We start from the raw sequence: 144,179 nt of genomic DNA, 5'->3' as shown, positions 1-144,179 counted from the left end.
AGGTCCGACCATTTGAAGTCTCACCGATTGACAGAATGGAACGTCATTGCTCATGCTCGACTACCACTCCATTCATTCCCATGGGGCTACTGAGTGTTGCACCTGACTTTTTCTGGCAGCCCCATAAAGAATGGAACGAAGCAGCGGTCGGGCATCTAACCTGCCACACCATTATGTAACATGGATACAAATTTCCTGATCTATGATGCGGATCCCAGCAGTCAGAACATATGGATCAGGAAGCCATCGTATGCGTATTACCATAGAAGTGAGCGCAGAGAAGCACACATACTTGGCCTCTTCTGTCTACCTTGTCACCCTGGTTAGACACTTCTTCTCAATATAGGTGCAGGTCCTAAAAGAAGGGACATCGCCTATCAGACATTTACGGTGTATCCTGTGGCCATGCCATAAATGTCCGGGCTGGGAATACTCCTTGAACGCCATGTCTATGCCATGTCTATGCAGGGGTTTGATATTCTATATCAGAAGGACACTGATGTCGAAAATCTATAAGAATGAAATTAATCAGGACCCACTTGTGTTGGAACGTGAATGTTGGCTGAGTATAGAACCTGTCGGAAACTTTTTATATTTGGGTTTTTGTAGGTTGTCCTCATTGAGCTAAATGAGTTACATCCCAACCCTGATCTTTTTGTCTCGTGTATGTAATGGACCCTTTATATTTTTACTCTCTCAATATTTGGTAATTCTGCCATGTGAAGTCTTTTTGACTTTCTCCAGTCCGATCTTTGTCAGTTTCAATATTATACCGCCCTTTGCACACAACCAGCTGTTATCGAAGGTATCGGGCGGCGGTCTAATGTGGCACCGACCAACTCATGGCCAGAGAAGATGTTGATCCCGCTTGTCTGATTTTGGACTGTCGGTCGCATTGTTGTCCCTTAGATAAACCGATGCCCGATAGTCAGCCGATGGCTTTCTCGCAGAGAACACAGGAACGCTCGGCCGAGTGAGCACTAATGTGTATGGGACTTTTGGCTAAGATGGACGCCAGCCAACGCTCATCTTTTGTCTGACAGCCATCTAATGTGTTTGGCCGGCTTTATTACTCACACAACCTATCAGAGGGGCTACAAGACCTGCAAATCTATAGAAAACACCCTCCATGCTTATAGTTATAGCTCAACTATTCATGTGCATCCACGGTCCAATGCTTTGATGCTACCAATCTTGACCCAAAACTGAATTTTCAGCCTATATTGGTATTGTAAGGCAAAGGTTCCACACATAAGGAACCGGTGTGATCACATAGCAGTGCAGCCTTTCTTCACAGTCCATCACTGAAGAATCACATTCAACGCCTTTCCAATGGTACCTTGGTGATGGTTGTCCCGTGGCTAATGATCATCTCATACTTTATTAATTAAAGTGATCACCAACACAATCTTTTGTGGGATCAGGAAATACTTATGAAAAAGATCATTAAAAAGAATTATATATATTTTATCATACTGTATATATTCTATATAATGGCTTTCCTTTGTCATGTGATGTCATATTGCCGATGTCTTGTGGCTTTCAATTCTTCTTGTGGCAATGTTTAAAAATGAGAGTGATTTCATTCATTCCACAATAAAACATCACTATTTTTTTAAATATCTATTATGGTGTCAGTCCTGAATTTTTATTTTACAAAATTTATGTAGATGTTCTCATAAATCCACAGCCGTCTATCTGAGTATACAAGTAGAAGTGTTCCCAGGACTGTTTTATAATATTCAGAAGGATGGGCGCGAGGACCCTCACAAATCCCAAGGTGGAGTAACAAGGTTATTCTATTTCCCCGCTCCTGCTACATCTGCAATTGTAGGATACCTTTTTAAGATCCATGTTAGATACCCAATGATTACCGCTACATTATAAAAATAGTCTCATTGTGAATGGTCAAAACACATCCCTTAAACTCTAAAGCGTGCACAATTGACATTCATATAAGTCATTCTTCAGGAAACTCTTTGAAATAAGATATGTCAGAATGGGAATCTTCCAGGGGACGTCTTCTGAAACCTTGGTTCATTGATGCCTAAGGTTCAGCTTCTTCACAGAATGGCATAGCATTTAATTCTACGATTTTCTTTTACTTGCTTAAATCCATCTTGCCCTTCACACACTGCAGGTTTCCAGTGCCAAAGGAAGCAAAGCAGCCCTCGAATATCAGTAAGCCACCGCCATGCTTCACTATAGGCATCACCTAGCCTCCACCATGCTTCAATGTAGGCATAACCGAGCCACTGTCATTTTTCACTAAAGGTATCACAAAGTCCCCGCCATGCCTCACTCTAGGTATCTCAAATAGACCACTATGCTTCACTGTGATCATCACCGATCCATCACCATTCTTCTCTGTAGGCATCACCGAACCACCGTAATGCTTCAGTGTAGGCATCACTGATCCAGTGCCATGCTTCACTGTAGGCATCACTGATCCACCATCATGCTTCATTGTAGCCATTACTGAGCCACCTCAATGCTTCACTACAGGCATAACAAATCCACCTACATGCTTCACTGTAGGCATCACTGATCTACCACCATGCTTCACTGTAGGCATCACCAACCAACTGCCATGCTTCACTGTAGGCATCATTGATCAGCTCTTCTCAGCTGATTTATGATCACAGATCATAACAAAGTTGAATGTGCAGCAAAACTGTCTGCAAACTAAACGGTACAAAATTCTAATGAAAGCCAATTGCTAATTTTTTTTTAACTTCTTGTAAAAAAAAAGGCTTCAAAAGTGGGAAACCCCTTAAAGGATCACAATCCTATCAGGAATTCCATTCAGGTGCCCATTGGACCCTCTGTGATGTGATTGTAATACATCGATGGGTTGCCATGATAGCGGGAGGTCTGTTAAAGGTACCTTCCTGTCACGCAATGTGTAGAAAAGGCTAAGTGCAGCGTGAAGGGTTAAGGGAAAGGAGATCAAACACATGGGAAGGGGGGAGTGGAGACCCCTTGAACGATCTAACATCACCCTGTCTGCCCTATCATCCTTATATAGGTTCCGCTCCTATCGCCAAGCAGGATACCTAATTTCTTCCTTGCCCTGGCGATAAGCCCTGCATCAGGGAGGACAGAATGAGTGCTAGTCAATCCCCACTACCACTAATGACAGAGGGGATACATAAAAAAGGGGGAACACTTAGCTTGAGTGGACTCAGAGAAACACAGACTTCCTCCAAACACCAGAGAGGAAGATGGCCGACTTCTATAGCTCCAAGCCTCAACAGGGAAATGGAAATGCGCAATTGCCAGCAGCAAGCAGGAAGAAAATCAACACTCAGGTCCAGGTGTGGCCATTAGCCAGGGGAGGTGGCCCCTGGGTCCTAGCGTCAGAAGGACCAGGCAGAAGTCTGCAAAGCAAACTGCTGAGACCTTCTGCAGCCAGATGCAGTGCAATGGTCTACAGCCTCCGACACATCCGTGACACTGCTGCCATGTTGCAAAACAGAAGCCGTGGAGACACCATCATATGTTTCTCAACGCAAGCAATGACTAGCCAGGTCTTTCCCTGGGAAGGAACAACCACGGGAAAGGCAGTCTCCAATGACGGAAACCACCTATGCCAAAACATGGTATCCATCCACAGACAGCTGTTTCGGGGTATTGGCCCTCATCAGTGTGGAGTAGGAAACTGGCTAGTAGGAGCAATGCCTAGTAAAAGACTGTGAGAAATGAGGATGATTGACCTCATGGAGATCAACATCCAACACTGCGGAGACACCATCACGTGTTTCCTGATGGTGTCATTAGTGGCAAAGACTGAAAAAGTGACATGTTACTAAAGGGGTTGTCCGCTACTGGGATAGATCCTATCCCCCAGTAAAATACACTGTGTTCCAAATTATTATGCAAATGATATTTTTCTCTGATTTTCCTAAATAGTCTGTACAAATGACAGTCAGTCTAATAAAAGTCATCACCGGTTTGAGTATACATCAAATTTTATTGAAGAAACCTCCCAATGATAACAGTATAATCTCCAAAATGAATAAAAACTCAAATTGCACTGTTCCAAATTATTAGGCACAGTAGAATTTCTAAACATTTGACATGTTTTAAAGAACTGAAAATGCTCATTTGTGGAATTTGCAGCATTAGGAGGTCACATTCACTGAACAAAAAGGATATTTTGGAGTTAAATAGCTTAACAGGCCAAGTTACATGTTAACAAAGGAACCCTTCTGTGACATCACCTTCACAATTCTTGCATCCATTGAACTTGGAAGTTTTTGGAGAGTTTCTGCTTGTATTTCTTTGCATGATGTCAGAATAGCCTCCCAGAGCTGCTGTTTTGATGTGAACTGCCTCCCACCCTCATAGATCTTTTGCTTGATGATACTCCAAAGATTCTCTATAGGGTTGAGGTCAGGGGAAGATGGGGGCCACGCCATGAGTTTATCTCCTTTTATGCCCATAGCAGTCAATGACTCAGAGGTATTCTTTGCAGCATGAGATGGTGCACTGTCATGCATGAAGATGATTTTGCTCCTGAAGGCATGTTTCTGCTTTTTATACCATGGAAGACAGCTGTCAGTCAGAAACTCGATATACTTTGCAGAGGTCATTTTCACACCTTCAGGAACCTTAAAGGGCCCTACCAGCTGTTTCCCCATGATTCCGGCCCAAAACATGACTCCTCTACCTCCTTGCTGACGTCGCAGCCTTGTTGGGACATAGTGGCCATCCACCAACCATCCACTACTCCATCCATCTGGACCATCCAGGGTTGCTCGACACTCATCAGTAAACAAGACTGTTTAAAAATTAGTCTTCATGTATGTCTGGGCCCACTGCAACCATTTCTGCTTGTGAACACTGTTTAGGGGTGACCGAATAGTAGATTTATGCACCACAGCAAGCCTTTGAAGGATCCTACACCTTGAGGTTCGAGGGACTCCAGAGGCACCAGCAGCTTTATATATCTGTTTGCTGGTTTGTAATGGCTTTTTAGCAGCCACTCTCTTAATCCAATGAACTTGCCTGGCAGAAACCTTCATCATTCTGCCTTTATCAGCACAAACATGTCTGTGCTCAGAATCAACCACAAATTTCTTAACAGTACAATGATCACGTTTAAATTTTTGGGAAATATCTAATGTTTTCATCTCTTGACCAAGGCATTGCACTATTTGATGCTTTTCAGCAGCAGAGAGATCCTTTTTATTTCCTAAATTCTTAAGTAGTTTTCCATTAATTGAGCTCACCTGGTAAACTAATTATCACAGGCATTTGAGATTGATTTCAGTGATCCAAAGAGCCCTGATACACAATACCATCTATGAGTTTATTTGAAAAACAAAAAATAACATCTTTATGACACTTAAATCCAATTTGCATAATAATTTGGAACACAGTGTAATACTCCTCCAGATGTCTGATTCGTCTGAAGGAGAGTGAAGCCGGTACTGATCAGCAGGGATCGCATGACATGAGGCTACTTTCAGACTTGCGTTATGAGGCGCAGCATAGAAAGAAAAGAGCCAGCTCACCGACTTCCAAATGGAGCACGGAACACCATCCTGGTATGGCTTGTTCAATGAAGAAAGAAGAAAAAAGATCCAGGTCCTTGCGAAGATAAAAATTCCAATTTTTATTCCAAAATGGATATAAAAACAATTAGCTGACATACCATGATCACGATCAGATTAAAAAGGAAACAAGCACCAATCACTTGTGTCCGATACAAATCACGTGACCGAAAGGTCCTATTCAAGTGTTACAATTTATATACAACGAAAAATACATATAATATACATTTTTCTTCAGAAGAATATATAAAAAATCATTAACAAGAAAACACTCATATATAAAAAACACTGATAATATACAAATGCTCTGATTATTTAGTAGTGGAACATGATGTCATTCTTTTTGTTCAATCCGTCCGGAAATCTGCTTCCCATATTAAAAATCCAGAATGCTTCACGACTCGTGAATCACGAGTGAGTGATGTCCTCCTAATATCGCCTTCATTTTTTCTATACCTGTTACCTGAAAAGAAGCAATAGTACGTGAATGGAAATGAAAAAAATGCCTGGCAGCGGAGGAAACATTGCGGACCCCATCTGTCACATTAATCACATCATATAAATGTTCCGCTATCCGCGTCTTCAATTTCCTAGATGTGCACCCCAAATAAGATTTTTTGCACAAAATGCAATCAATCTAATACACAACATAAATCGAATTACAATTAATTAAAATCATTTATTTTGAAAAAAAGTGGTATTGTCATGATTGCCAAAATTCTTTGTTTTCACCATATGCTTACAGTGAGTCCCTCCACATTTGTAATGACCTTTACTACTTAACTGTCACTGTTTTTTCTTGATGAAAATCAACTGGGAGATAAAATATTGCCTAAAGTGGGGGCTCTTCTTGCTACCACATTGCATCCCTGTTCTAAAACCATTGCTAGAATGGGATCCTCATATAATAATGGTATAAATTCATTAAATTGAGAACTATACTGAAAACATACTAAAGGATTACTGGACATAATAGATTTTTTCTTGTTATTACACATCGATTCCGAGCTGTCACCTGACACCAGATCCAGGGCTCTATTCAGCATCCAATTGGGATAATTTCTATTTTTCAATTTATTACAAGATTTTTTTAATTCATAATTCAAATTGCCATTATTATTACAATTCCTTTTTATTCTTGTAAGCTCACCAACAGGAATAGATTTCACCGTGTGCCTAGGGTGACCACTACTAGCATGCAGGATGGTATTCCCTGCCATCGGTTTGGAGTTTGTGCATGTGGAAATAAGTTGACCCGGAATGCCCTGCAAAAGTAAATCCAAAGAAGAAATTTCATGTCTGTCACAAGCATATGTGAATTTTAAATGATAATCATTTCTGTTAATATAATCCACATAGTCCGGTATGGCAGATACATCTCCCCTCCAAATTAACATTATGAGGCGCAGCGCAGGGCCGCCGCTAAGCTCCGCCCCCGGCCGCACCTCCTCCGGTCAGCTCCTCCTATGGGCACATGACGCTGCATGCAACTGGCGCACCCTATATTAGTAACACAATTATGCTCATACCTGCTAGAAGTGAAGTTATTCAAAACATCAAAATTAATGGGTAACTCCCCATAAACATGGAAGCCTTCATAGAATATCGGAGTCAAACAACCCAACAAAAACTACTTTTCAAAGTCACATCAGTAAAAAATTCATTTTTATTACACATTTCTTACAAAAAATATATATAAATTAAACAAAATGAGTCAATATCAAGGTGGAGACATATTAGAGAGACAAATCAGGTACAAGGTAGAAACACCAATCAATATTAAACCCCTAACAGAAGGGGAGGAGATTGTCACACCCTAATAAGGACACAGGAGAGGGTGAAATTGGAGTAGATTTTTATATAAACATTTATGTATAGCACACCTTCACTTGTCTGGGAACAACCCATGCCATGGTCACTAATAAATTCAAAAGTGAGGGCAAAATCATAGCCCAGAGTTGTTCACTCACACAGGAAGGTGAAAAAAAGTAATAATCTTATACCTATGCTCCCATTATGACCAACCACTCACATGCTATCCATAGTCAGGGAACCGCTAAAGTGCTATTGATAGTGCAATAATGTACATCACCTTACCCATATAGGGTCCTGAGGAGTCTCTCTACTGCCCGACGCGTTTCGCCCTGCTGGGCTTCCTCGGGGGGCTGTGTGGATGCATTATTGAACCACCTGTATGCTTTTATAGGGGAGTAGAGAAATTGCAAATGGCGCGCGCCATCTTTGAAAAGCCGCGCATGCGCAGAAGCTCTCCTGAGTCCCGTCACGTCACTACCGGTCTTCCCGGAAGCCGGCGTGCGTCATCGCAGTGGCTGTTGCCATGACTGCGTGTACACACAACGGGACCGTATGGAAGACCGCAGTGGCGCGACAGGACACTCATGCGCATGCGTGGGACACCAAACCGGACTCCTCTGTACATTAATAAAACAGATATGAAAATCAATTAACCATTCGAAAAAGTTTCTCAAACCACATAATATACCAATGTAAATATGGGGAGCCACAATGTTGGATGCATTCCAGCATAAATGATTCATAACTATCTATTTTAACGCATAATGGAAAATATTATATTCACAGTTATTATTAATCATCCGTTTAAAATACAATAAAGTAGATATGCCAAAAAGACAATTAATCACAAAGCTCTCTTTAATATAACATAGATAATTATTGCAATAAGGATCAGTTAGCTCCAGAGTTATGCGCACGTCCTCCATCAATTTCTTGCAACTCTTCACTCCCCGATGTAAATAATCGTAAAGCAATATTAAAGCATGTAGAAGGATAGAGACCTCGTAAAAAAACAAATAAGACAAAAATATTAAAATATAAACATACAAAAAAATATACAGGTAAAATATTTAAAAACGAGAAAAAAAGGATCATTTAGAGGAATGGCGTAAATGACAGCTGCTCATTAAGCCCTGCTGGGAACATTGTACCTAGGGTCACAATCCACCGGCACTCAAGCTGTGCCAATGCCTTTTTGTAGTCGCCCCCTCTGGCTCCACAATGAATGCGGTCTATGCCGCGAACCGAGAAGCCAGTCGGGTTTGAATTATGGCACAGCCTGAAGTGCCTAGGGATTGTTTTTAAACTAGAAACGTCTTGTATTTCCTTTGCCGCCACTATGTCCCTCACATGTTCGCGTGTGCGAACACGGAGTTCGCGAGATGTTAAGCCCACATAGATTAGCTTACACGGGCATAGTGCATAATACACCACATATCTTGTACTGCACGATATATATGATAAGATTTGATATTCGTTTAAACCATCTGCTGAGGCAAATGCAGTTGCTCGGCAAATGTTTGCACAGGCTCGACATGAGCCACAAGGGAAACAACCCCATTTTTTCTTTGGTTGCTGTGACCCAAACAGGCCCCATGAGGGGGCTGCGACATAGTGACTTCGTACCAACAGGTCTTTAAGGTTTTTACCCCTTCTAGCTGTCATTAGTGGATTAGATGGTAGAACCTTATTCAAGCACGGATCGGTCTGGAGTACAGACCAGTGCCTCTGCAAAATCTGGCGCATATTATCCCACTGGTTATTAAAAGTGGAAATATATCTTAGGACAAAGTCCTTTTTACCATATATATTAGTACGGCCAGACCCCACAAGCAATTGGTCGCGGGGCGTGGCCCGAGCTCGACGGTAGCCTTTTTTAATACACCGATTACTATATCCACGCTCGCTGAATCTGGAGCTCAGGTCAATTGCCTGGTCCCTGAAAGCCCCATCGGTAGAACATACCCTTTTCATTCTTAAAAATTACCCAATGGGCACTGCTTGAATGGTGGATGATGTATGGGCAGATGTAGCGTGTAATAATGAATTGACCGATGTCTCCTTACGGAAGACATCGGTCTGTATTCTGCCCTCATCATCCACCATTATTTTAATGTCCAAAAAATCTATTACTTTAGGGTTGATCTTATATGTTAATTTAATATTTAAATTGTTTTTATTCAGTTCACCGATGAAGTTCAAGAAACCAGACTCACTCCCTTGCCAAATAATAAAAACGTCATCAATAAATCGAAACCAGCACTGCGCATGGGCCGCGGCCTGCACCCCGCCCCCAAAAATACCCCTTTCCCAGTGACCCAAGAAGAGGTTGGCATAGGACGGGGCACAAGCCGCGCCCATCGCAGTGCCACGCTGCTGCAAAAAAAACGGTCTTTGAAAATAAAAAAGTTGTGAGTCAAAATAAATTCAAGGAGCTCCAGAATCAGCGAGCATAATGTGGATTCATAATTACTTGTACTCAGAAAAAAACTGGTTGCCTCCAGACCGTCTACATGCATGATGCTCGTGTAGAGCGATTCCACATCCACTGTCGCTAAGTGCATATCAGGTTCAAGTGACAAACCGTCAATCTTCCTCAGGACGTCCGTAGTGTCCCTGACATAGGAGGGCAGTGTTTCCACCAACGGTTGAAGATAGTAATCAATAAACTTACATACAGTGTCACACAGCCCTCCAATGCCAGAGACAATCGGACGCCCCGGGGGGGGGTAGTTGGATTTTTGTGCACTTTCGGCAACAAGTAGAATGTTGGAATTATCGGGTTTTCCACCATAAGTCCCTCACAAATTTTTCTAGGAATAATACCCTGTGTAACTGCCTCATCCAGAATCTGGAACAATTGTACAGAGAATTTTTGAATCGGATTTTCAGGAAGTTGAATATATGCCTCCTTGTCCCTCAACTGACGGAATGCCTCCCTCTCATACATAGTGGAAACTGAAAGGAAAAGAGCGCAATAGGGTCTTATCCGAGAAAATAAAGATGTAAAACAATTAATTATACTCACCCTATGCAGGAGAGTAATAGGCATAAAGGAACAGGGTCAGCTTGCTGCACATCCAAATGACCACGCCGTGGCCATAAAATCTTCAGATTCACAAGTAGAAGTTTTTATGGATTAAGCTTGCGCTGCCAGACCATCACTCCTCACAAGTTGTGTGCTTAATACATTTATTACCCAACGCGTTTCAAAGTTAAAAACCTCTTCCTCAGGGGATGACATGTACAGACAGGTAAAGACATCGCCGGTTTTATACATACACAGTTCAAAAATTGGCGCCAAGAATCACATGTTGGGAGGGGGATAAAAGTCAGAGGTCATCAGTATCAAAAAGTGTTAAAAACTTGATACATCCAACAAAATTAATTCATTTGGTATATTTCCAGGTAATTGAATGAAAGGAAAAAAAAGAAAAAAGAAAAAAGAAAATGAAAGAAAAAAATAAGAAAAAAAGAACGCAAAAAGAACCTGAAGGAACGGAGTCAAAAAGGAGCAATAGCCAGTGTATAGTCCACCACTCTAAATGAACAGATGAAATGTCACCGAGAAAAAGGGAAAGAAAAAGAAGAAAAAATAAATGAACGTCTTTGTGTGGAAATATATGATATTTATAGAAATGAAAATAAAAATAAATATAATTGATAAACTTTAAAAAACTTTATTGTGTGTAATAAAAATGTAGAAAAATATATGAATAAAAAATATATATGAATAAAAATGTATATGAATAAAAAACGCATCTGATCAGATTAAAAACGCTATGAGAAATGGAACACTATATAAAAAATGGGAAGTTGGTAAAAACAAGAATAAAAAGGTGTAATGATCACGTGTGACTGGACACAGCGCCTCCAGCAGGGCGAATTTATGACACACGTGATCCTGGATACAGCGCCTCCAGCAGGGCGAATTTAAACAATAATGGGACGTGCAGCCGGATATACCGCCTCCAGCTGGCGAATTTAAGAAATACACGTAAAACTGGATACCCCGCCTCCAGCTGGCGAATTTAAATAATAAGGGTAAACACAGGGAACAATTACAGTGGTGGGCCCTGCGATAGGGAATGGGGGACGTGGAGACCTCCTAAGCTCCCCTGAGCCAGTGTCCCTGCACTCCTCACATTCCCTATACAGGCTCCTCGCCTGTCGCCGCACGCGTGCCTTAATACCCTAGCAAGCCCTAAACCTAAACCCTAACTAGGGAATAGGTCGGTGCGGAGACTAATCCCACCACTGCACTAGAACACACATAAGGAAAGTCACAAACAGGGGAAAAAGAAAACTTAGCTCTCTCTGTGCTAAAGCTCCAGCACAGAGTCCAGCGACCGACTGCAGCCTTCCTCCTGATTAGCTGCCAAGAACTCCCTTCTGTGACTCCTTCCACACCAGGACTCAGATTGAGCTTAGCACTCTCTTCAGCTCCTTCCACCACCAAGGTTGGTTGCAAATGAACAACTATCACCAACAGTGATTGAAAACCCCTGGCTGTCCTTTATAGAGCCTAACACCTGTCATGTAATTAACGTGCACATTAACCTAAAACTAAAGCTAAGGTGCGATACCACTCACCACCACCGGGGACAGTCAAGACACCCTGAACCTGACAAAGTAAAAAAAGTTCACTTTGTCAATTTAATACCGCCAGATCCAACACTGGATCATGACAAAAGGTTTGTAAAAACAAAAAATGTATGCATGTCAAATCCACTTAAAAAGTATATCTGGTAACGGATTATAGAGAAAAGGAGGGGGCGCTGGAAAAAGGATGTTTCCATGAACAGTCCCGCGGTCAGTGGCACGCAGAAGAAGGAGCCGATTCCAAGAAAGAAGTATACCCAGAGCACCAAAAGGAGAAGGATCGCGTCCAGAGGGGGGAAGGAGAAGAGAATGGAGAGCGGAGAAAGTCCCACACATTGAAAGCGTGAAACAAAAAACCTGAGCATGGAGAGACTAATAAAATAATACGCAATAGTTTTTAAGCAGGAAAAATGTATATGACAAGACCTAAAATAGTTATAGACACATAGCAAGTGCAGAGAACGGTAACCGGAATTGAACATAAAGTCGCAATCATAAAAATATATTGCAGATAAGAAATAAATGAGAATCAACTTTGTTAGACCGAATATCAGCCTAAAATAATTATTCAAACCAGGAGAAGAGGTATTAATTTATCTTTACAAAAAAACTTCAGTGATTTCGTTAAGACCATTAGGTCTTAAGGTATTCAGCCTATAAATCCAGAAAACTTCCTTTCTATTAAGTGACCCCATTCTGTCAGCAATATTATTCGGAATGTGTTCAATGGGACTGATTTTCAGACCATTTGGATTTTTATTATGTTCAACTGTACAATGTCTAGAAAGACCATTTTTAATCTGATCAGATGCGTTTTTTATTCATATACATTTTTATTCATATATATTTTTTATTCATATATTTTTCTACATTTTTATTACACACAATAAAGTTTTTTAAAGTTTATCAATTATATTTATTTTTATTTTCATTTCTATAAATATCATATATTTCCACACAAAGACGTTCATTTATTTTTTCTTCTTTTTCTTTCCCTTTTTCTCGGTGACATTTCATCTGTTCATTTAGAGTGGTGGACTATACACTGGCTATTGCTCCTTTTTGACTCCGTTCCTTCAGGTTCTTTTTGCGTTCTTTTTTTCTTATTTTTTTCTTTCATTTTCTTTTTTCTTTTTTTTCCTTTCATTCAATTACCTGGAAATATACCAAATGAATTAATTTTGTTGGATGTATCAAGTTTTTAACACTTTTTGATACTGATGACCTCTGACTTTTATCCCCCTCCCAACATGTGATTCTTGGCGCCAATTTTTGAACTGTGTATGTATAAAACCGGCGATGTCTTTACCTGTCTGTACATGTCATCCCCTGAGGAAGAGGTTTCTAACTTCGAAACGCGTTGGGTAATAAATGTATTAAGCACACAACTTGTGAGGAGTGATGGTCTGGCAGCGCACGCTTAATCCATAAAAAATTCTACTTGTGAATCCCTCTCATACATAGTAGATGGCCAAAGTACCACATTTCCCCCCTTATGTATAGGTGTGCTATACATAAATGTTTATATAAAAATCTACTCCCATTTCACCCTCTCCTGTGTCCTTATTAGGCAATCTCCTCCCCTTCTGTTAGGGGTTTAATATTGATTGGTGTTTCTACCTTGTACCTGATTTGTCTCTCTAATATGTCTCCACCTTGATATTGACTCATTTTGTTTAATTTATATATATTTTTTGTAAGAAATGTGTAATAAAAATGAATTTTTTACTGATGTGACTTTGAAAAGAAGTTTTTGTTGGGTTGTTTGACTCCGATATTCTATGAAGGCTTCCATGGCGCACCCTATATTTAGCGTTGGGTGCGCAGGCGGTGCGCTGGTCTGCTTTTGCTAAAAATGTTCTTTTTAGCTTGTTTCTAGTTTTATTTTTTGCATCATTTTCTGCACAAAACAAAAAGCTATGTGCACACGCTGTGGATTCACCCACGGATTTGTATCTGCGGATCCGCAGGTAAAATGGCCTTCGGTTTTACCTGCGGATTGCCCTGCGATTTGCCACCTGGACAGTGGAATAGATGGCAAACCGCAGCAGAATCCACAGAACTGACATGTCAATTCTTTCTGCGGATTCAAAACCGCAGCTTTTCCACAGTTGAAAATCCGCAGCGTGTGCACAGCAGAATATAAATCCCATAGACTTACATGGTACTGTACACTGTCTGCAGAACTGCTGCGGATCCACAGAGGCCAAAACCGCAGCAAAAACCGCAGCGTGTGCACATTGCCAAACATTGCAAAGAGACGCGCCCTAAAAGAAGTGGGAAAAAAATAATGCTACATCTGATCAGGCTTTATTTACCGCCTACAACAGTCGCCAAACACTGTATGATTATGTCAATGATAGCAGCTGTAAAATATCAGTATTTCTATAATAAAAAATATACAGAGTCTAGTCCAGCTAGCAGAGGCTCTGGTTAGAGTGTGACTGAGCTATTCTGGATTCCTTGGCTCACACAGCTGTCTCTCTTGTCAAATGTATAGGTCAAAATAGTCAAAGCTGTCAAAATGTGACTATTTAGAGATAATGAATGGTTCTAAAGATCTCAGACTTTAGGCTTAAATATCTCAGACTAAGGTAATGCATAAATAACTGTATACATATTGTTAAAATAACTACGGTTCACTTAATATGGAAGAACTTCTGAACATAGTGGCAAGCCACCATATGTGTTTGTAGTTTATAGGTCAGAATAGTATATAAAGCCGGTCTAACTCTTGTTCAGGAGATCTCATATCCCTTGAGACTCTCGAACACCCGGACAGCTGCTCAAGACTATATGTAAGAACAATGCTCGTTTTCTCTTCAAATAATTATTGCATGTCATGAACTTACTTTTCTTCATTTTTGTAATCACTTTTTGAATGAACAATTAAAAACAAGATTTATTTTATCCTCAACATTGCTTTTACTTTTTGATTCTCAACCGTGCAAGAAGATATATATATATATATTTTTCTACATTTTGGCGAGCCTGAGCCAGCCTGATCTTTTGTGCTGATTTTGGTTGGCATTCCTTCCTCGATTGTACAAGGGGGGAGCACGAACTCTGCTAAAAAACCACCTGTTGTACAAGCTTCCTCAGGAATTCCACTATTTCACGGCACAAAGATCACACTGAACCTGAAGACGACGGGTGAGGATCGTAAAGAGCTGCATGCGTCTCATCCAGACGGAGATCTGAGGATTGCATAAGGACACAGAGGACCATCCATTGACGGGAAAGACTCTCAATAGGTGAGAAAAAATATAATGGATTTTATACATGATTATGCTAAGAAAAGTAACATAGATTTCAAGTTTGTTCATAATCATACGGATGCCCAATTATGGTCTAGTTTGTATAATCAATGTGAGGCAGAAAATGTTAAAATTGACAAAAGTTTTTTCTCAGTAAGAAAATTACAAAGGAAACTTCAGAATGTTATGCAGCTAGTCCATGTGTATAATAGCTTAGTCTTTGAGAAAACTGAACCTAACACCTATAAAACATGCATTGTCACACAAGACATTAATCACACTGACACACCATGTGATACACAAGAGTCTGACGGGGATTACTTTGATTGTCCAAATTGTTTGATTTTGTCAGAGCATATAGAACAATTGGAAGATCAAATAGATACCAGGACAGAGTTATTGTCTAAATTACGACAAGATATAAAAAGGGTTTCTGTTAACACAAGATCAACAGGTAAACAGGAGGAGAGTGTTGCCTCTTCATTTGTACCAAATATGCAAAATCCAGATGCTTCAGTAGAGGAATTAGAGGCAGTAGAATTACAACGGAAAAAATTACATGACAGAGCAGCACGCATTAATCTGAAAATACACGATCAGCTAATGAAAATTGTAAAAGACATTCCAAATTACAATGATAAGATGGATGCCTTTTATAATGCGGACACTTTTGAATCAAACACAGACAAATACAATCTGAATGATGAGCAAAAGAATAAAATATTCAAAGTTTGGTTACCTTCACATATGGGAAAAAGATTACAGATCACACCCAGATTAAATGATGAGAATGAAATGGCACATAGTACAAAAGAAGACAGACTTAGACAATTAGTATTGTTTACAACTGGAGAAGACATGCCTACAGTTGATATTTTAGGGAGTTTACAAACAAATATTTCTGAAGACCCATTCTCTTTTTTGGTAAAGTTTGAACAGGCCTATAGGATGGTAATGGATCTCAGGCCTCACGAAGAGCCAGCATCCATGATCAAATTTTTTGTAAAGAAGTTCAAGTACTTAGATCCTGCCTCAGTGCAATTGGCTAACACTCAGCCATCATTGCAAGAAGCAACAGTTTTTATTGACAGAATAAGGAGATCCATGAAACAAAATCAGGTCAAGGCTAAAATAGCGGTAGTTCATGAGAAGGAAGACAGTCAACTGAAACCTAGAGCCACAGTAATCTCCAAGAGCAGGGATTACATTGAGCATAGAGGTAAAAATACTACACAAAGGAACAATATCCATTGTTATTTTTGTGGTATACCTGGACACTTGAAGTGGCAGTGCAGGAAATTTTTGAGAGCAGAATCAGAGATGGGTACACAAGGAACAGGTAAGCTTGGAAGGGAAAACGGACTCATGCCAAAATCATACACCACACCTTCCGCACCTGCATTACAATTATCTGCACCTGCTCATACTGCCAACAGACAAACACAGTCACCATATGCACCATTAATCAGACAGATCAGAGAAATGACAGTGAAGGAAACAGAGTCAAGGGATAGAATTCCAAGGTCTTTTAAAAAGGACACTGGTCTTCTCCCATCTCCTTCATCTTTCTGACAATCACAGACTATTCCTGTACCACATCCATTGGAATTTGTGACTCGAGTTACATTGGATGACTGTGGAAGACCATTTATCAAAGTAAGTTTAGCAGGACAGAATGTTGTATTTCTCATTGACACAGGAGCTCAGTTAAGTGTTACAAACCTTGATTTGAAGCTAAACCCAGATTCACCAGTTTGTACAATTGTCGGATTCAGTGGAAAAGGTGGAACTAAAGCAACCTTAGTTCCCAATGTGACTTTGGAAATACCTAGTTCTTTCAAAACAGAAATTGACATCTGGTATTGTCGTGATTCTGAAAATATACTTGGCACAGATTTTATGCAGAAATTCGGATGGGTAGTTGACCTAGGAAATCAAGTGATCTGGAAAGATTCCAATGGTTGTAAACCGGTAGTCATTGATCCTAATGATTATAGCCATGTTGGAAGTATTTGCTTGAATGATGTGGTGTCATCTGACCATTTGTGGCCTGACACTAATGATGACAAGGTATTGACAGAAATTGTACAGCTTTTTCCTTCTCTTTGGGCTCAGTTCAGGAATCAGGTTGGAACAATGAAAGACGTTATCGTGAATGTGGAGGGGCGTGATCCCCCGCCACAGCGTCAGTATAAATTGCCTCCAGAATCAATTGACTCTATGTCAAAGATCATACAGGAATTGTTAGATCAAGGTGTTATCCGAAAGGCTAATTCTGTAAGTAACAATCCTTTGTGGTGTGTTTTGAAATCTGATGGTTCTTATCGAATGATATTGGATTTACGGATGTTCAATAAGCATACACCCAATGTCGCACCAATTGTGGCAGATACTCATGACATGATGGCAAGGTTAAATGCAAAGGCCAAATACTTTTCTGTACTGGACATTAGCAATGGTTTTTTCAGTATACCTCTTGAAAAGAGTTGTCAGTATAAGTTTGCATTTACTTTCTTGGACGAGCAATATCTGTTTTGCAGGTTACCTCAAGGAGCACATTTGTCACCTAGTGTTTTTCATCAGGCATTGGCAAAGGTATTATCCAGATTTTCGAGGCCTGATTGCATTCTGCAATATGTGGATGATATTTTATTGTCTACAGAGGATAAAGAGACACATGTTTCTCTTCTGACAGAATTGTTTGAGTTGCTGCATTATGCAGGGTTGAAATTGAACACCAAAAAGGTCAAATTGATGCAGACTGAGGTCAGATTTTTAGGGGTGCTGTTGAGTCCAGGAAAAAGGCAGCCACTGCAGGAAAGAATTGAGGCAATTGCTTCCCTACCAATTCCGACATCACACAAGGCATTGAGACATTTTTTAGGTCTTATGAATTATTCAAGGGATTTCATTGAGAATTTTGCAGATAAGGCCAGATCTTTATATGATCTTTTGAAAGGTGAAAACAGTGATTACTTTGGTCCTTGGGGTGATGAACAGCAAACCTCATTTGAACAATTGAAAATGAATTTACAAAATGCACCTGCTTTGTCCACAGTAGATCCTTCGGCTCCATTTGCTTTGCAAGTGCATACATCAGGAACATCTGTTTCTGCTGTATTACTGCAATTACAGGGAGAAGAGTGGAGAATTTTGGGCTATTTTTCAAAACTTCTCTCACCTGTTGAAAAAGGTTTTGAGACCTGTGCAAGACACTTGGTAGGTGTGTACTTTGCAGTCAAAGCAACCGAACATATTGTCGGGTTCAACAAAATCATTTTGCAAACTCCTCACTCTACACTAAAACTTCTCTTTGAGAATAATATCCCAGGTGTGTCACATCAGAGATTTGCTCATTGGTTATTGTCATTGTCTCCCAAACAAATTGAGGTAGATTACAAGGCCAAATATGTTCTTCCTCAGCTGATGCAATATGAAGGACAAACTCATGATTGTTTACAGTCTTTTCAGGATCCAAGTCCATCACTTTTCAGACGGAAAGCAGAGGTAACAGACGAACCAATTTTTGTAGATGGTTCCAGATTCTATTCAGATGGGCACTATTATTCAGGATATGCCATTTTTTATCCCAAAAGAGGACAGGTTGTGAAGCACAAATTACCGAGTCATTTTTCAGCTCAAAGAGCAGAGCTAGAAGCAGTAAAAATGGTACTACAGCTGAATGAAGCAGATGATCAGTGTCCCATTACAATCTACAGTGATAGCTCTTATGTTGTAAGATCACTGACAGATTACTTGTCAGTTTGGGAAAAAAGAGGCTATGTAGATTCATCTAATAAGACTCTTGTTCACAGTGACACACTGAAGACAATTTTCAGGATAGCATCAAAAAACCCTAATGGTTTTGCTATTGTCAAGGTTCCGGCCCATAAAAAATCTGATGATGAATTATCTGTTGGAAATGCAACCGCAGATATGCTAGCCAAAGAGGCAGCCCTGACAGGAGAAGAGGTGTTTGAACCTGAACCTCTCGAGGTTTCAGCAGTTCAAAGAACAGACACGCATATCCCTTCTTTTGCGGAAGAACAAGAAAAAGACTCATCTCTTGTTGCTTCCCGGGTTGATCCAAAACCTCCCTTTGTTTGTGAAAACGGGGTTTTGTGTCATGACTTAAACGGGGAGTTGCGTCCTGTTGTCCCAAGACATCTACAGGTTGAGTTCACAAAATACAATCATGAAAGTTTGGGTCATTTGGGCCAACAAAAATTGTTAGGCATTCTCAGAGAGAAATTTTACTGGGAAAAGATGGAAGAGACAGTGCAAAGTGTTGTTCAATCATGTCTCATTTGTGCCCAAATTAATCCAAGACCAAAAGGACAGAAACCGCCACTACTCCGAATCGCACCTGCAGAGGGTCCATGGTCTACGTTACAAATCGACTACATTGGACCGTTACCATCAGGTAAAAATGGTCTCAGGTATGCATTGGTTGTAGTAGATGTTTTTTCTAAGTGGGTTGAAATTTTACCTGTCAGGAAAGATGATGCTTTGTCTACAGCTAGAGCATTAGTTAATCATGTCTTTTGTACTTGGGGGATCCCAAGAATGATCACCTCTGATCGAGGAAGTCACTTTACAGGAAAAATCATGCAAGCCGTTTGTGCTATTCTAGGGGTACGACAACAGTTTCATGTACCCTACCATCCACAGTCTGCTGGTATTGTGGAAAGGATGAATAGAACAATAAAATCCAGAATTGCCAAGATGTTATTGGACAAAGGCAATACTTGGGTTGATGCAGTACCTTTTGTACTGTTGAGTGTAAGAGGAACAACCTCTGCCACAACTCAGTTTACTCCTTTTGAACTGATGACAGGAAGAAAAATGCCATTGATTTTTCCTCATGAACCATTTTTGTCTACACCACAAAAAGATGCTGTTGCAAGGTCCAAATGGTTGCAATTGTTACAGGAAAATTTGAAAACGATTCTTCCACATGCTGCATCAAGAATGCAGAGAATGGAGCCACCATATGTATCCAAATTCAAGAAAGGGGCTCTAGTGATGATTAAAACTTTCAGGAAGAATGGACCTTGGGAAAGTAATTGGGAAGGTCCCTTTGAAATTATCGAAACCATGGGACAAGTGATGATACTTGTGCAACGATCATCTAAGGTGGTTAAAAATACCCGCAGACAACAAAAATTGTGGGTACATGTTGATCAATGCAAACTGTATATTGCAAAATAATGATACTGCATTTCTTTTAGGAAGAAATGGATTCCAATAAGAACTGGAATACGAAACTCCACGTCCTTGATGGAAGGGATTCAACACCAATCCTTCAGGAGAAAAAGAAATTTCCCAGGAAAAGCTACTATCTGATGGGAATCACATTTCTGCTGTTTTGTACTGTTTCAACTGTGATCTACGCTGAAGATATTTCACACCATGGAACAAATACTAGTGAAGTGAAGGAACTTTTCAAAGGAACTTTACATCCAAGGAAACCAAGAGGAACGAATCTACAAAGCTTAATAGATGAGGACATACCGGACGATTCAGTAGATATTACTGGAAACATTTGCATGGGTTTTGGTGCAAAATGCTGTATTGAGCTACACTTTATACATGACACTGACATAATATTACATGCAGCCACAGGACCTAAGACGAAGTTCACACAGTTACAAGGAGATTATACACAATAATAAGACAGGCACATGGGAATGTAGTCCTACAGATGTGTTATTCTGGAATATAGAGATAAGAGGTGAAGAGAGAGCTGTGTGGTCAGGCGACATTACAAATGATATGATCGCAAAAGGGAAAGTTGAAACATCCAAAACAGATGCTTGGTTAAGGACACAACTATTTGGGAAAGTTTTAGATCCTGCATTTCTTTCTATTACAGAAGGAGACGAGGATTGGGTAAAAACATGGAATTTTCAGATAACCAGAGAACCAGTACAAGTACAGGTATCTGTAGTTTTTACAGTTTCAAATACTATAGCTCCAGAAGTAAGGGTTACACCACAAGCAGTATATAGTCAAGAAAATATGTCTCCTTTATTACTAAAATGCAGCACGAGGTTAGAGCTACCTTCAGAATCTTTGTTAATATGGACCAAAGATAAATCATTTTTGGGAAGTTTTTCAAATGGTCCAACAAATGTTATACACAGAGGTCAATCCGGTAACGTGAGATGGTTAAATAAGGATTTTATTTTTTCTGTAGATAATCCATCTCCTAAGGATTCTGGACTTTACCAATGTTGCATTTTAACGAAATATAACTACAAACAATGTAGAGATGTAAAGGTAAATATATGGTCAGCAGTAGATAATGTATGCACACAGACAAGATTTCAACCATCTACTCCTTTTCAGATCAATCAGTTCCAAACTAAACCTCTGTTACGAGATGGAGTGTTTCTGACCATGGTATGGACCTTTAACATGTCTAACTGGAAAATCTCTTCTAGATATCCCCAGTGTCAACCACATCTCACTAACATGGAGATGGGAATAGAACAATGGTTTGGGAAAAGAACTTCAACACAGGTTAGAAGTAAGAGGGGAGTGTTTGAAGGTATTTTGGGGGGATTAGGAACAGTAGGAAGTTTAATTAACACTATGGACATTCATACACTTAAATCAGATCTGGAAAATATTGGGTATATTGGAGGAAAAGGGGTAAAGATTCAGAAAAGTTTGAATCAAGTCCTTGAAAAGATGGTTTTGAACACTGCTACTGTATTGGGATCTTCTGTATCACATCTTCAGGATGCTACTTTAGCTTTAATGGAAAGTGAACAGGAATCTCAAGTGGCCAAAACATGTCTAGAAATTCAGATTGAATATTCCACCAATCTGAAAATGATTGCACAAGCCTTACAAAGTGGAATTACCCCTTTAGGGCTAATAAGAAATTTGCCCATAGAATATAACTTTGCGTTAAACCATACAGATTTGTGGGTAAATAAGTGGTTAGGATGTGAACAGAACATTTGTGTAGGAACATCACTGATTCCAGTGTCAGGAAGAGAAGAAACCCTGGTTCCTATAGGTGTTCTGGGAATTCCTGTCAGTCCTACACAATTGTTATATTATCAATTACAGTACACAGATTTTGCATTTGATGGTACAAACACTGAACAATTAGACATTTCGTCATGCTTAAATTTGTTTCCAAGGTAATGTGTCTACCTGGACAGGATAAAGTCATTTATCATTCATGTTTCCATAATCATACTTCTTGTCATGCCAGAGTTGAGAATGTCCACACGATACATGACTTGGTGACACCAGTAAGCGCTAACAAAACTTGTTTCCAGGTCATGTCAGGAAAAGAAGCAGTTTCTGCATTCTTCTCATCTTGTGTACATGTCGAAAATCTGACAATGGGTTTATATTGTATTGAGGGAAATGTTAAAACTCTCACAAAGAAGGAAGGAAGTATTAATATTACGTCAATAAGCTCAAGACGTCTGAAAATCCTTCCGATCCAGTTCAATTTGTCACAAGTCAATAAATTCCCTTGGGATTTGTGGACAAATGAAATAAAGAAAGACAAGGGTTTATTGAATCTGCTGACAAAACAATTAAAAGAAGCTGAAATTGTATTTAGACATGAACAAGGTAATCTAAATGATATTGAACATGAATGGACGAGTATGTCAGGCTCATCATGGTGGAGAAATTTAGGAAAATCTGTAACTAGTTGGTCACAGTCTTCAGCGAAAATGGCAGCAGGAAATGTATTGTCTAATCCGATCGTTATTTTATTTATCATAGTTTTGCTGTGTATAATATATCAAATAATTATTATGTGTAAAATTAGGAGTATTTATAAGAATATAAAGGTAGAAATGAAAAAGGAAGATGATATTTTAAGAGAGATGTTAAAACGAAAAAAATATAACTCTCTGATCTAATTTTTGTTTTTACAATAGGTTTGAAAATTCAGATGACATTCAGGGCAGATGGTGATACAAGGTTTTCAGAATAAAGAATGAATGTGATACGAATGGTGAGAGAATGAGTTAGGATTGATTATGATATGTCTCAAATCATAATCAGGGGGGACTGTAAAATATCAGTATTTCTATAATAAAAAATATACAGAGTCTAGTCCAGCTAGCAGAGGCTCTGGTTAGAGTGTGACTGAGCTATTCTGGATTCCTTGGCTCACACAGCTGTCTCTCTTGTCAAATGTATAGGTCAAAATAGTCAAAGCTGTCAAAATGTGACTATTTAGAGATAATGAATGGTTCTAAAGATCTCAGACTTTAGGCTTAAATATCTCAGACTAAGGTAATGCATAAATAACTGTATACATATTGTTAAAATAACTACGGTTCACTTAATATGGAAGAACTTCTGAACATAGTGGCAAGCCACCATATGTGGTTATAGTTTATAGGGCAGAATAGTATATAAAGCCGGTCTAACTCTTGTTCAGGAGATCTCATATCCCTTGAGACTCTCGAACACCCGGACAGCTGCTCAAGACTATATGTAAGAACAATGCTCGTTTTCTCTTCAAATAATTACTGCATGTCATGAACTTACTTTTCTTCATTTTTGTAATCACTTTTTGAATGAACAATTAAAAACAAGATTTATTTTATCCTCAACATTGCTTTTACTTTTTGATTCTCAACCGTGCAAGAAGATATATATATATATATTTTTCTACAGCAGCACCCGCAGTTTTGAAGCACCAGTAATAATGAGCATTAATAAGCCTTCACCATGTTCTTGCTATGATTGACAGAGTACTGGTAATGGTTCCCTTATTAGCTGGAGGTTTTTATATGGACAGGCAGTGATTATAAGGGCAGCCTTTCCAGCTGGTCTCCACAAACATGGCCGCTCCTCTGCCTCATCGGTGACGTCTTCACATATTACATATTGGCCTCTAGGGATTGCGCGCTGCCGTTTCTGAACCGGAAGTGACGTTGACGCCCATTGCCGGGGATCCTGGTTGCTTAGAAACGGGAGAACTCGGCATCTTAGTTACGTTGGTGGCAGCCGTGACCCCGCCGGCGGGATGTTTATATACCTGAGTAAGAAGGTGAGGGCGCAGAGACGGGGGGTTTGTGTTTGTTTTGCATTTACTGACTACATGTTATTTTGCTGTGACTTGTAGTTCTACAGCCTCAGGAGAGGACGGTGATATCATTAATCTCTTCCATAAATACATCACTGCTGTATGAGAGCAATATGGCTGCCATTATGCCACCTGATTGTCACCGGGACCCCAGCGGCCTCAATAAAAGGGGGGACATCCCGGTGTCCGTAGAGGCTGGAAAGGGCACAACCTGCGGAGGGGCTTCATGCTTTTATGCTCCCAGCTCATGTCTGCGGGGAATAAGAGCTTGCGACTTGCCGCTCAGCGAGACCGCAGCCCCCAGTGAGACCGCAGCCCCCAGTGAGATCGCAGCCCCCAGTCTCCAGCGAGACCGCAGCGTTCAGCGAGACCGCAGCCCCCAGTGAGATCGCAGCCCCCAGTCTCCAGCGAGACCGCAGCGTTCAGCGACACCACAGCCCCCAGTGAGACCGCAGCCCCCAGTGAGACCGCAGCCCCCAGTGAGACCGCAGCCCCCAGTGAGACCGCAGCCCCCAGTCTCCAGCGAGACCGCAGCGTTCAGCGACACCACAGCCCCCAGTGAGACCGCAGCCCCCAGTGAGACCGCAGCCCCCAGTGAGACCGCAGCCCCCAGTCTCCAGCGAGACCGCAGCGTTCAGCGACACCACAGCCCCCAGTGAGATTGCAGCCCCCAGCGAGACCGCAGCCCCCAGCGAGACAGCAGCGTTCAGCGATACCGCAGCCCCCAGCGATACCGCAGCCCCCAGTGAGACCGCAGCCCCCAGTGAGACCGCAGCCCCCAGTGAGACCGCAGCGTTCAGCGACACCACAGCCCCAAGCGAGAGCGCAGCGTTCAGCGAGACCGCAGCCCCCAGTGAGACCGCAGTGTTTAGGGAGGCCATAGCCCCCAGTGAGAGCGCAGCCCCAGCGAGACCGCAGCCCCCAGTGAGACCGCAGCCCCCCAGTCTCCAGCGAGACTGCAGCGTTCAGCGAGACCCCAGCGAGACCACAGACCCCAGTGAGAGCACAGCCCCAGCGAGACCACAGCCCCCAGTGAGACCGCAGCCCCCCAGTCTCCAGCGAGACGGCAGCGTTCAGTGAGACCGCAGCCCCCAGCGAGACCGCAGCCTCCAGTGAGAGAGCATTTTTTCACAAATTAAAGTGCAGCTCCAGTGGTGCAATAAAAAAGGACACTGGAGAGGCGCTATAAGCTCCGACTGACAACTGCAGCCACACAATTCCCACAGCTCCTATCACTTTGGAGTCATTCTTGGACCAATCAGGATCTTGTCTTTGCACTAACCCAGCGCTCTCTTACTAAGCGGCGGCGAAGCAGTAAAATCCTCCGAGTGGTTACTGTTCGGAGATTGCTTAGTAAAGGATGGGTTAGTGCACAGAGCCGGATCTCTCACTGCAGCAGGGTCCGAGGAGGGTTATGTAATCCCGCTCTGTATGCCAGATCCCACAACCCGAAAATTTGAGCCCAGCTTTCTAGCAAAAGAGGAGTGTTCGGCTGCTTTTGCCGGCAACTTAAATTTAGAAAATTCAAATGTCTGCGGCTGCAGAACCCTTTTATTAAAAAGGACCAATTTGGCCACATCATGCAATAGTGGCTGCGGAGTAACACATTGATTTTTAATTTTTCCTCTCTGTTGAGAAGATATTTGCTTGTAAAGGTTTAGGTTATAATTTAGGTTACGTTCTAGGGTGGGGGGTCATTACCAGAGATTTTTTTACTTTTTTCCTTAAAAGGACATCTCATTTTTCTTTGTAAATAAAATTATTTTTTACATTTACAAAACACTCCAAGATTTTGATATCCACATAACGTAAAAAAAAGACCCATAAATATACACACTTGAAGGGAATCTGTCAGCAGTTTTTTTGCTATTTAATCCGAGAGCATGCATAATATTGGACACAAGAGCCTGATTCCAGGGATGTATCACTTATTAGGCTGTTTGCTGTTGTTTCAATACAATCAGTGTTTTATTAGCAGGAGATTATCACTGCAGGACTAAGTGTCACATGCTACGTAGTCCAGATAATCTGTGTAGCTCTGCCCCAACACTGATGGGACGCTTCCTTCTACACAGGAAGCTGCCAATCGGGGGTGTGGGCTGGGTTATGCACAATTTAGCTCTTAGCTTTGCTACATCTACATTAAAGAAAACAGGTATTCTATGAAAACTGCACCCAGCAGCGCAGCAAGTGACACATCCCTGGAGTCAGGCTTTCTTGCCCTGTTAGGCTGCTCTTGGATTGCATTTCAAAAACCTGCTGACAGATTCCCTTTATTGATTTTGCTGTGAATTTCCTGCAGAAAAAATCCCACCTTATTAGAGCACGCCTTAAAGGGGTTGTCCGGCCTTGGGGTAAGTCTGGTGTTACTCTCTGGGTCTGCAGACTTGTGAGTCCTCGCAGTACGCTCACTGTCAGGATTCTTTGTCGCCGGTGTCCGGAGCCAAAGTGAAGTGTATTGAGCGAGGCCGGGCACGGCTATTCAGAATATGACTTTTGCTTGTGATTTTTGTTTTTTAGATCGCCATTCCTAACAACATCCGGTTAAAATGCATATCATGGAACAAGGACCAGGGATACATCGCCTGTGGTGGGGAATCCGGGCTGCTCAAGGTCCTCAAACTGGAAATGCAAACAGGTGAATGAATGCATTCTGTATGGAAGCTTTGGACGCGTTTCGGTTTGCTTAATCTCATTTCCTAAAAGAACAGATCCATGTCTGTCGGGAATGTGGTTGTTTCTAAGATAAAAAACAAACTAAAAAAGTTTTTTTTTTACCTTTTCCTATTTATCAGACCGTGAAAAATGATCAGCACTCAGAAGGTATCCTAATTTTTTCTTGGACTCATAGACTTGCATTGCTGATTTTGATCTAAAACTTGGATCAATATCAGACACGTCTTCACGATTTATGTGGACCGCAGCGTCTGCACAAAATCACGGCCACGTGAATGGCCCCGTTCACTATTATAGGTACGAGTGGTATGTAAAAAAAGCCTCCTCTGTATCCGGGGCTCAGACTGAGTAGGACCGCCCACTGGACTCCAGGACCCATACTGAGTAGGACCGCCCACTGGACTCCAAGGCCCAGACTGAGTAGGACCGCCCACTAGACTCTAGAGCTCAAACTGAGTAGGACCACCCACTGGACTCCGGGGCCCATACTGAGTAGGACCGCCCACTGGACTCCGAGGCCCAGGCTAAGTAGGACCGCCCACTGGACTCCAAGGCCCAGGCTAAGTAGGACCGCCCACTGGACTCCAAGGCTCAGACTGAGTAGGACCGCCCACTAGACTCCAGGGCTCAGACTGAGTATGACCACCCACTGGACTCCGGGGCCCATACTGAGTAGGACCGCTCACTGGACTCCGGGGCCCAGGCTAAGTAGGACCGCCCACTGGACTCCAAGGCCCAGGCTAAGTAGGACCGCCCACTGGACTCCAAGGCCCAGGCTAAGTAGGACCGCCCACTGGACTCCGGGGCCCAGGCTAAGTAGGACCGCCCACTGGACTCCAAGGCCCAGGCTAAGTAGGACCGCCCACTGGACTCCAAGGCCCAGACTGAGTAGGACCGCCCACTAGACTCCAGGGCTCAGACTGAGTAGGACCACCCACTGGACTCCGGGGCCCATACTGAGTAGGACCGCCCACTGGACTCCGGGGCCCAGGCTAAGTAGGACCGCCCACTGGACTCCAAGGCCCAGGCTAAGTAGGACCGCCCACTGGACTCCGGGGCCCAGGCTAAGTAGGACCGCCCACTGGTCTCCGGGGTTCAGACTGAGTAGGACCGCTCACTGGACTCCAGGACCCATACTGAGTAGAACCACCAACTGGACTCTGGGGCCCATACTGAGTAGGACCGCTCACTGGACTCCGGGGCCCAGGCTAAGTAGGACCGCCCACTGGACTCCAAGGCCCAGGCTAAGTAGGACCGCCCACTGGACTCCGGGGCCCAGGCTAAGTAGGACCGCCCACTGGACTCCAAGGCCCAGGCTAAGTAGGACCGCCCACTGGACTCCAAGGCTCAGACTGAGTAGGACCGCCCACTAGACTCCAGGGCTCAGACTGAGTAGGACCACCCACTGGACTCCGGGGCCCATACTGAGTAGGACCGCCCACTGGACTCCGGGGCCCAGGCTAAGTAGGACCGCCCACTGGACTCCGGGGCCCAGGCTAAGTAGGACCGCCCACTGGACTCCGGGGCCCAGGCTAAGTAGGACCGCCCACTGGACTCCAAGGCCCAGGCTAAGTAGGACCGCCCACTGGACTCCAAGGCCCAGACTGAGTAGGACCGCCCACTAGACTCCAGGGCCCATACTGAGTATGACCACCCACTGGACTCCGGGGCCCATACTGAGTAGGACCGCCCACTGGACTCCGGGGCCCAGGCTAAGTAGGACCGCCCACTGGACTCCAAGGCCCAGGCTAAGTAGGACCGCCCACTGGACTCCGGGGCCCAGGCTAAGTAGGACCGCCCACTGGTCTCCGGGGTTCAGACTGAGTAGGACCGCTCACTGGACTCCAGGACCCATACTGAGTAGAACCACCAACTGGACTCCGGGGCCCAGACTGAGTAGGACCGCCCACTGGACTCCAAGGCCCAGACTGAGTAGGACCGCCCACTGGACTCCAAGGCCCAGGCTAAGTAGGACTGCCCACTGGACTCCGGGGCCCAGGCTAAGTAGGACCGCCCACTGGACTCCGGGGCCCAGACTGAGTAGGACCGCCCACTGGTCTCCGGGGTTCAGACTGAGTAGGACCGCTCACTGGACTCCAGGACCCATACTGAGTAGGACCGCCCACTGGACTCCGGGGCCCAGACTGAGGAGGACCGCCCACTGGACTCCAAGGCCCAGACTGAGTAGGACCCCCCACTAGACTCCAGGGCTCAGACTGAGTAGGACCGCCCACTGGACACCGGGGCCCAGACTGAGTAGGACCGCCCACTGGACACCGGGGCCCAGACTGAGTAGGACCGCCCACTGGACTCCAGGGCCCAGACTGAGTAGGACCGCCCACTGGACTCCAAGATCCAGCCTGAGTAGGATCACATACTGGACTACGGGACCCAGAATGAGTAGTACTGCGCACTGGACTCCGAGAGCTTGACTAAGCAGTCTTTGCATGGCACATATAGTGCTTTTTATATATTGATGAGCAGTGTGCGCAATGGAAACTTCATGTGACAATGTGGCATAGCGTAGGACCAAGAAGAATGGTTCTGTGCTACTGCTGAGCTGTTCTCCTTCATCTTCATTTTAGCGGTAACTTTTGCTCATTTCATTATTATCATTGTCAGTAATTAAAAATAACACGTATACGTAGCTTATGGCTCATGATAGGATTTCTTCAATAATACCCTCCTTATTTATTACTTGATGAACCATTTCTTTTGTGGTTTCCAGTTTTTGTTTATAAAAACAAAATCACAATTATGTCTTTATTTCCCTTTATTATATAATATTGACCCAAACATGTGATTTTTCTTTCCAGACGATGCCAAGCTGAAAGGGCTCGCCGCACCCAGCAACCTCTCCATGAACCAGACCCTGGAGGGACACAGTGGTAAGGGGATACAGATCGGGGGACGGAGCAGCTTTTCGAGTCCTGTACCATTTACTCTTAAAGGGGCGCTCCAGCTTAGAGGGTAATAATCAGGGATATACACTATGGATTGTTTGTGCAGTGACCGCTGCAGGGGATATGTAATAAAAGAAAGACGTCTCCAGTCCGTCAGACGGAAGCCATTCCTATAGAGCAAGTCTTCATTTTGTCTCCTAGAGGAGAATACTGAGTGGCGACCCCCCTATATGTTGTCCATAGGCCATATGGGCAGCGGTGTTGTGTTATTCATGAGACAATCCACCCCTTTAAAGGATCAGAAAAGTTTGCAGCTTATGAAAGTTAATCTAAGAAAAAGCAACACATGTCTGAAGTTTCGTATAGCTGGAAGGATGAAACGTTCGGTCGAAGTGATCATAGTGGCAGATTTTTTTCTAGATGTCCATTAAGAAAACCCGCTACAATATGTGTCTTGTTAACACACGGCAGAGAATGCCTGCAGCAGTAGAGGAGTGGGCTGATTATGTGGGAGGCAGTGACCGGTCCATCCTTAAATACTATAATAAGGGTATATAAGAAGAGAAATGGAAATAACATCAAGTCTCCCTCATCCTGTATTTCTTCTCCAGGATCCGTGCAGGTGGTGACCTGGAATGAACATTTCCAGAAATTGACAACCAGTGACCAGAATGGGCTGATCATCGTCTGGATGCTGTACAAGGGTAACCCCAAAACCTCTCAGTACATTAGTGACTGCGGGGCTGAATATATGCTGTATATGTGATCCTTTAGACTATATTTAGCGTATCCCTGTGCATAAAATAAGTACACCCTATAACTTTAACACCCTGCAAAGCGATAATGCGTTCCCTATGGGGAGGGTGGAGTCAGATGTTGCCAGAATCAAAAGTCTAGGACACAAAATGAAAAACGCCTGATCCTAATCTTTTAGGGGAGAGTCAGGACACATTAGATCACCAACAGAGCCAATCGAAATCATCAGGTCAGCCAACCTATACCTAACGTGTACGGGGGCCGGAGTTACAGAAATGATAAAGGTTTCATTAAAAGGTTAAATTCGAGGCCACCTCACCCCAGTGTTTAGTGCGCTAGGTACTGAGCCTGGTATCCGACTGGAAAGGACATCTGTATGAATATTTTCAGCAGCTGTCTATCACCATTCAGTTCTGGCAATATTACCCACCAAATCTCATTTTTCACCGGATGCTCGGTGCAGTTGTCAGCCGCTTGAACGCTGCTTTTGTAAAGGCAGAGCCCTTTAAGTGTAGCTGTGGTTTCAGGTGAAGGATAAGCTGCCCCCTGCGCTTGTACGTGGGGAATAACACGATAACCATTACACAGCTTGTGTCCTCCTTTTTAGTATAGGAAGCCTCATTGGTTTATCCTTGTGCCTTTCCCTCAAGCTCCTTCTCCCTTCTGTCTCCATAGGCTTTTATAGGCAGCAGGTGTCATGTGACCCCCTCACTGTAGACAGATTTGTAGATGGATTTGAGCAGTTTTGGAGAGTGAATGATCAGTGCAAAAGACAAACATTGACTAAGAGGAGAAAGAGGCCGAATTCTCTAATAAGATAAGTTAGAAAGTTTCTAATATTCACTCAAACTATTGATTTATATAGAAAGTTTAGTTACGACTTAACCATTAACCTATTAAAAACTGACTCATGGATGTACAACTCATAAGGCGTGTGATGGCAATACCCGTGCTAGCCTGGCCTGCTTCCGACTCTTGCAGGAGGGAAACATGGCCGTTTACAGGGCTGAAACCAAAATCAGCCTGGACTGATGCAATCCATGGCTTTGCCTTATGTAGATGTTGCACCTGTCTTTTAGGCTCATGGTACGAAGAGATGATCAACAACAGAAACAAATCGGTTGTCCGCAGCATGAGCTGGAATGCAGATGGTCAGAAGATCTGCATCGTGTATGAGGACGGAGCTGTCATCGTTGGGTCAGTGGACGGTAAGGATATTTTGTCTTCCAGGTGACCCTTTCTGCCCTCTTACCTTACTTTTGGTGGGTGAAACAAAGCTTCACTTTGGATTAAGGAGGTTTTCCCCTAAATACGTCTGTGATCGCCCCTTCATTCTCTTCTATAGGACTGACGGTGATGGTCGTCCTGGTAGTCCCATAGAAGTGAACGGTACTGTGATGAACGCCACTATTCTTCTCTGCACCTGTGCTGCGGGTCTCTCATGCGAGAGAATTGGCTCACACTTTGATCAGAGATTGATCGCAGTGTCATTACCATAATCAATTTAATTCTCTTGGAAGAGAGAATCCTCGCTTGTGTGACCCCGGCCTGAGGCCGATAATGCAATCTGTGCATGACGCGTGATTCCCAGAGGAGACACCATTTGGTTTCTAGATTGTGCAGCTCTTCAGCGTTGCGGTGGGTAGAGTTTGAGATCACCCTAAGTTGACTCGACATGCAGTGAGATATACAAGGATCAGCCATAACATTAAAAGCATCGACGGGTGAAGTAACACTGCTTATGTTAATGCTACCTGTCAAGGGATGGAATATACTAGGAACAAGTGAACAGTTGATATTTTGCATTCAGTAAAAATGGGCAAGGGTACGGAGCTGGGCAACAAGGGCCAAATGGTGATGGCAAAACAACTGGGTGGATCTTGTGGGGTGATCCAGAGCCATAGGCGTCCAAGGCTCATTGATACACTTGGGGTGCAGACTCTAGTCCGGCCGATCCGATCCTACAGAATAGCTACTGTAATATAAAGAGCTGAAAATAGTACGGGTGATAGATTAATGCCCATTGCCAGAAACCCCTACAGCGGGCAAGTGATCATCAGAACTGGACCGTGGAGCAATGGGAGAAAGTGGCCTTTACATCAGGTGGACGGACGGGTGCGTTTATCACTTACCTGTGATAGGGATGGCCCCGCTATGGGAATAAGACAAGCCGGTGACAGGTGCGTAATGGGGCAGTGTCCTGCAGGAAAACCTTGGCATCATGTGGATGTGTCATGTACCAACTACCTAACATTGTACAGACCAAGTGCCCCCATCATGGCAGTGTTATCCAGTAACGACACGTACCAACTACCTAACATTGTACAGACCAAGTGCCCCCATCATGGCAGTGTTATCCAGTAACGACACGTACCAACTACCTAACATTGTACAGACCAAGTGCCCCCATCATGGCAGTGTTATCCAGTAACGACACGTACCAACTACCTAACATTGTACAGACCAAGTGCCCCCATCATGGCAGTGTTATCCAGTAACGACACGTACCAACTACCTAACATTGTACAGACCAAGTGCCCCCATCATGGCAGTGTTATCCAGTAACGACACGTACCAACTACCTAACATTGTACAGACCAAGTGCCTCCATCATGGCAGTGTTATCCAGTAACGACACGTACCAACTACCTAACATTGTACAGACCAAGTGCCCCCATCATGGCAGTGTTATCCAGTAACGACACGTACCAACTACCTAACATTGTACAGACCAAGTGCCCCCATCATGGCAGTGTTATCCAGTAATGACATGTACGAACTACCTAACATTGTACAGACCAAGTGCCCCCATCATGGCAGTGTTATCCAGTAACGACACGTACGAACTACCTAACATTGTACAGACCAAGTGCCTCCATCATGGCAGTGTTATCCAGTAATGACATGTACGAACTACCTAACATTGTACAGACCAAGTGCCCCCATCATGGCAGTGTTATCCAGTAACGACACGTACCAACTACCTAACATTGTACAGACCAAGTGCCTCCATCATGGCAGTGTTATCCAGTAATGACATGTACGAACTACCTAACATTGTACAGACCAAGTGCCCCCATCATGGCAGTGTTATTCAGTAACGACACATACCAACTACCTAACATTGTACAGACCAAGTGCCCCCATCAAGGCAGTGTTATCCAGTAATGACATGTACGAACTACCTAACATTGTACAGACCAAGTGCCCCCATCATGGCAGTGTTATCCAGTAATGACATGTACGAACTACCTAACATTGTACAGATCAAGTGCCTCCATCATGGCAGTGTTATTCAGTAATGACATGTACCAACTACCTAACATTGTAAAGACCAAGTGCCCCCATCATGGCAGTGTGATCCAGTAACGACACGTACCAACTACCTAACATTGTACAGACCAAGTGCCTCCATCATGGCAGTGTTATCCAGTAACGACACGTACCAACTACCTAACATTGTACAGACCAAGTGCCCCCATCATGGCAGTGTTATCCAGTAATGACATGTACGAACTACCTAACATTGTACAGACCAAGTGCCTCCATCATGGCAGTGTTATCCAGTAATGACATGTACGAACTACCTAACATTGTACAGACCAAGTGCCCCCATCATGGCAGTGTTATCCAGTAATGACATGTACGAACTACCTAACATTGTACAGACCAAGTGCCCCCATCATGGCAGTGTTATTCAGTAACGACATGTACGAACTACCTAACATTGTACAGACCAAGTGCCTCCATCATGGCAGTGTTATCCAGTAACGACACGTACCAACTACCTAACATTGTACAGACCAAGTGCCCCCATCATGGCAGTGTTATCCAGTAACGACACGTACCAACTACCTAACATTGTACAGACCAAGTGCCCCCATCATGGCAGTGTTATCCAGTAATGACATGTACGAACTACCTAACATTGTACAGACCAAGTGCCCCCATCATGGCAGTGTTATCCAGTAACGACACGTACGAACTACCTAACATTGTACAGACCAAGTGCCTCCATCATGGCAGTGTTATCCAGTAATGACATGTACGAACTACCTAACATTGTACAGACCAAGTGCCCCCATCATGGCAGTGTTATCCAGTAACGACACGTACCAACTACCTAACATTGTACAGACCAAGTGCCTCCATCATGGCAGTGTTATCCAGTAATGACATGTACGAACTACCTAACATTGTACAGACCAAGTGCCCCCATCATGGCAGTGTTATTCAGTAACGACACATACCAACTACCTAACATTGTACAGACCAAGTGCCCCCATCAAGGCAGTGTTATCCAGTAATGACATGTACGAACTACCTAACATTGTACAGACCAAGTGCCCCCATCATGGCAGTGTTATCCAGTAATGACATGTACGAACTACCTAACATTGTACAGACCAAGTGCCTCCATCATGGCAGTGTTATTCAGTAATGACATGTACCAACTACCTAACATTGTAAAGACCAAGTGCCCCCATCATGGCAGTGTGATCCAGTAACGACACGTACCAACTACCTAACATTGTACAGACCAAGTGCCTCCATCATGGCAGTGTTATCCAGTAACGACACGTACCAACTACCTAACATTGTACAGACCAAGTGCCCCCATCATGGCAGTGTTATCCAGTAATGACATGTACGAACTACCTAACATTGTACAGACCAAGTGCCTCCATCATGGCAGTGTTATCCAGTAATGACATGTACGAACTACCTAACATTGTACAGACCAAGTGCCCCCATCATGGCAGTGTTATCCAGTAATGACATGTACGAACTACCTAACATTGTACAGACCAAGTGCCCCCATCATGGCAGTGTTATTCAGTAACGACATGTACGAACTACCTAACATTGTACAGACCAAGTGCCCCCATCATGGCAGTGTTATCCAGTAATGACATGTACGAACTACCATTGTACAGACCAAGTGCCCCCATCATGGCAGTGTTATCCAGTAATGACATGTACGAACTACCTAACATTGTACAGACCAAGTGCCTCCATCATGGCAGTGTTATCCAGTAACGACACGTACCAACTACCTAACATTGTACAGACCAAGTGCCCCCATCATGGCAGTGTTATTCAGTAATGACATGTACCAACTACCTAACATTGTACAGACCAAGTGCCCCCATCATGGCAGTGTTATTCAGTAACGACACGTACCAACTACCTAACATTGTACAGACCAAGTGCCCCCCATCATGGCAGTGTTATTCAGCAACGACACGTACCAACTACCTAACATTGTACAGACCAAGTGCCCCCATCATGGCAGTGTTATCCAGTAATGACATGTACGAACTACCTAACATTGTACAGACCAAGTGCCCCCATCATGGCAGTGTTATTCAGTAACGACACGTACCAACTACCTAACATTGTACAGACCAAGTGCCCCCATCATGGCAGTGTTATTCAGCAACGACACGTACCAACTACCTAACATTGTACAGACCAAGTTCCCCCATCATGGCAGTGTTATCCAGTAACTACACGTACCAACTACCTAACATTGTACAGACCAAGTGCCCCCCATCATGGCAGTGTTATCCAGTAACGGCACGCCATCATTGTGTTTGGTTCTGATATCTGTTAGTCTCACGATATCTATTTTTATTCTCAATATTATCCAGGTAATCGTATTTGGGGCAAAGAATTGAAGGGCATACAGCTGTGCCATGTCGCTTGGTCACCAGACAGCAAAATTCTTCTTTTTGGCATGGCAAATGGAGAAATCCACCTTTACGACAACCAAGGCAACTTCATAGTAAGTGTTGCTATATTCTTCTCTTCTGCTTGCTGGGTCCATCATTGCTCTTGATCAGGATTGAGCTCACTCTCATGGATTATCTTTCTGTAGGTAAAAATGGTGCTGAGCTGTTTGGTCAACGTGACGGGTCCCCTGAGTATCGCTGGCATGCATTGGTATCCGGGCAGTAAAGGTTACGTGGAGCCAGATTGCCCCAGCCTTGCTATATGTTTTGATAACGGGCGGTGCCAGATAATGAGACACGAGAACGATGAGAGTAAGTGTTTTTTTTTTTTTTTCTTCTTTTCACCAAAGAGCAAACTATAAAGCCTCTGCCCCTATTGGTCAAACAATCAGTAGATTTGGTTTCCAGTATCATCTCTATGCTGATGACAACCAATTATACGCTTCTTCTCCTGACATCACGCCAGCCTTTCTAGAAAACATGACTCCGAGCTTTCCTTTGCCCCCCCACATACGATCACTGGCTCGCTCTTGTTATCTGCATCTCAAAAACATTTCTAGAATTTGACGTTTTCTTACTTTTGATTCCGCAAAAACTCTTATTGTTTCTCTCATTCATTCTCGTCTCAACTATTGTAACTCTCTTCTAATCGGTCTCCCTCTTACCAAACTCTCCCCCCTCCAATCTGTCTTAAATGCTGCTGCCAGGATCATATTCCTCGCCAATCGTTACACCGATGCCTCTGCCTTGTGCCAGTCATTACACTGGCTACCTATCCACTCCAGAATCCAGTACAAACTTATTGCCCTCACCCACAAAGCCCTCCATGGCTCAGCAGCACCCTACATCTCCTCGCTTGTTTCAGTCTACCACCCTACCCGCGCCCTCCGTTCTGCTGATGACCTGAGGTTAGCATCCTCAATAATCAGAACCTCTCACTCCCGTCTCCAAGACTATACACGTGCTGCGCCAATTCTTTGGAATGCACTTTTGGAATGCAATTTTAAGCGTGCCCTGAAAACGCATTTATTCAGACTGGCCTACCACCTCAACACATTAACCTAACTATCCCTGTGTGGCACAGCCAAAAGTTTTACCATAACCAGGTTCCCCGCATCATGTTCCCACATGCTTTATGCATCCATTAGCCCTCTGTGTCTGTACTGTTACACACTTAACATTATGGCTGCTCCATACAATCAGGGCAATTGTTACCACCCACCTTTTGTGTCTACCGCTTTCCTCATAGACTGTAAGCTTGCGAGCAGGGCCCTCATTCCTCTTGGTATTTATGATCTATGTGATTATTGTTATGCTGTAATGTCTATTGTCTGTACAAGTCGCCTCTGAAATGTAAAGTACTGCGGAATATGTTGGCGCTATAGAAATAAAATTTATTATTATTCAGACGGTCGTTTTTAATGTATTTGTTCTCGTACCCATTGTAATCTGTGGGGCTGTTCACATGTCCGTATTTTTTTTTTTGTGCATCTGCAAAGAAAAATCATTTTAATCATGGAGTCTCAAGCGTCTGTGAAAATCACGTACAGCACACGGATGTCATCGGGGCACAATATGTGTGCTTTCTGCATTCTATCTTTGATTACCATTGTACGTAATGTATGTGAAAAGCTTGGATTTTTATTGTTTATTTTTCCATACGTGAAAATCATATTTAATTTTCCAGAGGAGCATGGATGGCCTATAAGTCTCCTCACTCTGACACTCTACACAAGGATATCAAAATCACCGATGGTAATTGCTTACAAACGGACCAAGCACCCATGACTATTTTTTTGCGTTCATGGATAAACGTACGTCTGAATGAGGCTTGGGTGGGGGCTACTTAGCGACATTGGTTACTGACATGTGGATTGCGATGTACAGTGAAAGATCGCATCTAAGACCCTTGTGACATCGCAGGTAAGGATTGTCAGTGGAGTCGTGTCCGGCGTGTCACCTACTTTCCACGACAACATCACTATTGGCAAAAATCCAGCCATTTTGGAGCCTTTGAGCTCAAGTCACATACACCTTTGGGTTCAGCTTGTGACTTGCATGCACCTTATGCGTCATTTGGTTGCTTTTTTTACAGCCATATTGCAGCTGTAAGATAGATGCACAAGAGTAAGTCGCTTTCATGTTTTTCTTGCATGACAGCTTTGAAGCTTTGAGATCTGCTGTTGCTCCACCAGGGTTGTGTCCTCAGCCTTAGCGATATGTATTGCACAGAATCATGATTGCATCGTCACAACATCGCATCTAATCAGCCGATTCTGGTACATTTTTCATTACACCTGAATTTACCTGTCTGTGATCGTGCTATTGTATATTTACAACCAAATTGCAACTGGTGTTAGATCTTGGGCCACGGGAGACTACTCCATGTAGCACTAGCCTAAGTCACTCTGGCTAAAGAAGCCATGTGGATGATTGTGTTTTGAAACTGTTAAACCGTAAAGCGCTGCGGAATATGTTGGCGCTATGTAAATAAAGATTATTATGTATTTTGGATGGCATGGACAGTCTCGTGTTAGTATCAGGAATAGTTGAAGCTTTAATGCTTTCAGAATTAACAGTCACATACTGTAACTAAAAACTACGTAATTCTTCCTCTGATTTTCCAGACCCAGTTTTGGTTGACACGGGCATGAACGTGGTCAGCATTCAGTGGAATCACTGCGGCAGCTTCCTGGCTGTGGCCGGATCCCAGAGGACAAGCAATCAAGATAAAGACATCAACATCATCCAGTTCTACACCCCCTTTGGAGAGGTATCTGCTCATCACATTTGTATCAAAGCAGAAGGATAGCGAATGTCTAAATGGGACTGCAGGCATTAACCCATTCATGTCATGGGCAATTTTCTGTTTTGCATTTTTTTCCATCCAAGGGTTTTGTTTTTCCGAAGCTCATTTTGCATTTAAAATGACCAATTGAAATGTTTCTCGAGACCAGCCTGGTAATATTAATGATCTGTTTGTCTCTGAAGCACCTGCGCACCTTGAAGGTTCCAGGGAAACAGATGTCTGCCGTGTCGTGGGAAGGTGGTGGTCTGAGAATTGGGCTGGCGGTGGATTCATTCATTTACTTTGCCAACATCAGGCCTGACTACAAGGTACAAAATGCTATCAGTTGCAACTTTGCAAGTGTGCTAATTAGAATTTGTCATCAGAAAATGTTACACTGTTTAAATCAGGTTTTTATAGTAAGGCTATGCTCACATGCAGCGGTTTTTTTAATGTAAATTTTACAGTCCCACAAAAAGCTCAGAATGTTCAGAAATCTCACGCACGAGCTTTTTTTCTTTCCTGACTGAATTTGGGATCTGCAGCGTTATTTAAATCTGCAGCGTGTCAAATCTTCCAGCGTTTTTGCAGTATTTTTCACCCATAGAAAGCAATGAGAAAGTGAAAAAACGCAAGCCGCAACAAATGTTTTTGCAGCATTTTTGCTGAATAAAGCTAACTTTATTAAACTTGTACTGTATACAAAGCACACATGTAATCCTCACCCCAAAAACGCCCATGAAAACGATAAAAGCCAAAAAATACAGTGTTTTGAATTCAGCGTTTTTAGTGCCAAGAGAGCAGGTTTTGGCTGGAAAAAAAAATGCTGCAAAAACACTGTGTATGAACATGGGATAAATTTCTTTTTTCCATTTTTATGTATCAATATTTATAATCCATCACTATTTTCAGAAATCTTGCAATTTTTACATTTGTCACTAGGCCTTATGCTACTTCTACACAGAAGACTTTGCAGAAGTCTCATTATCACCACAGGTAGGATTACACTGACTGATAACACCTACATAATACAGGATCAACCATTCACGATAGGTGATATCACAGCTCACCTCCTCCTGTACAATGACTGATAACCCCTCTATATTCAGTAGATGACACATGATTAGCCATTCACAATAGATGATGTCACAGCTCACCTCCCCCACTGCTGTACTGTAATCCTTGCCCAGATCAAAGCATGCCAGAAAGTTCTTCTGATAAATGTTCTACGGTTTGAGCCAGTCTGTTACGGTCTGTATCCTTGTACATACTTATGTACTGTGACTCTCTTATTGGGCTTGGTGCTGGTACCCTCTTTCTCCGGGGGGGTACGTCTCCCCAGATACAGTTTGGACTGTTTATTCACTTTATTCTGGTGCTTTTCCACCAGTTTTAGGGGGGCTGTTTTCGCTCCTGGACTAGTTTTGCTCCTACTTCTTTTTTACAATTGCTCCTGTGGTGTCTTCTTCCATCCCCACTTTGTGCCACTTTCAGGGGTGGTTTCTCTCATTGGGAGGCCCTCACGGTCCCCTCAGTTCGCCCCCCCCCCCCCCCCCGTGTCCGTTGCCTTTTAATCTCTGCCACCAACCTTTCTGCCAGGAGTTCTCTGCCGGCGTGAGGCCCAGTTTAGATCCCGGCTTGACTCGCAGCTATGCCTCAACTTTTGTTCTGCTCCCTGCTCAGACTCATTCCTGTCCCCCTCTTGGTTAGGGGTGGTCGATGAGTGGGATCTCTGCTGTCAATCAGCTCTTTTCACGCTATTTACATGAGGTGGAGTCTATTTTTTCTGGCATCCTACCATCTTCCCTCATTACTTAGATGGCTGCATCTTCTCCTGACCTGGCCTTTCTGTACTTGAAAAGCCTCGTCTTAGCTGGAAAAGCGCAGTGTGAAAGCACGTTTCTGGACGCGACCTATTCCCTTTAACACGTCACATATGCTACAAAGTTAACACCTTCTTTTCATTATTACTGATCTGCAAATGATAAAGAAAAATGGAAAACAAATTTTTAAAACTTTTTGATGTGTTCACTATGAAGTACGAGCTTCACATTCACACATCTCTGCACTTACAACCAAGGCTGCTATCACTGAGGTCATTAATGGCCGTCTGAGGAGTGTTCTGCCCCGCTGAATACACTTTGATAAAAAATCATCAAAGTCCACTGCTGGCAGCCCCCTACTCTTAATACTTAATAATTTTCTGTTTGTGTAACACTTTTAAGCCACCTGTATCAATTTGTTTTTTTGCAAAATATGTAAAATAAAAAAAAATTCACTTTGATGCAAAATTACATGAAGATGCCTGCTTGTATAAAGTGGTGAGTGGGTAATTAATTTCAGAAAATGTATAGGTATTGGGGGGGGGGGAGGGGGGATTAATGTAAATTTTTCATTTTGTAATTTAAACTTTATTTGTAAATATCAAAAGTACAAAAATTGTCCTGGTTACCAGAGGCGCAAAATGTTGAGACATACCTGGCTGCGAAAGGGTTAATGCAGATAAATGTAAGGTCATGCACTTGAGCAGAGGAAATTAAATGTACAGTTAAAGGGAATCTGCCACCCCATTTTTGGCCTATAAGATGCGGGCCACAGCCATCAGGGGTGTAAAGTACTGCAGTGCGCTGGCGCCGGACCTCTCTGACCTTTCCCGGCACCTGCGCACTGCAGTACTTTACTCTGCCCTCAACAGGGCAGATAAAGTACGTCGGCGCAGGAGCTGCGGCAGAAGCAAGGACGAGGACGTCAGCGCTAGAAGATGGGAGGTTCCGGACCGCGACACCCACCGCACCAGACCACGCCCCCCGGTGAGCATCTAACTCGTTTTTCTTTCAGGTTACATCAGGGGCTTATCTGCAGCATTACAGAATGCTGTAGATAAGCCCCTGATGGCGGTGGCCGCATCTTATAGGCCAAAAATGGGGTGACAGATTCCCTTTAAGTACTAAATGGTAAAACACTGGCAAAAAAAAGACAGATTGAACATAATTTCACTCACAGCCTCTAAAATGAGTCAGAAAAAATTGTTGGCACCTTTCCAAAATTGTGGGTAAACGACTTTGTTTCAAGGATGTGATGCTCACCCGTGGCAAGTAACAGGTGTTGGGCAATATGAAAATCACACCTGAAACCTTTGGCCTTGAAGGAAAATGCCAAGATTATTTTTTGGGCAGAGCATCACATTCCAGCACATATCCACATTTGGCATTCTCAGTGTGGAAAACTTGGCCGCAGACTTTCTCACCAAAGAAAACCTGGATCAAGAAGCTTGTCATCTTCGCCTATCAGTCTTCACTCAGTTATATTTTTACAGGGGCGCCATACTCTTTCAGCGTATTGCTGACTATTTGCCATCGCGTTAGAACCTTCAAGAGGATTACTCATTACGGCCATGTGACATCCTTTTCAGTTTAACCTTATGACCTCATCCTGTTACTGTGTGCGCTTCTGTCTTTTTCACCTTTGAGCTTCTTCACACCATCTCCTCAAAGTTCCTTTCCAGAAAAAGAAAAGTTTCTTTCCAGGGTGTCTGAGCTCGCTACCCTCTCTTGCAGGGCTCCCTTGTTTGTTCTCCATCAGGACAAGTTGGTCTTTCCTCTTGCTATCTTTACTTCCAAAGGTGGTTTTGACCTCTCATATCAATGAGATCATCGTTCTCCCCTCCTTTTGCACATGTCCCGATCATCCCCGGGAGCCCTCTCTCCACCGTCTGCATCTGGTCAATATAGTCACGGGACCCTCCCAACATTACTGTTGTGTCTTTGTGTCCTCTGATGGGATGGACCACACAAGATAACCATTTCTGAGTGGATCAGGTCGACCATTGTGGAAGGCCAAGGATAAATCTCCACCTTTTTGGATACCGCTTGTTCCACAATGGCTGTGTCATGGTCCAGTCTGGAGTTTATTTTCTGCTGTCTTCACTCCGGACTGGTCATGCGGGAGTTAATCTCCTCAGCATCGTTCTGGAGCTAGCTGGGCTATTTCAGTCTCTCACAGCCTGCTGACCAGTGTTAGTGATAGCTCAAGCTTGCAGTTTAGAGCCGCTGACCCTTGTACCCTGGTGATCCTCCTGCCTTTGACTGATATTCACGTGTATGACCCAGACTGATTTCTGACCCGGTCTCTTGGTATTCGTCTCTGCTCCTACGTTTCCTCTCTGGCATCTGACTCCACCGCTTTTACCCCGACCACGTATTTCGTCTCACATTTTGGACCCGGTGCTCATGTTTTGGCTTTCTGACTCTCGGCTTGGTATTTTGACTACGTGTATTGCTGCTCCTTCTGGTACGTCTGCTCCTGCTAGTTTCTGACTCTGTTCGTCTGACCATTCTCTCTCGTTACCTGTCACACCTGTGCTATTGCTCAGTGTTTGCTGCTCTTAGTGTGTAACCTCTCTTCCCTCACCAGCTCCCCCTGGTGGAGGTTTCACTACAGGCTGGTGCCTCTCAAAAGAGAACTAAGTAAAAATTGATCAAAGATCAAATTGTGTAAAAGTGTAAAAATATTAAAACCTAAAAAAGCCCTGCATACTTTTGCTGATTCCATAATTGTACTGGACCGAAGAACTGAGTTAACGTTTCATTGATATCACATTGTGAACAATTATTTATCCAACCTTCCAAAAAAATCCCAAACCTGTACCGCACAAGGAGAATAACAAAAAAGCAAACACTTACGGAATACATCTACACTGATAGAAAAAGGGAGGGAGTGTGGAAAAAAAGTAAAAAAAAAATGCATTCCTCAAGTGGATTGCCATGAATTTTGAGAACGGCCCAGGGTAAGGATCGTTAGAAAATAAAGAAGTAGGTGTTACTTATCACTCAAATCCCTGTAATATCATCTTTTGCAGTAGCATGACGTCCAGTTCTTTTGTCATTTGACCACTGCAGCCAATCGCTGGCCTCTGTGATCACGTCTAAATGTATGGCTAATGACTGGCTGAAGTGATCGGGAGATAACTAGAGTAGGGATTCAAGTCAATGGGAACGCTTAGGTCATAATGTTCCAAACTCTCTGTCAAATTTGGGGAAGTCCTGGCATACACATTATTGCAGCCCATATGTCTGCATATATTACAGTATTAATAGCTACACGGAGAACACTTTGTCTTGTTGTTTTACAGTGGGGCTATTGCTCGAACACAGTGGTGTACGCTTACACCAGGCCGGATCGTCCTGAATATTGCGTCGTCTTTTGGGACACCAAAAACAATGAGAAATATGTAAAGTATGTGAAGAGCCTGATCTCTGTAATAACGTGCGGGGATTTCTGCATATTGGCTACTAAAGCTGACGAGAACCATCCACAGGTTTGTATCCTCATGTTAGCATTCCGTATGTTAGATTTGTATGTGATGAGTGTATTATTACATGTATTTGCCTTTTATTATTGTATATGTAAACACCTTTCACTACAGCTTTACATTAAGCCCCTATTAAAGAATATACTTTTATTTTAACGTCTTACAAAATACCCATTAAAAATAAAAATATATATGTATATAAACTACCAATGAAAACTGTCTGAAGTGCTGAAATGATCATTTGACAGTCTGTAAAAATCTACCATACATCTTATAGCACAGTTGTAGTTCATCACTCATTTTGATGTCCCCTTCGTTACAAACTTCTATATGACTATGTTTCCGCATGGGTATATTCGCTATTCATTCTTGTTTTATCCCAATACGTTTCCCCATTAGTGGCTTTTTCAGGGGATTTTTCAAGTACTCTTCAAATGGATTATATCTTCTGCTTGGGCAGGGAATTCCACCTTGTGCGGTGCAGGAACCCCTATCAGGAGCCCACATAATATGTAATAAATTGTTACTGGCTAGATTATATACAGATAAAACAATTATGATTATAGTGAGCCGCTAACCCATTTCCGCATCAAGACATGCAGGGAACTGGGTGTCACTATTCCACCTTTATTATCATAATGTGTCCCTACACGGCCAGACATTGGTAGCACTGATTTGGCAGGTGCCAAAACATCATACATTTCCAATAGGAATAAAAAATGGTAACCCCATGGTGTTGCTTCAAAAGGGTAATCCCATTGTGTTTGGTGATGGCTAACTAGGAATTTTATCTATTGAGGTCCGACATTTGTGAGCTACACTGATCTTGAAAAGGTGTGTGTGTGTCTGTGTGTGTGTACATATATATGTACACACACACACACACACACACACACACACACACACACAGAGTCATGGCAGACAGTGTTGGCACCTGACACCCAAGAAATTGTTCCAGAAAATGGAAGTATTTCTCCTAGAAAATTGTTGCAATTACATGTTTTGTTATCCACATGTTTATTTCCTTTGTGTATTGGAACAGCACAAAAAAAAAATAAAAGGCAAATTGAATATAATTATATAATTTTGCACAAAATCCCAAGAATAGAGGTAAACAGATTTGTTTCAATCATGTAATGCTCATTCAAACTCACCTGTGGCAAGTAACAGGTGTGGGGAATATGAAAATCACACCTGAAATCAGAGAAAAATGGGAGAAGTTGACCTAGTCTTTGCATTGTGTGTCTGTGCGTGCACACTAAGCATGGAGAACAGAAAGGGGAGAAGAGAACTGTCTGAGGACTTGAGAACCAAAATTGTTGAAAACTAACAACAATATCAAGGCTACAAGTCTATCTCCAGAGATCTTGATGTTCCTTTGTCCACAGTGTGCAACCTAATCAAGAAGTTTACAACCCGTGGCACTGTAGCTAATCTCCCTGGATGTGGACGGCAGAGAAAAATTGATGACAGATTGCAACACAGGATAGTCCGGATGGTGGATAAGCAGCCCCAATCAAGTTCCAATGAAATTTGAATGAAATGAAAAGCTATGGCAGGAGACCCAAGAGGAGCCCACTGCTGACACAGAGACCTAAAAAAGCTAGACTGCAGTTTGCCAAAATGTATGCAAGTCAAAATCCTATTTAAATTGTGAGCCCCATCGGGGACAGCGATGCTATGTGTTCAAACTGTAAAGCGCTGCGGAATATGTTAGCGCTATATAAAAATAAAGATTATTATTATCCTTCTGGGAAAGCGTCCTGTGGACAGATGAGAGCAAGATAGAGCTTTTTGATAAAGCATATCATTCTACTGGTTACTGAAAACGGAATGAGCCTACAAAGAAAAGAACACGGTACCTACAGTCAAATATGGTGGAGGTTCAAAGATGTTTTGGGGTTGTTTTGCTGCTTCTGGCACTGGGTGCCTTGACTTCATCATGAAATCTGAAGATTACCAAAGGATTTTAGGTCTCAATATAGTGCCCAGTGTCAGAAATCTGGGTTTGCGTCTTAGGTCATGCGTCTTCCAGCAGGACAATGACCCCAAACATACTTCAAGAAGCCCCCCAAAATTGATGGAAACAAAGTGCTGGAGAGTTCTGAAGTTGGTAGCAATGAGTCTGAATCTAAATCCCATCAATCACCTGTGGAGAGATATTAAAATCGCTGTTGGGAGAAGGCCCCTTCACATATGAGAGACCTGAAGCAGTTTGCATAAGAAGAGTGGTCCAAAATTTCAGGTAAGATGTGTAAGAAGTTTGCTGATGGTTATAGGAAGCGATTGATTGTAGTTATTTATTACAAAGGGTATACAACCAAATATTAAGTCAGTTTTTTCTAGACCATTTTTAGTGTTTTGCCTGTTTTTTTTTTTATTTTTATTTTTTCAATACACACAAAGGAAATAAATGTGTATAACAAGCCAAGTGAACTTGCAATAATTTTCAAGGTTCCCCACACTTTTGGCCATGACTGTATAATATATGTATGTATATATTTAGCCATAAAGAAGGAGCTGGATGCCTGTCCATGTCTGACAACATTGAGCGTGCACGGGATTCTGTTGGATAGACATGTAACTGTGAGTTATATGGCAAAGGTGAAGACAGCGGAACATTCATGGCACACAGCTCCGTCGATGAGGGAATACGACAGCTTGTTCACAGACGGACAAATTATATTGAAAAGCAGCGACATGATTTAAACAATGATGGATTTGTTTCTTCTGAAAGCTGATTAAAATAACTTCTACAGCCGGAGTGCGGATAATAACTGGCCTCATCTATCTATCTATCTATCTATCTATCTATCTATCTATCTATCTATCTATCTATCATCATCTGTCTATCATCATCTGTCTATCTATCTATCTATCTATCTATCTATCTGTCTGTTATCATCTTATCTATCTATCATCTATCTATCATCTATCTAGTGACGGACTGGGGTGCCAAGGGCCCACCAATAACATTGACTTTGAGGGCCCACTTTTCACATGCATACAAGTATGACACAAACCTGGTTCACAAATTTAAATATATCTCTATATAATAATAAAGCGAGTAGTTTGGTTAATGAATGAGATCCAGATTTTTTTCTGTACAGAGTGAATAAAGTTAATTATGACAAGTACTGCACATACAGTGGGGTTGGGGGCCCACCGGGGGATTCCCCTGTTCCCCTATGGGCCAGTCCGAGCCTCTATCTATCTATCTATCTATCTATCTATCTATCTATCTATCTACAGTATCTATCTATTATGTACCTGTTTATATATCTATTATCTATCATCTACTGTATCTATGATCTATCGGATACATTCTATATAAATAAAGGATATTTCTGATCAGTAACCCATCCATAGGTCATTTTATTTCTGTGTTTGTATTCTGCAGGTCTGGTTGTATTTGTGCCAACACATCAGAAATCCATTGTTATTCTTGTAGCATTATTATTTGGGATATTAGTATCATTGCTGTAACAATGGTTTTCTTCTTTTCAGGATGACGGTGAATCAGAGACCGGCAGGCTGAAGGTGACCGTCCTTACTTCTCTCTATCACTCCTGTATCTGAAGGCAGTCACTCCAGTGATTGGGAATAATTCTTAGTGATTACAGAATATTAACACATAACACCATAATGCATTATCAGTGGGGCTCTGACTACAGGGACCCTCACCATTTGGTAAAATAAAGATCATGTGTGGCTTTCCGGAGGGCTGGACCATTCAGTAGCGTTATCTGCTTCCACCTATTTCCTTTCTGATCTTTGGGAAATCAGGATTTAATATCCCCGTTCTCTCATCTGTTCGGTGAGACGTTTGTGTGTGTGTACCACGTACAATTGTGTCTTACAGTTTCCCTAAATGCGATCTGTCATTGTAAAACAACGTACAGCCCTTGTCTATGCTGGGCAAACACTGAAGGGCCACATGGCTGTCTCTCCTTGTTGTTACTTCATACCTGGGCATTAGTACGCAGGCTGCTGTAATGACATAGAGACATTCAGTATGCCATGACATTGTGGTTAAAAGTAGAAAAAAAAAGTAAAAATTCTTGTGGGATTAAAGAAAAAAATAAAGTATTTTTATTATTTGCTGATTAGTTAATAATAAACCATAAGAGAACGGAACGCAGTGCACGGACTGGCCGGCGGCTCTACCTACCCGAGCCTGACAGCTGCATAGAAATACATGAAGCTGAGACGCTCAGGTCAGGAGAGCCGCCGACCAGTCCATGCTCTACAGTCCAATCTCTGACTACTTGCTAAATAAAAAAAAAGCTTTTTTTTTATTTTTTGCCAAAATAAAAATGATGTATGATTATATGCAAAGAATACTTATATAAAGTACAACTTTATTCTGCAAAAAAAAGCAAAACCTCATACAGCCATATCAAGTAATGAAGAGAGGAAAAAGACAGTTTTGTCCTTGGGGATCAGTACTGTAAATTCTGTAGGGTGTAGATGATATATAGATTCTCTTTTTATGTGTTTTTTTTTTTTCCTGTTCTTTGCTAAAGCATCAGTATTTGATTCCTTGCTTTTAGGGAGTATCAGCATCTGGAGCGCAGGTAAATTCTTTTAATTTTCTATGCAATGTTATCCATCCATATTCCTATGACTATATTAATGCAATACTGCCCATTGTCCTGCCCGGGCAGAAATATATTCCAGTCTATGACTGGAGTAACTTCTGGCGATGGTGTGCGGCAGCTGTAAGATGCAGCAAATTTGTTAACATATTTGGCAAATCCTATTACAGCCCACATGTCATGAAGACTGCAGTACAAGATTCCCGTCTTGATTAATCATGCGCTTTATATGTCTTACTTTACTAATGTCACCGGTTTTTACTTTTTCTAGTACGTCCTTGTCTTATGCAATTCCATTGGGACACCATTGGATTCCAAGTACATAGATATAGGTAAGAAAAACCAATGTATTCAGGGTTTATTGACTTATAATCTTCCTTGACGTACATTGTATATTTTCATTGTTTTAATTGTTTTTTATTAAGAGTTTGCAATTTCTTGTCAAAACACATGAATAAAAGTGAGGTAAAGGGTAAAGGAAGCTTTGCTCTGGCATGAGATACAGATGTGTCCACTCTTACCTTTGCTCACATTTAGTTAAGATCTCTAGTTTTTCCTTTATATAAAATCGGTACATTATGCCTTATTAGCTCTTTGCAACCAACATCACAACCCTCATTGGGTTGCCAGACTGGGCTGCCAAGGACCCACCAGTGACATTGACTTTGGTGTGGCCCACTGTTCAGCTGCATGCAAATATCACATTCCCCTCTTTCACAAATTTGCCTATATTTCTATATGATAATAAGCGGGGTAGCGTGTTAAATGTATATTGCGATAACGCCCTTGTCTTTACATAGTAAAAGAAATCTACTCATATAGGTGGAGTGGAGATCCCATACCTGCATGGGGGCCCACCGGAGAATTCTCCTGTTTTCCGGTGGGCCAGTCTGAGCCTGCACACATATAGGATAAACAACTCCCGAGAAGAACAGTCATGTCAATTTTTCAAAGCTGGAAATCTCTCCCACCCATTTCTAAATATGTTAAACTGATCTATATACTGTAATATATCATAAGCAAGAAAAAAACGCGGACGGCACCGCTGTTACCGTATGGTTTCTTATGTAGCGCGGTATTCAGAGAACCAACCACTGGGAATCCCGGGTGCCGGACCTGGAAAAAGATAATCCTAGGAATCCACATAGAAGAAAGGCCGCACTCTTCAAGATGATAAGATTTTCACAGGTTTATTGACATATAAATTACATGTCAGGCCGGGGGAGTGACATATCAAGTGCAGAAAAGGCTGACAACGGCCGTTTCGCGCTGTTCAAGCGCTTCAACGGGTCTCAACAGCGCAAAACGGCTGTTGTCAGCCTTTTCTGCACTTGAAATGTCACTCCCCCGGCCTGGCATGTAATTTATATGTCAATTAACCTGTGAAAATCTTCTCATCTCGAAGAGCGTGGCCTTTCTTTGTGGATTCCTAGGATCATCTTTATAATAAGTAGACAGGTGTGAGAACCATCACAGACCATTTTAGCACAAAATTTCTAGCGGAGAAGTAGTACTTACAGGTAGTTTTATATGGAGGAGTAAAAGAACATTCTCCGCAGCATAGTTGTTACATTGTCTAGATGGCATCAAAGTCTTATTCCCATCTTTTATAGATGGGCGTTGTTGGGTAATGCTTGTATATACAAGCTCTTTTGCAATTTATTATTTATTACAATTTTCAGCCGTTCTTGAGATATTTTTCATTAATTTTGTTTACAGCTCGTTTCCAAGGAGTCCGACCACCTCTGGCGTCTATCAGCAGTGGACGAACCTGCTCTTTTCTGCTGAGCGCTGCTTTGAAGCTGGCCTGGATGACTGGAGTGCGCTTTAACCTCTTAATCTTGTCCAGTGCAGCGCTTACAATCTAGGCAGCAGAGGTGGTCGGTCTCCTTGTCAACGAGCTGTAAATATAAAGAAATGAAAAGTATTCATATCTCAAAAATGGCTAAAAGTTTTAATAAACAGTAAATTTCAAAAGTGCTCGTTTTCACACACCGAGGAGATGAAAATAACACCTTTAACATGAAATCGTGCGTGAAAAGAATTGAGTAGGTATCCAGTGGTGGTTACTATAAAAGGTTGGCTATGTTCACACTTTATAGAAATGCAGTGGATTTTCTGCCCAGATTTTAAGATGGAAAATCTGAAGGGGAATTTAGTAGGAGCCGACCTCATTCACATGCTTGTGCTTGCAGGAATTGACCAACAGGGCGGATCTTTAAAACTACAGCTTGTCAATTTACATTGTAGAATAGTTGCTTGTTTTTTGCGGATTTTCCTCATTGAGATCAGTGGGGACGTCAAAAACGCCACACACCCCATTTATTGAGGGACGGTTGAGTGGATCACTAGCGGAACCTCAGCTACAGTGTATCTGCAAGTCCAGAGGAGAAACACTCATTTCATTGTTTTAATATAGAAAAGATGGATTTTTGGTTCTTACCGTAAAATCTCTTTCTTGGAGCCTTCATTGGGGGACACAGAATACCATGGGTGTATGCTGCTGCTGCTAGGAGGCTGACACTATGCAAAAACAATAAAATTAGCTCCTCCCCGGCAGTATACACCCACCGACAGGCACCAAGCACCTCAGTTGGTGAAAAAGCAGTAGGAGAAGCGACGAGAAAAAACTCGAACCATATGTACCAACCCAACAGGGGACTCTAAGACCCAACACGGTACAACTGAAACAGGGAGGGTGATGTGTCCCCCAATGAAGGCTCCAAGAAAGAGATTTTACGGTAAGAACCAAAAATCCATCTTTCTTTATCGCCTTATTGGGGGACACAGAATACCATGGGACGTCCCAAAGCAGTCCCAAGGGTGGGAACAGCAAAAAGGAACGAAAGTAACCGAAAGGCTCAGGTCGGCCGGTGAGCCACCGCCGCCTGCAGAACCTTCCTACCAACCATAGCATCAGACGAGGCCTGGGTATGAACCCTGTAGAACCTCGTGAAGGTGTGCAAAGATGACCAGGTAGCAGCCTTGCAAATTTGCATGGCCGAGGCCTGGTGACGAGCAGCCCACGAAGCCGCCACAGCCCGGGTGGAATGAGCTCTTACTCCCGGAGGGGGCCGCTTTTCCTGAAGACGATACGCTTCCAGAATGGTAGAACGAATCCAGCGAGCGATCGTGGATTTGGAAGCCGGAAGGCCCTTCTGGCGACCTTCAGAGATGATTAGCAAGGAATCGGACAGACGGAAGGAAGAGGTCCTGGCAAGATAGACACGCAGGGCTCTAACTACGTCCAGTTTGTGGAGAGACTTCTCAAGAGGATGAGATGGAGCCGGACAAAAAGAAGGAAGGACGATATCCTCATTGATATGGAAAGCGGAAACCACCTTTGGAAGAAAAGAAGGAACGGGCCTGAGGACGGCTTTGTCCTGATGGAGAATGAGGTAAGGGGAACGACATGACAAGGCCGCCAATTCAGAAACTCTTCTGATGGAGGAAATGGCGATCAAAAAGGTGACCTTCCAAGAGAGAAGGGACAAAGGAATGTCCTGGAGAGGCTCGAACGGCGCCTTCTGGAGCGCGCTAAGAACGAGGTTGAGATCCCATGGGTCTATTGGCGAATGATGAGGGGGAGCCACGTGGGAAACCCCTTGTAGAAAGGTCTTGACCTGTGGTAGAGAAGCTAGCTCTCTTTGGAAGAGGATAGAGAGAGCGGAAACCTGGCCCTTGAGCGTACTGAGGGACAGACCCGCGTCTAACCCAGCTTGAAGAAACCCTAGGATAGACGGGATAGAAAACGACATTGGGAAGACTCTTCTATCATCGCACCAACGGAAAAAAGCCTTCCAGTACCTATAGTAAATGCGGGAAGAGGCTGGTTTCCTGGCTCTGATCATAGTTTGAATAACCTGACTGGACAGACCTGATTCCTTTAGAATTGCGGTCTCAATGGCCATGCCGTCAAACTCAGAGACTGAGAATTCTCGTGGTAAAGGGGGCCTTGCGAGAGAAGGTCTGGACGGTCCGGAAGCCTCCAGGGAACGTCCGCGAGCATGTTGACCAGTTCCGCGTACCAAGGCCGTCTTGGCCAATCTGGAGCAACTAGAATCACTGGTACGCCTTCCGATTTTATCTTTTTGACCACCCGAGGGATCAATGCCAGAATCGGGAACAGATACGTAAGTTGAAACTGGGACCACGGAGTCACCAGTGCGTCGCATGCGACGGCTAGAGGGTCCCTGGACCTGGCTACGAACTGCGGCACCTTGTGGTTCATCCGAGATGCCATGAGATCGACATCCGGGGTGCCCCAACGGTTGCATATCTGAGAGAAAACCGCGGGGTGCAGGGACCATTCGCCGGACGCTAGGCCCTGGCGACTCAGAAAGTCGGCTGCCCAATTTTCCACCCCTGGAATATGGACGGCGGAGATTGTCGGAACGTAACGTTCTGCCCAGCGGAATATCTTGGCCACTTCTGACATTACCTGTTTGCTGCGCGTACCCCCCTGATGGTTTATGTACGCCACGGCCGTGGCGTTGTCCGACTGAATGCGGACCGGCTTGCCGGAAAGGAGGGGCTGCCAGTGAAGAAGGGCCAGGAAAATCGCCCTGATCTCCAAAAGATTGATTGGAAGGAGAGACTCCTGTGGCTTCCAGCGTCCTTGGGCCGCTTTCTGATGGAACACGGCTCCCCATCCTAGAAGGCTCGCATCGGTGGTGATGATTTGCCACTGAGGCGGAAGGAAGGACCTCCCTTGGAGAACTGACGCTGGCCGTAGCCACCAAGTGAGAGACTGCCTCACTCTGAGAGGAAGCCGAATAGGACGGTCCAAGGACATCGTGGTCTTGTCCCAGGCTGAAAGCAGAGACAGCTGGAGAGGGCGAAGGTGATACTGCGCAAAGGGCACTGCCTCCATGGAGGCCACCATCTTCCCCAGGACCTTCATGCCGAACCGAATGGGAATGGGAGCAGGCCTCTTGAGAGTTTTGATGCACTTGGACAGAGTTGTAAATTTTTCCTTTGGAAGAAAAACACGGGCTAGCTCCGTGTCGAATTCCATACCCAGAAAGGTCAGACGCTGGGTGGGGACCAGAATGGACTTCTCCTTGTTGACTAGGCAACCTAGGCGGCTGAGAGTGTCCAGGGTTATCTGAAGGCTCCGGAGACAGTCCTGGCGAGACGAACCCTTGATCAAAAGATCGTCCAGATAAGGGATGATGAGGATCCCTCTGGAGCGAAGGATGGCCATCACAGTCGCCATCACCTTCGTGAAAACCCGGGGCGCTGAAGCCAGGCCGAAAGGAAGAGCTGTGAACTGAAAGTGTTCTCCCTGAAACGCAAATCGAAGATACTTCTGATGTTGCACACATATTGGAATGTGGAGATAGGCATCCCGAATGTCCACCGAGCAGAGAAATTCCCCGGGCTCCATGGAAGCAATCACCGACCGAAGAGACTCCATCCTGAAATGAAGAATCTTCACGTGGCGATTGAGCAATTTGAGGTCCAGAATAGGACGAAGAGAGCCGTCTTTCTTCGGGACTACAAAGAGATTGGAGTAGAACCCGGAAAACCGTTCGTCTGAGGGAACGGGAACAATGACACCGGCGGAAAGAAGGGAGGAAATGGCCTGCAGAAAACCCGGAATCTGGGCCCGCTGTCGCGGAGGCCGAGACCAGAAAAACCGTCTGTTCGGGAGTGAAGCAAATTCGATTTTGTAACCGGATGCGACGAGTTCTCTGACCCAAGCGTCGTCTACAACGGACAGCCAGGCATCCGCGAAAAAGGAAAGTCTGCCGCCCACCCTGGAAGAAATTCCAGGTGGGGGTGACCCGTCACTTAGACGAAAATCTGCCGGAATTGGCTCCTGCAGATCTGGAATATTGTCCTCTAGATCTCCAGCGAGGAGCGGGTTTGTAGGCAGGTTTCCTCTGATCCCGCTCCCTGGTGGCAGGCGGCCGATCCTGTTGAGTGGCTCTCTCCGTGGCAGAGAAGGGACGAAAAGGCCTGAATGGTCGAAACCCCCTTCTGTTGAAGGGACGTTTTGGTCGAGACTGGGGAAGCAAAGTACTTTTGCCTCCTGTGGCATCGGAAATTATCTGATCCAGCTTTGCTCCAAAGAGCCTAGAGCCATGGAATGGCAGATTGGTAAGCGACTTTTTCGAAGTAGTGTCCGCATTCCATGACTTTAGCCAAAGGACTCGGCGTACAGCTACTATGTTGCGGTTAGCCCTTGCTACGCAGCCGGCCGCGTCCAAGGAGGCGGCCAAAAGGTATTTTCCCGCCTGGTTAATCTGATCTGCAAGATCTGCCAATTCGTCTTGAGGAGCTGACGCTAAGATGCCTCTGCGAAGGATTTTTGCCCAAGCGGAAATGACCTTCGCCACCCAGGCGGATGCGAAAATAGGGCAGAGAGGCGCCAGATGCCTCAGAGATAGACTTAGCCAGAGATTCAATCTGCCTGTCAGTAGGATCTTTGAGCGACGTCCCGTCTGGCAGAGAGAGCACTGTTTTAGAGACTATCCGGGATACTGGAGGATATACCTCTGGAGCCTTGGACCACTTTGAGAGCAGTTCTGCGTCAAAGGGGTACAGAACGTCCAAATATTTGCGGCCTGAGAAACGTTGTTCAGGGCGCTCCCAGTGTTTGGCTAAGGTAGTATTGAAATCGTTGTGATTGGGAAAGGTTCGGGACGGAGGTCTGGCTCGTCTAAGGACAACCGAGCTTTCCTGAGCTGGAGCCTCATCCTGTTTAAGTTTTAGTGTTTGGAAGATAGCTGCAAGAAGACTATCGACCATGTCCCGCGTTTTAGAAACGCTGTTCCCCTCAGAGCTAGCTTCCGAATGAGAATCATCGCCTGACTGAAGGCTGTCATCTGAGGAAGGAGGAGGCCTGGGAGCGGAAGGGCCCTGCGAGCTCGAGGACGAAGTGGACAGAGCTCGCTTCCTAGAAGACCTTCCCCGTCTGTCTCTCTGAAGGTCGCGGTCAGGTGCGGACGACTCACCCCGAGAGGTGGTCGGGGCAGAGGTGGCTGAGGATAGCTGAGGTAATCGTTCTAAAACCTGGACCAGCGACTGTGATACTTTTGTCAAGTCAGAAACAGACTGTGACATTGTAACGGCCCACTCCGGGGGGGAGAGAGGAGGGAAGAGCGCCCTCCGCCCGGGACTCTGTGCGCTCCTGAGATGCTGACATATTGGAAGGACTGCAGGGGGGGCAGAATGGAGACGACTGACCCGATGCCCACTTCTTTTTACAGCGCGCACAGGCGTAATAGATAGCGGTGGGCCTGAAGCAGAGATCCCCTGAAGGGTTGGGCATAAGTAGACTGCACTGAATGGCCGCAGGATTTAAGGAATAACTGCCGAGGAGAGCTAATCTTTGCCTCAGAGCAGAGCCTACCGAGATTCTGTGAGCAGCAGAAAATGCTGAAGTGTCCCCCAAACAGCGCAGGCAGGAGTGAAACAACCAGGAAATCCTTGTGCTGGAGGCTGGGAGCGGAGCTTAGCGGCCGCTCCATGACTGGTTAACAGCGAAGGAGAGGGCATAGCCGAAGGAGGAGGCTGGCATATGAAACGAAAAGGAGCCCTGTGATGGGCTAGTAAAGGCGCGCTGAAAAGAGCGCGCTCAGGAAGGGAGGAGGGAGCACAGCGATGAGGAGACTGTGAGGGAAAGTGAAAGTGAAAGTGAAGACGCCGCAGCCCCATGCGAGCGCCGACATAACGGAGCTGATCTGACAGTGGCCCTGGGAAGTCTGCCTCCCCTGCTTGTGACGCTGTGTGTGGAGGAATCCCCAGTGTCTCCCTGGGAGTGAGAAACAAGCGGCGTGAGCGCGCGGCAGGCAGAGAGGGCGGGAAATTCAAAAATTGTGGACCTGAAATCACAAAGGTACAACTTCTGCCATTCACGGAGGTTATGCGGGGCCGGAGGGAACGTACAGGCACTTACCTGACGTCCCTGAAGAGGATGACCACAGGGGCCCACAGGGAAACGGCAGGCCGCTGGGGGGAAGGGAGTCCTCTGTACCCGCATCCTGCAGAAGACGGCTTGAAACACCTGCGATCGCCGTCTTCCTCTCAGCCCTGTCCCAAGAGAGGGGTGAGGAGGGGGATTCGGCAAGGACTAGCCACCTGTCCACAACCCTTATCACCGGAAGGCGAAAGGGAAAAGTCCTGCCTGCGGTACTGAGAGTTGCGATGTGGATGACACCACACTGCTCGCTCAGCCGCATGATATGGGAAATCAGGGTGACAACTACACCCTGTTTCCCGATGGAAAATAACCTAAAAGACAAAAGAGGGAAAAATTAAAAAGTTCAGACTAAACCTGAAAAGAAAAATGCGGATCTGGGGAGATCCCGGTCCGCCTCCTACAGACACTAAGCACAAACTGAGGTGCTTGGTGCCTGTCGGTGGGTGTATACTGCCGGGGAGGAGCTAATTTTATTGTTTTTGCATAGTGTCAGCCTCCTAGCAGCAGCAGCATACACCCATGGTATTCTGTGTCCCCCAATAAGGCGATAAAGAAATATGTATTTTCACCATCCTGCTGGTCTCTTTATCCCTACATCCGTCTATGGAGCTTTGTTACCTGTGACCTCTGCAGCCATACACAGGCTGCAGTGGTCACATGTGATTTGCAGTTATAGCCATAGGCTAGTAGGGGGGACTAGGCTTCCGTTACCATAGGGAAAAGGAGAAAATACAGAAACTGCACAATTTAGTGCAGATTTGACCCTTGCAGATTTGCATATCTTTACACTCACACATATAAGAGGTAATGCCCACTGTCTGGTACATATAAAGACTGAGGATTCATTGTAGAAGACATAATGGATGAATTTGAAGGAAAGTTCTGAAAGCAGAGAGCTGGGTGGGCATCGAAAGCCCAGTATATTGGAAATGGAGACACACCTGTTGTGCCTGGGAATAGAGGAGAAAGGCAACTAAGGTCGGAGAGGACAAGACACTTGGCTCATTTTCATGCATGCGCTGTGTGGTCGCAGATACATGGACTGAATATTAGTTTGTAATTTAGTTTCTAAATTATAGCCCAAAAATCAGAAACATAAATCAGCATTTGAGCTAGGGCAGAAAGATGTGGAATACGGACCCATGAGATAGTAGTGCAAAGGATGTACTTTATAGATGTAGCAGAGCCGAACTGTACCTTTTAGGTTGTGGCTATTCGGTAACTTTGGCCGTGACGCAGAGTGTTGCCGTTGTAGATCGCTATATGAAACTGCTAGCAAGTGAATGGGGTTGCACTGAACCCCATAAGGTACCACGACAAGGAAATCTCAGAAAGGTGGAATCCGTTGTGTTTTTTGCACCTTGCTTGTTGTGCTCGCTGCAATTTGTGAGTCACCATTCACTTGCGATGCAGCTGCGATGTAGCAGCGACATAGTGCGATCTTTGAGCTGGCAATCTCTGCACTGCCATGTAATCCTAGCCTTAGGGTATGTTCCCACATCAATTTTTTTTTTCTTTTTAATTTGGAAATATGGCCAAAATCTGCACACAATTTACTGCTTGATTAAAAAAAAGTGACATGGAGGACTTGATTTTCCCCATGTAGTAAGAGTTTTTTTTAGAATCAGTTTTTGGTCCCTTTTTTTCTCTTTTTCCTAAGTGAGTCTTTGCATTCAGTCCAAGTAAAACAGACTGCACACAGATATCACCTGGATGAGTGAGTTTTGCTTGTGAAATGGACCAGATGAGGACATGTCCCCCCAAAATAACAAAGTCCGTCATTTAGAATGTCGTGTTTCTGGGCACGGCAGTGTCTATAATGCCTGAGTTATACCGTCACACAGGGTTATTGTGCACAGATCTGGGGCTGTATACAGCAGTATACACGACTCGCGTGCAGAATCCAGCACAGACTGTTGCATAACATTACCGCTGCTGCTTCATGAACCAGAACATAAACCAAATCTCCAGCTTGTTTTATATTCCCCTATTCAGTAGGTGCTACTTTATTGCATAATATCCAGCAACGCTCAGGTCCCGGCGCTCGCAAGTGAGAATTTATATGTTTAATTCGGTCGCCTTCCACGTAAAGTAAACCGCAGTGCGTCCATTCATCGGGCCTCCGATATTCTCCCAACAAGCGGACCTTTCATAGCTCCGCGGTAAACACAGCCACATGTCTATTTTATCCTCCGCCTGTAAAATTCCTCCTTAACCTGGAGATGGCGGCTTCGGCAGCTCCTCTCTAGACCTAGGTAAGAAGCTTCCATGGCACCGAGGAATGCAAACACATCAGCCCATATTTTCTCTGAGACGCCTATGGATCATTTCATTTCTGAGCGTATAAATACCATCAGTCTGAGTTATGGCACACATTTTTATAGATCCACAATAATTAACATTCTTATTTGTGTGTTTCTCTATTATTATTATTATTATTATTATTAATAATATACAAAAAATAATAAAATATAGTAATATTATTTCTCTATCGCTTCATTGGGGGACACAGAAACCATGGGTGTATGCTGCTGCCACTAGGAGGCTGCCACTACGTACAGAAAAAGGTTAGCTCCTCCTCCACAGTATACACCCCACCGACCGGCACTAATTTCTTCAGTTTAGCTTAGTATCAGTAGGAGGTGGACACGGGTCTTTCATTAGACCCATATCTACCTCAGTGTGCCTCGTTTTCTTTTCAGGTTTCCGGAGGGATACAGAGTGAATAGTCACATCTGTATTCCCACAAAGAGACTGAGTACAGCGTGTACTGCCACCCCGTATCCTCATAGCTCTCCACAGCAGGACCAAAAGCCTAACACGGGTGCGTGTCAGCGATCCAGATAGTCCTCGTCCTCCGTCTCCCACCCACTATTGAGCTGTTTATAAAGTATATGAGCCTCACAGAGGTGAGATTTCAAAATCAAAAGCAGTGTTAATATGCCATTGCCTTTTACCGCTCGCCTACAAAGCCAAAAATACCCCCCCAAAAAACTGACCAGCACCTTTAAAGAGAATAAGGCAAGTGTAAACAGGTGCAAGCTGCATAATGTACAAGAAAAGGAATACAGCTACCTCTGTTGTGGTCTCACCTGTTGCTGTGCGTAACATTTTATCCAGGGCTGTGGAGTCGGAGTCGTGGAGTCGGAGCTCATTTTGGTGGAGTTGGTATAAAATGGTCCGACTCCGACTCCTAAAATATATAATAACTTGGGTACAGTAGTTCAATGCAGAATGTGCTGAATGTTTTTTCATAGGAATTTGGGAAAGTTATGAAATGTCCTATAAATGGCTGTTCTATTCCTGATCTAAGGCTACATTCACACACCGTTTTTGCTGCGTTTTTTGAGGATACATTTTTCAGCTGCAAAAGCCGATCAGCTTTTTAAAAAACCGCATCACCTGAAAGGTTTTTGAGCTCATAGATAATGTTTTCAAATCTATCCATTTATCCATATCTGTCTATCCATATCTTATCTGTACCAAAAAGAATGAAAGCCAGGTAGCACACAGAGTAAAGCCCCCGTTACACACTGCGATATCGCTAGCAATATCGCTGTAAAGTCACCGATTTTGTGACGTTACAGCGATATTACTAGCGATATCGCTGCATATGATACTTATCTCCGACCGGCTCCCCCGCTGGTTATCGCTGATCGCGCGAGAAGTTCCTGGATCATTTCTCGTCGGTCACTTCCTGCGGCGCTTCCTGCTGTGACGACGAGCGACGCGTGGAGCCGGGCGGGAGGACGCAGGATCGCCGCGTCTGACAGGTAACTAGCGATCCCCGTCCCCAGCAATGTCGCTGGTGAGATCTGCCTGAGTGGCAGCTCACTAGCGACCACCTAGCGATTCACCAGCGATCCTGACCGCGTCATATCGCTAGTCGGGATCGCTGGTGAGTCGCTAGGTGTAACGGTACCCTAACACTCCTTTTTTTTTTTTAGCACCAGTCAGGTACACCTCATAGCTGCCCAAAAGGACGCCCAGGACAGGCATTGCTCAACTTCAGTAACACATCAACATCAATTGATAGTTGAAATAAATAGACTGCATTCACCACATCTTAAGGTGCAGGCTTTATTTTCAAGTGTAGGGGTGTGCAGTATAAGGTTCTGCAGCAGCTGAGGTGTGCAGTATGAGGTTCTGCCCCCCCCCCTAGTTTTGATCCTGGCTAAAACCGTTTCTTATAGATATGGCGAACCCTCAGGTAACCCTAAATGAAGGTCAATGGACACAGGTGGCTAAATTGCAGGAATTGCTTAATCACCTATTTACCATGACTAAAAAATTACAAGCTGAGAATTTAACTCCTGGCATTTTCATAAGGGAGTGGAGGAACTTGCTATTTTGCCTGTCCCAAAGAGGAGATTTAATCGCAGATGGCATTTCTGCTTCAATGAAACAGAGAGAGACACAGCTATTGGAAAATAAATTTTTTCTGGCAGCTGTTTATGTGGACCCAAGTCATCGTATATTGCTTGATGATCAACAGCTTACTAAAGGAAAAGAAGCTCTGACTGAGGTAGCAGTGAGGATGAGTGGCCTACAGGAGGACTGCCAGGCGCAAGAGGACTTGGGTCCTGACAGTGCTACTGCTGCCATATCTTCATCCTCATCAGATGAGGAGTTTGACTTTGACAAGTATTTGGATGATATGGAGCAGGCAAAGCGTTGCTGCAAGGAAAAAGATTTCACTCCGTCTCCTATAGCAAGCAGATTGACCATATTTCAGCAAAATGTTTCACTTGCTCTCAAAGAAATAGAAAAATTTAACCATTCATCAAAACTGACTGTGCATGAGGCAATTCCTTTATACTTGGAAATTGTTAGAGATGTTGCCCATGTGGTTACAGCTTTGCCTCCAACTCAAGTTAGTGTAGCAAGGTTGTTCTCTGGCCTTAAAATTATTAGGTCAGATTTTAGGTCATCTATGAAGGAGGATCTGATGGAGGCAATTCTATTTCTTAGAACAAATTCATAGACTGCACAAATGTTATTTAGTATGTTACTGTGTCACCTCATTGGGGGACACAGAACCATGGGTGTTATGCTGCTGTCCACTAGGAGGCGACACTATGCATAATCTGAAAAAGATTAACTATGGCTCCTCCTCTGCAGTATACACCCCTGGACGGCGTCCGCCTTCTCCAGTTTTTGCTTAGTGTCGCATAGGAGGCACACCTAAAGAATTTTTTTTCTCTTTTTCACTCCGTTTTTTTCCGGATGACAGATGAAGAAAAGTGGGTCTCTTGTGAGACTCCCGGCATGGCTCCTTCCTCGGCCCCCTATTATGGGGTGCCCGGTTGAAGTTGAGATGGCTGTTCCCCATGTCGCTCCTTCCCCAGTCCTGCGGGTGCTGGTTCGAAGTCGAGACCCTCCTCCTTCCCCAATTCCTTTTGGTCTTGGGTTGAGGTCGAGGCGAGGAGGAAGCCCCCTGATGGTGACAGCAGCACCCTCCCTAATCCCCCTCTGGGGGAATCCTCAGGTAGATCTGTACCACGGCAATCTGCAGCTCACAGTATCCAGGGACCCCAGCCCAGCTGCGGGCTCCTGCTGGGGGGGGGGAGTGCGGGCAGGCATGGCACGAACAGACACAGGGCTCCCTGCGCCCCTGTCTCTGCGGCAGCACCAGCTCCATAGCGCCTCAGGGGCACCCATCACAGGGCCCCGCTTCCGATTGTGGCCCCACCGCTATCCTGCCTTTCTATCCGGGGGGGGTCCGGTTCAGATCCGACCCCCTCCCGGACTTTCCTCGCCGGCCTGGAGCCCTTTCTGGGCATCGGTAACTAATTTAGGCCGCGTCTTCGGCCTAGCTGAGGTCGCCGTCTCCTCTCCGCCCCCCGGCCCACCCCCGGATGACAAATATGACACTCTACAGTGTCATAGAAGGGGCAGATTGAGACAGAAAGGGCGTGTTTTTACACATCTCTGCGCGCTCTTTCTCAGTTCTCCGCCCCCTTCTCCCTCCTCATCCTCTCGGCGGCCATTTCTGCTGCAGGCATCAGCAGTACCACGCCAGCCAGTCTCCGGGGGGCACAGGACTGTGGATCTTCGGCGCTGGACCTAGGGGCACGCTGGTGGGGTAAGATCACAGCTCGGGTTTTTTACTCGGCTGTGAATCCGGATTCCCTGTAAGGCTCTCCTATAGGTTTTCCCCTGCATAGCCACCCCTGTAGGGCTCTCTCATAGCCAGCCCTTCCGCACTCTGTGCACTATGCCGGGCTCAAGGTCCAAGAGAACCAGGCAGGACTGCTTTTATGCATTCTGCACAGCCTGCAAAACCACTCTCCCCAGTGGCAGCACGTACCCGCACTGTCGGGACTGTATCCAGAATACTGGGTCAGAACCCCAAGAGGCTCCTACCAATGCTTCAGCAGCTGCTACCCAGATGTCGCAGTCTATGACGCAGTCCATAGATGACCTAACCTCCACATTGCTCCAGGCTCTGCAGGGTCATGTCTCGGCTATGAGCGTTACCCAGCAAAGGGACAGCTCAACTCAGGGACAGGCCATTTCTGGGTCTCCCAGACGTAAGCGCACCCACACGTCGCGTTCCTCTGCGTCATCCCATAGCACACGGTCATCCCCCTCTAGAGAGAGACACCGTAGTTCCAGGTCACCTAGACCGTCCCCTACCAGAGACAGACAACGCATATCTCCACAGCAATCCCCGACGACAGAAGGCCTTCGCCCCAGCTCGCCCACCAGGGAACACCTCAGCGATACGCAGGATTCGGAAGGCATCTCTGACTCCGACTCAGACAATGAAGCGGAGACGTCTCTGGTCCCTTGTCCCCCTAGCGATACAGCGCTAGTTGAGGACATAATCTCTTCCATCCATCGTGTGCTGGACATTTCCGATCCAACCCCGGAAGCCCCAGAACACAAGATTTGCTTTGAAGGTGTTCTGAAACCACCTAAGGTCTTCTCTAACCACCCGGAATTTCAGGCGATCCTTACTAAGCAGTTTTCGCAGCCTGAGAAGAAATTCACCAATCGCAAATATTTGGAAGCTAGGTACCCCTTCCCACAAAAGGACACCAAGGAGTGGACAGATCCGCCCGAAGTGGACTCCCCCAGTCTCTAGGCTAGCAGCACAGACCCTCCTATCCCTGCCAGATAGCTCAACCCTCAGGGACGCTGCAGACCGGCAGGTAGAACGCATGGCTCGTTCAGTTTTCGAAGCGGCAGGGGCCTCCCTGGCTCCCGCGTTCGCTTCGGTATGGGCGGCCAAGGCCATTCTGGCTTGGGCCAAAAAATTGCAAACTGGCCTCCAAGCTTCAAATCCTGAGCTGTCGGACCAAGCGGTTCAAATAGCAGTGGTAGCAGATTACATGCTTCATGCAGCCCTGGATTCCGCAAGATGTGTAGCGGGGATAGCATCAAGCGCCATCACGATTCGGCGTATCCTCTGGCTGCGGGAATGGAAAGCGGATGCAGCCTCGAAGAAGTCCCTCACGCATCTCCCGTACCTCAGTGGACGGCTTTTCGGAAAAGTTGGACACAATGATATCCAATGCCACTGGGGGAAAGAGTACCTCTCTCCCTCAACTAAAACCTAAACGCATGATCAAACGGCGTACCCAAACACGATTCCGATCCTTTCGGAATTCGTCGGGCTGGTCCGCCTCGTGTCCAGCACAGAATCGTAACTGCTCTCCACGCAGGGAAAACCCACGGGCGGCGCAGAGGCCAGACAGGACGACAGGACCTGGCAGTTGAAAACGGGCCAGGCGAAGTCCAAAGGAGGAAAACCTCAGAATTTCTCCTCATCATGACTCACGAACTCCGGAAGACCTCCCACCTGTAGGCGGACGACTTCTACTCTTTCAGCAAGTCTGGCTGTCTATTACAGAAGACAGGTGGGTCAGGGAAATAGTGTCTTCTGGATACAAGATAGCGTTCACTTCCAGTCCACCGTACCGGTTCTTCCTCTCTGTTCCACCAAAACCGCCAGAAAAGGCTCGTGCTTTCCACCAAGCAGTTTCCTTTCTCCTTCAAGCAGGAGTCGTAGTACCGGTTCCCGCGGCCTAACATTTCCGAGGGTTCTACTCCAATCTATTCGTAGTCCCCAAGAAAGGAGGCAGCGTCCGGCCCATACTAGACCTAAAACAACTCAACACGTATGTACGAGTTCGTCATTTTCGCATGGAGTCCCTTCAGTCCATCATTGCGTCCATGGAGCAAAGACAATATCTCGCCTCCATAGACATACAGGACGCATACCTGCATATACCGATTGCTCCCGCCCATCAGAGATTTCTCAGGTTCGCAATCGACCAGGACCACTACCAGTTTGTGGCTCTCCCGTTCGGACTCGCCACGGCTCCCAGAACATTTACCAAGGTCATGGCTGCCACCATGGACGTTCTACACTCCAGAGGCATAGTAGTCGTTCCATACCTGGACGACCTTCTCATCAAGGCTTCCACCTTCAAGAACTGCGAGGTCAGCATCTCAATCACAATTGACACTCTGAGTCGCCTGGGCTGGTTAGTCAACTTACAAAAGTCATCGACTACCCCGAGTCAGTCTCTGACCTTCCTGGGGATGCTATTCGACACCTCCAGGGGTCTGGTGCTCCTTCCCAGAGACAAGGCACTGGCTCTCCGTCTAGGAGTTTGCATACTCCTCCGCAATCCCCCCCAATCTCTCCGGTTTGCCATGAGAGTCCTCGGCAAGATTGCAGCAGCAATGGAGGCGGTACCATTTGCCCAGTTTCACCTCAGGCCTCTTCAACTAGCCATCCTCAAGTCCTGGGACAGGAATCCTTTCCCCCCTCGACAGGGAGTTCCGGCTAACGTCGGCAACCAGGAGGTCCCTGCACTGGTGGCTCAAGCCAACCTCACTGGCAACGGAAAAATCCTTTCTCTCAGGTCAATGGAAGATCCTGACCACCGATGCGAGCCTGACAGGTTGGGGTGCGGTGCACCTACATCACAGGGCACAGGGCAAGTAGTCACCAGTGGAAGCGAACATGCCCAGCAACGTCTTGGAAATTCGGGCCATCTTCCTGGCATTGAGAGCCTTTCGTCACTTACTGGCAGCCTCTCATATCAGAGTACAGTCAGACAATGCCACGGCAGTGGCTTATGTGAACCACCAAGGCGGGACCCGCAGTACCCAGGCGATGAGAGAAGTGGCACATATCCTCCATTGGGCGGAAGACACGAGGTCGGTACTCTCTGCAGTCCACATTCCGGGTGTGGACAACTGGGAAGCCGACTTCCTAAGCAGACAAGGAATGGACTCGGGAGAGTGGTCTCTCCATCCCGAAATCTTTCGACAGATCTGCCATCGCTGGGGGGCTGCGGACGTGGACCTAATGGCATCCCATCTCAATGCCAAGGTCTCCAACTTCATGGCACGCGATCAGCGGTCGCTCGGCGCAGATGCCCTGGTTCAGGACTGGACCCAGTTCCAGCTTCTGTACATCTTTCCACCTCTCCCCCTGATATCCAGAGTCGTGAGGAAGATCAAACACGAGGGAGTTCCAACCATCCTGATCGTCCCAGCCTGGCCCAGACGTACATGGTACGCCGACGTCGTATAACTTACAGCAGACGTCCCCTGGCGTCTCCCCGACCGTCCCCATCTTCTGTCACAAGGCCCGTTCTACCACCAGAACTCAGGGGCTCTCAATTTGAAGGCGTGGCCCTTGAGACCTGGGTTCTAACCCAGGCAGGACTCTCAACGGACGTCATTAGAACCATCATCAGGGAACGGAAGCCAGCCTCCGCCAAGATTTATTACCGTACCTGGAGAGCTTTCTTCACCTGGTGTGAATCTCGCGGCCAGATTCCACTCCCTTATTCCCTCCCAAAAGTCCTTGGCTTTCTCCAATCGGGCCTGGACGCCAGGCTATCCCTGGGCTCGCTTAAGAGCCAGGTGTCAGCGCTCTCAGTGCTTTTTCAGAGGTGCATCGCTAACAAGCCGCAAGTAAGGACCTTTCTCCAGGGGGTTTCCCGATTGGTTCCCCCCTACAGACGTCCACTGGAAACGTGGGACCTCAACCTGGTCCTGACAGCATTGCAGGCACCACCTTTCGAACCCCTTAAGGAAGTCCCACTCCGCATTCTATTACAGAAGGTGGTTTTTCTGGTGGCAATCACCTCGCTTTGCAGGGTGTCTGAATTGTCAGCACTCTCCTGCAAACGGCCCTTCCTAGCCTTTCACCAGGACAAGGTGGTTCTCCGTACAGTCCCATCCTTCCTTCCGAAGGTTGTGTCCAACTTCCACCTCAATGAGGAAATTTCACTGCCATCCCTTTGCCCGGTTCCGGTTCATAGAGTGAAGAAAGCTCTGCATACGTTTGACCTCGTCAGGGCATTGCGTATATACGTGTCTAGGACTGCGCCCTTCCGGAAGTCTGATTTCCTTTTCCTTCTTCCGGAAGGCATTCGCAAGGGTCTGCCGGCTTCCAAAGCTACCCTTGCCAGGTGGATCAAGTCCACCATACAAGAAGCTTACCGCCTTAACAATTCTCCTCTTCCGGCCGGTATCACGGCACACTCTATGCGAACGGTAGGGGCCTCCTGGGCCATTCGGCACCAGGCTTCGGCACAACAGGTGTGTAAGGCGGCCACTTGGACTAGCTTACACACGTTTACGAAACACTACAGAGTTTATACCCAGTCCTCAGTGGATTCGAGCCTGGGTAGACGTGTTCTGCAGGCGGCAGTGCCCCAAGTTTAGGGACATGTCTGCACAATATTTGTCTATTGCTTCCCACCCAGGGACTGCTTTGGGACGTCTCATGTTTCTGTGTCCCCCAATGAGGTGACAGAGTAAAGGAGATTTTTGTGTACTCACCGTAAAATCTCTTTCTCTTAGCCTCTAATTGGGGGACACAGCTCCCACCCTGTTGCCCTTGCGGGCCGTTGTTACGGTTGAGTTCTCATATTGTTCTTTGAGCTCGTACATGGTGGCCTTATTACAGGCATGGTTATGTTATTTCTGTTAACTTCCTCCTAATGATTTTGCACAAAACTGGAGAAGGCTGACGCAGTCCAGGGGTGTATACTGCAGAGGAGGAGCCATAGTTAATCTTTTTCAGATTATGCATAGTGTCGCCTTCTAGTGGACAGCAGCATAACACCCATGGTTCTGTGTCCCCCAATTAGAGGCTAAGAGAAAGAAATTTTACGGTGAGTACACAAAAATCTCCTTTTTTGTTAAAAACTGTTTTTTGCCACTTACATAGTTTATTACATAGTGTTATATATACAGTGTGTGTGTGTGTGTGTGTGTGTGTATATATATATATACTGTATGTAATCGATATTACATAGTGTATTACATATTTACAATTTATTACAGTTTTTTTGTGTTCTAATGTTGTATTCCAATTAATATATATTATGTTCTATCTAAATGTCTTGATTATTGTATCATAAAAATGATTAGATGTCTGATGTTCACATTGTACTACAATAAATGTTTCACTTAAATATAAGCAATGTATGTTGGAGTCGGAGTCGGTGGAAGGGAAATTGAGGAGTCGGAGTCGCAGGTTTGGCTTACCGACTCCACAGCCCTAATTTTAACAAGGTTTTCAGAGTTTATATATATAAAAAAATATATAGAAAGTGTATAGTAGATCAGGAGTAGTTATTCCTTTTCATTACCCTTCCCAGCTCTGTGCTGCACAGTTTTGCTGCTTCCAGATTCCTCCACCCTCTCATAAACATTGCCTTTATTTGCAGCTGCCTACATTACTATTACAGGGTGCCGTAATTACTCCCTACACACACATAGCATCACTCTTCTACCAAACACAACTTTGCTCTCCTTTTCTTACTTAGACACTGTAGACTCTGCTGCCCAGCATGTGAAACACAATCCCTTTAGAGCCAGGGAACAATGTAGATAAGAAGCATGTGATATTTCACCTGCCATACAAAAGGGAGTGAAAAGTGCATGACGTAACACACACAGGAGGTAGACAGCAAGCGCATGGGCATGAGACTTCTTGTAAGACTGACTTAAAGGGGTTGTCCACTACTCGGACAACCCCTTCTTAAATACTACATTCACCAGGATAAATAAAATAACAACCACCTCCTGCTCCTACACCGGGTTTCCCAGGGCTCGCCTGACATTGGCCGCAGTGCTCACACAGACTACAAAGAAAGTGTGAGAACTGCATCCAGTTAGTGACTGCTGATTGGCAGCAGAGTTCATGTGGCACAACAATGTCATGCGAGCCCTGGGGGACCCTGCGCTGATATGACTAGATCCGTGCCACTGCAGGAGTTGAGTATCATGCTATTACTTTATGCTAGAGAGTATAGTATATTGTCCAAGCAGCATCTGCTGCAAAAATCATCTGGCAATGGCCAGCAAACAAAAGGATTAACTGATTGAATTCCATCCATTTAATATTTATGTACCTCGACGCATTTTGTTGGCAAACACCTTATATGGTGGGCTGAATTTGGTGGGATGGACCCCATAAGATTTTTTTATTTTATTTTTCCATATTTGCCTATATATAAAAAAAAAATCCTGAAATCTGAGCTTCATAAGCTGATACTTCAAATCCCACCAAGGACAACATCTGCAAGGAGTTTGTATGTTCTCCCCGTGTTTGCAGGGGTTTCCTCCCACACACCAAAGACATACTGATAGGGAATCTAGATTGTGAGCCCCAGTGGGGACAGTGCCAATAATGTCTGTAAAGCGCTGTGTAATTAATGCAGGAAAGATGTATATCTTTGTACCGTGTTAGCCAGTGGATAGAAAAATATTCAGGATTGAGAGTCCTCAGTAGTTGATACCTTTTAATGGCTAACTGAAAAGATGGTAATACATTGCAAGCTTTCGAGACTACTCAGGTCTCTTCATCAGGCTAGACTAATACAAAATCTGAAGTCACATATTTATGCACAATACAGCCTAGAAAAAATGCAATAGATAAGACAAGTGACGTGAAGCAGAACTATCAATATGGGAGAGGGAGAAACATAAATATAAACATTGGACCAGTTCATAGATAAGGAGTCTGGATGTTTTATGGTCCTCTGATTGGGGTCTAGTTCTGTGTTGCCCCGCAAGGTTTTAAAAGGAAATTCCTAAATTGATGTAAAAAGACATAAATCCATGCGACACATTCATTCCAGCACTGAGAGTGTCAAAGTTCGTCATAAATTTGTACTCCCAAACTCGTCTCTCTCTCTGAGATGTGAAGTTACCTTTCAATACCAGTAATTTCATATCCATGCTGCTGTGATCAGGGATACAGAAATGTTTTGCCACAGGTAGATCCATTCTTTTTTCTCTTATAGTGTGACGATGAGCATTCATCCTTGTTCTAAGCTTTTGCCCTGTCTCCCCCACATACAGACCCCCAGTTGGACATTTAGTACAAATAATTAAGTACACCACATTAGATGTAATGCAGGTGAAAGTACCTGGGATCTTGTAGTCCTGATGTGAGTTGGGGATCTTTATCTTGTCCGTGGTCATTATAAATGGACAGGTTTTACATTTTTTCTGGTTGCAAGGAAAGGTTCCTGTAGCTGTTGGAGAGGACAGGGAGCTTCTGACAATGATGCTTCTTAAATTTGGGGGCTGCCTAAAACACAGTAGTGGGGGGTCTGGAAAAATGGATTTTAATCGGGCATCTTTTTGTAGTAAAGGTTGTAATTTCCGTGCAGCTCCCCTTAGCACCTCCAGATTTGGGTTGTAGGTGACTACTAGAGGCACTCGGTTATTTTCTTCTTTAGCTTTGTAATGTAGCAGGTGATTCCTTGACAATCTGGTGGCTCTTGTAATTTGGTTTTCAGTTGTTCTTGGATGGTAACCCTGATTCAAAAAGGTCTTTTTGAGGCGACCAAGGTGTTTGTCTCTATCCATGGGGTTGGAACATATACGATTGTATCTGATGGCTTGGCTATAGATAATAGAGTTCTTTATGTGTTTTGGATGGAAACTGTCCCATTTAAGGTATGTTGGACTGCCGATTGGCTTCTGATACAGGGATGTCTCTATTTCATTGTTTTTTAGCTTAATGATGGTGTCCAAAAAATTTATCTCGGTACTGGAGTAGTTGAGTGTTAAATTGATGGTGGGATGAAATTGATTAAACTGTTCGTGGAACGTCTTTAGCTGTTGCTCAGACTCCGTCCAGATGATTAAAATATCATCAATGAAGCGGTAGTAGCCCAGGGGCCTGATGGGGCATGAGGACAAAAAATCGCTTTCAAGCTTGGCCATGAAAAGATTTGCATACTGTGGAGCCATTTTACTTCCCATAGCTGTGCCAGTCTCCTGTAGATAGATCCTGTTGTCAAATTCAAAGTAATTGTGGGTGAGGATGAATTTTATAAGTTTCACCACAGCATCAGCATCAGTCCCTGTGTTTTCCATGAAGAATTTGCAGGCATGTAAACCATCTTGGTGTGGGATATTAGAGTACAAAGATTCCACATCCATGGTGGCCAGGATGGTTCCTTCTGGTAGAGGACCTATTGCTGCTAGTTTATTCAATAGGTCAGTTGTGTCCTGAATGTAGCTGGATGTATTCTTCACCAGTGGTTTAAGAATACCCTCTACCCATCCAGATACCTGCTCAGTGAGGGTGCCCACACATGAAATAATTGGTCTTCCTGGATTTCCAGATTTGTGGATTTTGGGAAGCATGTAGAATGTCCCTATTCTTGGAGTCTCTGGTATCAGGTCATCGCCAGCTCTTATGGACTGGTCAGGCAGACAAGAAACCAACTTGTTTAGTTCCTTGTAATAGTCCTGTGTAGGATCCGACTCCAATTTTCTATAGTAGCATGTGTCCATAAGTTGCCTGTTTGCTTCCTTCATGTAGTCTGATGTATTCATCATGACTATTGCACCTCCCTTGTCAGCAGGTTTAATGATGATTTCTTTGTTGGTTTTTAAAGACTGTATGGCCTTTCTCTCCTGGGCACTGATGTTGGATGCTTGTCTCCTGTTAGTGTCTATGATTGTGGATTTTATCAAATGTCTGAAGGAGTCTATATATTTATCCAAATGAGGGTTGCGTCCAGGTGGAGGTGTCCAGTCTGACCTTTTCCTAGTTGTTACGATCCCTTTTCCTTCGGTCTGTGTGTTTTCTGAATCTTCTGTATCATTGAAATATTCCCTCAGGCGCAGTCTCCTGAAATACTGTTCCATATCACTGCAGAGTTCAGTTTTATCTAGGGCCTTAGTGGGACAAAATGAGAGTCCTCTAGAAAGCACGGCCAGTTCCACTTTGTTGGGTTTATAATCTGAGAGATTGATGACACAGTTAGATGCTTTTGTGTCTGGAATGGAGTGGTTGTCCAAGTTGTCAGGTTTTGGATTTGTTTTGTATCTGTTTGTATAGAGTCCTGAATTGAGACGCAGTCTGTGTAGTTTCTTTTCCTTGTTATGAACCAGAAAGGTCCGTAGTTTGTTGTAGTATTGTTGTAATTTTTGCTCTGTGCTTTCTGTAAGTGTTTTCCTCAGAGTTTCAAATTGCCCCTGGACTTTACTCCTTATGCTATAGCAGACATGTAAAAGGTGGTTCCTTAGTCTCTCAGAAGTCCTGTGACAAAGGTTTTGTGCATAATGGGTATTGTAGGTATGAAGAATTGGGTTTGTAATCCAGAGTCCTTTGGGAATTAGATTCTCCTTTTTGCATTTAGATAAGAAAAAAATGTCGCTGTCCATTTGTGCACGTTTCTTCAGAAGTGGTTTTAGTTCCATAAAGATGCGGTACATTCTGGTATCCTCCATTTTGATACAGGAAAGATGTATATCTTTGTACCGTGTTAGCCAGTGGATAGAAAAATATTCAGGATTGAGAGTCCTCAGTAGTTGATACCTTTTAATGGCTAACTGAAAAGATGGTAATACATTGCAAGCTTTCGAGACTACTCAGGTCTCTTCATCAGGCTAGACTAATACAAAATCTGAAGTCACATATTTATGCACAATACAGCCTAGAAAAAATGCAATAGATAAGACAAGTGACGTGAAGCAGAACTATCAATATGGGAGAGGGAGAAACATAAATATAAACATTGGACCAGTTCATAGATAAGGAGTCTGGATGTTTTATGGTCCTCTGATTGGGGTCTAGTTCTGTGTTGCCCCGCAAGGTTTTAAAAGGAAATTCCTTAATTGATGTAAAAAGACATAAATCCATGCGACACATTCACTGTATCAGAAGCCAATCGACAGTCCAACATACCTTAAATGGGACAGTTTCCATCCAAAACACATAAAGAACTCTATTATCTATAGTCAAGCCATCAGATACAATCGTATATGTTCCAACCCCATGGATAGAGACAAACACCTTGGTCGCCTCAAAAAGACCTTTTTGAATCAGGGTTACCATCCAAGAACAATTGAAAACCAAATTACAAGAGCCACCAGATTGTCAAGGAATCACCTGCTACATTACAAAGCTAAAGAAGAAAATAACCGAGTGCCTCTAGTAGTCACCTACAACCCAAATCTGGAGGTGCTAAGGGGAGCTGCACGGAAATTACAACCTTTACTACAAAAAGATGCCCGATTAAAATCCATTTTTCCAGACCCCCCACTACTGTGTTTTAGGCAGCCCCCAAATTTAAGAAGCATCATTGTCAGAAGCTCCCTGTCCTCTCCAACAGCTGCAGGAACCTTTCCTTGCAACCAGAAAAAATGTAAAACCTGTCCATTTATAATGACCACGGACAAGATAAAGATCCCCAACTCACATCAGGACTACAAGATCCCAGGTACTTTCACCTGCATTACATCTAATGTGGTGTACTTAATTATTTGTACTAAATGTCCAACTGGGGGTCTGTATGTGGGGGAGACAGGGCAAAAGCTTAGAACAAGGATGAATGCTCATCGTCACACTATAAGAGAAAAAAGAATGGATCTTCCTGTGGCAAAACATTTCTGTATCCCTGATCACAGCAGCATGGATATGAAATTACTGGTATTGAAAGGTAACGTCACATCTCAGAGAGAGAGACGAGTTTGGGAGTACAAATTTATGACGAACTTTGACACTCTCAGTGCTGGAATGAATGTGTCGCATGGATTTATGTCTTTTTACATCAATTAAGGAATTTCCTTTTAAAACCTTGCGGGGCAACACAGAACTAGACCCCAATCAGAGGACCATAAAACATCCAGACTCCTTATCTATGAACTGGTCCAATGTTTATATTTATGTTTCTCCCTCTCCCATATTGATAGTTCTGCTTCATGTCACTTGTCTTATCTATTGCATTTTTTCTAGGCTGTATTGTGCATAAATATGTGACTTCAGATTTTGTATTAGTCTAGCCTTATGAAGAGACCTGAGTAGTCTCGAAAGCTTGCAATGTATTACCATCTTTTCAGTTAGCCATTAAAAGGTATCAACTACTGAGGACTCTCAATCCTGTGTAATTAATGGCTCTATATAAGTGAGTAAAATAAATAAGAAAATACTTTCTGTTCTCTAGAGATCAATTCTCAGCAGTCTAGGTATCATCACAAGCAGGATTGCAATGAAAAGGAACCTGAAGTATAAAGCTGGAGTCGGATGACTCAGGATCCACCATAAATAATAGATTCTAGACACAACACACTTCCTCCCCCTTTCGACACAATAACCTCTGCACAGGCCACATAGCATGCCCACAACCTACACAGGCCACAGAGCATGCCCACGACCTGCCCAGATCAGAGCATGCCCACGGCTGGCACAGGTCACAGAGCATACCCACGGCCGGCACAGGTCACGGAGCGTGCCCACGACAGGCACAGGTCACGGAGCCTGCCCACGACAGGCACAGGTCACGGAGCATACCCACGACAGGCACAGGTCACGGAGCGTGCCCACGACAGGCACAGGTCACGGAGCCTGCCCACGACAGGCACAGGTCACGGAGCATACCCACGACAGGCACAGGTCACGGAGCGTGCCCACGACAGGCACAGGTCACGGAGCCTGCCCACGACAGGCACAGGTCACGGAGCGTACCCACGACAGGCACAGGTTACGGAGCGTGCCCACGACAGGCACAGGTTACGGAGCGTGCCCACGACAGGCACAGGTTACGAAGCGTGCCCACGACAGGCACAGGTTACGGAGCGTGCCCACGACAGGCACATGTCACGGAGCGTGCCCACGACAGGCACAGGTCACGGATCGTGCCCACGACAGGCACAGGTCACGGAGCGTGCCCACGACAGGCACAGGTCATGGAGCGTGCCCACGACAGGCACAGGTCACGGAGCGTGCCCACGACAGGCACAGGTCACGGAGCGTGCCCACGACAGGCACAGGTCACGGAGCGTGCCCACGACCGGCACATGTCACGGAGCGTGCCCACGACACTAACCCTTTGAAGAGAATGAGTAATCACGAGAGTCCAGACCACTGTTTTGATGTGTTTTCACCACTGCTTTGAACTTATATTAACAGAGCAAGTATGGAAAAAAGAATCCGGATTTAAATAATTACAAAAAAAGAGAATTAATACACTTGCTTTAAGTAAATAGAGCTCCAGTTTCTTGCACATCGGGTGGTCAGGACTGTCGTTGTATATGAAGAGAATAAAGGTGATTGGTGGGGTCCTATCACCAGAATCCTGGATAATGAACAAGTGATGGTGTATCCTAGCAATATAGAATCCCTTGTGATAATAGTTCAGCCCCTTAAGGGAAGCTGTCACCTCATTTTTGCCCTATGAGATGCGGCCACCGCCAACAGGGGCTTATCTACAGCATTCTGTAATGCATTCTGTAATGCTGTAGATAAGCCCCTGATGTAACCTGAAAGATAAGATTAACGAGTTATATTATACTCACCCGGGGTCCAGTCTGATGGGTGTTGTGGTCCGGGTCCGGCGCCTCCCATCTTCTAGCGATGTCATCATCTTCCTTGCTTCTGCCAAGGTGTAATACTCTGCCCTGTTGAGGACAGAGCAGAGTACTGCAGTGCGCAGGCGCTGGGAAAGGTCAGAGAGGTCCGTCCCGCTGTCATTTTATCTTGCTGTTCGTGGGTGTTTTAAATGGTGAAATAAAAGTCTAGTTTTATACATTTATCTGGAGTGATGTCTCACTGCTGGATTTCATCCGTCTTTGTTGAATGTATTTTCTCAACTATGCAACTGTCGTATAGCAAGAGGATGGGAGAGGTTGCTGCACGTAAAGCATGATTCTGAGGACTGCCAGGACTGTGAGCTGTGCCCTCTCTATGGCGGAGGAGATCATTTACTGATCACTGGGGATCCGACTGCGGCTTAGTACAAACGTACATCTGTTTTTCCGCAGTACCCTTGTTCGTCACCATGACAAAAACGCATGTTATAGCAGCATCCAAGGAAGCCTTTTATGTCTGGCAATATCGAGTAGCAAAGAAGCTGACGGCAATGGAGATTAATCAACTGCTGCGGACTAGAAAAGAGGGAAGAGAACGGTAACCTTAAGTACATCGCGTGCCTTTGTAAACAGCGTTGAAGGATCACGAGTCGTTTATCCCTCTTCTCGGTTTCTTCGCAGGATATTTCACATTGATGATGCCCCATCTGGAACAGGGGAAGGGCTCATGGATGTCAACAGAGCATTTGTGGTAAGCAAGTGTAGAAGTTTGTAATCCGTTATAATGGTATCTAACATTAAAGGGAACCTGTCGGGCGATTCATGATAGCTAAACCCCGTATATAATTCTCTAATGAGCTCTGCTGCAGGTGATTGACTGGTCTTTCCCTATGTGCACACGAAGAAGAGACCTGTCAATCACTTGCTGCAGCCCTGGGAAGAGCCGGTGGGGATAGAGCTGGTTTAGTCTCGTCTCTAGCTATGGTCCATGGCCGGATCTTCTTCACATTTTTTCTTTACAAGCAAAAGCTGCCTGGATAAAATAGTGCTGACACCTGTCCTGGCCTTCAACCCGGCATATCGAGGAGGAGCGGATATGTCTGCTAACTCTGCATTCAATCACTATTCAACTATTGATGCTCTATTATTCAGGGTATGTGCACACGTATGCAGAAAATTCCTGACTGAAAACCGGACCCCTTCCCAGAAAACGCGTGTTTTTCCCGCGCGCTTTTTTTTGTGCGTTTTTTATGCGTTTTTTCCCGGAGCATCCCCAGTCTCATAGAAAATGGTTAGAAATGCGGATTTTTCCGCGAAATTAATGAGCATACTGCGTTTTTTTTTGCGGAAAAAAACTGATCAATATGGACAAAAAGTGCAGAATTCATTAAAATGAATGGGATGCTTGTTGTAAGCGTTTTTTTAAGCATTTTTGCCGGTAAAAACGCTTAAATGCGAAAAAAACGCGTGTGCACATACCATAAAGGTTTGGGGTCTGACCTTTAGACCTTAATTTGTCCTTAAAAACAATGGAACGCAACACTGAGTCAAAGCTGTGGCCCCTTCACAGTCTATTCCTACACAGTACTGCATTGGTTTTCCACTGTGCAAAGGGAAATGTAGTACTGCCCCATTCAAGTGCATGGGACTGGGTGCAGCATTGGCAGCTCCGCTCTGTAGGAGAAGTCAGCACAGCATTCCTCGTTAGTGCTGAAAGCAGTCTTGGATGCATGACGTGATTTACGTATGCTACCTTGCTACACTAATGAGGTCGCTGTCAGCTCTCTACCCCGGTCCCACCAAACACATGCACACTGAACTCCACAAACCATGCTTCCTTATTATCCCTACACAGCCACACATGCAGTATGAGGTTCCCACAAAGCATTCGCAGAGCATTATCTCACGGTCACAAAGGATTGACATTGTGAAATCAAGCATGGCTGATATTACGGCCATACACATAAAGTTGTCATCCGATCACGCAGAAATATGGGTCTGCGTGCCGTTCAATTTCTTTTCTTTTGTGAATGTTATTTTTCATTTTAGGCAACAAGAGATCTCATCTGCTCTGTAACCGCATCTGATAGAGTCCTGATTGTGGTACGTGTTCATATTACTTTATGTCATTGTTACATATTATATACTTCAGAGCATTGATGGGCAATTAATTTTCCTAAGGGGCTGCATGAGAGACCGTGATTGTTATGGAGGTCTGAACCAACTGGCTGAACTTAATTCTTAATCATTGTTATTGTTTTATATTTTTATCCTGCAGTATTGAGCAGAATTAAGTATGCTGACTCGCACACAGCCCACCATACAGTTTGATGTTCCCACACAGCCTCATATGCAATGTGATGTTCCCCACAGCCAGCGCTATACATAACACTCTGTAATGTCCCTACACAGCCCCCCTACAGTACAATGTCCCCACACAGCTGCCCACTAAGCCAAGAGTCCAAATCATACCAAGAATCATAATTTCAGTACTTTTTCAACCTTTAGGCTGTGTGCCCACGTAGCGATTTTTAAGCGTTTCCGCGGCGTTTTTTAACGCGCGATTCTGCCGCGGAAACGCTTAAAATAAGCGTTCCATGCATTTGTAATAGAAAACGCACAGAATCGCTTAGCAGTAAAAAAACGCAGCATGTTCATTAATTTTGCGGAATCGCCCGCGATTCCGCATACCATCAATTATATGAGCAAAAACGCATGGGAAAACGCATGTCAAAACGCTTGACAATCGCGTCCAAAACGCGTGTCAAAAAGCGCATGAAATTTCCCTGGCAAGGTCATGCGTTTCTGCTCAGGAAAAAATCGCTTGAAAATCGCTATGTGGGCACATAGCCTTAATTTTACCCAAAATCTATACATATCCATGGGGAAACAAACTGAAATCTGTCACAATCCTGTGATATATTTGCTGTGTGCTTTTTACCCTGATATTTTGGTCTTTATTGCTGGGCCTTGGACTTGCCTTTTAACTACCCTTTTGTATTGCCCCTTTTGCCTTGGCACACTCTGACTTTGGAATTCTGACCCAGGACTGTGACCTGACTACGCCTTTGACTCTCCCCCCTGTTTATGACATACCCTCCTGGCTTTTGACTCCTTGACTTCTCCCCCGACTCATGGCTTGTCCGTGAGAAGTGACTCAGTGTCACAAAATCATTTTGAGGGGAAAAATAAAATGAACAAAACTAAAATAATGTGGTTGCATGAGTTTGAAAACCCTCTTATAATTGGGAACATGCTTGTGTTCAGAATTAGCCAATCATATTTACACTCATGTTAATAGAAGTCAGTGCACTGCTGCCATCATGTACAGGGATTTTCATTAACCCCATATGAAGTTTAGCTGTTCTAGGAGGATTTTCCTGATATTTTCTTTTAAGTTGCATTTTACTTCAAAAGCCATAGTCCGTCAACCACTTACAACACAGCTAAGGGATCTCATTGTTGAAAGTTATCAGTTAATATAGGGTACAAAAACATTTCAAAGGCACTAGAAATATCATGGAAGACTGTGAATACATCTTCACGAAGTGGCTTAAATTTCACAGAACAGTGACATTATCTAGAAATGGACGTCCCTCAAAAATCAATGAAAAGACAAGGAGAAAAGTGGCCCAGTAGGCTGTCAAGAGGCATATAACAACACTAAAGGAGCTGCAGGAATTTCTGGCAAGTACTGTCTTTTCACTGCTAGTGAAAAACAATGTCCCATATTCTTCATATGTCTTACCTGTGGAGTAGGGTGGTGAGACTGAATTCTTTTCTTACAAAGAAAATTATCCACACTTGGCTATGTTTTGACAAAACCTACATCAGACCTTCAAAAAGCATGAGGGAAAATGTGTTATCATTTGATGACATCTGAGGTTTAACTTTTTGGCCGCAGTTCCAAAAGGTATGTTTGGCACAAAGCCAACACTGTGCATCATCAAAAGCACACCATACCCACAGTGAGGCATGATGGAGACAGCATTAATAATAATTTTATTTCTATAGCGCCACCATATTCCGCAGCACTTTACATTATAGAGGGGACTTGTACAGACAATATACATTACAGCATAACAATAAACACAGATCAAAACAAATACCAAGAGGAATGAGGGCCCAGCTCGCAAGCTTACAATCTATGAGGAAAAGGGGAGACACGAAAGATGGATGGTAACAATTGCTTTCATTGTTCGGACCAGCCATAGTGTAAGAATCGGGTGTTCATGTAATGCTGCATGAACCGGTTATCGGCCTAAGTATGTAACAGTACAGACACAGAGGGCTATTAAATGTATAAAGCATGTGAGAACATGATGCGAGGAACCTGGTTATGGTAAGAATTTTGAATTGGTCACACAGGGATAGTTAGGGTAATGCGTTGAGGCGGTAGGCCAGTCTGAACAAATGCATTTTTAGGGCACGCTTCAAACTGTGGAGATTGGGGATTAGTCGTATTAATCTGGGTAGTGCATTCCAAAGAATTGGCGCAGCATGTGAAAAGTCTTGGAGATGGGAGTGGGAGGTTCTAATTATTGAGGATGTTAACCTCAGGTCATTAGCAGAACGGAGGGCATGGGTGAGGTGGTAGGCTGAGATGAGGGAGGAGATGTAGGGTGGTGCTTAGCTATGGAGTGCTTTGTGGGTGAGGGTAATAAGTTTGTACTGGATGGGTAACCAGTGTAATGACTGGCACAAGGTAGAGGCATCGGTATAATGATTGGTGAGGAATATGATTCTGGCTGCAGCATTCAGGAGAGACTGGAGAGGGTTGAGTTTGGTAAGAGGGAGACCGATTAGTAGAGTGTTGCAATAGTCCAGACGAGAATGAATAAAGGAAACAGTTTTTGCAGAGTTGAAAGTAAGAAAAGGTTGAATTCTAGAAATGTTTTTGAGGCGCAGATAACAAGAGCGAGCCAGTGATCGGATCTTGGGTTGAATGAAAGCTCTGAATCAAGTATCACCCCAAGACAGCGGGCATGTGGCGGGGAGTAATGGTGGAACCACACACGGAAATGACAATGTTGGGCATAGGTAGATTAGTAGAGAGAGGAAACACGAGGAGCTCAGTTTTTGACAGGTTCACTTTCAGATAGAGGGAGGACATGATGTTAGAGACAGTGGTAAGACAATCACTGGTGTTTTCTCCAGTCACCTTCCACGACAGTCACCTTTGAGGATGTCTCCCCGCCCTAATGGGGGGACAGAAAACACAAAGAGGTTAAATAACCCTCCCCTTCCTGCTACCGCCAGTGTTTTTCCTGTCCCCCAGTGGGCATGAAGAGGTATCAAGGGGCTGCCGCGGCCGGCGAGCAGAGCTCCTAGAAACTCACATGCCGGGCAGCTAAGGTTGGGGGGTTCGCCTCTCCTCCTCCACATGGCTGCTCCCATCTCCACCTGAGGATGCGACTCTGGACTTCTCCCGCCCTCCTGCGCCCTCTGGGGTAAAGCGGGTGGTATGGTGCAGCCGGGGTCCTCTGGTAGCTCCATGGCTTCCTCCTTCCTTTCGCGCTGCTGACGCCAGGCCCGCGCGCACTGGAGGTGACGTAGCTTCCGACCGGAAGTGACGTCGGCACACTTCCGGTTCGCGTCCTCCGGCGTTCCAGGGTGGAGTGCACGCACCGGGCGCCCGGTGGACACTATGGCGGCCGGGGTCGTACCAGAGGTTCCTCCCAATGGACCAGGAGGAAGGAGGGGCTCAGAAACATTGAATGCTACAGCGCCCATATGAGGCTACTTTCACATTAGCGTCGTGCGACGGCCGTCGCCCTGCGTCGGGGCGACGTACCATCGCACGCTGTGAAAGGCGTGCACAACGGGGGCAGCGGATGCAGTTTTTCATCGCATCCGCTGCCCCATTGTCATGTCCAGGGAGGAGGGGGCGGAGTTTCGGCCGCGCATGCGCGGTCGAAAATGGCGGAGACGACGCACAAAAAAAGTTACATGTAACTTTTTGTGCGTCGCGGCCGCCAAAACACGACGCATCCGTCGCACGACGGATGCGACTTGTGGCAATGCGTCGCTAATGTTAGTCTATGGAGAAAAAACGCATCCTGCAACTTTGCAGGATGCGTTTTTTTCTTCAAAACGACGCATTGCGACGTGCGTCGCACGACGCTATTGTGAAAGTAGCCTAATCGGGCCACAGGCTCCAGGTAAGCATAGTGTGTCTGTATGGTGACTGGTGCTAACAATGGACGGCGACAAATCCTCGACAGCTACATCTGCGGAGCCCAGCATTCCCCCTCCTACCGTGAGTAGCAGGGCCGGTCCCCTAACTGTCCAAACTTTGGTGGCACGGGTCATTGAGTAAGCCTTCTCTCTCCTTGCAGGAAGAAAAGATCTCTGTCCCAAGAAATAAACCCAGCCGCAAGTGTGGTATCTGTGGTGCCAGGCTTCCCTCTGATTACAAAAAGAAGCTATGCCAACCTTGTATGCAGGACATCCTACGTACTGAACAGCCCTCCCTGTTTGACAGTATCAAAACACTCATTAAGCAGGAGGTACAAACCTTCATGGCAGCATTTGCCCAGTCCTCGGTGCCCCAGGCCCCTCTCCAAAAAAAGAGGAAAATAGCACCTACGGAGACCGATTTAGATTCGAGAGAAGTCCGTACCTCAGGGTCTGAAGACATTTGGGAAAATGAGGGCTCCACATCCACCCCCAAACCCGATACTAAAAAAATACTACTTCTCTTCTGAGGATATGGAAGAGCTGGTCTCCATGGTGAGGAGGAGGAGGAGAAGGTGAAGCTCTCAGTTCAGGATTAAGTGTTTGGGGGGCTGAAACCCAGAGGTAGGAAAGGGTTTCCGGTCGTCCCCTGAGAAAGGACTTAGTGTACCCTCGGAACTCAAGAATCGCTTTCCTCTTGAGGGTGACAACTCTCTTTGGGATATCCCTAAGATAGATGTCCAGGTCTCTAAAGTAACTAAGAAGACGTCCCTCCCTTTCGAGGACTCTTCTCTATTGAAAGATCCTATGGATCGTAAAATAGAAAGTCACCTTAAAAAATCCTCCGAAGCATCCACAAATTTGCTCAAAGCAAATATAGCCTCTACTTGCGTCGCCAGAGCTTTATTTCTCTGGCTTCGTACGTTAGAGGAACACCTCTCTCAGGGTACTCCCAGAGAAGAAATCTTAGCTTCCCTTCCCCTTCTCCAAAAAGCAACGGGCTTTTTAGCCGATGCCTCGGGAGAGATGGTGCGGGTAGCAGCAAGGTCCTTGGTCCTCTCTAATTCGGCTAGAAGGGCCCTCTTGCTGAAGTCGTGGGGAGGTGACATCACCTCTAAGTCGAAGCTCTGTGCCATCCCCTTCCAGGGGCACCATGTGTTCGGGCCAGTCTTGGACGACATCCTCGAGAAAGCCTCGGATAAAAAGAAATCGCTACCCAAACGGAAAATCACCAGGAGACGGTTTTTTCGTCCCCCACAAGAGCAGTCCTCCCAGAAGGAGTTCAGAGGGAAGGGCAAGACGGAACGGTGGAGCTACTCCAAGGGGGGTAGAGGGAAGAACATCCTCGGCCCTCAGCAACAGCAACCCCCGGACAAACAGTACCTCTCCGGTGGGGGGTCAACTCAATCAGTTCTTCGCCCGATGGCAGTCCACGACCTCGAACCAGTGGATCCTTCACATCATACAATTTGGGCTGAAAATGGAGTTTGAACAACCCCCCCCCCCCCCCCACTGTCTAAGAATTACCCCTTCACAGTCCCCAAATCTCCAAAAAATCCTACTTCTTCAACTACAGGATCTGTTACGGGAAGAAGTATTCTCATACGTACCTCAGCAGGAAATAGGCAGAGGACATTATTCCCGCCTATTCCTTGTGAGGAAGCCATCCGGAAAATACAGGCTTATCATAAACTTGAAACCCGTGAATCTGTTTATCAAATACCGGAGGTTCAAGATGGAGTCTGTAAAATTGGCGATCCCTCTTATTGGGCAAGGCTGGCTGATGGCTATGATAGACCTGAGGGACGCTTATTACCACGTCCCAATCCATCCAGATCACAGAAAGTTCCTGAGGTTCGCGGTCTCCCACGACTGGGGGATCAGCTGTCTCCAGTTCAATGCCCTCCTGTTTGGCGTATCTCCAGCACCAAGGGTGTTTACGAAAATTATGAGGGAAGCAGTCATTTTCATCCATCTTCAGGGAATATGTATTGTTCCATATTTAGACGACCTCATTATCACTCCATCGATACCGCGACTAAACCAGGACGTGTTGAAAACTCTGCAGATCCTCGAATCCCTAGGTTGGATTCCAAATCTTCAGAAGTCGGACCTTCACCCTTCGCCAAAGAAAAAATTCCTGGGGATTCTCTTAGACTCAGAAAAAAGGACATCCTTTCTTCCCAAGGATCGTCAATTGGACCTTTGTCACAAAATCATCCAATTCAGAGAACAAAGGGCACCGACTCTGAGGGACGCCATGTCTATCCTGGGGTCCCTGACATTGTGTATTCAGGCGGTGTCCTGAGTTCAGGCACATACGCGAATCCTCCAGTCAAACGTCCTGGTAAACTCAAAAAAGTATCGGAACAATCTGTCAAGAAGAATTCCACTTCCAGGACACATGAAATCGGCCCTCTTGTGGTGGCTGAGTTGAAGGCGAAACTTCAGGCGGGGAGTAAGCTGGGACCAGCTTCCCCTGAAAATACTTTGTACCAATGCCAGCCTGAGAGGTTGGGGAGCCGTTGTGGAGGAGTCTTATTTCCAGGGACGATGGTCCCAGAACATAAGAGCCAGATCTTCGAATCTAAGGGAACTGAAGGCAGTGGAGGAAGCACTAAAAGCCGCTTAATCCCTTATCCAGAACCATTACGTTCGGATCTATTCCGACAACATAACCACGGTAGCCTACCTCAGACACCAGAGGGGGGAACGAAGTATGCCATTCTGAAGACAGTGGCAGCAAGAATTTTTCTCTGGGCAGAAAAGCACCTATAGTCCATCTCAGCGGTACACCTGAAAGGGTCGGACAACATCCAGGCGGACTTCCTCAGCAGGAAGGACGTCCATCCGGGAGAGTGGTGTCTGAACCATGCGGTCTTCCAATCTCTGACCGTGAGATGGGGGGATCCAGAAGTCAACCTATTTGCGAATGCTCAAAATGCAAAAACAGCAACATATTTCTCCCTCAGTCCCACGTACGGAGCCCAGTGAACAGATGCTTTCGCCCATCCATGGGTCCTCCGGCTAGCTTATGCCTTCCCACCGATACCTATGCTGGCAAGGACGCTTCAAAAGATCCGTTTGGACAAGGTCACGACAATCCTGGTTGCTCCAATGTGGCCAGGGCGAAGCTGGTACAGCGCCCTGTTTGACATGGCCCAGGAAGGTCCCTTGCTCCTACCTGAAAAAAACTACCTCCTTTATCAGGGTCCCCATCTGTACCCGAACCCTAACAAACTGAATCTGGCGGCTTGGTTATTGAGGCCAACATCCTGAAGGCCAAGGGTATGTCGGATGGGGTAAAAAATGCAAGAAACCAGTAACCAATGCCATATAAGGCAAAGTATGGAAGAAGTTCTCTTCCTGGTGTCTTTCTGATGTCCATGATCCCTTCTATTCCAATATTGCTCAGGTCCTAGATTTCCTACAAAAGGGATTAGAGCTAGGACTTACTCCAAACACTCTGAGGGTACAGGTGTCTGCACTCAGTTCCTTTTTTGACCAGGACCTAGCCAGACACCGTTGGGTCAAGCGATTTATGACCGCTGCTTGCAGAATACGGCCTACACTCCCTTGTCGGGTTCCCCCTGGGATCTTAATATATTGCTCAAAAGTCTTAAGGCTGCTTTCACACATCCAGATTTTTGAATCCAGCACGATGCGGCGAAATTTGGAACAACCGGATCCGGCACCGGATACGGTTTTGTCCCATAGAGTTGTACTGTCGCCGCACCGTGCCGGATGGGTATGCGGCGCATCCGGTTTTTGCCGGATACGGCAAGAAGTAGCCGTCCGGCGTCTGCAAGAAACGTTCGCTGCAACGTTTTTTGACAGCGCCGGACCGGTTTTTCTCACAGCGCATGCACGGAGACTTTGAGTCTCGCGCTGCTCTTTTAAATGTGGGCGCCACCATATCTGGCCACACAGGCATCCGGTGTCTCGGGGACATCCCGGATCCGCCCTTACAGCTTTTCGCCGCACGGCACCGGAGACACAGAGCCGGATGTGTGAAAGAAGCCTAAGGCTGGTTTCACATTAGCGTCGAAACAACGCTGCGCACTGCGTCGGTAAGCCCCGCCCCGATCCGGCTCCCTGCCCGCCCCATCCGGGATCACCGCCTACTTTCGCATTTGCACGCATGCGATCGGCGCACCCTATCTTTAGCATAGGGTGCGCAGATCATGCGCTGCCAGTGTGAAAGTAGCATGCTGCGCACTTTTGACGGTGTGCCGTGCGCGCCAAAATGCAACATGCTGCATTTCGGCGCGCACGGCGCACCGTCAAAAGTGTGCAGCACGCTACTTTCACACTGGCAGCGCATGATCTGCGCACCCTATGCTAAAGATAGGGTGCGCCGATCGCATGCTTGCAAATGCGAAAGTAGGCGGTGATCCCGGATGGGGCGGGCAGGGAGCCGGATCGAGCCGGGGCTTACCGACGCAGTGCGCAGCGTTGTTTCAACGGTAATGTGAAACCAGCCTAACACAGGCCCCATTTGAGCCCCTGCTTGAAATTTCATTAAGAATCCTTACATTTAAGACAGTCTTTCTCGTAGCGATCACCATAGCTAGATGAGTAGGAGAACTGCAAGCCCTATTGGTACAAGAGCCATACCTCTTGCTCAACTCGGACAGTATAGTACTGCGTCTAGACCCCTCCTTGATGCCCAAGGTGGTTTCAGACTTTCATAGGGGTCAGGATATCTTGTTGCCCTCATTTTGCCCAAATCCTTCCAATACGAAGGAAGAAAGATTCCACACTCTGGATGTCCGCAGAGTGGTTCTCCATTACTTTGAACTAACCAAGGATTGGAGAATTGACCAAAACCTGTTTATCCAATATTCATGGCGGAATAAGGGAAAGAAGGCAGCAAAAAACACAATAACAAACTGGATCAAACAGACCATCTGCCTTTCATATTCGTCAAGAGATCTCTCTCCTCCCGAGTCTCTAAAGGCCCACTCCACTCGATCAGTCGCTACGTCATAGGCAGCGAGAGGGAACACGTCATCGGAGCAGATATGCAGAGCCGCCACCTGGTCCTCTGTGCACACCTTTACCAGACACTACAGATTAAATTTTGATAGGGATCTAACATTTGGCAGACGCGTTCTGCAAGCCGTGGTCCCTCCCTAAAAAATTAATGTTGGAATAACTCCAAGGTGACTGTCGTGGAAGGTGACTGGAGAAAATAGAATTAGACTTACCGGTTATTCAATTTCTAGGAACCTTCAACGACAGCACTAATTTCCCTTCCTTTCTAAATATCTTTGTTGGGTGATGCCTGCACTTTTGGCGGTAACTATTTCATGCTAGTATGTGCAGAAAAAACACTGGCAGTAGCAGGAAGGGGAGAGTTATTTAACCTCTTTGTGTTTCCTGTCCCCCATTAGGGTGGAGAGACACCCTCCAAGGTGACTGTCGTGGAAGGTTCCTAGAAACCGAATTACCGGTAAGTCTAATTCTATTTTCTAAAAAGGCAGGTGTGATATCAGGAGAAGAGGTGTATAATTGGGTGTCATCAGCATAGAGATGGTACTGGAAACCAAATCTACTGATTGTTTGTCCAATAGGGGCAGTATACAAAGAGAAGAGGAGGGGGCCTAGAACCGATCCTTGAGGAACCCCAACAGTAAGGGGGGGGAGATGAGAGGAGGAGGAACCGGCAAAAGATACAGTGAAGGAGCTGTCAGAGAGATAGGAGAAGAACCAGGAGAGAATGGTGTCCTTGAGGCTGATGGAGCGGAGCATAGTGAGGAGGAGCGCATGATCCACAGTGTCGAATGCTGCAGAGAAGTCCAAGAGAATTAGCATGGAGTACTGCCCATTTAGATTTAGCTGTTAGTAGATCATTAGAGACTTTCGTGAGGGCAGTTTCAGTAGAGTGTAAAGAGCGGAAACCGGATTGGAGAGGGTCGAGAAGAGAGTTATCTGAGAGATGCCGGATAAGACGAGTGTTGACCAGGCCTTCCAGGAGTTTAGAGATGAAGAGAAGATTAGAGACAGGTCTATAGTTAGCGGCACAGTTTTGGTCGAGGGATGGTTTTTTTAAGTAATGACTGTATGATGGCATGCTTAAATGAGGAGGGAAAGATACCGGAAGAGAGAGGTTGTATATTTTTGTTAGGTGAGTGGTGACAGCAGGGGAAAGGGACTGGAGGAGATGTGACGGAATGGGGTCACTGGAGCAAGTGATAGGGTGGGAAGATGAAAGGAGTCTGATTACTTTTTCTTCTGTGACTGATTCAAAGTCAGAGATTGAGCTAGGTGCAGTGGGGGAGGGAGGACAGTGCATGGCATGAGCTTATTGGGAGATAATTTTCTGTCGGATATGGTCAATTTTTTTTTTTAAATAATTGGCCAGATCATCAGCATTGAGATCTGTGGTTGACACCTGCACTCTTGAGTTGAGTAGGGAATGAAAAGTGTCAAAGAGACTTTTGGGTTATTGGATAGTGATGTGATGAGGGTGTTGAAATAGATTTTCTTGGAGAGGTGAAGAGCAGTGTTGTATGTCTTAAGCATAAACTTATAATGGATGAAATCTTCGGGTAGATTGGATTTTCTCCACAGACGTTCGGCGCTCCTGGAGCACCGCTGCAGAAAACGTGTTTTCACCATGTGCCAGGGTCGTCGCCGTCTGTGCCTAGTTGTTCTATGTATAGGAGGTGCAGTTTCATGCAGGGCACTTTGCAGTGTTTCATTGTAATGCTTCAGTGCAGAATCAGGACATGAGAGGGAGGAGATAGGGGCCAGTGATGACTGCAAGTTCTTTATAAGTTTCTGGGTGTTAATGGCCTGTATGTTTCTATAAGTATGGAAAGTCGTGGTGACCTGGGCGGGATGGCAGTTCTTGATAGAGAATGAAAGAAGGTTGTGGTCAGAGGGCGGGAGAGGGGAGTTTTTGAAATCATCCACTGAGCAGATCCGGAAGAAGAAGATGCTTTGGGGTTGTTTTTCGACAATTGTGTCTGGAGCTTTAATTAAGGTGGGGAGGGAATTATTATGTGTTTTAAATGTCAGTTAATTTAGCAACAAAACCTTCAGGCCTCTGCTAAAAAGCTGAAATGGAATTTCGGCACTACAATGACCCTATACATGCCTTCAAATCAACAAAGAATAGCTTCTCTAGAAGGAGATCAAAGTTTTGGAATGCTCCATCCAAAACCCAGACCTAAATCCAATACAAAATCTATGGGTGACCTGAAGAGGGCGCTATACACGACATGTCCTCACAAAATGGCAGATTTGGAGCTAATGCTGGAAGAGTGTGCAAAGATCACCAAATCTAGATGTGATGTACTGATTACTGTTTCCCAAAAAGGCTAAATTTATAACAGCATTCAAAGGGTACCTCAAAAAAGGATTAGGTTTATTTATGCAACCACATTTTTTTCTCCCACTCCAAAAGATTTGCGTTTATTAATAGATTTGTACAGATTGTAGTGAAAATTAAAGGTGAAAAAGTTCTGAAATGATTTTTCCTGATGGTTTTTTATATGACAAAATTAGTGGGGGAAAACGTTAAGAAATTATTCTTCCTGGTATGATTTTTTTTTTTTTCTTATGTGACAAAATGTGGCCTTTTTTAACAGGTGTGTGTAGACTTTTCATATGGACCATGTACAGTAGTTACAGAAAGTGACGACGATAGATATACAGATCTGATTGATAGAAGAAGCGGGTTTGCAGAAGCTGACTGCAATTCCCTCCTGGGTCATTCTGGTGACATGGGAGGTATTATTGCCTGCCTACAGAAAATGAAGAAACCAAAATTGCAAAAGAGCGAGAAAAGAGGCTGAAATTGGTGAAAATGACACTGGAAATTGGTGTGTTTTGTATTGATATGGTTGAACTACTGCGTTACTCTATATGCAAATTGTCTCTTCAGAGAGGAAGAGGACTAGAACTCTGATGTCGTGGAGATCTAGTCCTCTTCTTCTCTGAAGCGACATTTTGCATATTTAATCTCCCAGATGAGCATTCAAGTCGTTCAAGTCTCCTCATACTGGCATGCCAGACCTGGCATGTCACTCTCTACAAGGAGAAAACTTATCGCTTAGATCCCTGCGTTACTCTAGAACTTTTTTTTTTTCAATTTGTGTTGTAACCCTTTTGACCCTTTTATAAATCTGGGGAGACACACAATACAGTCACATTTTCACCTATATGCAGTCTGAGACTTTGAAATCTTAAACAGGAGAGAAGGGAATCCTTTCTGCCTACAGGTTGGGGCCTAGATGTGTCAGTGTACCCTCTAACTAGCCAGCTATATTTACAGTGTTAACAACATTGGAGGATTTATTGAACTGGTTGAGAAAAATTTATTTTCTGGTTTGGAAACTTTTTGCTACACTCAACAGACCTTTGGGTATGAAAAGGTTACCGTCGTTTCCCAAGTCCTGGTTTTATCTTCCTTTTATAATAGAGTATTCGCTATTGTAGGCACGCGAGTCTGGGACAGTTCACAGGTACAGCTTACCGAACATGGGTCTAGTACAGAAGTACAGCATGAGCTGTCGAGCGTTCCAGATGAGCATGAACTGCAACTCCAGGTGAGCGTGACGGCCTGGATCATGTTCTCTCTTCGCTGCCTCCTCTTCTTTTTAATGAATACCCCCATTCTGCCTCTTTGTATAGGGATCTCAGAGAGCACTATTAGTTCTGTACCGTCCCTAGTCCGACTTGCGCGCCACTTTTCTCTGAAATGAAAAATACATGTGGGCGAACACCGGACAATCGAGCATGTTTGAGACCAGGTGGTTAGTGGGCAAACAATGGCATAGTAGGACGGATGTAGCCTCTAGGGCAGGAGTCTCAAACTCGCTGCCTGCGAGCCATCTGCCGCCCTCGGGACAATATTTTGCGGCCCTCACCTCATGGGCCCTCGGGTCAATAGTTTGTGGCCCTCACCTCGGCCGGGATCACATACGCGAGAAACACGGCCGAGTCTCGAATGTGAAATCCCAGTCACATGTTGTACCACTCATTAAGGTCATGAATATGGACGCCACTCCACTCTCATAGGCGTGGCGCCCATATTCATGAGCTTAATGAGCGGTACCACGTGACGTGTGACCGCGCGCTCATACAGGAAGAAGATGTCGGCGCTGGACCATCGGAGCTGCAGCAGGAGGAGGTGAGTATGATGATGGCTAGACAGTCACAGCAGCCTGCTGTCAGCAGGCAAGGCGTATGAGTCACACTCACAACACATGCAGCAGGAGCAGCCGAGCAGGGACTGGACCGCGCCACAGACTCAGGTGCGCTGGGTTCAGAACGAGCGGTGGGGCGGTGTGGTATATTGCTCTCGGAGGTGGGACATCAGCCGGCCTTATTGCGAACTTGCGCCATTACCCCGGGCTCAGAAGCGGAGGCGGCTGCGGAAATTGCTCAGCGGGACAGAAAAAAAAGTGGAAAAGACGCATCGGCTAACACTGAAACAGTGACACCAAGTGGAATTATCTATTACACAGCCCCAAACATGTCTCTTTCAAAGCCAGCAGTGAAGAGAAAGGTTGGAGATGAGCACAGACAATTTCAGGGATAGTGGGAAGTGCAATATTTCTTTGTGGAGCACAGGGACATCCCGACGGGTCTTATTTTGCACAGAGAAAGTTGCAGTGCAAAGAATACAATGTGAAACATCATCATTACATAACTAGACATGCTGAGGAGTCTGCAAAATACCAGGGAGATGAAAGAGCCAACCGGGTTGCTAATCTTAAAAGATATCTACAGAGGCAACAAGATTTCTTTCAGAAAGCAACCAAAGAGAATGATGCAGCAGTTGAAGCCAGCTACGTGGTTAGTGAGATGATTGCTAAAGCAGGAAAGCCATTCAAAGAAGGTGAATTTTGAAAAAAGTGCATATTACAGGCTGCAAGTATTGTCTGTCCAGAAAAGAAAGGTCAGGTTAGCAACATCAGCCTTTCTGCCAACACCGCAGCAGAGCGCATTTCTGACCTGTCCAGTGACATTTATGATAAACTGTGTGAGAAAGCAAAATGTTTCAGTGTATACTCAGCCGCATCACCGACACTGCCCAGCTCGCAATCCATGGCCGTGGTGTTGATGACAATTTTGAAGTCATAGAGGAGTTGCTCACAGTGATTCCAATGCATGGCCAGACCACCGCTCAGGAGATATTTCACCAGCTGTGTGATGCCATTGAGAATGCCGGCTTACCTTGGAGGAGGTTTGTTGGAATAACAACTGATGGAACGCCATCAATGACAGGGAGGAAAAATGGACTGGTGGCACTAGGAGAGGAAGGTGTGGAGGAGGTCATTGCTCTGCATTATCCATCAGCAGGCCCTTTGCAGCAAATGCCTGAAGTTTGACAATGTGATGTTTTTCGTTGTGAAATGCATCAACCACATCAGATCCAGGGGCTTAAACAACAGAAAGTTTCGTGCTTTTTTTTTTTAGAGGAAATGGAGTCAGAATATGGGGATGTGCTCTACTTCACCGAGGTACGTTGGCTCAGCAGGGGAAACATATTGAAGAGATTTTTTGAGTTGAGAGCGGAAGTGAAAGCCTTCATGGAGAAAGATGGGGCTGCTGTTCCTGTGCTAAGTGATCCAAAATGGCTCATGGATGTAGCTTTTTTTGTTGATATCACACATGAGCTTAATGTACTGAACAAGAAGTTACTAGCCAGGGGCAACTTGTCAGTGCTGCCTATGACAACGTGAGAGCATTCTCTTCAAAACTTATGCTATGGAAAGCCCAGCTTTCTCAGACAAACCGTTGCCATTTCCCATCATGCAAGGCACTCATGGAAGCAGGCACACCATCCAGTGGTGAGGAGTGTATGGATGTCACTTTGAAGCTACAGGAGGAATTTGATCACAGATTTGCAGACTTCAAGACGAACAGAGCCACATTTCAAATTTTTGCGGACCCCTTCTCCTTTGATGTGCAAGATGCCCCTCCTGTGCTTCAAATGGAGCTCATTGACCTGCAGTGCAACTCTGAACTCAAAGCCAAGTTCAGGGAGGTGACTGGAAAAGCAGACAAGCTCGGGCAATTTTTGAGAGAATTGCCTCCCAGCTTCCCTGAGCTTTCCCAAATGCTCAAGCGGACCATGTGTCTTTTTGGGAGCACACACTTGTGCGAAAAGCTCTTCTCTACCTTGAACTTCAATAAGTCCAAGTACAGGTCCAGACTTACTGATGAGCATCTTCAAATGTGGCTCGGCTCTGCGAGAGTCAGCGCTGCCAGATCTCTAGCAGCAAGAAGTAGGCAGAAAAAGCCATGTTCAAAACAGTTTGTTCAATGTTCCATTCATGTTCAGAAAGTTAAATGTTAAAGAACTGTTAGTACAGACATCTGAATAATAATAATTACATTTCTCTAGTCAGCAACTATATGTGGATTCTTCAGTTTTCTGTATCTGCTGTATTATCATTTTCATTTTATTTATTACTGATTGATTTTTTTTCTTATGATTTTGTTAATTTATTTTTATTTTTTAACACAAAATCTGAACAAATAAAGACATTTGATAACATTGGAATGTTTTTGTAAGAGCTTTTCTTGTGGAAAACCTGATGCGGCCCAGCCTCACCCAGAGTCTACCTCCAGCGGCCCCCAGGTAAATTGAGTTTGAGACCCCTGCTCTAGGGTGTAGGTTGTGCACCCCTCACCCCTTGTCCATAGGAAGCTTTGCAGTGTCGGTAGGGGATGGCACTCAAGTTTCATAGCTCTTGATTGGCATAGTATGGAAATTTTCTTTTGTTTACAGCTTGTTTCCTTGGGGACCGACCACAGCTGCTAGACATCAGAATGTGTGCAGCTGTTTTCTCTTTAGCTTGTAAGCCTGGGCAGGATCGCAGGATTGCGAGGTAACCTTTTAATCCCAGCCACCTTCAGCACAGTGCTTACAAACTGGCTAGACAGCAGCGGTGGTCGGTCTCCGTGGTAAAAAGCTGTAAACAAAACAAAAGTGTCACTGATTGCCGTATGTGGAGTCGGGAAGGAATTTTTTTCCCCAATGTGAAGCTTACTGTTGCCACATGGGTTTTTTTTTGCCTTCCTCTGGTCAACATGTTAGGGCAGGTTAGGATAGGATATGGGTTGAACTAGATGGACTTAAAGTCTCCCTTCAACCTTAATAACTATGTTACTATGTTACTATTTTAAGAACGGATGCATCTTTTATTATGCAGTAAATTGCAAAAGTGCCTGTTTTTACAAGCCTTGCTCTCAGTCTCTAGTGCCGTAGTTATGTTTTGAAGCATATGTAAAGTGTTTTGCATTTCACTTGAACGTTTTATTATTATTATTGGAAGGTAAGCGGAGCTGATAAAGTTGTCAGATACCTGCTAAGCCGATCGGCATGAGTTGTGCACCTTCCCTATTTAATAGGACAAGTGTATGATACCCTCCTATCATTAGAATAGGAGAGGTGTATGATACCCTCCAATCATTAGAATAGGACAGGTGCATGATACCTGTCAATCATTAGAATAGGACAGGTGTATGATACCCTCCGATCATTAGAATAGGACAGGTGTATGATACCCTCCGATCATTAGAATAGGACAGGTGTATGATACCCTCCGATCATTAGAATAGGACAGGTGTATGGTACCCTCCGATCATTAGAATAGGACGGGTGTATGGTACCCTCCGATCATTAGAATAGGACGGGTGTATGATACCCTCCGATCGTTAGAATAGGACAGGTGTATGATACCTGCCGATCATTAGAATAGGACAGGTGTATGATACCCTCCTATCATTAGAATAGGACAGGTGTATGATACCCTCCGATCATTAGAATAGGACAGGTGTATAGTACCCTCCGATCAATAGAATAGGACAGGTGTATGGTACCCTCCGATCATTAGAATAGGACAGGTGTATGATACCTGCCGATCATTAGAATAGGACAGATGTATGGTACCCTCCGATCATTAGAATAGGACAGGTGTATGATACCCTCCGATCATTAGAATAGGACAGGTGTATGATACCTGCCGATCATTAGAATAGGACAGATGTATGGTACCCTCCGATCATTAGAATAGGACAGATGTATGGTACCCTCCGATCATTAGAATAGGACAGGTGTATGATACCCTCCGATCATTAGAATAGGACAGGTGTATTATACCTGCCGATCATTAGAATAGGACAGATGTATGGTACCCTCCGATCATTAGAATAGGACAGGTGTATGATACCTGCCGATCATTAGAATAGGACAGGTGTATGATACCTGCCGATCATTAGAATAGGACAGGTGTATGGTACCCTCCGATCATTAGAATAGGACAGATGTATGGTACCCTCCGATCATTAGAATAGGACAGATGTATGGTACCCTCCGATCATTAGAATAGGACAGGTGTATGATACCTGCCGATCATTAGAATAGGACAGGTGTATGATACCTGCCGATCATTAGAATAGGACAGGTGTATGATACCTGCCGATTGTTCATGTATGCTGTCTAGTGGTTGTTTTTATGTGAACCTTCTTCATATTTGGGCTAATACCAGTGCCCTAACCCCTGGACTATCACTACTGCGCTGCAGTTGATGTGGGGGTTTTATGGTGGACTCACTTGCTATCAGTGACACTGTCCTTTATTACAATACAGTGTCCTTCTGTCACAATGTCCTATCCACCCTTTTCCAGCCGCCTAGCTGTTATAGATATTTCCGGAGTCCTCACGTTTCTGGACTTGGAGGCCCGGATCACAGACGATTCCGGCCAGCAGATCATCGGTGAGCAGCTGAAGTTCGAGCGTAAAGATGTCTGGGACATGAAGTGGGCAAGTGACAACCCAGACCTGTTTGCCATGATGGAAAAGACTAGGATGTATGTGTTCAGGAACTTGGATCCAGAGGTAAATTATTCATAACTATTCATGTGCCTACGGTATTGACTGCGTAGCCCATGACCACATTCGGACTAGTTCTTGAATATTACCCGAATGGTTTCGATGTATGTGGTCAAGGGTAGAGCTGTAGATGTATGTAATCGAGGGTAGAGCTGTATAACATATTTCGTGTGCTTCTTATCAAGTCATTTTTATTGATTTTAGGAACCCATTCAGACTTCAGGATATATTTGTAATTTCGAAGATTTGGAGATAAAATCTGTTCTTTTGGATGAACTATTAAAGGTACGTGCTGCGTGTACTGTATGCCTGCATTATAAGCTGCGTGTGTGCCTGCAGTATACAGTCATATGTAAAAGTTTGGGCACCCCTATTAATGTTAACCTTTTTTCTTTATAACAATTTTGGTTTTTGCAACAGCTATTTCAGTTTCATATATCTAATAACTGATGGGCTCAGTTATATTTCTGGATTCAAATGAGGTTTATTGTACTAACAGAAAATGTGCAATCTGCATTTAAACAAAATTTGACCGGTGCAAAAGTATGGGCACCCTTATCATTTTCTTGATTTGAACGCTCCCAACTATTTTTTACTGACTTCCTGAAGCACTAAATTGGTTTTGTAACCTCATTGAGCTTTGAATTTCATAGCCTGGTGTATCAAATCATGAGAAAAGGTATTTCAAGTGGCCATTTGCAAGTAGTTCTCCTATTTGATTCTCCTATGAAGAGTGGCATCATGGGCTCCTCAAAACAACTCTCAAATGATCTGAAAACAAAGATTATTCAACATAGCTTTTCAGGGGAAGGATACAAAAAATTGTCTCAGAGATTTAACCTGTCAGTTTCCACTGTGAGGAACATAGTAAGGAAATGGAAGAACACAGGTACAGTTCTTGTTAAGCCCAGAAGTGGCAGGCCAAGAAAAATATCAGAAAGGCAGAGAAGAAGAATGGTGAGAACAGTCAAGGACAATCCACAGACCACCTCCAAAGACCTGCAGCATCATCTTGCTGCAGATGGTGTCACTGTGCATCGGTCAACAATACAGCGCATGCATAACGCCTTTTTGTATGACCAAACAACTCAATCTTTGTTTCATCAGTCCACAGGACCTTCTTCCAAAATGTAACTGGCTTGTCCAAATGTGCTTTTGCATACCTCAGGCGACTCTGTTTGTGGCGTGCTTGCAGAAACGGCTTCTTTCGCATCACTCTCCCATACAGCTTCTCCTTGTGCAAAGTGCGCTGTATTGTTGACCGATGCACAGTGACACCATCTGCAGCAAGATGATGCTGCAGGTCTTTGGAAGTGGTCTGTGGATTGTCCTTGACTGTTCTCACCATTCTTCTTCTCTGCCTTTCTAATATTTTTCTTGGCCTGCCACTTCTGGGCTTAACAAGAACTGTACCTGTGTTCTTCCATTTCCTTATTATGTTCCTCACAGTGGAAACTGACAGGTTAAATCTCTGAGACAACTTTTTGTATCCTTCCCCTGAAAAGCTATGTTGTTTTCAGATCATTTGAGAGTTGTTTTGAGGAGCCCATGATGCCACTCTTCATAGGAGAATCAAATAGGAGAACTACTTGCAAGTGGCCACTTGAAATACCTTTTCTCATGATTTGATACACCTGGCTATGAAGATCAAAGCTCAATGAGGTTACAAAACCAATTTAGTGCTTCAGGACGTCAGTAAAAAGTAGTTAGGAGTGTTCAAATCAAGAAAATGATAAGGGTGCCCATACTTTTGCACCGGTCAAATTTTGTTTAAATGCAGATTGCACATTTTCTGTTAGTACAATAAACCTCATTTGAATCCAGAAATATAACTGAGTCCATCAGTTATTAGATATATGAAACTGAAATAGCTGTTGCAAAAACCAAAATTGTTATAAAGAAAAAAGGTTAACATTAATAGGGGTACCCAAACTTTTACATATGACTGTATATGTATCATAGTATCCATAGGTAGTCACTGTATATAAACTTCCCTGAAAACACTGAAAGCAGCCATGTGCATAATGGCAGAATTCGAACATAACAAGCTTTTTTTCAGGATCCTGAGCATCCTAACAAGGATTACATCATAAACTTTGAAATCCGTTCACTACGTGACAGCCGAGCGTTGATTGAAAAAGTTGGGATCGAAGACGCCTCTCAGTTTATAGAGGACAACCCCCATCCTAGACTATGGTAAGAGATTACTGGACTACACTGACGATATATAATCACATGGATATGGAACATGTGCTAGAGATGCTGGTGGGAGAGCCTTTTACAGGTCCAAAACCAGTGGAAACCATCTTACCAGGGGTGCAACAATCGCAGTTGCAGAAGTCTGGTGACCAGGCCTGCTGAGTTACCCGCTGACACCAGTCCAAACCTCAGCTAGTTGTACGTCCTCGGACGTACATTCAGCTGAAGTGTATTGCAGCGCAGAGATCCTTAGGGTCCATGCACTGTAATACATGCTGTTGGCCATTCAGACACCAGCAGCTGACGTTAACGTGAACATGACTAGGGGCATATGGCAGTAATGTCTTGTGCTCCCTTCACTTGCACGCTTCCAGCGCTAGAAAGGAGGACATATACCAGGATAGGTTAGGATATATACATATACACAGCTCTGGCAAAAATTAAAAGACCACTGCAAAATTTTCTGTTTGTCTGATTTTTCTCTTTATAGGTATATTTTTGAGTAAAATGTAAAATTGCTCTTTTATTCTATAAACTACTGACAACATGTCTTCGAATTTCCAAGCACTAAATTTTGTATTTAATGAAAATGAGAAATGGTCAAAATAACAAAAAAATGCAGTGTTGCAGACCTCAAATAATGCTAAGAAAACAAGTTCATAATCATTTAGAAACAACAATACTAATGTTTTAACTCAGGAAGAGTTCAGAAATCAATATTATGTGGAATAACCATGATTTTTAATCACAGCTTTCCATCCGTCTTTCACACTGCTTTTGGGTGACCTTGTGCCCCTCCTGGTACAAAAATATAAGAAGTTCTTCTTTGTTTGATGGCTTGTCACTATCCATTTTCCTCTTGATTACATTCCAGAGGTTTTCAATGCGGTTCAGGTCTGGAGATTGGGCTGGCCATGACAGGGATTTGATGTGGTGGTCCTTCATCCACACATTGATTGACCTAGCTGTGTGTCATGGCTCATTGTCCTGCTGGAAAAACCAGTCCTCAGAGTTGGGGAACATTGCCTGAGCAGAAGGAATCAACTGTTTTTTCCAGGATAACCTTGCATGCGGCTTGATTCATACGTCCTTCGCAAAGATTAACCTGCCCAATTCCAGCCTTGCTGAAGCATCCCCAGATCATCACCGATCCTCCACCAAATTTCACAGTGGGTGCAAGACACTGTGGCTAATACACCTCTCCAGGTCTCTGTCTAACCATTAGGCTACTTTCACACATCCGTTTTTTTAAATCCGGCACGATGCGGCGAAAATTGTGAAAACCGGATCCGGAATTGGATCCGGTTTTTTCACATAGAATGTAATGATCGCTGCATCGTGCCGGATGGACATGCGGCGCCTCCGGGTTTTGCCGGATACGGCAAACATGCGCCGTCCGGTGTCTGCAAAAAATGTTGGCTGCAACTTTTTTTGCAGCGCCGGACCAGCTTTTTCAACAGCGCATGCCCGGACACTGTGAGTTTTAAGCCCACAAGTGCCCGGCACGCATCTCTCTCACTCTCCCCCTCCCCTTCTTTCTCTCCCTCTCCATACCTTTATTTGGCTGGCTCTCTCGTCCCCCGCTGTCTCTCTGGCTGCTCTCTCGTCTCCCGATCTCTCTCCGGCTGGCACTCTCGTTCCCCGGTGCTGCGTCTCCTTTAAATGTCCTCCAAGCCGCATCAGGCACCGCATGTACATCCGGTGTCACCGCTGCAGGCCGGATCCGGCGGCCCAGCTTTTCGCCGCATGCCGCCGGACCCCTGACACCGGATGTGTGAAAGAGGCCTTAGATGACCAAATGTCTGGCAAAGCTGAAAATTAGACTCATCAGAGAAGATTACCTCTCTCCAGTCCTCTATGGTCCAATCCTTATAGTCTTTGGCAAAATTTAGCCTGGCTCTTCTTTGCTTCTCATGACTTGAGCTCTGCCTCAAGGAGCATGTTACGAACTGTTCTTGCCATGCACTTCACCCCAGCTGCCATTTGCCATTCCTTTTGTAGGTCACTTGATGTCATCCTGCGGTTGCCGAGTGACATTTGAATAAGATGACGGTCATCCCGGTCAGTGGAGAGTTGTTTTCGCCCTCTGCCGGTCTGTAGCTTTGTTGTCCCCAATGTCTGCTGCTTGACCTTGTTGTAAAGGACTGCCGTCTTAGAAATTTTAAGGATCGAGGCAACATGTCGCTCACTATATCCCTCTGCTAGTAAAGCCAGAATTGAGCCCTTCTTTTCCTCAGTCAAGATTTTTCTTTTCAACTCCTTTGGCATGGGTTAAAAGTTATTTTTTCATTCCTATTACTTTTGCAATATTACTAGCACTTGTTTTCCCATCCAGCTTGTCTTATTGCAAAAGGATTGTGACCACCACAGCAGGGTTTTTTATACTTTCCTTCGTTAAGTAAGATTTGGTTCAGGTGATCACCTAATCAGACGCACATTAAGTAGAATGAGGTGTACTCTAATTGGAATTCAACTGACACTGGAATGGAAAGGCTGTCAGACAAGGAGAGAAGCTGATTTTTTGATTTTTATAAAACTGTGCAGTGGTCTCTTAATTTTTTGCCAGAGCTATATATATATATATATATATATATATATATATATCTATCAGGATGGGGGATATATATACCAGGATTGAGCGTATTTATAATATAGTGACAGGGTCACTGACACAGTATGTGAGGGGAGATATGTGTCACTGCGCGTAATGGCGTCAGTGATGTGAAGCCAGAGTATTTTCCTCCAGCTCACTACATGTTGTGAGGGTTAAGTTACAGTTACATACATGGTCTTGTTTTATGTAGACATCTGTAGAGTGGGTGGGAAGATATCCACCTTATCTCCACCTGCAGAGCCGACTCCAGCGTGTGATGACAGGACCTGTGTGATGTCAGTCATGTGATCAGTCACATGGTCTGGATGTAAAAGGCTGGACTTGAGAAGCAGTCTGTGTGTTGTGGTTTGGAGAGACAAGACTCCAAACGGTGACTCCAGGATACCAGGAAGCAGTCCGAGATGGGGGACAATACTACATAATGGGAGAGAGTTGAAACTTGTATGTCTTAATAGGAATTAAAACGCTACAAGGGCCCATACATATGACCAACATGGGGGAATGGCACAGGTCCAAATGTAGCTCTGGTACCCATCGGACTTCTAGTTACACCACTGCATCTTACCATAGATATCATTTCACTATTAAAGATAACATGCCATTATGACCTACTTCTTTACATCACAGCATTACATTTGCACATCATTAGAGGGTTCCATGACTCTTATTAAAAAAACAAAAATAAATGCCAAGAGGTGTCACATGGAGAAATCAGAAACGCAGCAATTAGCTGGATGCTTTATTGCCTTCAATGTACAAAGGAGTGGTGTTCATGAGACAGACCAGTCCATAATGCAAAGTACACACATCTGCAGCAGGATATATTTGGTGGGAATTCTGTAACGCTGTATTTTCCTACTGTGTGATTGAATGCTTAGGGCCTGATTCATTTTTTTTTTTAATTTTAAGTCATTCTTCTGTTTTTGGTTTTTAGTATTCTTTTCCATCTTTTGCTTCACACTCATTGAAAATGGCAAACTCAGTTAATGTATTTCATGCGTAATAGAAAAATACAACTTTTATTTTGTCTTGCTTTTTAACTCATTAACTTTAGCCAAAATTTGCAATTTTTTTAATTTTTTTTTTTTTAAAGTAAGTAAGAATTGATAAATTGGCTGCAAACATCTAGAAAAAAATGCCCACAAATGGGTAGCAGAGAAAAAATAAAAGAAAAAAAAAGTAGAAAGTAAAATATAAGAATTTGGTGCAAATTAAAATAAGTCTTAAAACACAAGAAAAGTGGACAAAAAAACCAGCGCAAACACAAGAAAAGTGAACTGGGCTCTTAGTGACAGGATCACTGGAATGAGGGAGTCACATATTCCCAATGGTCACGCCTATTATCGGAGCTTCGGACATGCCACCAGACGCAGCATCTTGTTGCAGTTTTTCTAGTCAGGGGACACTTATTATAAGCGATTGTCTATTTATCACATTCTTGAGCGAAGTCCCGCATCTAACCCACCAGATGCCGGCTGTGTTACTCAGTTAGCTCCTATTGCTGCTGTTTAACTTTTTAAGAGCCGCTGTCAGTCCCTGACAGCTACATTGTAATAGATTGAAGTGCCTGAAAAAAAAAGTTTAAAGAATAGAAAATAAAAGTTTGAATTGCCTCTCTTTTCATGTTTTAAAAAATACAGAAATATATAAAAAAGTAAACCTATTTTTCCCCTTGAGAAAGCGCCCAGTGTGAGCGCGAAACGCGCGTCGGGGTTTGCCTCTCGGTCCTGGGTCCGTGTACACCGCCTAGTAAGCTGCCTTAATTCATCTTTTACTTGCCCATTAGGGCTTTTTCACTGTTTATAATGGGTATAGGTCGCCGCCACTGCTGCTGCTACCAGTCATCATTAGGGATGCATACCATGTTTCATTTTGTGGGTATGTGCTAGTGTACACGGCTATTTTACCTCCCCACTGTGTTTGTCCTGTTTGTTTTCTGCAACTTTGCTATTTATTCTATTTAATTATGCGTTTATGACTAATAAAGTTTGTAACTTTTTTACATCATATTGAATCCAGTACTCCTTTTTCTCCTTGCTTATCATTATACATGGAGTGGAATCCTTACTAGTAGGGCGGTTTATTCGCATTTGCTACCGCCCATTTCACTTAAAGTGTTGGGCGTTTTTGTGATTAATATTTAGTATTTGTAAAAGTCTGATCTATCAGAATATAAAATTACATTTCTTTATCGCCTTATTGGGGGACACAGAATACCATGGGTGTATGCTGCTGCTGCTAGGAGGCTGACACTATGCAAAACAAGAAAATTAGCTCCTCCCCGGCAGTATACACCCACCGACAGGCACTAGGCACCTCAGTTTGTGCTTAGTGTCTGTAGGAGGCGGACAGGGATCTCCCCAGATCCGCAGTTAACTTTTTTCCTTAGGTTTTCTAGTAGAACGTTTTAATTCTTTGTCTTTTGTTTTTCAGATTCAAGTCGGGAAACCGGGTGTAAGTTTCACCCTGCTTTCCCATATCAGGCGGCTGAGCAAGCAGTGTGGCTGATCCCACATCGCAACTCTCAGTACCGCTGGCAGGACTTTTTCCCTATCACCTTCTGGTGCTATGGGATGTGGACAGGTGGCTGGTCCTTGCCAAATCCCCCTCCTCACCCCTCTCTCGGGACAGGACTGAGAGGAAAACGGCGATCGCAAGATTCTCCTCTCCAACAAGAGGTTAATGCCGTCTTCTGCAGGATGCGGGTACAGATGACATTTCCCAGCGGCTTGCCTTATGCTCGTGGGCCCCTGTGATCATCCTCTTCAGGGACGTCCGGTAAGTGCCTGTACGATCCCTCCAGCCCCCGCAGTGTTAGAGAACCCATTGGCATTTGAATCTCCCGCCTCTCTCCCCTGCCTGCCGCGCACCGCTCTCATCAGCGCGCGCCTCCCTTTCTATATTCAGGGGGGCACAGCACACGGCCTGGGCAGGGATTTCAAGAAATCTGCGGGCATAGATACCTTAATAGCGGCATTTTTTATTGTCCTGAGTTATCAGGCATGGGGCTGCGGCGATGTCAGTTTCACTTTCGCCGCTCTCAGCGCGCTCCCTCCTCCTTCTGAGCGTGCTTTCTGTCGCGCTTTTTCTAGCCCATCACAGGGCTCCTTTCTCTTTGGCCTGGCCAGCTCTCCTCCTCGCCGCCCCCCCCCCCCCCCCCCCGCTGCTCTTATCCAATCGCGGCTGAGCTCCGCCCCCATCTTCCATCATCAAGCATTTCCTGGGTTTTCACTCCTCTTCCTGCGCTGCTTGGGGGACACTTCGGCGTTTCTGCTGCTCGCCTGAATCTCGGTAGGCTCTGCTCTGAGGCTGGAATTAGCTCTCCTCGGCAGTTCTTCCCTAATTCCTTCGGCCATTCAGCGCAGTTTACTTATGCCCAACCCTTCAGGGGATCTCTGCTTCAGGCCCACCGCCACCCATTGCGTCTGTGCGCACGGTAAAAAGAAGTGGGCATCGGGTCAGTCGTCCCCCTTCTGCCCGTCCTGCAGTCCTTCAACTATGTCTGCATCTCAGGAGCACACCGAGTCCCTGCCTGTGGACACTCCACCCCCCCCCCCCGGAGTGGGCCGTTGTAATGTCTCAGTCAGTATCTGACTTGACAAAAGTTTCTCAGTCGCTGGTCCAGGTCTTAGAGCGATTACCTTAGCTATCTACAGCCACCTGTGCTCCGACCGCCTCTCAGGGTGAGTCGTCCGCACCTGACCGCGACCTTCAGAGAGACAGACAGGGCAGGAGTTCTAGGAAGCGAGCCTTATCCACTTCGTCCTCTAGCTCGCAGGGTCCTTCTACTTCTCCCAGGCTCCCTTCTCCTTCCTCGGATGACAACCTTAAGTCTGGCGATGACTCTCAATCGGGATCTAGTTCAGAAGCAGACAGCGTTTCTAAAACACAGGACATGGTTGATAGTCTCATTTCGGCTATCTTCCAAACCCTTAAAATTAAGCAAGATAAGGCTCCCCCTCAGGAATGCTCTGTTCTCTTTAAATGAGCAAGGCCTCCATCTCGAACCTTTCCCAATCACAAAGAGTTCGATACTACCTTGTCCAAACACTGGGAGCGCCCGGAGCAACATTTCTCAGTCCGCAAGTACTTAGACGTGCTGTACCCCTTTGATGCAGACCTGCTCACAAAGTGGACTAAGGCTCCCGAGGTGGATCCCCCAGTTTCCCGGATAGCCTCAAAAACGGTTCTATCCCTTCCAGATGGGGCATCGCTCAAAGATCCTACTGACAGGCAGATTGAATCTCTGGCTAAGTCTATCTTAGAGGCATCCGGCGCCTCCCTCTGCCCTATTTTTGCATCCGCCTGGGTGGCGAAAGTCATTTCCGCTTGGGCAAAAATTCTTTGCAGGGGCGTCTTAGCGACAGCTCCTCAAGACGAGTTGGCAGATCTAGCGGATCAGATTAACCATGCGGTAAAATATCTTTTAGCCGCCTCCTTGGACGCGGCCAGCTGCGTAGCAAGGGCTAGCAGCAACATAGTAGCTATACGCCGAGTCCTTTGGCTTAAAGTCATGGAATGCGGATACTACTTCAAAAAAGTCGCTTACTAATCTTCCATTCCATGGCTCTAGGCTCTTCGGAGCCAAGCTGGATCAGATAATCTCCGATGCCTCGGGTGGTAAAAGCACCTCTCGCCCCCAGTCTCGACCATAACGTTTTTTCAACAGAAAGGGTTTTCGGCCATTCCAGGCCCTTTCGTCCCTTCCACGGAAAGATCTGCCCAGCAAGATCGTCAGTCCACCACCAGGGAGCGGGAGCAGAAAAAACCTTCTTACAAACCCGCTCCTCGCTGGAGATCTAGAGGACAATACTCCAGATCTTCAGGCGCCAGTTCCGGCAGGTTTTCCTCTAAGTGACTGGTCACTCCCACCTGGAATTTCTTCCAGGGTGGGAGGCAGACTTTCCTTTTTCGTGGATGCTTGGCTCTCTTGTCGACGACGCTTGGATCAGGGAAATCATTGTATCTGGATACAAGATCGAATTCGCTTCCCTCCCGAATAGACGTTTTTTCCTGTCTCGACCACCAAAGCAGCGGTCCCACATTCCAGGGTTCTTTCAGGCCGTTTCCTCCCTACTTTCCGCCGGAGTGATTGTTCCCGTTCCCCCAAACGAATGGTTTTCAGGGTTCTACTCAAATCTCTTCGTAGTCCCGAAGAAAGACGGCTCCCTTCGTCCGATCTTGGACCTCAACTTGCTCAATCGCCACGTGAAGATTCTTCATTTCAAAATGGAGTCCCTTTGGTCGGTCGGTGATAGCCTCAATGGAACCCAGGGAATTCCTATGCTCTGTGGACATACGGGATGCCTATCTGCACATTCCTGTTTGTGTGCAACATCAGAAATATCTTCGATTTGCTATTCAGAAAGATCACTACCAGTTCACGGCGCTTCCCTTTGGCCTAGTCTCCGCTCCCCGTGTTTTCACGAAGGTAATGGCGACTGTCATGGCCATCCTTCGCTCCAGGGGGATCCTCATCATCCCTTACCTGGATGATCTCTTGATCAAGGGCTCGTCCCGTCAAGACTGCCTTCAGAGTCTTCAGATAACCCTGGATACTCTCCGCCACCTGGGATGGATAGTCAACAAAGAGAAGTCCATTCTAATTCCCACTCAGCGTCTGACCTTTCTAGGCATGGAATTCGACACGAACCTAGCCCGGGTGTTTCTTCCGAGGGACAAATTTGCGGCTCTTTCCAAAGGCATCAGAATCCTAAAATGGCCAACTCCCATTCCCCTTCGGTTCTGCATGAAGATTCTGGGGAAGATGGTAGCTTCCATGGAAGCAGTGCCCTTTGCACAATTTCATCTTCGCCCCCTCCAGCTGTCCCTTGTTTCAGCCTGGGTCAAGACCACGCTGTCTTTGGACCGTCCCATTCTCCTCCCTCTCAGAGTGAGGCAATCCCTGACTTGGTGGGCAATGCCAGCGTCAGTTCTACAAGGGAGGTCTTTTCTCCCTTTCCAGTGGCAAGTCATCACCACCGATGCCAGCCTTCTCGGATGGGGAGCGGTGTTCCATCAGAAAACGGCCCAAGGACGCTGGAGTCCACAGGAGGCTCATCTTCCTATCAATCTTCTGAAGATCAGAGCAATCTCCCTGGCCCTTCTTCAATGATAGCCTCTCCTCGTCGGCAAGCCGATCCGCATTCAGTCGGACAACGCCACGGCTGTGGCGTACATAAACCACCAGGGGGCACTCGCAGCAAGCAAGTTATGTCAGAAGTGGCCAAGATACGTTCCGGCAATCTTCGCCGTTCACATTCCAGGGGTGGAAAACTGGGCAGCCGACTTTGAGTCGTCAAGGCCTAGCATCAGGCGAATGGGCTCTTCATCCCACAGTCTTCGATCAGATATGCCAGCGCTGGGGCTCACCGGATGTCGATCTCATGGCATCTCGGATGAACCACAAAGTTCCGCGCTTCGTGGCCAGGTCCAGGGACCCGCTAGCCGTAGCTTGCGACGCCCTAGTGATTCCGTGGTCCCAGTTCCAACTTCCTTATCTGTTTCCGCCTTTTGCCTTGATCCCACGAGTGGTCAAAAAGATAAAATCGGTAGGCGTACCAGTGATTCTAGTGGCGCCAGACTGGCCAAGACGTCCTTGGTACGCGGAGCTGTTGAACATGCTCGCAGACGTTCCCTGAAGGCTTCCAGACCTTCTCTCGCAAGGCCCCCTTTACCACGAGAATTCTCAGTCTCTGAGTTTAACGGCATGGCCGTTGAGGCCGCGATCCTGAAAGGATCAGGTCTGTCCAGCCAGGTTATTCAGACTATGATCAGAGCCAGAAAGCCAGCCTCTTCCTGCATCTACCACAGGTACTGGAAGGCTTTTTTCCGTTGGTGCGACGATAAGAAAGTCTTTCCAATGTCCTTTTCCATTCCGTCCATACTGGGTTTTCTCCAGTCTGGCTTAGATTCGTGTCTCTCTCTCAGTACCCTCAAGGGCCAGGTTTCCGCTTTGTCTATCCTCTTCCAAAGAGAGCTCGCTTCCTTGTCGCAGGTTAAGACCTTTCTCCAAGGGGTCGCCCACGTGGCTCCTCCTGATCATTCACCGATAGACCCGTGGGATCTCAATCTCGTCCTTAGCGCTCTTCAAAAGGCGCCGTTCGAGCCTATCCAGGACATTCCGTTGTCCCTTCTCTCATGGAAGGTAACCTCCTCCTTCTCACCCTCTTGAGAAGTCTCCACAAACTGGACGTAGTTAGAGCCTTGCGTGTCTATCTCGCCAGGACCTCTTCATTTCGTCAGTCCGATTCTTTGCTGGTCATCTATGAAGGTCGCCGGAAAGGGCTTCTGGCATCCAAATCCACGATCGCTCGCTGGATTCATTCTACCATTCTGGAAGCGTACCGGCTACAGGAAAAACGGCCCCCTCTGGGAGTGAGAGCTCACGCCACCCGAGCCGTGGCTGCGTCGTGGACCGTTCGTCACTAGGCCTCGGCCTTACAAATTTGTAGGGCCGCTACCTGGTCGTCCTTGCACACCTTTGCAAGGTTCTACAGGGTTCATACCCAGGCCTCGTCTGATGCAGTTGTTGGTAGGAAGGTTCTGCAGGCGGCGGTGGCGCACCGGCCAACCTAAGCCCTTCCTGTTCTTTCGTTCCTTATTGCTGTTCCCGCCCTTGGGACTGCTTTGGAACGTCCCATGGTATTCTGTGTCCCCCAATAAGGCGATAAAGAAAGATGGATTTTTGGTTCTTACCTTAAAATCTCTTTCTTGGAGCCTTCATTGGGGGACACAGCACCCTCCCTGTTTAAATTGTACTGTGTTGGGTCTTTGAGTCCCTTGTTGGGTTGGTACATTTGTTTAGAGTGGTTTCTTTGCTTCTCCTACTGCTTTTTCACCAACTGAGGTGCCTAGTGCATGTCGGTGGGTGTATACTGCCGGGGAGGAGCTAATTTTCTTGTTTTGCATAGTGTCAGCCTCCTAGCAGCAGCAGCAGCATACACCCATGGTATTCTGTGTCTCCCAATGAAGGCTCCAAGAAAGAGATTTTACGGTAAGAACCAAAAATCCATCTATGTCCTCCACTACTTTTTATATTGTCGAGCTATCTGAAGGTTAGGTCCGACATACGGCACCCCCACGGGTCAGCGGTTTTCAGACAGATAATAGTAGTTGTGGAAATGAACAGCAGAGCTTTGTTATCTGTGCAGTGGCCACTGCCGGATACTGCAGCTGTTCTCCTATTCATTGAAATCAGGGCAGATCTGCAGGACCTGGCAGCGGCTGCTACACAGTTGCTACTATCTGCCTTCCACCGACATCAGGAACAGCTGCGCTATATGCCGTCGTTCCTGGTGCCGGATCCCCATCAATCTGATAGTGATGTCCTTTCCATAAGATAGGTTTTGTTGCTTTTTCATTTCTACTGATTAATAATCGCTGTAAAAGGAAAACTCAAAAAATGAAGGGAGGTTTTTTTTTCCACGATTTTCAGTACTTTAGTTAATTGTAAAGCGTCATTCAAAACTATGGTAAGTCTCTCAAAAAAAAACAACCCAAAAAAAAACCTTTTATAGAGCTATGTCTCTGGAAAAATAAAAAGGTTATTAATCTTGGAATAAGGAGGAAGAAAAAAAGTAAGTGCAAAAAAAACAAACAAAACAAAAACAACAGCGATAATTTGCTTTGTCAGGATGGAGTTCTATCGCTGTCATCTTCTTGATATCATCAGACCCTTAAAAATGGGAAGACCTTTTTTAAAGGGATTTTTTGATCATAGCAAAATGAAAAAAAGTAATGTCCTTGTATTTCAAGTTGCCAAGTTTTTTTTTTTTTTTTAAAGCGCTTTACTTTTTTTTGTTGTTGTTGCTGTTATTGTTGTTAACCGAACAATCTCCGAGATGATGATTTTCAGCAGAAATCTAAAATTATAAATCACATAGGACGCTCTGTGCTCTTCAGCTTGAAAAATATGTTGTTTTGGTTTTTTTTTTTCTCCCTGTGAAAGGACGAATTTATGGGATTGATTTCAGATTAGGGGGATGAGTTTTACTGCGATGGTCGTAGAGGGGATTTGTACTGTACGTGTTACTTCCAGCATGGCGGTGTGGAATGTCAGATACATTGAGGTCTAGACTGATGTCGGGACCGATGGAAACAGTCGTCACATGGAGCTGAGCATGAAAATAAACTCCGCCACAAGGCTGCTTTTTGTTACACGGACACCTTCTACCCAGGTGTTCCACGGGCCATAAACCCATCACAGCAATATGCGGATAGTTCAGCCCGGGACTCCGGTCCTGTATTAGACAGAGGGAAAATAAACAGAGCTTCTTCTTTTTATCCCCCGTCCAGGGTTTTTTCCCACCTGGGATGGACAGGCCCATACAGTAGCCCTCATTTCCTTTTAGGCTTCATTAGGCTTTTTTTTTTTTTTTTATATCGATGTTGTGTTTCCGGCTGTTTCAAAACCACAGGAAGGAATTGAGTTGCAAATTCCCTTTTTCGAAGAGTCAGAACTTTGTTATTTTTCCGGAGCTTTTTGCAAGAAGAGTTGCAGTTGGAATCGACTTTAATCATTTTACCATATAATGCAGAGAAATGTTGAAAAAAAGCCATTGATTTAGGGTTATGTTTTACGGCATATATTGAGCGGTGAAAAAAAATTCAGAACATTGTAAAAGAAAATATTTGGTTTGTGTCGCCATATTCTGAAAACTATACCTTTTTTTTAGTTTTCTGTTGATGGAGCTGCATGATATTTTGCTTTTTTTGTGGTGAGCTGAAGTTTTCTTTGGGATCATTTTGGTTGTGCATATAATATTCAGATCCTTTTAGTGTGAGGACCAAAAAACCCCCCACAATTCTGGTGTTTTGATTTTTTTTTTTTTTTTCTTTACATGGTTTACCCTACAGTGGAATAATGTGATAGATTATAGTTTTGCGGACCTGGTGATAACTAATGTTTATTTTTTTTTTTACCAATATGTTTTTAATTGGGGAAAAGGAAGGCAATTCAAGCTCCAGTGCATCTACAATGAGAAATGAAGTAACTTTGCAATAGGTCATCATTTCTGCCGAGAAGACAGGGTAATGGCACATAGGCCTTCTCATAGCAGGGCATCTCTCCCAACTTTTAAAGGCAGAGGACATATATTGCGGCACTTATAAAGTACTTTTGCCCCTATTGAAGCCCCTTAGTGTCCTCACCCAGTGCGATAAACCTTTCATAGCTCCCAGAAGGTATGGTGGCAAGTCAAATGATCCCCAAATACAATATGATACCCCTACAATGAATTCTTGTACAGTACCCTCCACATGCGCAGTTTGATGCCCCATCAGTGTCATCAGCACAGTGATGTCTCCACAGTCCCTCACATGTTAGGAGGCCCCCACAGTCCTACAACACAGTACAATGGCCCCCATAGTCTCAAAACTCATTATGTCTCATACAGTGTAACTGCTCCCACAAAGCCCTCCACCAAGTATAATGGCCCCAAACAGCTCTCGAAACAGTCTGTTTCCACACAGTATAATGTCCTCCACATAGCCCTCCACAGAGTATAATGGCCCCCCATCTAACCCTCCTCACAATATAGTGGTCCCAAACAGCCCTCCACACAGAATAATGGCCTCACACAGTCCTCCACACAGTGTAATGGTCCCCACATAGATCTCTACACAGTATAATGGATCCCACATAGCCATTCACACAGTATAATGGCCCCATATAGCCCTCCACACAGTATAATGGCCCTCCATCTAGCCCTCCACACAGTATAATGGCCCCAAACAACCCTCCACACACTATAACCGCCCCCAATTTAGCCCTCCACACAGTATAATGGCCCCATACAGCCCTCCACACAGAATAATGAATGCATACAGCCCTCCACACAGTATAATGGCCCCGTATAGCCCTCCACACAGTATAATGGCCCTCCATCTAGCCCTCCACACAGTATAATGGCCCCAAACAACCCTCCACACACTATAACCGCCCCCAATTTAGCCCTCCACACAGTATAATGGCCCCATACAGCCCTCCACACAGAATAATGAATGCATACAGCCCTCCGCACAGTATAATGGCCCCGTATAGCCCTCCACACAGTATAATGGCCCTCCATCTAGCCCTCCACACAGTATAATGGCCCCAAACAACCCTCCACACACTATAACCGCCCCCAATTTAGCCCTCCACACAGTATAATGACCCCATACAGCCCTCCACACAGAATAATGAATGCATACAGCCCTCCACACAGTATAATGGCCCCAAACAACCCTCCACACACTATAACCGCCCCCAATTTAGCCCTCCACACAGTATAATGGCCCCATACAGCCCTCCACACAGAATAATGAATGCATACAGCCCTCCGCACAGTATAATGGCCCCGTATAGCCCTCCACACAGTATAATGGCCCTCCATCTAGCCCTCCACACAGTATAATGGCCCCAAACAACCCTCCACACACTATAACCGCCCCCAATTTAGCCCTCCACACAGTATAATGGCCCCATACAGCCCTACACACAGAATAATGAATGCATACAGCCCTCCACACAGTATAATGGCCCCATAAAGCCCTCCACACAGAAAAATGACCTCCAACATAGCCTTCCACACATTTTGCTCACCCCACATACAGTAAATGTTCCCCAAATCTCCCCACACTTTATTGATTTCAAAAGCAAGCAAAAAAAGAAAAAAAAATACCTTATAAGTAAACTTATAATGGGGATCTGCTCCATAATGACCATGGTGAATGAGCAATATTTCAGAGGCAAAATCCATACTATGCAATATTGAGCTTTCCACCGTGGAACATCCGCAGCAGCAAAATCTGGCACTTTTACATTAACAATGGCAAAGTACGCAACATGCTAAAAGATGAAGGCAAATAGTCACCACATCTGGGTAAGACTGTAGGCAAGAATTATCGAATTGTTCACCTACATCTACACTAAGGGTTTGTGAGGTAGAAAAGGGCAGTGGAAAACTGTCAGGGTTTCCCACTTGGCAAAAAGGTTATAAATTATCTAGAAAACTTCTGGGACCAGAATCTTATAGTATGAAGACTCTTTTTAGATATGTTTCACAAAGTTAGTGGACCTCATTTATCAATACTGATTGTGTTGTTCAAAGCATCCAACAACAGTGCAATTTAATTTATTACAGATCATATTAGATGGTCTCTGTACCTTCACACAAATTCATCATATTGTTACAAACGGAAAACCTCCAAAATTATCTCTTCTTACCATCTTAAAATTACGTCATAGAACCAGGGCAATGGGTGTCTCCCTTTTGTGTAATTTGCTCTCCATTGGTTACCTTTTGTCAAGTGCAATCCATGTCTAACAGCAGAGATGCTGAGATGGATTACAGTAAGAGGGGGTAAGTCTTTATCTTTCTTAAGGAAGTTGAGGCAGATCTTTGCTACTCTGCATGTCTCTACAGAAAATGGATCCAGGTCTTTATCCCTCTACAGGAAGTGGAGGCGAGTGTTAGTCTCTGTACAAAAAGTGGGGGTGGGTATTAGTCTCTGTACAGGAAGTGGGGTGGGTATTAGTCTCTAGACAAGAAGTGGGGGTGTGTATTAGTCTCTGTACAGGAAGTGGGGGTGGGTATTAGTCTCTAGACAAGAAGTGGGGGTGGGTATTAGTTTCTGTACAGGAAGTGGGGGTGGATATTAGTCTCTGTACAGGAAGTTGGGGTGGGTATTAGTCTGCACAGGAAGTAGGGGTGGATATTAGTCTCTGTACAGGAAGTAGGGGTGGGTATTTGTCTCTGTACAGGATGTAGGGGTGGGTATTAGTCTCTGTACAAGAAGTGGGGGTGGGTATTAGTCTGTACAGGAAGTGGCAGTGGGTATTAGTCTCTGTACAGGAAGTAGGGGTGGGTATTTGTCTCTGTACAGGAAGTAGGGGTGGGTATTAGTCTCTGTACAGGAAGTGGGGGTGGGTATTAGTCTCTAGACAAGAAGTGGGGGTGGGTATTAGTTTCTGTACAGGAAGTGGGGGTGGATATTAGTCTCTGTACAGGAAGTTGGGGTGGGTATTAGTCTGCACAGGAAGTAGGGGTGGATATTAGTCTCTGTACAGGAAGTAGGGGTGGGTATTTGTCTCTGTACAGGATGTAGGGGTGGGTATTAGTCTCTGTACAAGAAGTGGGGGTGGGTATTAGTCTGTACAGGAAGTGGCAGTGGGTATTAGTCTCTGTACAGGAAGTAGGGGTGGGTATTTGTCTCTGTACAGGAAGTAGGGGTGGGTATTAGTCTCTGTACAGGAAGTAGGGGTGGGTATTAGTCTCTACAGGAAGTGGGGGTGGGTATTAGTCTCTGTACAGGAAGTGGGGGTGGGTATTAGTCTCTAGACAAGAAGTGGGGGTGGGTATTAATCTCTGTACAGGAAGTGGGGGTGGGTATTAGTCTCTGTACAGGAAGTTGGGGTGGGTATTAGTCTGCACAGGAAGTAGGGGTGGGTATTTGTCTCTGTACAGGAAGTAGGGGTGGGTATTAGTCTCTGTACAGGAAGTGGTGGTGGGTATTAGTCTCTGTACAAGAAGTAGGGGTGGGTATTAGTCTTTACAGGAAGTGGCGGTGGGTATTAGTCTCTGTACAGGAAGTAGGGGTGGGTATTTGTCTCTGTACAGGAAGTAGGGGTGGGTATTAGTCTCTGTACAGGAAGTGGGGGTGGGTATTAGTCTCTATACAGGAAGTGGGGGTGGGTATTAGTCTGCACAGGAAGTGGGGGTGGGTATTAGTCTCTATACAGGAAGTGGGGGTGGGTATTAATCTGCACAGGAAGTAGGGGTGGATATTAGTCTCTGTACAGGAAGTGGGGGTGGGTATTAGTCTCTGTACAAAAAGTGGGGGTGGGTATTAGTCTGTACAGGAAGTGGCGGTGGGTATTAGTCTCTGTACAGGAAGTAGGGGTGGGTATTTGTCTCTGTACAGGAAGTAGGGGTGGGTATTAGTCTCTGTACAAGAAGTAGGGGTGGGTATTAGTCTCTGTACAAGAAGTGGGGGTGGGTATTAGTCTTTACAGGAAGTGGCGGTGGGTATTAGTCTCTGTACAGGAAGTAGGGGTGGGTATTTGTTTCTGTACAGGAAGTGGGGGTGGGTTGTCTGTACAGAAAGAGAGCCATGTTTTTTTTCTTTTAACAGGAAGTGGAGGTGAGTATCTCTCTACAGGAAGAGAGGGCGGCTCATTATCTCTATAGGATGTCAAATGGGTCTTGATCTCTACAGGAACTGGGGATGGTTCTTTATCTCTATAGGAAGTGGGGGAGGATCATTATCTCTAGAAAGTGGAGACAATTTTTATCTACAGGAAGTGGGGGCAGATCTTTATATTTACAGAAAGTAGGGGGCGGACCTTTTATCTCTACAGGAAGTCTAATCTGAGGCTTGGGTGTGCTGAGCTGTCATTGTGATGAGTGACCGTTGTGTACTGAGTTTCCTACAGGTGTTTGGAGTGAATCCCTAGCTATTTAGCTGGTGGCTGCCTCTTATCTCTGCCAGTTGTAGCTCTGCTCAAGTGGTGTGTGTTAGGCCTGTTTCACATTTCCGTTTGTTGCCATCAGTCAAAATCCGCCGTTTCGCAAAAAAAGGGTCCGTTTTTTTCCCAATTGATTTGCATTAGCGGCGGATTTTGACGGATGGTCATCCGTTGGATCCGTTTTTTGACGGATCCGCCAAAATTTTGGCGTCCGCTGACTTGAGTGGACGGACAATGAAACGTTTTTTGTCTGTGTCAAAATAGCGGATAGCAACGGATCCGCTGCTATCCGCCATTCGTTATAATGGTCGCCTATGGGCAGCGGATCCATTGCCAACAGTTTTTTGACGGAATCCGGCACTGAGCATGCCTGCAAGAATTTCCTTGCCAGAAATTTAATCCCAAATTCCGTTCTGGCGGCAGAAAAAAAAATCTCTCTCTCTCCTTGTGTTCCTTTAAATTTCCTCTTTCTCTCTCTCTCTCCTCGTGTTCCTTTGAATTTCCACTCTCTCTCTCCTCGTGTTCCTTTAAATTTCCACCACTATCTGATAATGCGGATCCGTCAAAATAAAAAACGGATCCGGTGGCCTCGGTTTGTGCCACAATGGAAACGAATCCGTTTTTTTCACATTCTGGCGGATTTACACTGACGTCAAAAAACGGAAATGTGAAAAGGGCCTTACTCTGTGCTTTGAATGCTAGTATTTTGATCTTTGTTACCCGACCTTAGATTTGCTTTCACCATCCATTTGCCTAGCCCCTTAGTCTTGATTCGCTACCTTCTTGGAATTCTGACCCCTGACTGTGACTTGACTACTTTTTGTCTCACCCCTCTTTTTATGAAATGCCCTCCTGACTTTTGACCTCTGACTCCCTGACTTCCCCACACAGGCGTTTACTCGCTGAAGCTGCGCTGCAGAAACTGGACTTTTCTACTGCTGAACAAGCCTTTGTCCGGTGTAAGGATTACCAGGGCATAGAATTTGTGAAACGGCTGGGCAATCTGCAGAATGAGCCCATGAAACAAGCCGAGGTTTCTGCCTATTTCGGACGTTTCGAGGAGGCAGAGAGGATGTATCTGGACATGGACAGGAGGTAAGAATTTACCTTATAACTGATTTTATATTGAGTTCTATAGGGTGTTTTTATACTCTGTGGGTAAAGGGTTCTTCTACTATAGAACAACTGTGCCTAGAAATTTACTTTGTAATATATACCCTGCCTCTATTCAACCTGTAAAATTCTTCATGAGACAACCCCTGTCATAGTGCTAAGCCGAGCATTACTTTTTACCTGCCGTAGATATGGTGCCATTTAGTTTTAATAGGCTATTTCCAGAATGAGAAGTTGTCACCTAGTCACTGGAGAGGTGTTCACGTGCTGATCAGTGGGGGTTTAGGCATTGAGACCCCCACTGATCATGTGAATTGAGCCATCATCATGGAGCCGTATCCGAGCATGTGCGCCACCGCAGCATTCATAGTCCACGGAAATGCAAGGAAAAACAAGCGTTGTACTCGCCTATCCCTATCGGTCCCACAGAGAATAAGTGGAGTTATCACTAGTGATGAGCAAACGTGCTTTGATAAGTTGTTATCCGAGCATGGTTTGGCGTGCTCGAATAATGTTTGTCTCCCCACAGCTGCATGCCTTGCTGCTGTGCGACAGCCACAACACATGCAGTTGTTGCCTGTTTGTTTGGCAATTCATGAATATGTTCCAGCTGTCGAACAGCCGTGAGACATGCAGCCACGGAGACTCGAACATATTATTCGAGCACACTGAAGACACGCAGTTAGCACCCGAGCATGCTTGGATAACACCTTATCCAAGCACTTTCGCACATCACTACTTACCACTTCTCAGTTAGAGCCCTATTTTCTGGAACGAGGGATGTTCTAGCAGGACGACTCCCACTGATCAGTAAATTATCATCTCTCCTTTTTATAGGTGATAACTTCTAAAGCAAGCCTAGACTTGGGGGAGTAGCAGTGGTTTTAGCACTTGCGTTGCAATCCCAGGCATAGCTCGTGAAATGCGCCCCTGAAATACCGCCGTGTGACCCTCAGCCTTATATCTAGTTTTTTGTGTGTATTTTTTGAGGAATATGTGCCAGTCGTACATGGCAGGGAACATACATGTCTTTGTGGCCTGTTTTTACAAGTTAGGCTAATATCCCTTTTACAGAGACCTCGCGATCAGTCTACGTATAAAGCTGGGCGACTGGTTCCGTGTGTTGCAGCTGTTGAGGACGGGATCCGGAGACTCTGATGATTCTCTACTGGAGCAGGCGTACAATGCCATCGGTGACTACTTTGCAGACAGACAGAAATGGTAAGATCTGATAAGTGGATGCAGTTTTTGTCCCCCCTTCAGAGTATAGTACACATGTAACCAATGAGCAAATCTAATACACCATGTAATGTTTCATCCAAGACCTCAGGGGCGGAGCTTGTCTTCCCTATTTGAATTTGCCATACTCCACCCCCGCTCAGGCTCTGCTTAGGTAAAACCACAGTTCATAAATTTTCTCAGTTCTCCTTTAAAAGGTCAATACATGGTGGTTTTGTATTAATGTCAGTGCATCAATAAATGAAGAAAGATTTTTACAGTTGTCCTTTTTTTCCTCGATATATATAGATCTTTTTTCCACAAATTGAACAAATCGTTTCACATAGAGTTGTGTATATTTATTATGGGTCGGGGCATTTTAATAATGGAGCAGGCAGCCCATAACCAAGCTGCCATCTACAAAGGTCCATATTATTACTTTTGAGTACTTTGGTTGTTATATGCAATTAAAAGGCATGTGTCCCAAAAACCAGACAGTGATATATATTCACTAGGTATTGACCGCGGTCTACGCTGGGGTGGTGAGCATATGTATTTGTCCATTTTTTTTAATTTTATTAAAGTATTAGCTGAAAACAATTGTTTTTTTTATTATGCAATAACTTCTCTGTAAATCACATTTTTAGTGTAAACTCTGGCCTTTAAGTTGTCTTGTTGGTCAGTAGCGAAAACTTTGACGTTGATCCGGTGAGGATTTCACAGTCAGTGACTTTTCACATCATTCGTTTTACAACCGTTATTTTTTCTTGCCTTTTACCTATAATTATATTTTTTTTAATTTATTACTCTTGATTCCTTTTTTCCAGGAGCTTTATGGAGGACGTTTGCGTAGCGCTTTGCCCACGGTTTATTAGAATTAAAATTGCGCCATAGTGTTTGTGTGAGCAGTGCTATGTTAATCTCGTAATACAATACTTCAATGAAATGGCGCCTTAGTCAGCGCGTGTGCGTACAGCGCTATCCGGCGCCATTTTTTCAAGACACTGTGTCTGTAAATTTGCATATACAGTGTCTTCAATAAAATGATGCTGGAGATCGCAGTATGCGCATGCGCCATTTTATTTAAATAATGTACTACAATGTCAACATAGCAACACGCACACAACAGCTATAGGACTAATGGTGATGGCGCGTGCACACTGTTATGTTGACGTTGTAATAGAATTCCTCAAGATTATGGTGCCGGTGTCAGCGGGTGCACATCACGCGGTATATGGCACCATTTTATTGAAGACCCTGTGAATGCGCACAAGCTGACTCATGGCTTTGGACAGAATGAGGCGTCTAGCATTATATACAAGATTCTATATAGTCTGTTTTTGTTTTCTGATTTTAGATTTTTGGTTTATTCTATTTTCTGTATATGATTATGGAAAGACGTCTTGACTATGCATTTGGTTAACATTTTGCGATATGCAGCCACATGGACCATAGACCGGAATAGACAGGATCTTACTCATTGGCTTCTCTGGGAAAGTGTAGTGGGCATACTCTGTGACCTGTGCAGAAGACTTTCAGGAGGGAGTGGAGGAGGTGAGCTGTGACATTGTCTATGGTGAAAGGTGGATCCTATATTATCTACTATATATAGAGGTGTTATGAGTCATTGTACTGGAGGAAATGAACTGTGACATCACCTATTGTGAATGGTGGATCCTCTGTTATTTACTGTATATAGAGGGGTAATCAGTCATTGTACAGGAGAGGGAGGAGGTGAGCTGTGACGCTACCTATTGTGGATGGTGGATCTTGTGTTATCTACTGTATATGGAGGTGTTATCAGTCATTGTACCAGAGGAGGAGGTGAGCTGTGGCATCACCTATTGTGAATGGTGGATCCTCTGTTATCTATATATCTAAACCTGAGTGTATGTATGTGTATGTATCAAGCCCCACCCACTGGCAGGTGGAGAGCAGGGTTGCAGAGGGAAAGTGCGGGATGCGGGTGAAGAGCGGAGCTGCGAGGGAAAGAGCTTGACACAGATGGAGAGCAGGGCTGTGGCGGGATAGAGCGGGATGGCACGTGGACAGCAGGGCTGTGGAGGGAGAGCGGGACACGGATGGAGAGTGGGACTGCAGAGGGATGGAACGGGACGGCGCATGCAGAGCGGGGCTGCAGAGGGAGAGAGCGGGACGGCCAGTGGAGACGGGCTGCGGAGGGAGAGAGCAGGGCTGTGGAGGGAGAATGTGGGACAGCGGTTGGAGAGTGGGGCTGCGGAAGGAGAGAGCGTGATGGTGGCTGCAGAGCGAAAGCGGGGCTGTTGAGGGAGAGAGCGGGACGGCCAGTGGAGACGGGCTTCCGAGGGATAGAGCCAGGACTGTGGATGGAAAGTGGGGCTACTTCGGGAGAATGTGGGATGGCGGGTGGAGAGCGGGGCTGCGGAGGGAGACAACGGGGCTGCGCAGCAAAAGCGGGGCTGCTGAGGGAGAGAGCTTGATAGCCAATGGAGACGGACTGTGGATGGAGAGCGGGGCTGCTGAGGGAGAATATGGGACGGAGAGTGGAGAGCGGGGCTGCGAAGGGAGACAACGGGGCTTCGCAGCAAAAGCGGGGTTGCTGAGGGAGAGAGCGTGATAGCCAATGGAGTTGGACTGTGGATGGAGAGTGGGGCTGCTGAGGGAGAATGCGGGACGGCGGGTGGAAAGTTGGGCTTCAGGTGGAGAAAGCGGGACAGCAGTTAGTTACTATGCCCGGGCAACACCGGACTCTACAACTGGTCTGTTGTATATAGAGGGGTAATCAGTCATTATACAGGAGGAGGAGGTGAGCTGTGACATAACCAGGATCCACCATTCACAATAGGTAATCTACTGTATATAGAGGTGTTATCAGTCATTGTGTTCCTGTCTGTGATGATAATGAGACTACTAAAGATTGATCTCTACAGAATGGTAACTTATTTAGGGTCCCGTCACACCAAAAGATGCACCAGCGATCCAGACAACGATACGACCTGGTCAGGATCACTGGTGCATAGCTACATGATTGCTGGTGAGCTGCCAAACAGGCAGACACACCAGCGATCAGGACCAGCAAGGACGCTGGTATCCAAGGTAAATATCGGGTAACTAAGTGCACGTCGGCACTTAGTTACCCGCTGTTTACCTTGGATACCAGCTCTCAGCACGAGCACGCTGGTATCCAAGGTACACAGCGGGTAACACAGCGCCGCGCGCTAAGTTACCCGCTATTTACCCTGGATACCAGCTCCCAGCGTCTGTTTACAGCTCTGGGAGCTCGCTGATCGTTGGTCTCCGACTGCCACACGCAGCGATGCGTGCTGGCCAGTGGGAGACCAACGATCAAAAAATGGCCCAGGACATTAGAGCACGATCAGCGATACCCGGTGGGGGGGGGGGGGGGGGGGATGCGGTCGCTGATGCGTCACAAAGTCAGCGATCTTGCTAGCGATCTCGCTATGTGTGATGGGCCCCTTAGACTCAGTAATCAGAATCAAAAGGGTAAGATTTCAGGATTGATTTAAGAACTGATGAAAAATGAAAGATAGATCTCCAAAATTCTTATAATAAAAATTAAATAAGTAAAATAAATAAAAAACCTTCATATAAGTAATACGTTCCTTTCTGAAGACATTCCCTTGAAATGGTGGTCGGTCTGTCAGATAGTCAAAAAGTTAGACTGCCAGCCCTCTCCCTGGACCCCACGTCAAACATGCATGCTCCCATTGGGTGAATGTGCATTTTGTGTTTTTTTTTTTATTTGTGAGACAAGGATAATCTGTTGCCGGACACATGTAATGCTGACTGCACACATTAATATCCATCGTGCCTCAACCTTTTTTCCTTACTTTCTGACATCAAGGGACAGGCAGCAGCTTCAGTATAAGTTATGGATCCGCCAAGGTGTATTACTTGTGACCGCTTCTTGTCTGAGCGTTCTTTCAGTTGAGCGTTGTGTGTAATGCTGTGGCCTGTGATTAACCTGTTCCTCCTCCTGTAGGGTAAATGCGGTGCAGTACTATGTACAGGGCAGAAATCAGGAGCGCCTGGCCGAGTGCTACTACATGCTGGAGGACTATGACGGGCTGGAGATTCTGGCTAATTCCTTGCCTGAAAACAATAAACTGCTCCCAGTAAGTTCCTTCTGCTGTGTATGGCTTCCTAGAATTTTCTGAAAAGTCTGTGGACACATCTAGGGGCGTGGAGTTCCCTGATACTTCTTTTGTGGAATGACATTGGATCGGAGCCTTCAACCCATTACTGACCATCTTTAAGGCCCCCATACACATTGGACTAACGTCGGGCAATATCGACAGGTTCAGCTGAAGGTCTAGTGCTTTGTTATTTGCACAAACTAAAAATACTTCAGTGTTTGTCAGAATATTTTGGAACCGTTTCCACCTCCAGGATGCCATCCTGCTTACTCCTGGTCAGTTGTGTTACCTCCCAGAGTGCTCTGCCATGATCAGGGCACTCTCCGCTCCTCAGTCTTCTGTAGCGAGGATCATAGATGCCTACAAAGTATATACAGTAGCAAGCGGTAGTGTCTGTAGACTTCTGTGGGCTATGAAAAGCTGAGTAGACAGAAATCACAGCAGATCAGGGGAACGAGTACTGCACTGACTCAAGAAGGGACAGGACGACAATCAGTGATTGAATGCACTTCCTGAAATTCACCAAAGAAATTAACAGATAGGATATAGATATCATAGGTGTGGGAAAAAATGCTGCAAAGTAAAGGCCCCGTCACACATAGCAATCTCGCTAGCGAGATCGCTGCTGAGTCACAACTTTTGTGACACAACAGCGATCTCACCAGCGAGATCGCTGTGTGTGACAGCGATCAGCGACCGGCCCCCTTGCCGGGATCACTGCAAGAAACCTATGGACATTTTTTTCGTCGCTAATCTCCCGCTGGTCAGCACGCATCGCTGCGTGTGACAGGCGGGAGACCAGCGATCAGCTGTAAAATAATTAAAAAAAGTAAAAAATATTGTTATTCTCACCTTCGGGCGTCCCGCGCAGTCTTCCCTCCTCTCTCCATGCTCCCGGTCCCAGTAAGCCTTTGCAAGAATGACCGCGAGACTTCGCGATCCCGCGAGAACTGACGTCATCGCGGTAATTCTCGCAAAGGATTACTGGGACCGGAGCGTGGAGAGAGGCGGGAATGCTGCGCGGGACGTCGGAAGGTGAGAATTACAATATTTTTTTATTTTAATTCTATTTTTGACATGAATATGGCATCAGCGCTAATGAACACAGCGATGCTGCGCGCGCGGCATCGCTGTGCTAATCGGTGATGGACCTGTCTGTTTGACAGCTCACCAGCGCTCACATTGTGACTTACCAGCGATCCTGACACGTTGATATCGTTGTCGGGATCGCTGGTAAGTCGCTATGTGTGACTCCAGCTTAAGAATGGTTTCAAAAATAGAATAATTTAACAAAATGCCAAATAAACAAGCAAAATCTCAATCAAATCCCTTTTTGGTTACCGCCCTTTACCTTTATCAATTCTTCTAGGTACGTGCACTTGCAGACATTTTTTTTAAGGACCTCAGCAGGGAGGTCGTTCCGAACATCTTGGAGAACTAACCACAGATCTTCTGTGTATGCCATGTAATCCAAGACAGACTCCATGATGTTGAGATCTGTGTGGCTGTATCATTGCTTCCAGGACTCATAATTATTTACAGAGAAGATAATTCTCGATAACAATGGCTGGATGTTTAGAGTCGTTGTCCTTTGGCATAATGAGCCCCAAATCAGACATTCATGTATCATATTCACACTATGGATAGCAATGCACGGACTGTCTGTGGGTCTCCTAACCCAGATTTGACAGGCTCATAGGCATATATGAGGATTCAAGTTCAGGTCAGGAGATTCATGGCCGGTCCTTGTGTTGCAATCCGTACTCGGACTGTGTTTCATGGATATTTGGACTTTTAAGTTTGGAGCCAGACTTCTCCCAGATGGTATTACATGATGGATAAGGATCTTCCTGTATTTCTCAGCATTAGGAGACATGTAAGCCTGACTCCAGTTGCTGAAATGTAGCCCCAAACACCTGCAAGGACCTTCCACCAGGACGCACTGTTCCTGCAGACACTCATGATTGTGCCGCTTTCCAGCCTTCGGAAAGCAGGGTGCCTTCTGTCACTGCCAAATGTTTCCCATTGTTTTGTGAATTGTTGAGTCGCTTGACCTTGTTTTTGGCCACAGTTCTTCCATGAAGACCACTTCTGACCAGTCTTCTCTGAACAGTAGATGGGTGTAGCTAGAGTCCTCTGGTTTCTGCTAGTTCTGACCTGATGGCTCTGCTAGACATCTTCTAATTTTGAAGGTAAGTATGATCTGTATTTTATCTGTTGCACTAAGTTCCCTTGACCCGACCACTGCTTCTAAGGTCCTCAACATTGCCCATTTTTTGGTGTCCTCAGTGCTGACAAATACAGGCAGATGCTTATCCTTTTATTATTGTTATTTCTATGTAGCACATCATTGATTCCATGGTGCTGTATGTGATTAGGGGTTATGTACAGAATACAGATGTAAGTTAGAACAAACTAACAATGACAGCCTGTTACAGAAAGGAGAGGGCCCTGCCCTTGTGGGCTTAGTCTACGGGTAATGGGGAAAGAAACGGTTGGGGGTGGCAGCAGGTTGCAGCAGCTCCTGTGGTGAGGTAGCATCGGGGTTATTGCAGGTTGTAAGCTGTTCTGAAGAGATGGGTTATCAAGTTCTGTCTTCCGAATTTGTCAGAATCGAACGTGTTGCGTCACAGAGTTTCAGGTGATGGGTGATACTTAGGAGTCTTGTAGGCGACTGGGCGAGAAGCATATAAGTGTGGAGGAGAGAAGGAGGTCTTGGGAGGACCAGAGATTGCGTTTTGGAAGATATAGGTCAATGTTAGTAGATTGAACTGGAAACATTGGGGAATTGGGAGCCAATGAAGGGAGAAGCAGGGAAATAGCGAGTATAGAGGTGAATTAGGTGGACAGCAGAGTTAATGACTGACTGGAGAGATGCGAGAGTGTTAATCAGGGAGGCCACAGAGGAGGATATTGCAATAGTCAAGGCGGGAGATGATGAGGAGGGCATGCGCTAACATTTTATTATACTCTTGGTTGAGGAAATGACAGATTTTGGAAATATTTTTGAGTTGGAGGTGGCAGAAAGTGGCGAGAGCTTGGGTTTACGGTTTCACGGATGGGGCAGGATCGAGGGTTACTCCGAGGTAGCGGACTTTCCAGTACAGGGGAAAGCGTGATGTATGGTAATTTCTTGAGATCCTTCATGCAGCCTCCAAATTAATTCTGCAGTAGGACAATGACCCCAAACAAACATCCAATGTCATCAGAACAAGGAGTCCTGGAAGTGATCATACGGCCACACAGAGCCCTGATCTCACATCATCCAGTCTGTCTGGGAGTAACATAGTTAACAAGGCTGAAAAAAGACATTTGTCCATCTGGTTCAGACTCAGGAATACATGAGGAGACAGAAGGATTTGCACAAGCAACATCCACAGAAGATCTGTGGTTAGTCCTCCAAGATGTTTGGAACAACCTCCCTGCTGAGCGTCTTAAAAAGCGGTGTGCACACCAGACATTGAGTTTATTTAGATTTTTCTTTTGTTCATTCATTTTGTGTTTTGTTAATTGCTGAAAATAAACTATTAGCGCTTCTATCTTTGAAACCATTCTTACTTTGCAGCACTTTCTCCACATCTGCCTAACAATTGCGATAGATATTGAATAGATAATAGATTTTTCTATATATAAAATAACAAAGTTAGTATCTCAGTAGTGAGTGATTATCGCCTAATATCACATATACGTGCAGTGTTACTAACAGGCATTTCTCATGCACAGGACATCGCCCGCATGTTCGTGACCGTGGGTATGTGTGAGCAGGCCGTGGCAGCGTTTTTGAAGTGCAACATGCCGAAAGCAGCGGTAGATGCCTGCATGCACCTCAATCAGGTGAGCGGTGTCAGTGGCACACATTGACTTTGCTTCATTTTTGTTGTATCTTTTAAAAACATTTCCTCACTAGATTAAAATAAGTACCTAGAGCTTTCAAGGACCTACCTGGAGATGTTCATATTGATTTCTAGCAGATTTCTGGGCTAAACAGAGATTTCTGCAGTCACTCTATGCAACGGAATATTGCTGAATCCTGACAGTGTGCAGACCACCCCAGCTGACATCAGAGGGGATTGACTGCAGTCTGCACTTGTTTAGAGTGATTTCAAAAATGTATTTATTGCCCCAAAACGCATTCAACTTGAAATTCCAGGCCCAAAACCTGCGGCCATACTAGGGAGAGATTCTGACAGCATGCCGTCTCTTGTGGCTTCTTTCAGCTGCAGTGGTGTCATGGAGGACTTTGATGGATCTATATCAATATCGGGTTTGGAGAAAACTAGATTTTTGGGGGAATAACCCTTTAACTTATCTTCTATACATCGGATAGGGGGATCGTACTGATCGATGGGTTCTGACCGCTGTGACCCCTAGTGATGCCAAGATTGGGGCTTTAGAAGCTCCGGAATGGAGCTCTGCAGTCCTGTCCTGAATGGAGCGGAGTTGCACATGCTGGTTATCGTTGCATTGCTCCTTTTAGTGTCTTTGGGACTACTGAGCTCTGCACTTCTTATGTCCGATCCATAGAATGGAGCGGAGGCCGAGCCTGCGCGGCTCCACTCCCGACAGGTCAGGACTGCAGAGCCCTGATTTCGGGATTGCTGCAGGTCCTAGCGGTTGGACCCTCGGCAATCAGCAAGTTTTACATTATTCAGTGTATAGGGATTAAGTTGGTTTCTTGACAATAATCTTTTAAGGAGTTTTTACAGGCCCAGCATCTTCTGCCTTATGTGCAACCAATGGGGATATAGAAATACAAGGCACTTTGCAGTATATTTGTATTGCTGAAAGATCCAGGATTGCCCAATCTCGGGTTACGTAGTTGCAATCCGGCTATATTTTTTTTTAGCTTCCACTGACATCTCGTACATACAGTCCTCTTTTCTCAATGAACACAACGTCATTAGTGGTGTCACCTATCATGGGTGGACATACTGTACAGGAAATGTATGCAAGGAGGACTGGAAGTCTAAAGATGGTGTCGGGATGTGGAGCGGCAACTGGAGCTGCCAGATATGCCACAACTATGCAGTCTGGGAGATCCCAGGAAACTGCCATGGAATGGATGTGTGGGCAAACACAAGAGCCTTCAAGGGGTTGTCCAGCCTTAAGGTACAAGTCTGCAGTCACTCTATGTGTGCGCTGTGAGGATGCTCTGCTGCTGGGAGCAGGCGATCATGTAACCGCAAGTATACAAAAGGCATTCGTCTGCTATCACTGGAGTGTCGGCATTGCTGCTGGAAGTCTTGTTTGCTTTTATTGTGGTCGTGGAAAAAAAACAAAACAAAACCCTTGTATTATATTATCTTAGTAAGTCATGGCATGGCTATAGGATATGCACCACATGTCAGCCGGGGGTCTGACCTCTGAGACCCGCACTGATCCGATCCTTGCTGGCTTGCGGCCATGCACAAAACCGTAGCCTGCCATATGGAGCCAAGCGCTGCAGCACAAGGCCCCGGAGTTCCCACGTGCTGATGGAGTGACAACACTTCGGCGTCTTCTTCCTTCTCAGCGTGGGTCGGGTGCTGATGTTGCACAACCGTTTTTCCCATCTCTATCTTTCTTGACAAGTACAAGTGGTGCCACAAGTAGTGGGCTACGGAAGCGGCTGAGAGCGGATAAGCCAGATTTATGCGGTCCCTTAGGGCCCAGTGGGCCCCTGCTCACTTTTGTTTTTTTTTTCTCCTCATCTATTAAGAGGAGAGTTACCGTATATGGGGCTTGTGTTTTCAGTATGAGCTGTAGTTTTCATCAGTGCCATTTTGGGGTCCCTTCAGCTTTCTGATCTCTTTTTGTTCCGTTTTTTAGGCGGCAACCGATAAAACAGTGGCAAATTAATTTCTATTTTTTTCTGTTTTTTTATGGAATGGGAAACATACCGTATATACTCGAGTATAAGCCGACCCAAGTATAAGCTGAGGCCCCTAATTTTGCCACCAAAAACTGGGTAAGCTTATTGACTCAAGTGTAAGCCGGGTGTGCATTGTCCCCTCATCCCTGGCCTGCTCTGTGTGGCTCTCCCCCCTCCAAGTATGCATGGCTCGGCTCTCCCATCCTTCTATGTATGGCTCAGCTCCCTGTCCTCTCCCGTCCTCCTCTATGCTCCCCCGTCCTCCTCCATGCTTCTCCCATCCTGCTCCATGCTCCCCCAGTCCTCCTCCTTGCTTCCCCAATCCTCCGTGCTCTTCTGTGCTCCCCCGTCCTCCCCCCAGTCCTCCTCCATGCTCTTCTGTGCTCCCCTGTCCTCCCCCAGTCCTCCTCTGTGTTTCCCCCAGTCCTCCTCCGTGCTCCCCCGTCCTCCCCCAGTCCTCCTCCGTGCTCCCCCGTGCTCTTCTGTGCTCCCTCGTTCTCCCCCAGTCCTCCTCCGTGCTCCCCTGTCCTCCCCCAGTCCTCCTCCGTGCTTCCCCCATCCTCCCCAGTCCTCCTTCGTGCTCTTCTTTGCTCCCCCATCCTCCCCCAGTCCTCCTCCATGCTCTTCTGTGCTTCCCTGTCCTCCCCCAGTCCTCCTCCATGCTCTTCTGTGCTCCCCTGTCCTCCCCCAGTCCTCCTCCGTGCTTCCCCCTTCCTTCCCCAGTCGTCCTCCGTGCTCCCCCATCCTCCACCAGTCCTCCTCCTTGCTCTTCTGTGCTCCCCAGGCCCTCCTACGTGCTCTTCTGTGCTCCCCCAGTCCTCTGTGCTCTTCTGTGCTCCCCCGTCCTCCCCCAGTCCTCTTCTGTGCTTCCCCCAGTCCTCCTCCGTGCTCCCCCGTCCTCCCCCAGTCCTCCTCCGTGCTCCCCTGTGCTCTTCTGTGCTCCCCCGTCCTCCCCCAGTCCTCCTCCGTGCTCCCCTGTCCTCCCCCAGTCCTCCTCCGTGCTTCCCCCATCCTCCCCCAGTCCTCCTTCGAGCTCTTCTTTGCTCCCCCGTCCTCCCCCAGTCCTCCTCCATGCTCTTCTGCGCTTCCCTGTCCTCCCCCAGTCCTCCTCCATGCTCTTCTGTGCTCCCCTGTCCTCCCCCAATCCTCCGTGCTTCCCCCTTCCTTCCCCAGTCATCCTCCGTGCTCCCCCATCCTCCACCAGTCCTCCTCCTTGCTCTTCTGTGCTCCCCAGGCCCTCCTACGTGCTCTTCTGTGCTCCCCCAGTCCTCTGTGCTCTTCTGTGCTCCCCATCCTCCCCCAGTCCTCTTCTGTGCTCCCCTGTCCTCCCCAGTCCTCCGCCGTTCTTTCCTCCGTGCTCTTCTGTGCTCCCCTGTTCTCCCCTGTCCTCCCCCAGTCCTTCTCAGTACTCCCCCGTCCTCCTCCTTCATACTCACCCTCCTGTGCCATCGCTAAACGTCCCTGCATCCTCCGTTGTCCTGGGGCTGACAGCTTCTTCCTGTCTTCAGCGGTCACATGGTACCGTTCATTAAGGTCATGAATATGCTGCCACGCCAATAGGTGTCCATATTCATGACCTTAATGAGCGGTACCATGTGACCACTGAAGAAAGGAAGAAGCTGTCAGCCCCAGGACAACGGAGGATGCAGGGGACGTTCAGCGACGGCACAGGAGGGTGAGTATGATATCCTAGCCACCTTCTCCTGCCGCCGCTCCCCCTCCCCCACTGGCTTTCTTCACAATGACTCGTGTATAAGCCAAGGGGGCATTTTCAGCACAAAAAAAAATGTGCTGAAAATCTCGGCTTATACACAAGTATATACGGTAGTATTTTGTATTACACTTGTGGTAATACAAACATGTATTTTTTTAGGATTTAGGAAAAAAAAGCGGGTGATCTATTAACTTTTCTGTATTATTATAATAATTATTATTACTATTATATTGGTATGTATTGTATTTTTTCCATTTTTTTTTTATTAGTGCCCAGTGAGGACTCGTACATGTAGTTACTTAATAGTATAATGTATTGTATTATAAAATGAGCCGTCTCGTCCTACGCAGTCTAATTCATACTGTCAGCACTGAGACATCTGGGAGGCATCCTGAGACTTTGTGCCTTTTTCGTAGTTTTCTATGCCAGTGAATTTGAAGGTTGTTCTGAATTTTGGCTTCCGTCACTCCACAGTTAGGTTGATGGTTGTTCTTCTGTTTTCATCTGCTCTCTTCAGCCCTGTACTGTATATACTCGTCCTCTCCATGCGATATCTGGTTTATGAAAACTTGCAAAGAGTCGCCAAATCTATTAGAAATCACCCAAAGTGTTTTCTTTACAGTGGAACAAAGCAGTCGAGCTCGCCAAGAACCACAACATGAAAGAAATCGGATCCTTGCTTGCCAAGCACGCTTCTCATTTGCTAGAGAAGAACAAGACGCTGGACGCCATTGAGCTTTACCGGAAAGCCAACCACTTCCTAGAAGCAGCAAAACTCCTGTTCCAGGTAAGGATGGACTATAGGACCCCAAACCAGCCCCAGAACCTCGCTGCAGTATCTAATCCTATTCCTAAGTTAGTTTCTCAGACTTCTGTTATTCAAATTGAAGGTGATCAAATGATTGAGGAGACCACGATCCTCTGGCGAGCTCTGCCCAGCTTCATTTACCAGGCACAGCACCAAATATCTCATAGTGGTTGTACCAGGTATTGCATTGTGTGAATTGTACGGAACTGCAGTACCAGGCACAGTCACTACCAATTATACGGTGTTGTGCCTGGTAAGTGAAAAGTCTATATGAAGCCCTAGCCTAAGCAAGCAGCCAATATATAGTTGCCAGAAAGGTGGCACTTACTTTTACAAAGTGCCGATACAGGCAGAATTACTATGAACGCAAATAAATCCCATAAGTGAATGAGTGCTGCCATCTACTGATAGTGCCTGCTACATCTGTTCAAGGAGATTTAGGGAAAGAAGGTTGTGTTTATTTATTTGTTAAAGATTTATTTTATAAGTTTATGTTTTTTTTAGATTCCTCCCTGTTGTAGCCACTTTTTTTTTTTTTTTGCTTTAATTTATTTTTGTCTTGTCTTTCAGGAACCATTTTTTTTTATTTTTACATTGACATGGCAGTACCGCATAATGTACAGAAAAAAAAAAATCTTTTTAGATGGAATTGATAATAAAAAAAGCAACAATTTTGCCATTATTTGATTTCGGTTTTACAGCTTTTACTATGGTAAATGACCCGGTAACTTTATCCTGCTTATTAGTTTGGTTTTAACATAAATGTATATTTTTTTTTCTCATCTTTTAAAATATAAAAACTTGAAGAAAAGGCTTGTGTCATTGTTTTCCGTGAGCCACTTTTTTCCCATCAGTTTAGCAGTGTGAGGTTTTGTTATTTGCGGAGAGGCTGTATTTTCTGGTACTTTTTTTCAGGTACATATCACTTTTTAATTGTTTTTATTACAATTTCATAGAATCATAAAATGAGTTGGAAGGGACCTCCAGGGCCATCGTGTCCAACCTAAACCATCTCAGATAGATGTCTGTTCAGCATTTGTATGAAGGCTTCCATTGAAGGAGAACTCACCACCTCTCGTGGCATCCTGTTCCACTCATTGATCACACTCACTGTCAAAAAGGTTTTTCTAATATCTAATTTGTATCTTCTCCCTTTCAGTTTCATTCAATTGTTTCTCGTGTTTCCATGTGAAAATGAGAATAAGGATGATCCCTCTACACTGTGACAGCCCTTCAGATATTTGTAGACAGCTACCAGGTCTCCTCTTAGCCTTCTTTTTTGCAAGCTAAACTTTCCCAGATCCTTTAACCGTTCCTCGTAGGATATACTTTGCAGTCCGCTCACCATCCTGGTAGCTCTTCTCTGAACTTGCTCCAGTTTGTCAATGTATTTTTAAAAATTCTGTGCCCAGAACTGGACACAGTACTTCAGATGAGGCCTGACCAGGGAGGAGTAGAGGGGGATAATTACTGCATGTGATCTAGACTCTATGCTTCTCTTAATACATCCTAGAACTGTGTTTGCATTTTTTGCTGCTGCATCACACTGTTGACTCGTGTAGTCTGTGATCTATTAGTATACCCAAATCTTTTTCACACATACTGTTGCTTAGTTCTGTTCCTACCATTTTGTAGATGTAATTTTCGTTTTTCTTGCCCAGATGTAGAATGTTGCATTTCTCCCTGTTGAATATCATTCTATTAGTCGCTGCCCATTGTTCAAGCTTATCTAGATCCTTCTAAATCCTTTCTCTTCTCTAGTGTTAGCTATCTCTCCTAACTGTGCATCATCTGCAAATTTGATCAGTTCAGTTCCCTTATCGAGATCATTTATAAAAATGTTGAACAACATGGGGGACAGGACAGAGACTTGTGGTACTCCACTTGAAATACTCTTCCAATTGTATGTGCAACCATTTATAACCACTCTTTGAGTACGATAACTGAGCCAGTTATGAACCACCTAACCGCATAGCCTTGTCAATTCTATACTTGGTCATTTTTTTCAATAAGGATAGTATGAGATACTTTATCAAATGCTTTGCTGAAGTTGAGATATACTATATCTACCACATTTCCCTGATCCGCCCAGTCAGTGATTCCATCATAAAAAGAAATTTGAGTAGTCTGGAATGACTTGTTTGCTACAAATGCATGCTGGCTCTAGTTCTTTACTGTATTCTTATCCAAGTACTTACATACATAGTAACATATTAATTAAGGTTGAATGAAGACTTTAAGTCCATCTAGTTCAACCCATATCCTTTCCTAACTTCCCCTAACGTGTTGATCCAGAGGAAGGCAAAAAAAAAACATGTGGCAACAGTAAGCTTCACATTGGGGAAAAAAATTCCTTCCCGACTCCACATACGGCAATCAGACTAGCTCCCTGGATCAAAACAATAATAAGGAAACTACTAGTGTATATGCCCTGTAATATTATACTTTTCAAGAAAGGTATCCAGGCCCTTCTTAAATTTTAATACGGAATCACTCATTACAACATAATATGGCAGAGAGTTCCATAGTCTCACTGCTCTTACAGTAAAGAATCCGCGTCTGTGAGTATGCTCAAACCTTCTTTCCTCCAGACGTAGAGGATGCCCCCTTGTCCCCGTCACAGGTCTAAGAGTAAAAAAATCATTAGAAAGGTCTTTGTACTGTCCCCGCATATATTTATACATTGTAATAAGATCACCCCTAAGCCTTCGATTTTCCAAACTAAATAACCCCAAGTGTAATAACGTGTCTTGGTATTGCAGACCCCCCAGTTCCCTAATAACCTTGGTCGCTCTTCTCTGCACCCGCTCCAGTTCAGCTATGTCTTTCTTATACACCGGAGACCAGAACTGTACGCAGTATTCTAAGTGTGGTCGCACTAGTGACTTATATAGAGGTAAAATTATGTTCTCCTCATGAGCATCTATGCCTCTTTTAATGCATCCCATTATTTTATTTGCCTTTGAAGCAGCTGCCTGACACTGACCACTAAATGTGAGTTTGTCGTCCACCCATACACCCAGGTCTTTTTCAGTGACAGTTTTGCCCAGTGTTTTACAATTAAGCACATAATTATACATCTTGTTTGTTCTACCCAAGTGCATGACCTTACATTTATGCCCATTAAAGCTCATTTGCCATTTATCAGCCCAAGCTTCTAGTTTACATAAATCCTCCTGTAATATAAAATTGTCCTTCTCTGTATTGATTACCCTGCAGAGTTTAGTGTCTTCTGCAAATATTGAAATTCTACTCTCTATGCCCCCTACAAGGTCATTAATAATATGTTAAAAAAAAAGCGGGCCCAATACTGACCCCTGTGGTACCCCACTGCTAACCGTGACCCATTAATGCTCCATTAATAACAACCCTTTGTTTCCTATCGCTGACCCAGCTCTTAACCCACTTACACATATTTTCCCCTATCCCCATTGTTCTCATTTTATGTATCAACCTTTTGTGTGGCACCGTATCAAAAGCTTTTGAAAAGTCCATGTACACCACATCCACTGCGTTTCCTTGGTCCAGTCCAGAACTTACCTCTTCATAGAAGCTTATCAGATTAGTCTGACAGGAACGGTCCCTTGTAAACCCATGTTGATATTGGGTCATGAGGTTATTCTTCTTCAGATACTTCAGTATAGTATCTCTTAGAAAACCCTCCAGGCTTTTACCCACAGTTGAGGTTAAACTTACTGGCCTATAATTTCCAAGTTCAGTTTTTGTCCCCTTTTTGAATATTGGCACCACATTTGCCATACGCCAGTCCTGTGGTACAGATCCTGTTATTATGGAATCTTTAAAGATTAAAAATAATGGTCTATCTATGACGGTACTTAATTCCTGCAGTACTCGGGGGTGTATCCCATCCGGGCCCGGGGATTTGTCAATTTTAGTGATTTTTAGATGCTGCCGTACTTCCTGCTGGGTTAAGCAGGTGACATTTAATGGAGAATTTTTTTTTTATCACTGATCATGTTATCCGTCATGGGATTTTCTTGTTTAAATACTGTTGAAAAAAAGTCATTTAGCATATTGGCTTTTTCCTCATCCTCATACCCTCCCCCCAGTCCCTAGTTTAAGCACTCCTCCAACCTTCTAGCCATTTTCTCCCCAGCACAGCTGCACCCTCCCCATTGAGGTGCAGCCCGTCCCTAGCGTAGAATCTGTAACCAACTGAGAAGTTGGCCCAGTTCTCCAGGAACCCAAACCCCTCCTTCCTACACCAATTCCTGAGCCACTTATTAATCTCCCTAATCTCCCGTTGCCTCTCTGGCGTGTCACGTGGTACAGGAAGTATTTCTGAAAATACCACCTTGGAGGTCCTTGCTTTAAGCATGCAGCCTAATTCCCTGAAATCATCTTTAAGGACCTTCCACCTACCTCTAACTTTATCATCTGTGCCAATGTGCACCATGACCACTGGATCCTCACCAGCCCTTCCTAGTAATCTCTCAACCCGATCAGCGATGTGTCGGACTCGAGCGCCAGGTAGGCAGCATACTGTTCGATGATCCCTGTCTTTGTGACAGATTGCCCTATCTGTTCCCCTAATAATTGAGTCCCCCACTACCAGCACCTGTCTGGCCTGCCCTGCTCTCCTATTTCCCCCCTTACTGGAGCAGACACTCCTCCGGCTTTCAGAGGACATACCTTGCTGCTGCAGTGCTACTCCTGCACTGACACTCCCCTCATCTACCAACTTAGCAAACTTATTGTGGTGTGCCAGATCAGGACTAGCCTCCCTGGTGCTCTTCCCTCTACCCCACCTTCTAACTGTCACCCAGCTAGCTGCTTCACTGTCCTGCAGCTTCAACCTAGCATCCCCCCATCTATCCCATTGAGCGTCTGCTCAGTGAGCAGCAGACTCCTTTCCATATTGTCTATGGATCTCAGTGTTGCCAGCTGCACATATAGATCCAGTATCTGGGCTTCCAAATGCACAACGTGCTCACATCTCGCACAGCAGTATTCGCCCTCGACCGGCTGTTCAAGGATTTCATACATGCGGCAAGACGTGCACTGGATGGCATTAGCAATAGTGGAGCTCATCCTAATGGGGATTGCACCAGACAATAAGATAAGCAAAAATAAATAAAAAGTATTAATATAATATAACAGCAATTCAGTAATACCTCCCTTGGAAACTCCCTGAATCCAAAGTCACTGAATCTCAAGTCACACACTTACCACAGTTCGCACGTACGCTCAGGTCACACTCAGCTCGTTCACACTCGCTCAGGCAGAAGATTTAAAAGAGATTTTTTTTTTTCGCTTTTACCAGCATTCCACCCTGCTGCTCAATGCACTTCCAAAAGGAGTTGAGCCCCAACCAGCTGCCCCTTATAAACCCTTAATTATGAACCCCCACCTTTAATTAACCCCTTGTGAATACAGTTACACCTCAAGATTGAAATGCAATATATTTAACCCTTAAAAACACAAATAGTAAAGTAAGAGATTAACCCTGTAGAGAGAAAAAATAGTTTAAACAGCCCCCCCAAAAAAGTGAACAGGTAGAAAAGCACTCAGCAACCCACAATTCAGCAACTCACAACCATTCATACAGGTATTTTTTAAAGGTTTTCCAAATACCTCTTCACTGAATCTCAAGTCACACACTTACCACAGTTCGCACTTACGCTCAGGTCACACCCATGCTGTTTAATAATGTGTTCAAAGATCTTTCCTGGTATAGAAGTAAGGCTCACTAGCCTTGCCTGACTCCATCTTCTTTCCTGTTTTGAAGATAGGGACAACATTTGCCCTTCTCCAATCCTCTGGGGCTTCTCCTTTTGTCCAGGATTTTTCAAATATTCTGGCTAGTGGTTCTGCAATTTCCTCTGATAACTCTTTCAGTACCCTAGAATGCAATTCATCTGAACCAATAGATTTAAATTCATTTAAATTAGCTAAGTGTTCCCTCACAATCTCCCTGTTTATGGATAGTGTGGATTCTTTTATTCCTTCGATGGCACAGTGAAGATCAGTTGATGTTACAACAATTGCTTTCTTAGAGAACACAGATGCAAAATGGAATTTTAAAAGTTCGGCCTTCTCAACATCATTTTTGACCACTGAATCTGGATATCAAAGTTTGTGCCCAAAGTCTTTGTTTTTATATTCCTTCATTTTTCAGCTGCAATCCTAAGTATAATCTGCCGTTTCTTCTTTCTGCAGATCGCTGATGATGAAGCTAAAAAACGCACAAAGCCATTGCGTGTGAAGAAGTTGTATGTCCTGGCTGCTTTACTGGTGGAGCAATATCAGACACACGTGAAGAACACACAGAAAGGGAAACTGAAGGGGAAACAGACGGAGGTACAACGAGTACTCGCTCTCCGCGGGGTGTAATACTACTACTCCCAAGACATCTAGTGATCACAGATAAAATGAAAAATGTATTAACGCTCAATCCCCCCCCCCCCCCCCAAATTTGCAAATAGTTTAAACATAAAAAATCAATATATGGTATCGCTGGAATCTATTTTAGGTACTGTATGGTACAAGGCGTAAAAAAGAAAAAGGAAGTCTGCCATTAATTTATTAATACCCCAAAAGTGTAATAAAAAAAAAAAAACTTCTGCATCTCGTCCAGCTATAATCTTGCTAGGTTAACGGAAAAATGTCTGCCAATATAGTCATTAAATCCATTTCTCAATAGATATACGGTGAGTGAACACTGACTTTGTGGTGAACCTGTTCTTGTACACAGAGCTTCGGTATAAAGTATGGGGGAGAGACATGGCATCAGCCTACAGCCTGGCAGTATTTCTGGTGAACTCAGCATGCAAAAATAAAAGCTGTAGAGTAACTAGCACTTAATACAATAATATAAACCCTGTAAATCTGATTTCTCAGCCTCCACCTGATCATGATGTCTCATTGAACAGCTGATATGATGGGATCAGCTCTGAATCCTGCTCTCCTCATACCCGTAATTTAGGTGATGAAAAGTTCTGTATATTATTCTGTATTTTTTGGGCAGGCTACCTCTGCGATAGCTGGTCTGCTGGAGGAGGATAGCTTATCTGATAATCGGATAATTGACCACCCCTGGCGAGGAGCTGAGGCTTACCACTTCTTCCTGCTGGCTCAGAGGCAGCTCTACGAGGGCTATGTAGATGCTGCCATGAGAACAGGTATGTAGAGATCTAATATTAGCATGTACAATTCTTGGTATCTTCACTCTTTACCAATGATGTGTATATATATTGGAAGCCGTTATAGAGGGAACAGTTCCATATTAGTGCCTATGGATTACATGGAGTGGGATGTCAAAAAGGTCCTACAGGCTCGTCTCATTTGCCGTAATAACAGCCTCTACTCTGCTGCGAAGGATTTCTACATGAGTTTGGCTTCTGGGGGAACTTTTGCCCCTTCATCCAGAAGATGATTTGTAATGTCAGACTGATTGACATCTCCATTATAGTGTATCCCAAAGGTGTTGGATGGGGTTGAGGTGCAGGCTCTGTTCAGTCGGTCATGTTCTTCCACACCGAACTCCCCTTCCATGTCTTTGTGGTCTTTATGGACCTTGTGCACTGGGCACAGTAATGGGAATGAAAAAAGGCCCTTCTTGAAACTGTTCTCACAAAGTTGTAGGCTGCAAATTTCCACAATGTCTCGTGCTGAAGAATTAAGATTTCCCTTAATCAAACTGTCCGGGAACAGCCGGGAGATCCCACAGGTATCTCCCAGCCATTGCCAGATGGTCACAAACCAGCACTCCTCTGCCTCCAATCATCAAGACAGTTATGCAATTTCTTGTTTATGCAGGCGGATTGGACACCCGACAGGTAGCATATGACTTCAGGGGTGCAGATTACAGAGCAAGAGGAACGAATCTATTTAAATTTATTTACAGTGGGGAAAAAAGTATTTAGTCAGTCAGCAATAGTGCAAGTTCCACCACTTAAAAAGATGAGAGGCGTCTGTAATTTACATCATAGGTACACCTCAACTATGGGAGACAAACTGATAAAAAAAAATCCAGAAAATCACATTGTCTGTTTTTTTTTTCATTTTATTTGCATATTATGGTGGAAAATAAGTATTTGGTCAGAAACAAGCAATCAAGATTTCTGGCTCTCACAGACCTGTAACTTCTTCTTTAAGAGTCTCCTCTTTCCTCCACTCATTACCTGTAGTAATGGCACCTGTTTAAACTTGTTATCAGTATAAAAAGACACCTGTGCACACCCTCAAACAGTCTGACTCCAAACTCCACTATGGTGAAGACCAAAGAGCTGTCAAAGGACACCAGAAACAAAATTGTAGCCCTGCACCAGGCTGGGAAGACTGAATCTGCAATAGCCAACCAGCTTGGAGTGAAGAAATCAACTGTGGGAGCAATAATTAGAAAATGGAAGACATACAAGACCACTGATAATCTCCCTCGATCTGGTGCTCCACGCAAAATCCCACCCCGTGGGGTCAGAATGATCACAAGAACGGTGAGCAAAAATCCCAGAACCACGCGGGGGGACCTAGTGAATGAACTGCAGAGAGCTGGGACCAATGTAACAAGGCCTACCATAAGTAACACACTACGCCACCATGGACTCAGATCCTGCAGTGCCAGACGTGTCCCACTGCTTAAGCCTGTACATGTCCGGGCCCGTCTGAAGTTTGCTAGAGAGCATTTGGATGATCCAGAGGAGTTTTGGGAGAATGTCCTATGGTCTGATGAAACCAAACTGGAACTGTTTGGTAGAAACACAACTTGTCGTGTTTGGAGGAAAAAGAATACTGAGTTGCATCCATCAAACACCATACCTACTGTAAAGCATGGTGGTGGAAACATCATGCTTTGGGGCTGTTTCTCTGCAAAGGGGCCAGGACGACTGATCCGGGTACATGAAAGAATGAATGGGGCCATGTATCGTGAGATTTTGAGTGCAAACCTCCTTCCATCAGCAAGGGCATTGAAGATGAAACGTGGCTGGGTCTTTCAACATGACAATGATCCAAAGCACACCGCCAGGGCAACGAAGGAGTGGCTTCGTAAGAAGCATTTCAAGGTCCTGGAGTGGCCTAGCCAGTCTCCAGATCTCAACCCTATAGAAAACCTTTGGAGGGAGTTGAAAGTCCGTGTTGCCAAGTGAAAAGCCAAAAACATCACTGCTCTAGAGGAGATCTGCATGGAGGAATGGGCCAACATACCAACAACAGTGTGTGGCAACCTTGTGAAGACTTACAGAAAACGTTTGACCTCTGTCATTGCCAACAAAGGATATATCACAAAGTATTGAGATGAAATTTTGTTTCTGACCAAATACTTATTTTCCACCATAATATGCAAATAAAATGAAAAAAAAACAGACAATGTGATTTTCTGGATTTTTTTTTCTCAGTTTGTCTCCCATAGTTGAGGTCTACCTATGATGTAAATTACAGACGCCTCTCATCTTTTTAAGTGGTGGAACTTGCACTATTGCTGACTGACTAAATACTTTTTTTCCCCACTGTATATAATCCAGAAAGTAGGCAGTGTATATGAAAATATACACCGATGTTACAAAATGGACAGAACAATACAGTATATACAATCACACGATATTAAAGGAATAAATAGACAAAATGTACAAAACCTGATGTCGCGGGGTTGGATTTGGCTTTTATGAAGTGCAGCTCTTCGTCATTTTGGAGGAGGGGGAACGGACAGAAAACCATAGAATGCGGCTAAGTCTTAGAAAATTATGAGATTGCCAAATTCTATGATATCTTCGCCCCTGGAGGTCCCAGGTGGGAGATTATCGCGATTTCACATTTATATAGCTGGGAAACATGGCATGGATAGCATCATCCATCTGGCTGATATTTATTTTGAAGGTGTTCTTTTCACTGCCTAGTGACTTTTAAGATCATGCATTACATTCGCCACTTCATCACGACTCCAAAAATATGACTTTCATATCTATTCCATTTATAAAAATCTCAATTAATAATTTCTAAATGGAGGACAAAGGATTTTATGTAATCTGCTTTTTTTTCTGTTCAAAGCTGATGCTAGAGGTGATAGGTTATCTCTTCTGGCCATAAATTTGTCGCTTTCTGCATTCTTAGGCAAGCTGGGGATGGAACTGCATCTGCTATCCATTAGATTATTTTCTTTAATTACCTGTTTGCAAAGGAGGGGCTTAGAGTGCCTCAGCCACATAAAAAGTTTAATAGAGTGCTAGCCTTGCTTCCATATTCACTATGATATGGCTTATAGATTTGCAATGCTGTAGCGGGGGGATGTGGCTGAAATCGATGATTATTATGTGTGTTCCAATTCTTTTCTCAGTATAGTATGTTTTTACGTAAATACACACACTACATTGAGACCAGTGTAGTAGATACACACACACACACACACACACACACACACACACACACACACACACACACACACACACACACACCATACAATATATTGAGAGGGGTATTGGATTGCACCTCTTAATCAGTAAATTCAGTATTTTTCTTGCAGTATTCAATAGAAAGAGAAAAATAAGTGATCCTGTGGATTAATTAAGCTGTAGATTCCTTTTTAGCAGCTCGACGTCTGGGCGCCTCTTCACTTCATGCGAGTTACTAAACCCTGTTAAGGCTTTAAAGAGTTTTCTTAAATTGATTGGTCAGTAGTGGTTGACAGGTGCTGGTCCTATGTCTGGGAACACAGCAGCGCTCAGCAGAGACGCCCCAATCACAGTGGCACCTTCCCAGCTATAGTCCTGGCGGTTGGACCCCAGTGATCGCACATTGATGACACATCCTCAGGATATTTATTAAGACTAATTTAAAGGAAATTTTCATTTCTGTATCTTTGTCATCTCCAGCTCTCCATCTACGAGACTACGAGGACATCATTCCTGCTGTCGAGATCTACTCACTTGTGGCACTTTGCGGCTGTGCAAACAGGGCATTCGGTACATCCTCCAAGGCCTTCATTAAACTGGAATCATTAGAGACGATAGTCCCCGAGCAGAGGCAGCAGTACGAAGACCTTGCCCTGGAAATCTTCACCAAGCACAGTCCGAAGGACAGCCAGAAGTCAGACGTGGACGTATTCCCAGAAGGGTGGGTGCGCTGTTCATCCTGGAAACTCCCAACTTAGCCACCAGCATCGCATGACCAAAACGATAACGCGGAATTATTCATTTAGTTTTATTTCTTTTTCCTCCTGACAGAGGTGAAGGTAAACTCCCAACATGCGTTGCTTCAGGAAGACCCATCACGGATTATCAGTTCTGGATGTGCAGCGTCTGTAAACATGGCGTGCAGGACCGCGAGATCGCCGCCTACAGCTTCTGCCCTCTCTGCCACAGCTCCATATCGTGATCGTCTCCACAGGCCGATCATTTCATGTTGTAAATAAAGGTTATTTGTAATATTCACTGACCGCTCTTTTGCTTATTCACTGTTATCACTCTGCACACAGATTGCAGAACTTTTATAGCTGAGTCTGGCTGATCAGTAAGAAACATTGACATGTCATTTTTCCCCAGGACCAGTGCCACTTTTACCCTACAGACCGTGTCTAGTATGGAACAATGTCCTAACCCCCAAAATTATAAGATTAATTATTTTTGTGTTACATTACATTTGTGCTTATGCGCTTTCATTTCATTGTTCTATGAGCCATAGCTTTTTTGAACCTTTTACCTTAACTTTTTAACCGCGACATTTTTACAGTAAAAACACCCTGTAAGCATGATTCCCCAGGTATGACCACAGCGATACCAAACTTGTCGAGATTTTGAGATTTTGTTTTATATGCTTGCGGTTTACATAAACTCTGAAGCTTGTTAAAAAATAAATACATTTGTGCAGATTTACTTGTGTTATTTTTCCGTTGTTGGAGCCGTGTGATTCCATATTTACTGTCATTTCTATTATTACCATTGGACTATTACGTATGTGGCGATAACAAGTATGATTTTTTTTTTTTGTTTCTTTACTTTCATATTGGGAAAAGAAGTGTGATTTAAGTTTAAGATTTTTTAACATGTTTTAAAACTTCTTTTAACCTCTTTATGTCCTTGGACATATCCATACATCCAGATTGGCTGTTACTTGCCGAACTTGGACCTATGGATATATCATGGCAAATCTGCGCACAGAGCCTGTGTGTGTGTGCCCCCGATCACCCCTGTGTCTGCAGGGCTGACAGTTCTAATGCATTATAATTGCGATCAGACTGCAGAAAGTGAAAGTCCCATAGAGGGACTTAGTAAAGTAAAAAGCAAAAATTAAAAAAAAAAAATCACTAAATAATAATAAAAATTATACTGTACCCATAAATAAATTTTTTTGTGAAAAAAAAATATAAACAAAAACGTACACGTTTGGTATCGCCGCATCCGAAACGACCCGACCTATTAAACTGTCCCCCCAGTTATCCCCTTCAGTGGACACCGTAAAAAGCAAGGCAAAAATGATGCTTTTTCATCATACCGCCAAAGTGGAATAAAACGCGATCAAAAAGACGAATATAAATAAACATGGTATATAAATGAAAACGTCATTTTGTCCTGCAAAAAACAAGCCGCCATACAACTTGATGAGCGGAAAAATAAAAAAGTTACAGGTCAGAATAAAGCGACGGAAAAATTATTATTTTTTCTATAAAATAGTTTTTATTGCATAGAAGCGCCAAAACATAAAAAAACTATACAAATGAGGTATCGCTGTAATCGTACTGACCAGAAGAATAAAACTGCCTTATCAATTTTACCAAATAGGGAACGGCATTAAATCAGTTCCTGAACTGCTGATGTTTGTTCATTCTGCCTCTCAAAAATCGGAATAAAAAGCAATCAAAAAAATGTTGTGCCCAAAAACAATAAAAACATCAACTCTTGCCCCTTAAAGCAAGCCGTAACAGGACTGTCGCCAGAAACATGGAAAATTAATGCTCTCAAAATAGGGCGATTTAAAAACTAGTTTTTGCAATAAAAAGCGTCATTTAGTGTGGGACAGCAGCCAAACATAAAATTCCGATATAAATCTGGTATCCCTGTAATCGCACCGCCCAAAGAATAAAGTCGTCTAATCACTTATACCGCATCAGGAACGGCGTAAAAAATAAAGCCAATTCTTCACCTGCTGTTGATTTTTTTTTTTCCCATTATGCCTCCCAAAGATTGCAATATTGCAGTAAGGCTCGGCACACATTTATCCTGCGCTCTGCACTGAGCGCTTGCATCGGGGTTTCCATGCAAATCTCTGAAATATGTGATTCAGACAGATCCACTGGCAGAAGATTCTCTATAATGAGGCCGAAGAAGGCACTGTGGACACAGTCTGGTCTATGATGCGGTGTTGTCCATCTTTTTAGGCGTGCATAAAAGTGCCATCTGCCACAGTTTTGTGCACCTTTGAAAAGAAGGACACAGCTAAACAGAGGAAAGACGGAGTCCAGAGTAACTCTGCTGCCTCACTATAGTGAATGGATCGCTTGGGGATTTCATCTGAATCGCGTCACTCAGAGATTTAAATGGAAAACCCAAAGTAAGTGCTCAGCGTAGAGCACAAGATAAATGTGATCTTAAACGTTATGTAAAATGTTCCTAACATAAGCTTTACATCAATCCACAAAAAAAGCAAGTCCCCACTCAGGTCTTCTAAGGGACTTCTATGTTACTGGTAGTACAAAGGCTCTGGAAAAGCTAAATGGCTCCTTTCCCCCAAAAGAAATCCAGCTAATTCTGTGCTCCCAAATGCCCCCTACCTTCTGAGCCTCAATGTGCCTAAACCACATTTACCGTCCACATGTTTGGCATTTCTGTAGCGATGAGAGCTCTTCTAATTTATAAGTGCGTGTCTCCAAAAGCATGAGCTGTACACAATGTACTGGTCACTCATCGGCAGTTTGCAATTTTCACTCAGCAACATCCACTGCTGCTTGTTTCAGGAAAACACCTATGGAGTCAAAATTGTCACTACACACTGTACATAAATTCCCAAAGGGGTGATTTCCAAAATTGCGTCACTTGAAGGGGAATTCTGCTTTTCTAGCTTTTAAGGGCTATGTATATGGAGTTCGCAAACTATTCTACAAAAATTTGAGCTCCAGGAGGCAAATAGAACTCTGTCCCTCCCAAGCCCAGCTGTATGTCTAAGCAGTATTGTATAGGTACATATGGGGTATTTCTACATTCAGCAGAAATTGTGGGACAAATTTTTGTGCCATTTTTACCCATTTCCCAGTGTGAAAATGTAAAATCTG

General features: G+C 44.9%; 1 protein-coding gene across 1 annotated transcript; it reads left to right on the top strand.

Annotated features, from left to right (window-relative positions):
- The first annotated feature begins 24,074 nt into the window (after positions 1–24,074).
- Positions 24,075–141,782, top strand: WDR35 (WD repeat domain 35). Its single transcript, XM_073568283.1, has 29 exons — positions 24,075–24,272; positions 26,829–26,946; positions 29,801–29,872; positions 30,499–30,591; positions 31,723–31,851; positions 36,298–36,431; positions 36,525–36,690; positions 39,006–39,151; positions 39,370–39,495; positions 44,298–44,483; positions 47,985–48,017; positions 49,031–49,054; positions 49,347–49,407; positions 76,275–76,419; positions 76,503–76,572; positions 77,871–77,924; positions 90,447–90,556; positions 95,652–95,862; positions 96,061–96,141; positions 97,916–98,052; positions 116,013–116,216; positions 117,309–117,455; positions 121,435–121,567; positions 125,312–125,422; positions 129,776–129,940; positions 136,142–136,282; positions 136,950–137,103; positions 140,788–141,028; positions 141,139–141,782. Exons 1-29 carry the CDS (start codon positions 24,249–24,251, stop codon positions 141,287–141,289), a joined length of 3,567 nt encoding a protein of 1,188 aa, XP_073424384.1. The 5' UTR covers positions 24,075–24,248; the 3' UTR covers positions 141,290–141,782.
- The last annotated feature ends 2,397 nt before the right edge of the window (positions 141,783–144,179 follow it).

Source organism: Dendrobates tinctorius, unplaced genomic scaffold (genome assembly GCF_039654945.1).
Source record: "Dendrobates tinctorius isolate UK_male_01 unplaced genomic scaffold, ASM3965494v1 ptg000021l, whole genome shotgun sequence".
In the NCBI taxonomy this organism is placed as follows: domain Eukaryota; kingdom Metazoa; phylum Chordata; class Amphibia; order Anura; family Dendrobatidae; genus Dendrobates; species Dendrobates tinctorius.
Note: the sequence above shows the minus strand (reverse complement) of the source record. Positions and strands in the feature narration are given on the sequence as shown.

Coding starts and splice junctions, on each gene's coding strand:
- WDR35 (XM_073568283.1), top strand. CDS start 24,249: ATGTTTATATACCTGAGTAAGAAG. Junction 30,592..31,722: donor CGTCTGGATGCTGTACAAGG/GTAACCCCAAAA, acceptor CCTGTCTTTTAG/GCTCATGGTACGAAGAGATG. Junction 76,573..77,870: donor ATGTCAACAGAGCATTTGTG/GTAAGCAAGTGT, acceptor TTTTCATTTTAG/GCAACAAGAGATCTCATCTG.